We start from the raw sequence: 137345 nt of genomic DNA on the forward strand, positions 1-137345 counted from the left end.
TCAGCCCCCGCCCTGCGACCAAAACTACCCAGATCCTCCTTAAAAATGAAAGGGGCCCCGGCCCATCCGGCTGGGTCTGTGGCTCTGTCTAGCTCTGTCTCAGCAGCACTTCCTGAGTAGCGCGTCACCCAAACCAGCAGCCTCTGCCGCCTGAGCTGATTCTGACAGCACGCACAGGGTGTCGCTCGGCGAGGGCCCGCCGACAGCGGGACCGGGGCCTGCGAAACACCCCGCAGGTTCCCAGGCAGGGCAGGGAACTCCCACAGTGGGTGGAGCAGCTCGTCGGGCTGCTTCGTTGCCAGGTGTTTGGAACATTGGCTGCCCGCAACGTGTAATTATTTCATTCATCCCGGCGGCACCCAGATCAACAGCTGTCCCATCGGCGATGCCAGGACACACCCAGCCGAACACGCCTATCCCTGCACGCCCCCCCCTTGCGCACACCCATGTGCATTCACCCACCGACCCCACATCCATCCACCCAAACGTGCCCTCCACGCATGAACGCGCCATGCACCCACACGAGCATGCCTTCCATGCACCCTGCATGCATTCCCTCCGCATGCACATGCCTGCCTGCCCGCACCCACCTGTCCCTGCGCACAGGTATCCAGCCATCCATGCACAAATACACAGTCATCCACGCCCTCACATTCACCCACACCCCCCTAGCTAGCGATCCCTAACCCCCCCACATGTACACAGGCATCCTAATGTAACCCTGCACCCACCCATGGTCTCCCGTACACACCCATCAATGCACACACACACACATGCATCCGCCTGTGTGCACAAACTTTGTACATCCCCAGCCATACACATATATCTCAAAAAGAAAAGGAGGCCTTGTGGCACCTTAGAGACTAACCAATTTATTTGAGCATGAGCTTTCGTGAGCTACAGCTCACTTCATCGGATGCATGCCGTGGAAATGCATGCATCCGATGAAGTGAGCTGTAGCTCACGAAAGCTCATGCTCAAATAAATTGGTTAGTCTCTAAGGTGCCAAAGTCCTCCTTTTCTTTTTGCGAATACAGACTAACACGGCTGTTACTCTGAAACATATATCTCATCCACTCAGATCCATATCATCTAATCTAATCTATCCTATCGCCCCACCTATGTATCTATCCCCATACACCCCCTCCCCGACCTCTCTCTCTCTCTCTCTCCCCATGCACCCCCTCTATCTACCTATCTATCCCCATGTCACGGAGTGTGGGGGAATCCGGGCCCTGCACCCCTCTTCCTGGGATTCACCATGACTCTCAGCCAGCCAGTAAAGTGGAAGGTTTATTGGACAATAGGAACACAGTCTAAAACAGAGCTTGTCGGTACAACCAGGACCCCTCAGTCAAGTCCTTCTGTGGGGGCAGGGAGCTTAGACCCCAGCCCTTAGGTTCCCTGCGTTCCACCACCCAGCACCAAACTGAAACAAACACCCACCCCCCAGCAGGCTCTCTCCTGCAGCCTTTGTCCAGATTCCCGGGCAGAGGTGTTACCTCCCGCCTCCCCCTCCTGGCTCAGGTTACAGGCTCTCAGGTATCCCATCCCCAATGAAAGTCCCCTGCCACATTTCCAGGTCAACACTCCCCCCTCCCTACTGCGTCACACTCCCATTTATCCAGCATTAGCCGTTTCTGCCACGGCATCACACTGGACGCTTATCCTGAGATGTTTATCCACGGTGATCCTTGCATCTTAAATTCTCAAGGCAGAAGTGGGGTCTAGTGGTTAGAGCCAGTGGCTTGGCTGTCAGGGTGCATCTGGCCCTGTTGTAAGGGATCCAGAGCTGGAGTTTTTAGTTTGGGGTGGAGGGGGAGCATTATGGGAGAATCATGTGAGCTGGATGTTTCTGCTAAAATTACTGTCATTGTTAGGTTTCAGAGTAAACACCCACTGAGGTGAACAACAACCCTTTACACCTCTCTCTGGGCTGTCATCTCAGGCTGTCTGCAGACTTCCGTGTTCAGAAGGTTTTATTCAGAGCCGTAAGGGGAAAGGGGCCCTGACTTTAGCGGGGATCTGGGAGTCTGGACGCCAGGATTCTAGATCTAGCTCTGGGCTGAGCTTGCATTTCACCTCCCTTTATAGGAAGCAGCGAGCGTCTCCAGAGCAGTGAGTGTCTTTGCAGCATTTGTGTTTTGAACAGCACTGGGACGTCGAGTGTCAATGTGCCGTCCCCATCAGCAATCCGGGGCGGGTCCCAGTGAATGGGAGGAAGGCTGTCTGCCCGCCATGCTTACAGGCGGTGGATATGATCGTATCCTCATGAGTTGGTTGGATGCTGGTGAACACAGGGGAACACAGCGCTCTCAAGTGTGGGGCAGGAAATGCTGAATGCGTGTCTCTCCCTTCCCAGAAATCCACGTTCCGGGAAAGCCCCCCTCGGCCCTTTCCCCCATGGGTTTTTTTTGTCAGTTGCACAAGCCCTGGCCGGGGAAAGGTGCAGGCCGTCGTCAGAGTACACCACAGAGAGGTAGGAAGTGCCAGCCTCCTACCTCCGCTGGCTTCCTCTTGACGAGATGACGTTTCAATCAACACAGCAGCTTGCTAAGCGGGCCTGGGTTTTCAGTATTACTCAGCTCCTGTCTAGGCATCGAACGGAAGCAGACGGCTTTTCAAAAGCATCTGGCACCCAGCGGCTCCCTCCCAGAGCAGTGGAGGATCCCCTTCCCCACTGGGAACAATGGTGTTCTCCCCCCATCACCACCTCCCTCTCCCACCTTATGGGAGCTGCTGGGGGCTGAGAACTTTTGCAAATCTGGCGCCTTAGAGCGCCACCTGGTGGCACCTCTCACCCACCCTGGTTCTCATTACGTGCGCTTTGCCGTTCGGGGCATGGTTTGAAGAGCGCTATTGACGGTGGATTTGGGTGGGCTTTGTTAGGGCATTACAATCTCTGATCTCCTGGTATCCGACCCGGCCTGCCTCCTGCCACCCGCCTCTCCGGCTGCCCTCTGGCCCATCTCGGACTCTGATCCTCTGGGCTCCTGACTCTGCCAGGACTCAGGTCCGGCCCTGTGGACGCTGTTAGAGCAGGAGACGCCCAATGGAGCTGCTGCAGCCGTTTGTGTCGCCTGAAAGCGGAGTTCAGTCTTTGAAGCAACGCTGCATTGTTGTTCGTTTTGTGATGCGCGTTCGTCCGGGGGCAGCGGCTGCAAGCCGCGGGCGAGTTTGCTCTCTGCCCTCAGTTCTAACTAGTTCAGTGCTTACAAGTGACACTAAGAAAAGACCCAGAGTCCACGGCACTCACTTCTCTTCCCAGGGGGAGGCCTCAAAATCGGCTCCCGCTTGGCAGAGGGGCGACGATATTAACGCCCGCACCCCGGCTACACTGCACATCTGCTATTGCCAGGGGGAATTACAAGGCCTACAATGGCCAGTGAAGATGCCGCTGGCAGTGAGAAAACGGTGCCAGTTCGCGGCCTGCTAAGCCAAGCCACGACCTCCCCATTCACCAGGCACCAGTGACTGGGAGCCATGAAGATTCGGCCATAAATCCCCAGCAGCTTCACGCTTTGCAGGGGTCTTTCTGTTGCCTGCAGAATCAGAGGCGCTGCCAGGGAAATCACACACAGCACAGCAGGGTCTGGCCACGCTTCATAGCTTGGCATCCCAAGGCGGGGAAAGAGAGAAGGCGTTGGAGCCCAGACAGAAGAAGTGATTTGGGAAGCCTCTGGTTTCGGTGGGGGTGGGGGGCAAACCTCAAAGGGGCCTGGTTCTTAGAATGTTCTGAGCCCCCTCCCTCTGGAAAGCAGGCCCCGTCAGGACATTTCAGTCAGGCCCCCTGGAAACAGAGGGGACCCTCTGTTTGAACAGGAACGGCCCTCCCAACCCAGCCCTTGACATCACAAGCCGCACACATCCCCGGCCTCTGATCTGTTTGCAGCCCTGCTGAATTTGTCCTCCATTTCCCCACGGCGGTTCCCCACTGCCTGACCCGTCTGGGCCAGCGGCTCTCCTGGGTCGGGGGAGAGGGGCGGCGTGTTCACTGGGCAGACACAGCCGCTCCCTTCACGACAGCGCCCATCAGAACAGCAGCTTGACGAGCTGCCGGTGGTGGCGACGGGAGAGTTCTAGGCCTCTAAAGTGGTTCTGGATCCCTGCTCTCATCGCAGGAAGGGCTAGGCGAGCTGCTAATGATGAGATGGATCCAAGGCCGTCCCGGGGGCGCATGGCTGTTTAAAGGGCTGGTCCTGCTCCCCTGGAGTTTTGCCATCGATTTCAGGAGCAGGCTTCGGGAAGGCAAAAGGCTTCGCTCTCCCCAGGCAAACGAGGTTTGTGCATTTCTTCACGGCAGCTCTCATTAGCTGCTGCTGCTGCCAGGGGATCCCCCCACCTCTGCAGGTGATTAAGGGGTCTTCGTGGCGGACAGGAGAGAGGTGATGGATTTGGCCGCAAACCGCATCACCTGGCAGGACAGTTGAGATTACCGCTGCCACAGGACCCTGAGCCGAAGGGCCAGGCCCTGCGCTCACCGGGGCTGCCTGCTTTATTAGGGCGAGGAAAATGCCCCTTCTCCGGAGCAAGGGGTGTATGCGTGTGCCGGAGAGGGGTCCGCATCTCTCAGCACTACCATGGCCTGGCCAGCAGCCTGCCCAGGGAGTTTCCCTGACACCTGCTTGCCCCCTGGAGACTGGGAACGGTTAGGACAGCTGCAGGGCTGGGAGGAAGCCCGGCTTTTCCAGGGCATCTGAGCCTGCTTGCTGCCGAGCCAGCAGCTCTCAATCGCGTGTGTGGCCGGGAGGGATTCCTTTGCCGCCATAAGGGATGGTTTCCATCTAAACTCCACCCGGAGACCTCACTGCCGTCCACCATGGACAGCGACAATGGGGCAGGCCATTAGCCAGGCTGCTTTACCAGTGCGAGCTCGGTGGCTGGCTGCTCCCAGGGGCCAGGGCAGCCCTGAGCACAGCACAGATCACAAGGCAGAAGCTCGACTCATGACCCCCCCACTCTCCCCGTTCCAAGAGCCAACGGAGCCGGACAAATGCACACACGGTGCATTAACCCTGGGGCCCGCGTGGGGGCAAAGGGACAGGGACTAAAAGGGCTCTGCACTTGCCCGAGGTTATTACCTATTGTCACATAACAGGCCCCGTACGCACGCTCCCGAAACAACAATCACTGCAAGAAACTAGCAGCAGGAGCCCCATGTGCGGGCGGGGTGGGGCGGGGTTCCCCACTTGGGACCCTGCAAACAAAAGGCAAGAGGGAGCGGCTCAGCGAGGGAAAGGTTTATTGTCGTGGTGCTGAGTGGAGGGGGGCGGGCTCAGGGGGAGTTGGGGTACGAGGAGGCAAGGTACCGTTTGCCCGCTCCGTACTCCGAGTTGGCCCAGGAGTAGGTCTGAATCTGGGCCGATTTCCCGCCGAGGCTGAGCGTGCACCTGCAAGGAGATGGACGTGAGGCTGCTGGGGGGGCCGTCCAGAGCCACGTCGCCCTCTGAAGCCTCGAGGCCTGAGTGTGCCCCGCAGGGCGATACAAACATGTCCCCACGGGGGGTATTTTTTAGAAGCCTCAGAGGGTTTAAGCCAATCCTGTGTTTTGTTTTCCTGTGGCCGGACATGAGTTTTGAACACTTGGGGTTGGCAATGCTGAGAAGGCTGGAATCCTGATCCCAAGCCCCCAGCTCTAACTACTAGGCCCCACTCCCCTCCCAGAGCTGGGGACAGAACCTAGGAGTCCTGACTCCAGCCCCCGTGCTCTAACCACTTCACCCCACTCCCCTCCCAGAGCCGAGAGAAAACCCAGGAGTCCCGACTGCCAGCTCCCGCTGCTCTAACCACTTCACCCCACTCCCCTCCCAGAGCCAAGAGAAAACCCAGGAGTCCCGACTGCCAGCTCCCGCTGCTCTAACCACTTCACCCCACTCCCCTCCCAGAGCCGAGAGAAAACCCAGGAGTCCCGACTGCCAGCTCCCGCTGCTCTAACCACTTCACCCCACTCCCCTCCCAGAGCCAAGAGAAAACCCAGGAGTCCCGACTGCCAGCTCCCGCTGCTCTAACCACTTCACCCCACTCCCCTCCCAGAGCCAAGAGAAAACCCAGGAGTCCCGACTGCCAGCTCCCGCTGCTCTAAGGATCAGACTGCAATGATCGCCTTTGCCACAAAAGTCTGCGGGGAAGGAGGCATTAGCAGGCTTCTCAAAGGGTTTTACGCACAACAAAGAGTTTCTAACAGTACTTCAATTGCTACCAGAAATGACCTGAAAGTCCATCCGTCGTCCCCCCAACCCCACCCCCACCCCCCCCCGTGCCGGTGGCTCTTCAGGGGCGACACCCCCACTGGGGCCCGGCCTACCTGGCATTGCCTCTGATACTCACAGCTTGTTGGGCCTGGTTTTGTAGCACAGTGTGTACACGGCCAGTTCAAACTCGGGGCTGGAGCCAATGAAGAAGGAGCCGATGCTCTTCAGATAACCCGTCCAGCTGTACTGGAAAGCCATGATGTCAGGGTAGCCGGTCCACTGCAACCAGACAAGGAGACGCAAGAGGTGGGTGCCCCTGGCAGCGGGTGCTCTGGGCTGTCTCCGGTTGGAAACTATCTCAAGAGGGTGCATGGGATAAAGGATGGCACCAGTTCGCTACCCACGAGCCAGCGCCGGGCAGGGAGACGGGCAGCCTGCTCGCCAGCCGACGGCAGGACTGCGATGGCTCAGGACTCCATGGGAGGAGACTTTGTCCTCCCTGTCTGTGCTGGGCTTGCAAAGGGACTCACTGAGCCTCCCACCACTGGGACTGAGACTTGAATCATAGTGATCAATGGCTCCATGTCTAGTTGGCAGCCGGTATCGAGTGGAGTGTCCCAGGGGTCGGTCCTGGGGCCGGTTTTGTTCAATATCTTCATAAATGATCTGGAGGATGGTGTGGATTGCACTCTCAGCAAATTTGCAGATGATACTAAACTGAGAGGAGTGGTAGATACGCTGGAGGGGAGGGATAGGATACAGAAGGACCTAGACAAATTGGAGGATTGGGCCAAAAGAAATCTGATGAGGTTCAATAAGGATAAGTGCAGGGTCCTGCACTTAGGACGGAAGAACCCAATGCACCGCTACAGACTAGGGGCCGAATGGCTAGGCAGCAGTTCTGCGGAAAAGGACCTAGGGGTGACAGTGGACGAGAAGCTGGATATGAGTCAGCAGTGTGCCCTTGTTGCCAAGAAGGCCAATGGCATTTGGGGATGTATAAGTAGGGGCATAGCGAGCAGATCGAGGGACGTGATCGTTCCCCTCTATTCGACATTGGTGAGGCCTCATCTGGAGTACTGTGTCCAGTTTTGGGCCCCACACTTCAAGAAGGATGTGGATAAATTGGAGAGAGTCCAGCGAAGGGCAACAAAAATGATTAGGGGACTGGAACACATGAGTTATGAGGAGAGGCTGAGGGAGCTGGGATTGTTTAGCCTGCAGAAGAGAAGAATGAGGGGGGATTTGATAGCTGCTTTCAACGACCTGAAAGGGGGTTCCAAAGAGGATGGCTCTAGACTGTTCTCAATGGTAGCAGATGACAGAACGAGGAGTAATGGTCTCAAGTTGCAGTGGGGGAGGTTTAGATTGGATATTAGGAAAAACTTTTTCACTAAGAGGGTGGTGAAACACTGGAATGGGTTCCCTAGGGAGGTGGTGGAATCTCCTTCCTTACAAGTTTTTAAGGTCAGGCTTGACAAAGCCCTGGCTGGGACGATTTAACTGGGAATTGGTCCTGCTTCGAGCAGGGGGTTGGACTAGATGACCCTCTGGGGTCCCTTCCAACCCTGATATTCTATGATTCTATGATTCTATGAACCCAGACCCCTCGTGGGGCTTCGAGGCGGCAGGTTGCGTCAGTGAGCAGAAAAGGATCCTTCCTCCGGTCTAGGAGCCATGCTGAGCTGGGCTGGGCTGGGCACCACCTGCCCCTGGATCGGGCGGGTAGGAGCCGCACTGAGCCGGGCTGGAAGCCACCTGCCCCTGGATCGGGCGGGTAGGAGCCGCACTGAGCTGGGCTGGAAGCCACCTGCCCCTGGGTCGGGCGGGTAGGAGCCGCACTGAGCCGGGCTGGAAGCCACCTGCCCCTGGATCGGGCGGGTAGGAGCCGCGCCGAGCCGGGCTGGAAGCCACCTGCCCCTGGATCGGGCGGGTAGGAGCCGCGCCGAGCCGGGCTGGAAGCCACCTGCCCCTGGATCGGGCGGGTAGGAGCCGCGCCGAGCCGGGCTGGAAGCCACCTGCCCCTGGATCGGGCGGGTAGGAGCCGCGCCGAGCCGGGCTGGAAGCCACCTGCCCCTGGATCGGGCGGGTAGGAGCCGCGCCGAGCCGGGCTGGAAGCCACCTGCCCCTGGATCGGGCGGGTAGGAGCCGCGCCGAGCCGGGCTGGAAGCCACCTGCCCCTGGATCGGGCGGGTAGGAGCCGCGCCGAGCCGGGCTGGAAGCCACCTGCCCCTGGATCGGGCGGGTAGGAGCCGCGCCGAGCCGGGCTGGAAGCCACCTGCCCCTGGATCGGGCGGGTAGGAGCCGCACTGAGCTGGGCTGGAAGCCACCTGCCCCTGGATCGGGCGGGTAGGAGCCGCACTGAGCCGGGCTGGAAGCCACCTGCCCCTGGATCGGGCGGGTAGGAGCCGCGCTGAGCCGGGCTGGAAGCCACCTGCCCCTGGATCGGGCGGGTAGGAGCCGCGCCGAGCCGGGCTGGAAGCCACCTGCCCCTGGATCGGGCGGGTAGGAGCCGCACTGAGCCGGGCTGGAAGCCACCTGCCCCTGGATCGGGCGGGTAGGAGCCGCGCTGAGCCGGGCTGGAAGCCACCTGCCCCTGGATCGGGCGGGTAGGAGCCGCACTGAGCCGGGCTGGAAGCCACCTGCCCCTGGATCGGGCGGGTAGGAGCCGCGCTGAGCCGGGCTGGAAGCCACCTGCCCCTGGATCGGGCGGGTAGGAGCCGCACTGAGCCGGGCTGGAAGCCACCTGCCCCTGGGTCGGGCGGGTAGGAGCCGCGGCGAGCTAGGCCCAGTGGACGCCCTCCCCCCAGCACTCACAGGCCCATTGTAGCTGTAGCTCAGGTAATTGATCTCTCCGTTCTTCTCCAGCTCGTAGTAATGGACCCAGTTGTGAAAGCCTGAGATCTTCCCGCTCTTGATTTCCCCTGCAGGCGAGAGGAAGCAGAGCTGGAGTCACGGGCCTGTTTCTGGCTCCTTTCCTGCCACGCCCCGACGTGGCGCCCCCGACAGCTTCCCACAGACCCTGTGCCCTTCCCAGCGGGCCCCTCACTTTCTTCCAGCCGCTCATCACTTGCCCCTGAGTTCCCATCGCCCCCGGGGATTCTGAGCGCACACGGGGATCTGTGAAGTTCTCTGGTACAACTGCCCGACCGCAAGGCGCTTTAGGACAATCATTCGCGGGGCTGTATCTGTCTGTTCAGCAGGGCCCTAGAACGTCGGTCGTCTCGACACCGTGCTAACGTGGGTCGGGGTGAATTAATACCCTGTCGAGTGGCTGAGAATAACTGACTGTCCTGACCTGAGAAATGCTGTTCAAGGTAAAAGCCGGCCTGAAAAGTCCCAGCATTAAATTTGGAGCCATGCAGCTTACGGCCAGGAGGATCCACCAAATCATCCGGAGTGACGTGTGTATTGCAGGCCACCACCACCCCCCCGGTACTCTGTATAAGGGGGTTATCCCCAGGAAATCCCACCCCAGGCTTGGCTACGCCACTTATCAGATTGGCACATCTAGTCTGTTCCATTTCAGTTTCCACGTCTAACTGGCCCCTTGGCAAATTCCCAATGATTGACCCACCCCCACCCTCCCCATTCACAGTTGTGTGATTGACAGAAATTACACCCCTGTGATTGTTCCCGGCAGCCTCTGCCACTGGCCTGGTGGGCAAACTTGGGCAAGTCGCATCCCTGTCCGTGCCTCAGTTTCCCATCTGTAAAAGGGGGCTAATGATACCAGCCTCCTTTGGAAAGCACTTGGAGCTCTATGGATCGAAAGGGCTGTACCCAGAGCTCGGGCTTCTTCTTCATAAACATGTGGCCTGATTTTCACAGAGGCCGTTTCCAGCAGGTCAGCCCCTCTGCAGATGAGGCTGCTGCTTGCTCAGGAACCTGAATATTAGGGGCCAGATTTTAGGCCCCCCCATGTTTGAGGTTTCCGGCATTTGGAGGGGGGTCTCCTCCAGCAGAAGGGGCTCTGCAAACGGGCATGCTGGAGCCTCAGTTGTGTTGTGCCCTCTTCGGGGATCCGCCCCCCACCGCCCCACGAGCAGCGCTGTACCGTGGAAGACGTGTTCGAAGCCAGAGGAGTCCATGGCCGCTCCCTTCGAGCGTGAGTAGAGCCCGAACCACATCTCCTTCAGGTCTGCCTTGAAGTCATTCTCCGACAAATAGATACCTGGCCCGGGGAGACAGCAGGTGTCAGAGCTGGTCTCCAGCAGGGCAATGCAGCTAGCTCCCGGGGACTGAGCTTCCATGGCCCAGCCACGGGAGATCTCAGGTCTGAATCCATCAGCTGGCCAGATTCCACAGCACGCAGCCCAGCGAGGGGCAGCAGGGTGTTTGCATGGCTCTGGCATGGGCTTAACGGGGTCATACGTCACCTGCTCGCTTGTAAGGACGGGTGAGGCCCAAAGATAGCGATCGGATGTTCTCCATCGCCAGCCTCACTATTTAGAACGTCAAACCCTTGTAGCCGGGACAGGGGGCCTTCTCCCTGGACCGAGGCTGCCTCCCCTCCAAGCCCACGCCCACTCCTCTCTGAGTGTGCAAACTGCCCCTCCACGGCACATTTCCCCGTCTCCTTTGTCACTCCCAGCTGGCAAACTCCCGTCGGGCGCAGGTGCAAGCTATTACCTCTGTGTCACGCACGCACCCCGCCGGCAAGCAGCGAGTGTGACGAAGTGGGGGGGTTTCTTGGTTTTCCCTTGGTTTTTCCCATGGGTTGCGTGCAGAGGGGGTGGGACTCAGTTTCCCTGGGCGTTTCTGGTTTAACGAGGCGGTGGGAGAGGGAGGTTGTTGTTACAGAGGACCGGGAACTTGGGGCCCCAGCCAGTGGCCTGGAGAATGGAGACCACAGAGACTGGTGACCTGGTGGCCCAGCTCGGGAGTCACAGCCAGGTCTGGCCAGTGGGAGGACAATGGGCTGCGGAGAGAGGACCCCGGTGACCTGACCAGCCGGTTCCAGCCAGAGGGGGCCAGAGGATGGAAGAGAGGAGAGGAGGCCCAGGAGACCCTGTTTACGACCCTGTTTACCTGGAGAGAAGACAATGGACGGGGGGGAGCTTGGGGCCCGTGATATCAGATGCCCAGCTGGGAAGCAGGGGGGCTCAGGACTGGAGAGAGAGAGCAGGCAGAGCCCACCTGGATGCCGGGGAGACTGGGATGTGCTGTGCGGACGGAGGCCAGGCCTGAGGCCCTGAGAGTTTCCTGTGCTGGGTTCAGACGCTCAGTGACCCCTCCTGTTTTACACTGGCTGAGAATCACTCCAGTCTAGAGATCAGAGGGGCATTATTCCCTCTAGCAGTGGAGGCCCTGGGGGTCCAGAGCAAGGGGACTCCCTGAAGGGGCCCACGGCAGAGACAGGTGTGCTAAGGCTCAGAGAGGTGCGGTTCCAGGAGGCGAAGGGGCTTAACCCCTGAGAGTGAACCCCCGAGAAGGGCTGTCTCACTGAAGGGGGTTCCCCCCAGGGACCGTACGGGGCCAAGAGTGGGCACGTGACAGGGAGTTCCCCGTATGCCTTGGTTTTAACAACAGCCTTATCTTTCGTTGCCTGAATCTTCCCACTCCTGCCTCAGAAGCGAAGCACATGGCACTAGCCCGGCGGGCGCGATATTTGCCTCGCCGGGACGCAATATTTGTGACAACTGTTTGCGGCGAGCAGCTGAGCGGGGAGGGATGACCGGGGTGCTGCGGATGCCGGCTTTCACGGTCTGCTTTTGAGGGCCACGCTTGGTATTTAGCCTGCGAGCAGACGGTGCATTGGGAAATACACCAAGAAACACATGTTCCTTCTCCAACTGATGCGCACTGCAAGCTTCAGAGAGGAGAGCCAGCTGTGGTGAGGACAGGCAGTCCTGGTTGCCGGCGCTGATGGCCAGCAGGTGCCGGGAGCTGCGTTCTGCTTGGGTGAGAGCCGAGCTTGAGGGACAGGTGTCACGGAGTGTGGGGGAGTCCAGGCCCTGCACCCCTCTTCCTGGGATTCACTGAGGCTCTCAGCCAGCCAATAAAACAGAAGGTTTATTGGACAACAGGAACACGGTCCACAACAGAGCTTGTGGGTACACTGAGGACCCCTCAGTCAAGTCCTTCTGGGGGAGCAGGGAGCTTAGACCCCAGCCTTGGGGTTCCCTGCGTTCCTCCACCCAGCCCCAAACTGAAAACTAAACCCCCGAGGGGAGGCAATTCCTTGCTTGGACTCCTGCCGGCGCAGCCAGGGGAAGCCTGTCTCCACGGCACCTGGCAGGGCTACAGGATCCTGCAATGAGCCGAGGCTGGGGATTAGCTATGGTCCCGCCAGCACCTGGCAGCAGACACAACCCATGTCATCACCTAGCTGCACACTGCCACACAGCTGGTACTTTACCTGTAGAAAGAAAGAACTGGTTCAGCTTCTCCATCACCCGAGTCTTGAAGATTTCATCCAGGAAAGCGTCCACCTCCTGTCTCTCGGAGGCGGTCACCACCTCCTCCTTGCCCGTCATGCGTTCGTAGTTATTCAGCAGCGCCAAGAGCCTGGCAAAGGTGGGCTTGGAGAAGAGGGCATCCTCGTCCACGTAGCTGAAGAGCCTGGCAGGAGAGTGGAGAGAGGGGGTTAGGGACGCTGCTCCTAGTCACAGATCCAGCCAGAGAATCGGAGGCAGAGCCGGTGAGCTGATAGCTCTGCCTTAAGTACTTATCTGGGCCCCAACACCAGAGCATCAGAGGGCCTCACAATCTTTAATGCCTTTATCCTCACCGCCCCACTGGGGGGCAGGGAAGTGCTCTTTTCCCCACTGGACACAGGACGATCTGAGGCAGAGAGACTTAGTGACTTGCCCCAGGTCACACCAAGAAGTCTGTGGAGGAGCAAGGGATAGAACCCATGTCTCTGGCTGGTACTCTAACCACTGGACCATCCTTCCTCTCTGACCAGAGACTAACTAGTCCCGCTCGGATCGTTATAAATGGGACCTGCGGAAGGAGGCATCCCTGACAGAGAGCCAGAACGAGGCCTACGTACACTTCCGTCCCCCTTCCTGCACCCCCACACCCTGACCAGATCCATCTGCCGTGTGTGCATGCTACCTCTGTGTCCCTCCACTCTGTCTGCCCTGCGGGAATTTCTACGTGGCTGTGGAAGGTTCTGCCCATGCAAGGATATGGTGTAATCTCAACGCACCCTCCCCCTGATCTGTACATCCCACACAGGTGGGTTTCCCAGCATCTCCTGTCCCCTCCACTCCACTCCCATGCCCTCACTTCTGCTTGGCGTAGTCTTGGCCTGCACTGGTCTGGTCAGAGGAGATCTTGTGCTGCAGGTTGAGGATGATCTCGCTGCTGGTGGCCCTGTTCACGTCGGCAGAGTACAGCGTCTCAGAGATGCTCTTGATCTCACTGTCGGAGACAGAGTAGAATGAGGGGACCTCCCGCTGCTCACCTTCCCCTGGAATGGCAACAAGAGGGACCAGAGTTCACTACGGCCTCGCCTCAGTGGCCAGATACTAGGGTAATGGGCTAGAAACATGGACAAAGAAGCACGTACAGCACTAGTCCCCAACTCCCCTCTTACCCGGCTCAAAGGAGTAGCTGGCTCATTGGAGGCATGATGGCTGGTTTATTCAGTTCATCCAGCTAATGTGCCTATTAGAATAGTCACTAAGCCATCATTGTTGTGGAATAATTACTCCCAAGGAACCCTGTGCAGGCAATATAGCCAAAGGGGAGAATCCAGCTTCCCTCTTCCATGTGCTCCATTCCTAATACAGTACCCAAGTGTCCATACACACCCTCCTCCCTGGGTCTGAGTAGGGCCTACTTCCTCTCACGTGTGGGAGAGAACCCAGCTCCGACCATCTGGAATGAGCTCCATCTACCGTCTGCTTCAGACACTCCGCACCTCGGCTGTTCAGCACAGCCTGGTCTCTACGCCACCCTCTCCCGCTGCAGCTATCCCACGCTACCTGCTGATTCTGTGACGCATTTGCAGGATGAAGCCGCGTTTCCTGAATTTTCCATTCTAGATATGGATGAGGCCCATCCACACAGACCCCCCTTCAAATCACTTTCACCTTTCTGGGGGTCTCTTAAATTTTCCCTCTCTGCTTGACTCCACAGCTGTACAGAACATCCCCAGGACTCCCTCTCTGGAAGGATTGATCGACAGGGGCCTGCTTTACACAGTGGATCGGGAACCAGGACTCCTGGGTCCTTTTTCCCCGCTCCGCCAATGACTCACTAGGAGGCCTCGGACAGGGCATTTTTCTATGTGCCTCAGCTTTGTTCCTCTATCCAATGGTGATGTGGATACTGACCCCAGGCAGACCCTCAGCGACAAGAAGGGGAAATGACACTGTTAATGTAACATAGCTGGGAAGCAGGGGATGTTGCTTCTCTCTCTTTCGCGCCCAACACCATCCTTGGGGTGCGTGCAAGCAGAAGTGGGCCGAAGCAGCTTCCCATCTTGGAGGTAGCTGGCCCTGACTGCCCCATATCACCTGCCCAGTGCACAGCAAGACTCAACGGCCTTGAGAGCGAATCATGCTGGAGCTGAAATCCCATCAGAGGCTTTACAGCCAAGAGCTCTATCCATGGATTTTTAATGAGCCCTAAATGCACGTATCTCTGGGAACACGGGAGAGAATCTGCTCTCGTCTGTAGATATGGCAGCCAAGCCTTCGCCTTTAAAGTTAGAACTACAAATCTGACCTTAATTATTCACAAAGATTCTTGGGATCCTGGCTTTCCTTCTTTGCTGTGCATTTTCTCTACGTGAGTACACGAGGGAAACAGGGAAGTGCTATTTCTGCCTTTGCTGGAAACTGCACGGACAAGTTCTCGGCACAAACAAGCAAGCAGCTAACCACGAAACCAGATGGAAAACAACATGGGTGAAATCCTGGCCCCCTGAAATCAATGGGAAACCTCCTGTCGGCTTCATTGAACTAGGATTTCTGAAGTGCTCGTGCATAGGGGTGGCTACGACTTGATTTCATGTGTTTGATAAAGTGCATGTTACACGGTGGTTATTTGCACAAAGTAACCTGCAGGGGGGAAGAGCAGCTATCGTCGATGGTGAACATACGCCAGGCGAATAACATGTTAAGCAAAGAGTGATTGCAAGATACTCGTGCAGCAAAACAGAAAGCGCTACCAGAATACAGCGTACAGACCTTACTGGAGAAGAGCCCCAAGTGTCAATTTTGCTGCCACGCTTTAGAACTAGACCAGGGGTCGGCAGCCTTTCAGAAGTGGTGGGCCGAGTTTTCATTTATTCACTCTAATTTAAGGTTTCGCGTGCCGGTCATACATTTTAACGTTTCTTAGAAGGTCTCTCTCTATAAGTCTATATTATATAACTAAACTATTGTATGTAAAGTAAACCAGGCTTTTAAAATGTTTAAGAAGCTTGATTTAAAATTAAATTAAAATGCAGATCTTATCAGTTTAGTGCAGTGGTTCTTAACCTGGGGTGTATGCACCCACTGGGGGTGCGAGATGCCCTTTCTGGGGGTGTGAGACGTGCGAGGTTTTTTTAGAAGGTAAATCATCGAAAACACAAATTAAGCACGGGCACATAAGTACAACTTCTTTGCTTCATCAAACCTATGTTTTTATTAACATTATACATTTTTAACGATTACTGTAATATACAAAGTTTTTAAGTTTTTAAGCTAACTGTAGTGTAATTTTTGATAAGGGCTGCAGAGCACTGGGCCCAGGCCAGGAGCAGAGCCCTGGTCTGGCTGCCGGTACCCCAAGCCGGCAGGAGGGCTGAGCGGGGCCAATGGCCGGGACCCCGGCTGGCAAGGGGCCGGCAGCCGGAACCCCAGACCAGCAGCAAGGTGAGCGGGGCTGGCGGCTGGTATTCCAGGCCAGCAGCAAGCTGAGCGGGGCTGATGGCCGGGATTTTGGCTGGCAAGGGGCCAGCGGCCGGAACCCCAAACCGTCAGCGGGCTGAGCAGGGTAGCAGAAAGAACCCCAGACTGGCAGCGGCTCACTCGCTGCCGGTCTGGGGTTCCGCTGGCTCCTGCCAGCCGGGATCCCGGCTGCCGGCCCGGCTCAGCCCACCACGGGTCTGGAGTTCCGTCCGCCAGCTCCTGCCAGCCTGGGTCCCGGCTGCCGGCCCGGCTCAGCCCACCACTGTCTGGAGTTCCGTCCGCTGGCTCCTGCCAGCCGGGGTCCCGGCTGCCGGCTCCGCTCAGCCCACTGCCGGTCTGGAGTTCCATTTACCCAGGTTGGTGGTTTTGCCCAAATTTGTCCCCAATGAAGGCCAACGTCAGCTTTTCACAGAACAGATTTTTGAATATTTTTTTCATAGAGTCATGGATGTTAAGCCCAGAAGGGACCGTGAGGAGCAGTCTGACCTCCTGCGTAACGCAAACCCGGGAATATCACTCAATAAGTCCTGCATCCAGCCCATGTCTTGTGGCTGAGCTAAAAAGCCATCCAATCTTAATTTAAAACTGTCAAGGGATGGAGAAGGCACCACATCCCTTGGTTGGTAAATTGTTCTACAAGGGTAAAATTCACTCCTATGCAAGAGGCCAACATGGGGCCTTCTGCACCACTTAAGAAGTGAAAAGTAAGCAATGCTTAGACTGTCTGTACAGGGCTGAATTTTGCGTTTGCAAAATCAGAGCTTTGGGCATCTGTGTTCACTCAGAAATGGCTCATTTGAACCCATAATTTTTGCCAGGCTCTTGGGCAGGAGAGAAATCTCACCCTGAATTGCCTTTTTGTTATCGTCACATAAATCCAAACGGGATACATTTTAGTTTAAAAAATATTTTAACAATCTGCTCTTACCTGGAAAGGAGAGGTGGGCCCCAGATGTTAAACAGGGCAGGAAGCAGACCAGCGCAAGAATGCCCTTCATCTTGGATGGGCCGCAACCTACCTGACATCGGAGCAGCACTGAGGGTTTATATCAGTTTGCTGTATCGCTTGAGATAACGCTAGAGAAATATTAAACCGCTCTAAGTTTGGAGCTGCAGCTCAAAGCCCAGGGATAATGAACACATGCGAAGTTTGTTGGCAGAACTAGATAAAGTCAGACACAGCTGTTGCACAGCTAGATAAGCCAGGGATAGGTGGGAGCGGGTTGGATAATATGCAAGACCAGAGAATTCAGGTATTGAAAGATAGTCAGGAGTCCAGTGCAGAATTGACACGCTGGTGATCAATATCATTGTGAAATGTGTCAGCACTCTATGAGGAGTCATGGATATTCACTGATATTATGCTTTAAAGTCTGTGACCAAACAAAGGAAGAAACAGGTTTTCTCCCAGACAGAAGGGAAGGCAGCTCTCTACATGGCTCCAGTGTAAATGAAGCGTTATGGAATCAAAACAATGGAAGCCCCATTTACACCCAAATCAGCAGGGGGATGGGCACAATCAGCCAAACCACACACAAGCAGTGACGGGACTCAAACTCGCGACTGCGGGCTCTGAAATCGTTGACCCCCAGCCAGCGTGCTAAAGGAGCAGCTTCCCACGTGGTAACTGGGACGTGCGTTAGGCCTGGTTCTGTTGCCTGGTAGCAAGAGTCAGGCTTCCCCAGAGATCGGCTCACTCAGGCACTCTGATCTCATCAAGGAGCATCCTCATGGTGCTAGATAGGGTAGCTCCTAGGGACTGGAGGCTCCAAGGCTCCCAAATCCAGCTGCTTAGCCAGGGAGGAGGGAGTTTATGCTCAAATAAATTGGTTAGTCTCTAAGGTGCCACAAGTACTCCTTTTCTTTTTGCGAATACAGACTAACACGGCTGTTACTCTGAGACACGTCAAGGCGTCTCAACCGCCCTTGGGTCAGAGAAATTAAAAATATAATCACCTCTCTCCAGGAAAACTGTGAGTTAATTCTTTTTTTGATTCCTCTTCATTTCCCATCTCTGAGCAGATGCACTTATCCTGGATTTTATATTTCTATGTAAATGGCAGCATTATCTCCCAAGTACTAACCTCAAAAGAACAATGGGACCGGTGGGAAACCAGAAGGTCTCCGGGGCATGAGCTTGGGGGAGGGATGCGCTTCCTATGAAATCTACACAGCAGCTAACTACACAGCTTTATTTCCGGGATGGATTGGAGTATCAAATATCTGGGGTCTCAGACACAAGCGGAATATGCTAATGCCATTCTCCTTTAGGATTAGTCTGAAAGCCGTTAATCATCTCCAGTTGGCAGGCAGAGGCTGGATAGATACACTTATTTCACATTTCCAGATGGAAGCGTATTTCGACCCTTAAGCGCGGTTTAGCCAAAACCCATGGAGGCAGAGGAGCCCAGTGGCCGTTCAGATACAGAATGGAGACCCTCCTGGTTTTCACTTTCATTTCCGCGACGTCTGCACGTGTTTTACTGGCAGAGAAACGGACTGTTTGGTCGTCTGAGGTCAAGGATGAAGTTGGAGATTCACTCTCGCTGCTCTGCGGTACTGGCAGATTGTGGGTGAAGGAAGCGTGGCTCGGAGCCCAAATACAGCCAGCCCCGGGACTTCTGTAATGTAGTGCTGAGCACGTTCACCTTTCAAATGGCTGTGCCAGACGTCTCAGCATACCAGGCTCAGTCTCGACCGAGCCTGCCCGTGCTGTGTTCCTGCATTACAGATAGTCAGGTTATCCAATATGTATATTGCAGTGGCTCCCGGAGGCCCCAGTCAGCACGGTCCCTGATCCATCAATATGGCACATTGCAGGCTAGCACTGGTAGCCTCCACACACCCCTCCGCTGCACTAGCGGTAGGGACAGCTGAAATCACTTCCAATTCGGTGTAACTATTTGCTTGTGCCCAGTTGTCAACGTGGCTAAATTTAGATGCAAACGATCTTAACTCCACACAGTGCCTTCACTCCTCTTACGCCCCCTGGAAGCTGGGGTGAGCCCAGTGCACCGCCCCCAAAGGGGTCCTCACAGGGCGGGTCACTCTGGTACGGTGCACCCAGGCAAGCTGTGCCAAGCAGCTGTGGACAAACAGGGGACCAAACTGACATTTTTGATCCTACTCAGGAGAGGAATGGCAGGATCCCCGGATGCAGGAAGGGTGAAGGATGCAGGAAGGGTGATGCTGTGTCATTTAGAAGCCAGGAAAAGAGGAAGTGTGTGGCATTCTTAGAGAGTCATTAATTAATTAATTAATTAATTAATTAAATTGGTTCGTCTCTAAGGTGCCACAAGTACTCCTTTTCTTTTTGCGAATACAGACTAACACGGCTGTTATTCTGAAATCATTCATTAATGTAATCAACCCCGAGGCTATACCGCTCTTCAGACCCCATGCCAGCCTTGAGAGGAACTGTGTGCGTGCAAAGACTGACCCCTCTGCCTTTGGGATAGTCCTCGCTCATTTGAAGACACTTGATTTCCAGTACACCCAACAGACTCCTCGTCTGGATTCAGCAGAGTCCACTCAGCTGGTAAATTACCCTTCTGTCCAACAGGCAGGCCGCAACCGTAATAATTTTATCTTCAAGGGCTTGTTTAATATTTAAGTGACCAAATGCTGCTTATGTTAGATTTTCCCACTGCGGTCTCAGAGGGATTTTGCTGGATGAATGCTCTGAAAAGTAAGGGGTGGGGGGGATAGTAAAGGGAAGTAAATTAGCCCTGGTCTCCCCTTACCTCCCCTTCAGGGCCATAGGCAACGAGTTATATGGGCCCATGGTGCCCGTGCTCCACCAATATGCAGGAATGTGGGCCCGGCTCCCCCAATATTTGGGCTTATATTTTCAGACCTGTCCCGTCCATAGGATGGACTGGGGCAACCCCCCCGAAGCACGGGGCCTGGGTCAGTTGCCCCGGTCCGTCCTATGGACAGGACAGCTCTGCCTGGACCCGTTCTGGGCACCACCAAAGATTACACAAACCTGGTGCCCTTTGTTCAGGGCCCTAGATTGGGCCCAAATCGGACTCTTCCACACCTCCTTTTCCTGCTCCTCCAACTCTTGACTCCATGCTCCCCACCCCCGCACATTACAGGAAATCTTCCTGCCATGAATTGTGGACTAGGTACGACATTCAATCCGGGACCACTTCATAAACGAGGATCCCTAGGGACGCAGGAATAGGGAGACCAGACAGCAAGTGTGAAAAATCGGGACGGGGGTGGGGGGTAATAGGAGCCTAGATAAAAAAAAGACCCCAAAATCGGGACTGTCCCTATCAAATCAGGACATCTGGTCACCCTACACAGGAACAGTTAGAGTTTCTGCACACTGATATTAAGAAACAGGCCATTTGCTTTGGTGATTTCCTTCAGCTTCCAACCCCAAGGGTAACATATGCTGTCTTAACACCATGTCTACTAGCCGTTTGGCACAGGTCTTCCCTGGGTGGAGAGGGAGGGGGCAGGGAACAGTTCCGGTAACCCCCAGCAAGCAGCCAGCCTTAGGATCCAACTGGTCCCGGTTTCCAGAGGACATATGCTCTGTTTCAGTAGGAAGATCCTAGCACTTGGCTCTATGGAACGGAGTTGGTAAGGAGAATTTGCTTGTGCTATGTGCTAGCAAGTCTATACTGGGGACTCCAGTTTAACAGGATTCTGGACTGCCAAGGCCCCGTGATCCATGTGTGATGCAGCAGGGAGTGGGGAGTATGGACCTGGGAATGCTGTAGGGGAGTTTTGCTGGGACTGTCTGCATTGGGGATGGGAGACTTTCCGTGAGGGAAGATACCTGAGCATGTAACATGAGAGCCCAGGAGAGGGGTTGGGGCCAGGTGACACCTTCTGCCCGGGAAACTGGACAAAGGCTGGAGGAGCAACCAGGGGGAGGGAGTGTGAGATGGCCGGAGGGGGTTTCAGTTTGGAGCTGGCTGGGGAAACGGAGGGAGCCCCAGGACTGGGGTCTAAGCTCCCTGCCCCCCGCAGAAGGACTTGACTGAGGGGTCCTGGTTGTACCTACAAGCTCTGTTTGGGACTGTGTTCCTGTCGTCCCATAAACCTTCCATTTTACTGGCTGGCTGAGTCAGGGTGAATGGCAGGAAGTGGGGGTGCAGGCAGGGCCGGCTCCAGGCACCAGCTTTCCAAGCAGGTGCTTGGGGGGGCATTCAGAATGGGGGCGGCACTCCGTGTCCCGTGGTGGCAATTTGGCAGCAGCCCCGCCGCTGTTGCAGCAGCAGTAATTCGGTGGCGACTGCTTGGGGGGGGGCAAAATTGGTAGAGCCGCCCCTGGGTGCAGGGCCCTGACTCCCCCACACTCTGTGACACCATGCACACGGGAAGAGGTCCTCGTCTGTCTGGAGACCTGCCAGTCTCTTGTTCTGGCTAGAAGGCTGGAGCAGGGATTGCAACGGTGCGGGCAGGAGGCTGTTTCATCACTCTTCTGGCTCTTCCATAGATTCATAGATATTAAGGTCAGAAGGGACCATTATGATCATCTAGTCTGACCTCCTGCACAACGCAGGCCACGGAATCTCACCCACCCACTCCTGCGATAAACCTCTCACCTCTGTCTGAGCTATTGAAGTCCTCAAATCGTGGTTTAAAGACTTCAAGGAGCAGAGAATCCTCTAGCAAGTGACCCGTGCCCCATGCTGCAGAGGAAGGCGAAAACCCTCCAGCGCCTCTTCCAATCTGCCCTGGAGGAAAATTCCTTCCAGGAAGGGGTTGGAATCGGGGCGGGGCAGGGGTGGGAGGGGGCAGGGCCAGGGCAGAGGTGGAGCCAGGGTGGACCAGGGGCAGGGTCGAGCACCCACCAGCGCCAGGAGAAGTTGGCGCCTATGAGAATGGCCAGACTGGGTCAGACCAATGGTCCATCTAGTCCAGTATCCTGTCTTCCGACAGTGGCCAGTGCCAGGTGAATGAATTCAGAGTGAATGAACAGAACCCGGCAATTATCAAGTAATCCATCTCCTGTCATCCAGTCCCAGCATCTGGCAGGCAGGGGCTGAGGGACACCCAGAGCATGGGTTTGCATCCTGGACCATCTTGGCTAATCACCACTGATGGACCTGTCCTCAGTGGATCAAACCTTTGCAGAGCAATGTCACTGTTGATTAAACTTTGTTTTCGCGGTAGAATTCAGCCTGGAGAAACCTAATCTTGTAACAAAAACTGGCCACACAGCTCCAAAAAAAAAAAAAAAATAGAAAAAGAAAAAGAAAAGAAAGAAAAGGTTTACCTTTCGTGTTGCCCTAAGAGTGCACTGCACACTTGAGATCGAAATCGTAGATGGGCTACGCAGACAAAACTACACAGGATCGTTTTAGGGGACAAGGCAAAGATGCCACATTTATTATGATAAGAATTTGATCTATAACCACTAGCTAATGCATAATACTTTTACACACACACACACACACACACATCAAATGTTCTGCAGCTGCTAGGCAGTTACCAGTCCTGAATATAGCTTGAGTTTGTGGCTTGGGTTCATAGCTTGTGGCGGCTAACTGACCAGGAAAGCCGGACACAAGGAAGGGCTGGGTCTCTGTTGGGCGTGCACCGATGCCCTTCCACGTTGACAGCAGAATGTTACCCTCCAAAGTCTTCCATCTTTTTTGTAGGCTTTAGTTTGAAACCAGAGTCTATAGGGTTTGCTGTGTCACGCTGCCTCTGGGTCGGGTGTGATTGATCACCTGTCAATTGCAGACATGACTTTCAGCCTGGGGCCTGGCTTTGGTGTTGTACCTTTGTTCTTTTCTTTTTAGGGTGGACTCTTCTTGCTTTGTCAGGGCTGTTGTCTGCATCTTCAGCCTTTGGTGTTTACACTTTATTTCATCTGGATGGGCTGGGGCTGATTCCATCATCGCTACATACCTCATTCACACATCTAAACTACACTAATCAGATTACAGCCGGGTTTTGCAAAATGGAGCGAGCATTTTAAAATGGAGTTTGAGTTACAATATGGACAGGTGTAAGGAATGGCAAACAGTGAGCAGAAGTTACAATGTTGAAACCGTGCAAGTTTCAGTGATTTAAGCAGCAATTGGATTGAAAGTGAAACTCAATTAGCCAGTTATTGGAGTAACCGGTTTTATGAATGAATGTTGTTTCATTCATAAAATTTTGCAGATGAAGTTATATTAATAAAGTGATCAATTAAAAACAATTTCATTGATCAGTTCTACAGTCGCAACTTCTTGTTTGAGACTTTTCCTGTTAAAACACGAGATGAAATATTCAGGAGTTTCTTCAGCCTCTGCTTTTGCACTTGTAACACCGGAAAGGAATGGGCAGCATGCCAAGACTTCTGGAAAGGGAAAGGTTCGTTCATTGCCAAGTGAACAGCAACCGCTTGCCACCTACGGGCAGCACACTGGGGCGGGCAGGCGCCAGGCACAAGGCCAGTTGTAATACTGAGGATGCTCATCACAAACCGGGAGAAGGGAGCAGCGAGGCACAAGGCCCAGAGGGTGGAGTAGCAGGCAGTGTTGGGGGTGGGGTTACAGATCCAATAATGGGGGCATCACTGTGGGAGGGGGGCAGTAAAAAGACCACCCCCATCCCGTTCCATCACGCCTGGGCCCCCAGCCTGCCCTGACGTCTGCTTCCAACGCTCTCCAGTCACCACCGGCCACTGGTCTACATGGACAAGTGCATAGGGCAAAGGGCTGGGGGGGGCACCAGGGCTCAGGGGGCACCAGGGCAGAAGGCCGAGGGGTGATCCAGGGCTCAGGGCAGGGGGGGATCCAGGTCTCAGAGCTGGGGGGGGCACCTGGGCAGAGGGGTTCCAAAGCACAGGGCTGGGGGGCACAGCAGGGCCGAGGGGAGATCCAGGGCACGGCGCCGGGTGGGGCAGCAGGGCAGAGGGCCGGGGAGGCACCAGGGCAGAAGGCCGGGGCGGGATTGAGGGCAGAGGGCCGGAGGGTTCCAAGGCACAGGGCCGAGGGATGCACCAGGGCCGGGGGGGATCGAGGGCAAAGGGCCGGAGGGTTCCAGGGCACAGGGCTGGGAGGGGGCGCAGCAGGGCCGGGGGGGGGCACCAGGACACAGGACCCGGGGGGCGCAGCAGGGCTGGGGGGCACCAGGGCCAGAGGGGATCGAGGGCAAAGGGCCGGAGGGTTCCAGGAAACAGGGTCAGGCGGGCGCAGCAGGGCCGGGGGGCACCAGGGCCAGGGGGGATCGAGGGCAAAGGGCCGGAGGGTTCCAGGGCACAGGACCGGGGGGGGGGGGCGCAGCAGGTCTGGGGGGCACCAGGGTCAGGGGGGATCGAGGGCAAAGGGCCGGAGGGTTCCAGGGCACAGGGCCAGGGGGGTTCAGCACGGCCGGGGGGGGCGCAGCAGGGCCAGGGGGGATCGAGGGCAAAGGGCTGGAGGGTTCCAGGGCACAGGGCCAGGGGGGCGCAGCAGGGCCGGGGGCGCAGCAGGCTGGTGGGGTCACCAGGGCACAGGACCAGGGGGGTGCAGCAGGGCCGGGGGGGGCACCAGGACACAGGACCGGGGGGGGGGGCGTAGCAGGTCTGGGGGGGATCAAGGGCACAGGGCCAGGGAGGGCGCAGCAGGGCTGGGGGAGGGCACCAGGACACAGGGCTGGGGGGGCGCTGCAGGGCCGGGGGGGCAGCAGGGCCGGAGGGTTCCAGGGCACAGGGCCAGGGGGACGCAGCAGGGCCGGGGGCGCAGCAGGCTGGGGGGGCACCAGGGCCAGGGGGGATCGAGGGCAAAGGGCCGGAGGGTTCCAGGGCACAGGGCCAGGGGGGGGCGCAGCAGGTCTGGGGGGCACCAGGGCCAGGGGGGATCGAGGGCACAGGGCCGGAGGGTTCCAGGGCACAGGGCCAGGGGGGGGCGCAGCAGGTCTGGGGGGCAGCAGGGCGCGGGGGGGATCGAGGGCACAGGGCCGGAGGGTTCCAGGGCACAGGGCCAGGGGGGGGCGCAGCAGGTCTGGGGGGCAGCAGGGCGCGGGGGGGATCGAGGGCACAGGGCCGGAAGGTTCCAGGGCACAGGGCCGGGGGGGGGGGGCGCAGCAGGTCTGGGGGGAAGCAGGGCGCGGGGGGGATCGAGGGCACAGGGCCGGAGGGTTCCAGGGCACAGGGCCGGGGGGGGGAGCGCAGCAGGACTGGGGGGCACCAGGATCAGGGGGGATCGAGGGCACAGGGCTGGGGGGGGGCAGCAGGGCGGGGGGGATCAAGGGCACAGGGCTGGGGGGCAGCAGGGCGCGGGGGGGATCGAGGGCACAGGGCCGGAGGGTTCCAGGGCACAGGGCCGGGGGGGGGGCGCAGCAGGACTGGGGGGCACCAGGATCAGGGGGGATCGAGGGCACAGGGCTGGGGGGGGGCAGCAGGGCGGGGGGGGATCAAGGGCACAGGGCTGGGGGGGGCAGCAGGGCGCGGGGGGGATCGAGGGCACAGGGCTGGGGGGGGCAGCAGGGCGCGGGGGGGATCGAGGGCACAGGGCCGGAGGGTTCCAGGGCACAGGGCCGGGGGGGGCGCAGCAGGTCTGGGGGGCAGCAGGGCGCGGGGGGGATCGAGGGCACAGGGCCGGAGGGTTCCAGGGCACAGGGCCGGGGGGGGGGGCGCAGCAGGACTGGGGGGCACCAGGATCAGGGGGGATCGAGGGCACAGGGCTGGGGGGGGGCAGCAGGGCCGGGGGGGTGCAGAAGGGCCAGGGGGGCACCAGGGCACAGCCACAGGGGGGGCACCAGGACATGGCACTGGAGGACTCTACGGCACTGGGGCGGGGAGCCCTAGGCCGGGGGCCCGAAAACACAGGGCCCCCAAGGGGAACCCGGGCACGGCCCCAGCGGAAGGTGTCCCCTCCATCCGGGTCTTTGTCCACCCGTGAGCCACTCTCATCCGGGTATTTGGGGTCGAAGCTAAAGCCCGGCCTGGAACGACTGCGCATGCGCAGCAGCAAACCGCGTTACCCTGCGCAGGCGCTCTGAGCAGGAAACGAGTCTGGCGCGGGAGGTGGGAGTGCTGCGCAGGCGCCGTGTGTGTGAGACCTGTGCTCCAGAAGACCGCACGCGCACCACGCCAGAGTGCTGAGCAGGCGCACAAAAAGGAGGTCCTGCCCAGGCGCAGTGCGTGTGGGCGAGCGCGGCGTACGGACGCGTACTCACGCGCAGGCGCCTCTCAAGGAGGCGGCGGGGGGGGGGGGTACGCGCGCAGGCGCAGTGCGGCGCTGGGCGCTGGGCGCTGGGCTCGGGTTTAAAGGGCCAGGAGCGGCCCGGCCTGCGCTGCCCCCGGCCGGGAAGATGGTGTGTGGCGGCGGCTTCGCCTGCTCCCGCAACGCGCTCTGCGCCCTCAACGTGGTCTATGTGGTGAGCGCGGGCCCGGGGCTCCGGCGGGGCCTCCCTCAGCTCGGGGGGGGGGCGGCCTGGGGGGAGGGGCCCCGCGCGGGGCCTGGGGAGCCGCCGCGCCCCCCCTTTGGCGGGGGAGGGGCCGCCCCCCCCTTTGGCGGGGGAGGGGCCGCCCCCCCCTTTGGCGGGGGAGGGGCCGCCCCCCCCTTTGGCGGGGGAGGGGCCGCCCCCCCCTTTGGCGGGGGAGGGGCCGCCCCCCCCTTTGGCGGGGGGTGCTGCAGGGGTGTTTGGCCTGTCTCTGCCCAGGCTATAAGCTCTCTGGGGCCCATGGAGGCTCTAATGTCTAGGGCAGCTGCCTTGGCATCTTCCCTAGCCCTGGGCTGCATGAGGAGAATTGGGACATGCCCCTCCTCCCAAACCAGCACGGGTTAGTGCCGAAGTCCACATGTCTCTGACCCCACGCAGGCCGGGGCTGGACTTCACTTCATCCCCCGCCTCGGGCCGTAAAAAGACCACCCCCATCCCGCTCCATCACGCCCGGGCCCACAGCCTGCCCCCGACGCCTGCATCCAACGCTCTCCGGTCGCCACCGGCCACTGGTCTACGTGGACAAGTTCGACGGCTGTAACACTGTAGTGTAGCGGCTTCCGCAGCGATGGAAGGGGTTTGGCTGTCGATGTTGTGAATCCACCCCTCAGAGAGATGCTAACGAGGTTGACGGAGGAATTTGTCCATCAACCTAGCCCTTAGAGAGGTGGCTAAAGAATCACACCCCTCACAGATTAATAAGGCCGGGCCCACACTTAAAAAAATTAGATCAATTTAATCACCTACGCCCTGCCTAGTGCATAGAGCTGATTTTCCTTCCTGAACCGGAGTAAGCCCTACGGTATAAGCTCTCTATCCCCTCCAGGGGGGTTAGCAGCTTTAGCTATACTGGAATAGGTCAAGTGACAAAACTTTCTAGTGGCGTACCCAAGTACCTCAAACATCCAAGAAGCAGCCCGTCTGCACTGCTGCCCAAACCAGCCGGGTTCACGAGCGGCCCATGGCTTTTCTATGGAATAAGCCGAAAACAAGGTACCCCACTCTAAAAGCTGCAGTCGTGCAGTCATTTTAGTTTAATGCTTCTAAGTGCCTTTATAATGCCGGCCCGTATGCACCTGGAGGGGCACATCTATATGGAAACGGAGCAGCTGCGGTGCTCTAGCGTTGCCATGTAGATGCTGCCTGTACCCTTGGTCTAGGTCATCAACGTCTCTGAGAGGCGGCAGCTAGGTCAATGGAAGAGTTCGTCCATCGGCCTAGTGCTGTCGACACCGGGGCTTAGGTCGCTATAGCGACACGTCTCGGGGTGTGTGGATTTTTCACACCCCTGGGAGACACAGCTCTACCAAGCCTAGTGTGGACCAGGCGGAAGAATTATTCACTGGTGATTGTATCTGTGAGACAAGGAAGTGAAACGTCAATAGCTCTGTCCTAACATCTTGCTGTAATAGGCATCTTACGCTGATGAGAGCCAGTTTCAGAGCGCTGGCTCGGCGAAGCTTAGTTAGGCGCTTCAGTAATCTGACGTGTTCTGCTAGAGAGTGTTAACATAAATGCCCATTATTTCAGCGCCTATTTAGCAGCATCCTCTTGATTCTCTGGGATACTCTTCTAATCTGGTTAGCCAGAGGTTGCACCCATATAACTGACATGCGTCTTCTAGGGCTGTCAGAGCCTTTTCTTGGAAGTCTTCCATCAGCGGTAGCAGTACGGAGTGCGCTGGCTAAAAGAAACTGGCGTGGTTTAGCAGTGTCTGTCGCATGGATGACATCATGTCGACAGCACGGACTTTCCACCATCATCTGTATTGGGGTAGTGACTGAGAGCCCCTGCCCTGGGCCAGGATCCCAGGGTGCTGGATGCTGGACAGACCAGAAGATCCCACTCTAACTACGGGAGGAGGGTCTCTCAAATCAAGGCTTGGGGGGGCTCCCGGTGAGGCCCCAGAGCCTGGGCAGCTCAGGTCTGGAATAAGCGGATTGGCCCAACGGTTGCTGTGAACTTGGTAACCAAGGGCTGGATCCACTTTGAGATGTTCAGTGTCACAGCGCCAATCACAGGAATAACATGGCAATCCACAAAGCTTGAGTTAGGTGCCTAGGTTCCCTATGTAACGAATGGGGCAAGGGAGGGGAACTGCCTAAACTAGCCAGGAAGGGGTGTAGGTTAAGTCCTGCCTCTCTCTCAGGGACAGGTGCCCAAGTCTGGGCTGTGTAGTAGGAAGAGAGCCTGAGACATAAAGTCTTGTATTAGAGGCCTGGCATGAGGCAGGACCTGCTTATAGGCTCTCTTCCTACTGCAGGGAGGCACCAGTCCCGGCTCGTGATCCCCAGCCAGTGACCCTCTCCTGGAGTTGGACGGCGTAGGCACCTCAACTGTTGGGAGAATGAGTTAAACCCCTGCCTCACGCCACGCAATGGAGTGGTGAGTGGAGATGGTTGTGGCCATTTTAGGACCAGTGGTTAGAGCACTCACCTGGGATGTGGGAGACAGTGCCCCCTTCTGCCTGAGGGGGAGAAGATTTGAACAGGGATGTCCCCCCTCCCGAGTGCTCTGACCACTGAGCTAGGGGGTATTCTGATGTGGGGCTCCCTCAGTCTCTCCTGCTGCTCATCGTGTATAAATATGCAAGGGGTCACTGGGCAAGCAATTCCATAGGCTGGGGAACCTACGGTCCAGTCCCCCTGCTCCAATCCACTTCAGTCGGCAAAGGGAGCCCCACATCAGACTATCCCACCACTCAGTGATTAGTGCTCTCCTGAGAGGAGGGAGACCCATGTTCAAAAGCTTGTCACCTCCTTTGGTAGAGAGAGGAATCGAACTGGGGTCTCCCACATCCCTGGTGAGTGTGCTAACCACTGGGCTAAAAGTGTTGATGTGGTCTATGCTGCTGCTTCCAGCCCGATTTCAAATGGGCCCTTGTCCTGTAGGGAGCCTCTGTACACGATTCCTGGACTGGGCCCTGCAGAGAAGATAGGCAGGCAAATACTGATCTTCTTCCAGCTGATGGATCTTTCTGGGGCTCAGAGGCAGAAACTTAGTCACCTAGGCCATGTCTGCTACAAGGACTTGAGTGCTGAGGGAGTTTAGGTGCCTACAGGGGTAGGTGGCCACCAGGTGTGGCTTTGCAGATTACAGTGGTGCTTAAATCTGGGACATAGTCACCTAAACCCCAGACTTGGGTGTCTTTGTGGACCAGGGCTCAATTATTTTTGCCTTAGGTCCTGTAGAGGTTTTGAGTCTTCAGAAGCTTTTATTGCCCATAATGCCTCACCAGACTGGCTCAGAGCTGGCTTTTTAACAAAATGGCGGCAAGAATACTGACTCTAGTCGTGCTCTAAGCTTTTTTTCTGCCAGTCGCTGGGTTTGCCTGATGCATCAAGGCAGAGAGGCCGCTGTCCTCCCTGAGCAGCATGTAGGAACAGGCAGGGTTGAGCGGAAACGAATGCAGACAGAAAGCGAGAGAACGCGCTGTGAGAAGGGGGTTGGAAAATGGACAAGTAGTGGGAGGGCAGCCATGAATCAAGGTCTGCTAACAGAGATGGTTGGAGCCCTCCTGACGAGTGAGTGATCTAGCATGCAAATCTGTGAGCTGCGGTCTCTGGATCTGCCTGGTTAAACTACACTGGGGCCCCAATTTTCTGGTGCCCTGCAGTCACGTAGTACATGGTGCTACCAGTCTGACCCTGTTGCACTTCACACCAGGGCTGAATGGGTGTAAATGACATGAGATGCTGGGCAATAGAGAATCCGGCCCCAGGTGTCTATGGAAGTAGAAGGCATCTGTGCGACCGTGGCTTGAATGGAAAGCCTGGCCGTGCAGCCAGGCTGGGGTAAGCCTAGTGAAAAGGACAGTTGGTTTAAAGCACTAAACACTAGTGCCTCTTCTACACGGTGAGAGCACTGGGAACTAAGACTGCAGCGGGGCAGGCTGTGAGCGCGGCTCAGTCTTTACATCCCATCCAGTCGAGAAGTGAGAGTCGGAATAGCCCTACCCTACCCCTAGGGCGAGCTGTCGGGTGTCTGCTGGAGCCTGTGCTTCCAAAGCGAACTGCGTAGGAACAGCAAGCTGAAAGGGAGCCATGTGTCAGGGGATGACTGTTGGAATAAGTCCTCGTGTCCCACAATCCTGGCCTGTAGCAGAGCTTGTCTTCAAGCCACTGTTGTGCGCCCACCCACAGACGTGAGAAATTTGTCATGTCCATTAGCTTAGTCTGAATGTAGGTAACAGCAGTAGCTGGTCTGCTCCATGGGCCTGACTGATATAAAATAGACAGGAAGGGAGGTCAGAAACCAAACTGGGCTGAGAAGAGGGCCCAGCCCTTGTCAGATGGGAAATAAGGAGGTGGAATGCTGTAGGGAGAGAGTGAAACACGGCTGGCAGGAAGTGGACTCATCGCTGATGGAAGCTCACTGCAGTCAGTTACAGCAGGGGAAATCTGGCCTAATGTTTCCTTTGTCCCAGGCGACAGCTGTGCGGGATTCCTCCTGCAGAGGAGACCAGCACATCTCTTTTGAGCAGCTGAACGGCAAGCAGATCTGCATGTCGCTGTGCTAAAGGAGTGCAGGAGAGAAATCCCAGTGCTCCTGCATGCCCACTACCCAGCCATCCCTATCCTCAATGGTGCCAGACACTAGCCCAGTTAGAGGGCGTCTCATGCTCTTCTTTGCCAGGTGCCCCCTCACCTGCCCAGTGTGAAGACCTCTTCAGTGAGAGCGAGACTAGGAGCAATGTTCACCTGCAATGTTCTCTTGTTTTCCTGGCAACTCAGTGGTCACCAACTGCATTAGTTTGTGCAGAAATCAGCAGGGTTTCACTGACTTAAAAACCCATCTGGTCTGTGCAAGAGCTGACATTACTGCAGAATCTCTGAAACACAAGACGTTTGGAGTGCAAATGCCACCGTAATTCTGTTCTCTTTGCACCAACTCTCTGGAGGGGTGACTTCAAGCACTGTCACCCTGCCAGGTAGCTGTCCCTAGTGGCTGAGGCTCTCCGTGCTGGGAGAGGAGGTGCAGTAAGCTGCTACAGATCTTAGAGCTGCACGGCGTCCTTCTAAAGTGCTTCACAAACTAGTCACCTAGGAGCAACTAATCACTGAAATGCAGCTTGTGGTTGTTTTTGGGGGTGGGGATCTTAAAAGTGGGCAGTGAACAGACTGCTGGCAAAGAGACTGTTCCATTCAAGGTGATCAGGGAAATCCTAAACTCTAGGGGCTATTGAGCATCTGTAGAGAGTACGTGAGACTTGTCTGAAAGTCCCATGCACAATATCAGAAGATCAGCCAGGCCAGGATTCAAACCTCTAGTTCTAGGCAACCTAATCGTTCACAACCCAGAACACAGAGAAAGTGGGTGAAATCCTGGTTCTGTTTAAGTGAAGGGGGTCTTGCCACCAACTGCACTGGAGCCAGAATATCACCTGGTATTTCTGGTGCTCATCACTGTAATATCTGTGGGTATGTCTGTACTGCAGTAAATCATGGCACAGCTGCAGCTGACTCAGGCTTGCAGGGGCTATAAAGCTGCAGGGTAGATGTTTGGGCTCAGGCTGGAGCCTGGTCGCTGAGACACCATGAGGGGTAATGTGATGGAGGAGAAGTTTCAAGAGAAGCAGCCTGTGTTAATGTCTATATATTTTATTGCTGACCTGGTCATATTAATGTGCACAAGCTAAACAGCTGCTTAGTTAAACAGCATTGCTCTGTCTTGTTGCCATTTGACTGACCTGGAAGGTGCAAATGCACAAAGGTGCCTCTTTAACTGGATTTGGTAAGCCAGCGCGAGCCTCTCTGGAGGTGCTCTTAATTCAGTTCGATTGGCCTATTCTGATGTAGCTCAAGTCAGTAAGGAATCAAACACTGCAAAGCCAACGTAAGCCCTTCAAACTGGGGGTTTTTTTGAGTGTCTGCAGAAGGATTTGCACTAATTTAAGAAACCAATTTAGTTTAAATGGATGCTCATTTGTGTATAAACATGGCCAAAAGATGGCAAGAGCTAGCCAATTCCTCCCCCAGTTGAAACCCATTTTATGAGCTCAAATGGTGAGTGGATCTTTCTGGGACGTATCGGTCTAGGAGATGAAAAAGGGCATTTACCACACTCTTACAGGAAGTCAAAGTAGTCAAGGTTAACTTTAATGTTGTGATAAAAGCATCCATGCTATCTAATGTGGCTTTGGCTCTGAAGTGTGGGGAATAATGAGCCAGTCAGTCACAAGCCAACTGATCAAAAGGTGGCAAGCTCAAAACCAATACACCACACGCATGTAGTTAGACAATGGAAATTGAGGCCACAAATGTAGCAAGTTTCAAAAGGGACTGGATCCTTCTGTGGATAACAAGAATCTCTGGAGTTATAATTAATGCTAACAATTTAGAAGGGATATTAACCCTCATGCTGCAGGCTCTAGTAGAGATCAGAATGAGACCTAGATGGCAGGAAATAGATTATCCCTCATTTACCTATTATGGGTTTCTTGCACTTTCCTCTGAAAGGTGCTGGCTGCTGTCAGACAGGAAACTGGACGGATGGACAGTGAGTCCAATCCAGTCTGGCAGTCGCTAGGCTCCCAAAGTAGAGATCCTAGATTACAGAGGTACAGAAGTGCAATAGGGAGCATGTAAAATGTGCAGAGATGCCCCCACCCCCAAAGATCCAAAACTGGAGCTGGCGTCCATTCTTCCAACATCTGATCTCTTGAAATGGGTGATTAAGAAGCCAACTAATTGCAGGCGTGCGTGGGTGGACTGTGAGCTTGGATCTTCGCATGAAAGGAATGGGGGAGGGCCCGCTAGCTGGGGTGGGGGCGAAGGGCTGGAATAAACAATGGTTAATGGAAGGGAAACCAGCAGGGGTTGGACAAGAAGCTGAAAATAAAAACCAGAAAAGATAGGTTTCAGAGTAACAGCCGTGTTAGTCTGTGTTTGCAAAAAGAAAAGGAGGACTTGTGGCACCTTAGAGACTAACCAGTTTATTTGAGCATAAGCTTTTGTGAGCAACAGCTCACTTCATCAGATGCATACCGTGGAAAATACAGAAGACGTTTTTATACACACAAACCATGAAAAAATGGGTGATTATCACTACAAAAGGTTTTCTCTCCCCCCACCCCACTCTCCTGCTGGTAATAGCTTATGTAAAGTGATCACTCTCCTTACAGTGTGTATGATGATCAAGGTGGGCCATTTCCAGCACAAATCCAGGGTTTAACAAGAACGTCGGGGGGGGGGGGGGAGGAAAAAACAAGGGGAAATAGGTTATCTTGTATAATGACTTAGCCACTCCCAGTCTCTATTCAAGCCTAAGTTAATTGTATCCAATTTGCAAATGAATGCCAATTCAACAGTCTCTCGCTGGAGTCTGGTTTTGAAGTTTTTTTGTTGTAATATCGCAACTTTCATGTCTGTAATCGTGTGACCAGAGAGATTGAAGTGTTCTCCGACTGGTTTATGAATGTTATAATTCGTGACATCTGATTTGTGTCCATTTATTCTTTTATGTAGAGACTGTCCAGTTTGCCCAATCTACATGGCAGAGGGGCATTGCTGGCACATGATGGCATATATCACATTGGTGGATGTGCAGGTGAACGAGCCCCTGATAGTGTGGCTGATGTTATTAGGCCCTGTGATGGTGTCCCCTCAATAGATATGTGGGCACAGTTGGCAACGGGCTTTGTTGCAAGGATAGGTTCCTGGGTTAGTGGTTCTGTTGTGTGGTATGTGGTTGCTGGTGAGTATTCACTTCAGGTTGGGGGCCTGTCTGTAGGCAAAGACTAGCCTATCTCCCAAGATTTGTGAGAGTTTTGGGTCATCCTTCAGGATAGGTTGTAGATCCTTGATAATGTGTTGGAGGGGTTTTAGTTGGGGGCTGAAGGTGATGGCTAGTGGCGTTATTTTCTTTGTTAGGCCTGTCCTGAATAAGTCACAAAACAAGGCCCCAGTCCAGCTGATGCTTAGGCACGCACTTCCCTTTCCCTGCATGAGGGTCCTGTTGCAATCAGCAGGGCTACTCAGGTGAGTAAAGCTAGGCAGCAGGCAAAGTTCACTGTCACTTAAATGCTGGGCTAGAGGTAGGCAAGGTTTAGTGGATAAGTTTTAAGCCCAGACCAGGAAGGGGACAGTACTGTTTACAAAACCAAATAGCAGGTCTCAAAGCGCTCTACAAAGGTACGTATCATTAGCACCATTTTACAGATGGTGAAGCTGAGGCCCAGGGAGGCAGAAGATGTCACTCAGCTGGGAACAGAACCCAGGTCTCTGCAGTCCACTTGCCTGCTCTCCCTCCCAGTAACATGACAAGCCCCCAGCGCTCCCCCTTTGCAGCCTATCTGTTTGTTTAGACTGTCAGTTCTTTGGGGGCTGGGATCTTATCGAAGCCCCTACTGTGCTATGCAGGAGCTGAGAGGTGCCTCTGCCAGGATGCGGAGGTCATTGGAGGGGCGTGGAACTGGTGTGCTGGGTGGCGTGGGGGAAAGGGCCACCCACATCCCAGGCTGACCTTCTCCTCTTGTTTTCCAGCTGGTTGGGTTGCTGCTGATAGGCGTGGCTGCCTGGGGGAAAAGCTTTGGCATTGTCTCCAGCATCCACATCATCGGTGGAGTCATCGCCGTGGGTTTCTTCCTGCTGCTCATTGCCATCGTGGGCCTCATCGGGGCTATCAACCACCACCAAGTCATGCTCTTCTTTGTATCCTTCTGTGCCCGGCCTGGGAGGCTGGGGCCATGCCACGCTCCTCACAACTCTGCCCCGTGACCCTCGTGCCGCTAATAATCTTCTGGTTCTCTGTGGCACAAGAAGCACCGCTGTCTGGAGCGAGAACGTGGCCTTGAGTAACCTCAGGGCCCGGCTACATCTGCTGACGAAACTCCTGTTGTTGCTGTGCAGCTCCATGAGGGGGAACCCTGCTGTTGTCAGGCCCCCTCTGAGCTGGGTTAAGGGTGGTTCAAACTCTCTAGCCAGTCTGGTGGTAGTAATGATTGGGAATCCAGCCCGAGAGGCTGAAATCTAGAAGTTGGGTCCTTAGGACCCTGCTAGATGGTCTCGCTTGCTACAGCGAAGCAGCAGCCTCTGCTGGGAATGCCAGACATTCCCTTCAGGCAGTGGGCCTGGCTTTAGGGTGAGGATCTCTGGCCCCCACTATGCTGCAGCTCAGACTAGCATGATCGCCATGATCTGTTCTGGCTCTGACATCTATGAAGGGGTGGCGTGGCCTTCCTTTGGAATTCCCCTCCGCCCCCAGCTCAGGTCGAGGCACGTGGTACTACATGAATGCTGCGACCGTTCTCTCCAAAGGTGGGGGGAGGTGGCTTGGCGGGAGAAGTAGCTAAGAGCAAGTGGGTGAAACAGGTGGGGGTGTCTGGACTGGACTGGAGGAGGAAGTGAATGTGCCGTGAGAATCTGAACGAGACTGGCTGTGGGTAAACTCGGGCTGGGGCTGTTTGAACTCTCACTAGGTAAAGCACTTGAGTCTGCATGGCAGGGACAGCCCTGCGGACAGCCAAGGGCGGAGCGTCGGCAGAAGGAGTCTCCTTGCTCTCCCACGCGGGGGCGTGGGGCGGCCCGTGGGCACTCACAGAGGGAGCAGCACTGGGGTGTCTGTCTTGCCACGCCCCCTAAGAAAAAGGAGGCTGGCGTCCCAGAGCAAGCCACTCCTCCGATGTGCGTCTCTGCAGGCCGGTCCGCCAGAGCAGATACCCCGTTTGGCCCTGCCAGCTGCTGTGGGCAAAGAGCTTCATGGCGGGAGAAATGGCAGCTGAGAGAGGATCTAATTTGCTGTCCACAGTAGCAGGATTTCCATGGACTTGTTCTAACGTACCAGGGGCTGGGGGAAGGAAAGCCGTGTCTGGTGGACCCTTGGGAGTTACAGTTCTAGCCCCTCTTCCAGATTCTCCTTTTTATCTATAAATAAAACCCATAGCGCATCTCTCTTCTTCCCCGCCCCTCTGGCAGCCAGGCTGACGTTCTGCTCCCCTCACGCGGGGGTGGGGTTTTTCATCTCCATTTGGCTATCATGAGGCTGGCAGATGTAGCTGCTGCACTCTGAATATGCTCTTCCTCGGGGGAGCCTGTCACATCACTGGGGCACTTCAGCAGCGGGTGCTGATTGCTAGGGGCTGCCGCAGGCTCTGCACCAGGCAGGTGCTTGCCAGAAGGGACCTGGGGACCTGTCTTGGCCTGGACTGGGGCAGAACCTGTACCTACCTAGACCAAGGCCAGGCATGGCTGATTGCCACCTATAAATGGGCTGATATTTCAGTGAAGGGGAAGTGATGCGAAGAGGAAACCGCAGTTCCACTTGCAACCTCAACTTTTGAGAAAAGGAGCTAATATTCAGCTGAGCTGGCTGGGGATTGTAGCAGATTTGGAGACCTCAGCAAGGGGGAGGGGACCTCCGCCAGCCTCTGTGAAGGCCAAAATCTTGTTAAACAAGGTGGGGTGGGGAGACAAATGCTCCCTAGGCACCAGAGGGCAAAGGCTAGGTCTCGGTGGGGATCGTTCCAATCTTGGGGTGGGCAATACCCCTGACTTTAGGGGGGCCACAGCAGGAGGAAGGTAGGAAAAGCTGAATTCAGAGGTCATCATTAACTCTCCCCTGGCCAGCAGGGAAAGGCTGAGGCCGCACAGGAGTTCAAGTCCCTTAGGCCAGGTTCTGCACAAGCTGCTCTCGGCCGCAGACCAATGTCGGGTAGGCAGGGGCCTTTCTTTTGGTCCTATTCTTGGTGCAGTTATACTGGTGGAAAAGGGCTTTGCTGGAACAGCTTATTTCCCTTGGCCAACAGGTGTAAGCAGTGGGGCCCCTAGGAGCGTTTGCCAGCATGGCTAGACCGCAAGCCTGGGAAGGGGAGACTAGGCCTTAGGGTGGAAGCCCTGGGGGGCTTTGTCCTGCTTGCACCCTGCCTGGCACAACCAGAGATCAGTCTCATCCTGCAGCTGCCTTGCGGGGAGGGACGGGCAGGTTTCAGCACAGGCCTCGGAGGGCCGACCTGGCCAAACCCAAGTGGCTCAGTGTGGGTCCCCCTGCCATTCACTCCGGTTTGGAGGAGGTGGGGCCCTGAGCTTGGGGTGGGGTGGGGGATCTGGCTGTTGGAGGAGAGGGAAAGAGGAGGGTCTGGGGGGTGGAAAATCTTTCCCTTGCGAGACACACACTTTAATTGGTGGCTCTGCTGGCCCCAGGCCTGGCCCAGGAAAGCAGTGTGAACAAACTGTGCAGCACCAGCAAGCTGAGGCTGCTGGTTTTGTGTCTGTTGCCTTCTCTGACTCAGCTGTATACTGGGCTCTGCATTTACATGTACGTGGGCGGTGGGTGGGGCGAGGCGGTCGCCTGTGGATAATAATCTGTGTTTAAAGGGCCCTAATTAGCCTTTGATGGTCTCCCCTCAGGAAGGGAAGGGTAAGCTGCCAGCTCGGCTGCTCTGGGGGGGCTGGAGGAAGATGGGGCCCTTTTCTCCTCGCAAGGCACCTGCGATGGCGGGGTCCTTGCATGGAAAAAGAGACCTTTGCTCCAGGAACTACCCACCCTGTCCCCTGAACAGGGTGTTAGAGCAGGACCCTGCCACTGGGGACTCCTGGGTTCCACTGCAGCTGTGCCCTGGCCTGGTGTAAGATCAGAGCTAGGTTTTCTGATTACACAAGTCGCTTCACTTTCCTCTGTCTCAGGTTCCCTACCTGAGCTGGCACAGCCCCCCCACCAGGGCTTGTCTGCAGGGGAGACCCGCCCGACAGGCCTGCTCTGGAATAACCCATCCTGTGGATGCAATTCCAGCATAAAAATCTACAGTGGAATAGTATCAAGAGAGGGGCGTTGCTCCAGATTCACCGTACTGCTCGGCAGGCTCCCATGGAGACAAAGCCGAGCGCCGTCTCTTTGTAAAGCTGCAGCCTCCTTTCCCCAGTGTTCCCCTCTGTACATTTAAACAGCCCTAAACTGACCCTCTCACTGTCTAGCTAATCCCCTCCTGCGCCATCCTCCAGTCTGAAGTTCAGACGTTTGCTGTGGGAAGCACCCAGCATGCTTGGGGAGTTGGCAGCATAAGCACCGGTTGCACAGATAGGAGGTGTCCTCTTGGGGGAGCCACACAACTCCCTTGGAAATAACTGGTTTCAGAGTAGCAGCCGTGTTAGTCTGTATTCGCAAAAAAAAAAAGGAGTACTTGTGGCACCTTAGAGACTAACCAATTTATTTGAGCATGAGCTTTCGTGAGCTACAGCTCACTTCATCGGATGCATACCATGGAAACTGCAGCAGACTTTATATACACACAGAGATCATGAAACAATACCTCCTCCCACCCCACTGTCCTGCTGGTAATAGCTTATCTAAAGTGATCATCATGTTGGGCCATTTCCAGCACAAATCCAGGTTTTCTCACCCTCCACCCCCCCACGCACAAACTCACTCTCCTGCTGGTAATAGCCCATCCAAAGTGACAACTCTCTACACAATGTGCATGATAATCAAGGTGGGCCATTTCCTGCACAAATCCAGGTTCTCTCACCCCCTCACCCCCCTCCAAAAAACACACACACAAACTCAGTATCCTGCTGGTAATAGCACTCTCCCTACAATGTGTGTGGTAATCAAGGTGGGCCATGTCCAGCACAAATCCAGGCTTTCTCACACACACCCCTTTCCCGGGGACGGACACACACACACAAACTCACTCTCCTGCTGGCAATAGCTCATCCAAACTGACCACTCTCCAAGTTTAAATCCAAGTTTAACCAGAACGTCTGGGGGAGGGGGTAGGAAAAAGCAAGGGGAAATAGGCTACCTTGCATAATGACTTAGCCACTCCCAGTCTCTATTTAAGCCTAAATTAATAGTATCCAATTTGCAAATGAATTCCAATTCAGCAGTTTCTCGCTGGAGTCTGGATTTGAAGTTTTTTTGTTTTAAGATAGCGACCTTCATGTCTGTGATTGCGTGACCAGAGAGATTGAAGTGTTCTCCGACTGGTTTATGTGTGTCCCCGGGAAAAAAGAGGGGGGGGATGAGAAAGCCTGGATTTGTGCTGGACATGGCCCACCTTGATTACCATGCACATTGTAGGGAGAGTGGTCACTTTGGATGAGCTATTACCAGCAGGAGAGTGAGTTTGTGTGTGTATGGGGGTGGGGGGGGGGTGAGAAAGCCTGGATTTGTGCTGGACATGGCCCACCTTGATTACCATGCACATTGTAGGGAGAGTGGTCACTTTGGATGAGCTATTACCAGCAGGAGAGTGAGTTTGTGTGTGTATGGGGGTGGGGGGGGGTGAGAAAACCTGGATTTGTGCTGGAAATGGCCCACCTTGATTATCATGCACATTGTAGGGAGAGTGGTCACTTTGGATGAGCTGTTACCAGCAGGATAGTGAGTTTGTGTGTGTGTGTTTTTTGGAGGGGGGTGAGGGGGTGAGAGAACCTGGATTTGTGCAGGAAATGGCCCAACTTGATTATCATGCACATTGTAGGGAGATTTCAGAGTAACAGCCGTGTTAGTCTGTATTCGCAAAAAGAAAAGGAGTACTTGTGGCACCTTAGAGACTAACCAATTTATTAGAGCATAAGCTTTCGTGAGCTACAGCTCACTTCTTCAGATGCATATCGTGGAAACTGCAGCAGGCTTTATATATACACAGAGAATATGAAACAATACCTATTCCCACCCCACTGTCCTGCTGGTAATAGCTTATCTAAAGTGATTTCCAGCACAAATCCAGGTTTTCTCACCCTCCACCCCCCCACCCCCCCACCCCCCCCACATTCACAGGAGAGTGAATTTGTGTGGGGGGGTGGAGGGTGAGAAAACCTGGATTTGTGCTGGAAATCACTTTAGATAAGCTATTACCAGCAGGACAGTGGGGTGGGAATAGGTATTGTTTCATATTCTCTGTGTATATATAAAGCCTGCTGCAGTTTCCACGATATGCATCTGAAGAAGTGAGCTGTAGCTCACGAAAGCTTATGCTCTAATAAATTGGTTAGTCTCTAAGGTGCCACAAGTCCTCCTTTTCTTATTGTAGGGAGAGTGGTCACTTTGGATGGGCTATTACCAGCAGGAGAGTGAGTTTGTGGGGGGGTGGAAGGTGAGAAAACCTGGATTTGTGCTGGAAATGGCCCAACTTGATGATCACTTTAGATAAGCTATTACCAGCAGGACAGTGGAGTGGGAGGAGGTATTGTTTCATGATCTCTGTGTGTATATAAAGTCTGCTGCAGTTTCCACGGCATGCATCCGATGAAGTGAGCTGTAGCTCACGAAAGCTCATGCTCAAATAAATTGGTTAGTCTCTAAGGTGCCACAAGTACTCCTTTTCTTTTTGGAAATAACCGTGAGCTATGGCGCTAGAGTGTGGCAGAGGTTTGTTCTTCTGCAGGGGATTTTGCAGCTGGCAAAGGAAGCTGCCCGGGCAGATGCTGTTGCTGTCACTGTCCTGTTCCACCCCGGAGGCTGGGTAAGGGGGCAGGAGCCTGGGAGGAGATGGCAGCGTCTCTCCCCCCCATGTTTCCTTAACACTGACTCTTCCTCAGTACATGGTCATTCTGGGGCTCGTCTTTCTCTTCCAGTTGGGAGTCTCCTGTTCGTGTCTGGCCCTTAACACAAGCAGAGAGGTGAGTCAGCCTCCCTGCCCTACCCTTGGCCACAGCGGCTTCAGCGAGATGCGCTGGAGAGTCCGTACATCCGTCTTCGCAGGGAAACAGGAAGGGGCCCTGGCAGCTGCCCTGTGGCTTCCAACTAGTGGGTTCAAAGGTGATTGGTGACTGGCAGGCTGCAGATTGTCCCAGCTAGTGAGAGTTGAAACCCTCTTCCTACGAAGCTCTGGGCCTGGTAGATGGCTCATCAGCTCATCAGTGCAGTGAGGTGGATCCTCTGCCTGGTTTGGCTAGTTACAGCGCCCAGTTGTCTCCCCTGGAATCAGGGCCTGCAGGCCAGCCAGACCCGCGTGAGATCCCACGCTCTGCCCCGAAGAGCGTAGCCCAAGGGCTTGTCTTTACTGCAGATTTGACCCGGGGGCACCCCTTGGGTTGTATCTCCCGTTGAGCCCCATTTGCACACCCTGACGCAGGGGCGGTGGTGCTTTAACTCGAGTTGGTAGCCTGTCACGGAGAGGTTACAGGTTGCCTAAATATACTGTGTCACCTACTCGCCCCCTAGCTAGCCAATGTGTAGTGCAGACATTGGCTAGTTCTACTGGAGGGCGGATAGTCCTCAACACCTTCCCACAGGGCCGCTCGGGTGGCTGGCAAAGACAGCCATGTTTGCCCACAATTCACTGGAGCGCTTGGCTCAGGCTGTGCCCCCAGCCGTCTTAGTGCCAGGCCCCACCCAGTCTGGACGTACGGAGCAGGCTGGCGGCGGGGCCAAGGAGAACTCGGGTTGACTCGGAAGAGGACAGACCAGAAAAGGGGTGGGGAGAGGAGACTGTGCAAGAGACACACTCTACATGCAGCGAGGATGGGGCTTGTTGGGGGGGCTGGTTTAACTCTGTTCCTCGGGGAATTGCTGGGACTCTTACCCTGGAGCAGAGGTGGGTCAGCGCTGAGTTCTTGGGAACTGCCCACGTTCACTCTGGATTTTAAAACCATCTGACCCTTGTCCCACTCCTCCATTCCTGCCGAGCCGGGTTGATCGTAGTAACATCAGAAGAGCTGCGTCAGCAGCGCTTCACAAAACACCCATTTCACGCTGGCCTTACAGCTTGTTTCCTCTGCAACACGCTACCCCCACCCGCTCTTCCAGAGGGCACCCTCAGCCTCTTGCCACTGTGCCATGGGACACCGGGAGCTGGCATCTCATTATGGAAACAGCCCGAAGCCAGCTGTCAATGCTGGGATGGGGCGGGAGCAGTAAGGGCCTGTTGGATTATTTTAGATGGATTATATACCCTACAGGTGTTACCATAACCCACTCTCTGTCCACCATTAACCAGTGTTAAACAAGGTCCAGGGCTGGCGAGCAGAGACCTCCGCCTGCTTCGTACCATGGCAAAACACCATTAAAAATCTTCTTAACCTTTCATTAAAAATGAGAAGGCAGAACAGCTCCAACCTCTGAACAATAAAGTATTCACTACGGCTCTCCTGCTGGTCCGACCCTTGGTCCCTTTCCCTTTAGCTGGTGAGAGTTTTTAAGAAGGAAAAACCCCTTTAGGTTCCAGGCTCTTAGATCAGTGTGTCTCAACGACCAGTCCAGGGACTGGGGCCAGTCCCTGAGCTCTCCCTGGCAGTTGAGGAAGGCAGCAAGCCAGTTCCCGCTATTAAAAAAGGCGAGGAACACTGTCTAGACGGTATCAACGCTGGTAAGAACTGTCCTGCGGGGAAAAGAGGAGTTAGCTGAGCTGCCTGGAGCTGCTGCAGCTGTTAGAGTCCGAGCCCGTTTCATCCCAGCAGGGATGTGGGATGGAGCTGGTGAAGGCGGCGATGTCCTCTGCATCCCCCAGGCTTGGCTGGGACCTCTCTCGGGATCAGGCTGACGGAGGGCTGAGATCCCAGGAGCTGGTGGGGGTGGCAGCTGTGATGGTGATCCTTGCTGATTTTTCTCCCCAATCTCTTTCTTTATAGCCCCCCCCCCCAAGGGAGCAGTGGGTGGGGCGCAATGGCCTGTCCCCTCCTTGCTTTGTCCATCAATCAGCCCGACTTTCCAACATACTGATTTTTGGTTCCCTGATGTCTGGTTCCAGGCCTGATCGCAACCCAGCCCTCGAGTTAGAGCAATGGGTCTTCTTGGGGGCTGCGGGGGGGCTGGGGGGCTCCTTCCCCCACCTCTGTCTGCCAGGTGGGCCAGCTCCCCTCCTAGGGCTCCCTCTTCTCACGCTTCTCCCCCACTATCCATGTAAAGCTGGTCCCCCCTGCCCCTATCCACCGAAGGAGGGGCAAGGGGGAAAACCTCTGGCTGTGGGGAACAGCGTCCTTTAGTGGCTAGTCAAGTTGCTGCGGTGGGTGCAGCTGTGGCCGCCAGGGCCCTGGCCCAGAGGGTGTTTGCTGGCTGTGCTGTTCGTGGGGTAACCCCAGGGGCTCTGCCCACAGGAGAGTCTCTTCCGCGCTACCTGGGACATGCTGAGCAACAAGACCCGCAACGAGATCGAGGTGAATCTGAACTGCTGCGGGCTGCTAAACAACACCAACGACCCAGTTGCCATCAAGACGTTCCAGATGGACTACAACCACTGCACAGCCGTGAGTCCCAGGGCGGGGCAGCACCTTACCCCAGCGCTTCTGCCTCTGGCCTTTCCCGGCTCTCCCAGGCTGCCGGTTGCTCACCCCCAGGGGAAACCTGCTGGGAGATCTCGGGCCTGGTTCTCAGGGGCGGCTGTTGAGACATTCGGGTTCCAGGGCAGTAACTCTGACTCCTCCCAGCTATACTAAATTCAGGGAGAAGCCCCGGCTGGGCACAAGTCTGTACGGCTGGGGCCGGCGGAGGATCAGGCACGTCTGTCAGGGGAGGGAATCCCATGCACGCCCGGCCCCCTTGTGCCATGCTCTCCTGGCTGGGGTTGTGGTGTGCTAAGGGGGGATGGTTCTGCTCCCCTGTAGCCACGCTGCTCTGACCGCGAGGGGAGCGTCACTGTGGGGCTTTATCATCCTCTCCAGATGTGTAAGGACAATACGACCAAGGGCCACGTGCCCAGCTGTCCCAAGTGCGGGGAGACGATGCTGAAGCATTCGGATGAGGCCCTGAAAATCCTCGGGGGAGTCGGACTCTTCTTCAGCTTCACGGAGGTAAGTCCTCCAGCCGGGGGTGGGGTTGGGGGGGACCCCAGGTAACCTCTCAGCAAAGTGCTTACACAGTGGTCCTTAGCAGCTCCTTGTGACTCAACGGGGGGGGACCAGCACCACCAGTGGGAGTTGCAGCCTGTGACACAGGGAGCCCCCATCGTGCCTAATCCCCCCCCTTCTCTCTCTGTTCTCCTAGATCCTCGGAGTCCTGCTAGCCATGCGCTACAGAAACCAGAAAGACCCCAGAGCAAATCCCAGTGCCTTCTTATAGACCGTCCACCCCCCACCCCTTCCCTTCCCCAGCTGCGAGTACATTAGCCCTGAGAATTCATCTCCCTCCATTGCTTGGAAGGAACACGCCGCCTGCATCTGCCCCCCTGTCCGCACCCGGGCCACTGTTGTGTGACCAAAGCGCTGAGCGGATGAACGCGGCTCCATCCTTGATATGAAGCCTTTGGCAAATGGCTGGTGGGGGTGGCGTTCAGTGCGAGGCCGTTCTCGAGCAGCGAGAGCCCGGGCTCAGCCGTGCCAGAGCCAGCCAGGAGCACTGGGCACAGCTAGAAATGTGAAGCTGCTAACCTGTAGTTAGTACCCTGCTCTGACCAGTCCTCCGGCTATGCCTGGCACGTAGCCAATTGCGGAGAGGCATGTTGCCCTGCTGAGACCGGCCATGCCAGCCTGGCCAGGAGCAAACTCCAGGGCTATATTTACCTGGTGGAAACTAACCTGGCCACAGCTGCGCTGACCCCACGAGGAGAGGGAGGGACTTGCACAGCTTAGAGACCCCGGAGCCAGAGCCAAAAGCCAGGGCCCCGTAATCTCGGAAGTTAGTTACGTTCCTTTAAGGGCTGGGGCAGGGGGCTTTGTCTCGGATTTGTATTAATCCAAAAGGAGAATGTACAGCCTCTCACAGCGCTAAATACCCTGAAGAGGTTCATGTGAAAGGGGGTGCGGGGGGGGGGGGAGGACTCTAACAGGTACCAGGGGGCTGGTGCGTAGCAGGAAATTTTGGCATTTTTATCCTTAGAATAAGCAGAATCTTAAGAGCCAGGGTATAGCCTTTCAGCAGGTGGCACTTGCTCTTGCCCCACCCAAGGGCTTTGCAGGGACATTTCTGAGCCTTGGACCAGCTCCTCAGCCCCCCTGCAAAAGCATCCTCCAAAGCCTCTGACGGCCAGGGCCATCGCACACCCCCTCTCCCCCAGCTGTCCGACCCTAACCTCCCCAGGGGCAGCAGAGACCAGCCACCTTCCCGGAACGGCAAGAGCCTCAGCCAAGCTGGGATCCCACCCTCCTCTGCCACAGTCAGCTGGAGCGTGCTTCTGCGCTGCCATAAAGGGACCGGCCTGCTGCAGAGGGGCCATCCCCCGCCTGGATTCCTTGCCCAAGGTGATCTCTGCAGGGCCGGCGAGGATCCCCCTCTTTGCCAGCCCCCGGTTTTTGCTGCACAACCCCGGTCTTTGGTTTTTGCTGCACCCCCCCACCTGAGATCTTAGCCCAACAGCTAGACACAGCTTGACTGATGCCTTACTTAGAGCTGGGTGCTACACCTCCCCGTAGCAGGTGAGTTTGGCTTGAGAGACTGCCTGGGAGGGCTGGGCTGGTGTGGTCCCACTACACTCCCACATCCACCTGCTGGCTCCAAGGGGCAGCATCTACCCCTCCCTCTGGGTCGGACAGGGGTTGCATGTGCTGTTCAGGGACCTGGACACCTTCACCCCCCAGTTCACACGGAGTAGCTCTCTGGGACAGACCAAGGCCCCTGGCCCCAAAGCCCTGGCACGCTGGGCGAGGCCCTGGCCTCCTCGAGCTGGAAAAGGCGGAACCCAGCTCCCTGGCACGACAGCGTTGGCCCAGCCACTGCTTGGCTGGACTCAGGCTGCCCGTAGTGTGGGGCTGGAGCCTCACCAAAAGCTGCCGGCTGCTCCCACTCCCCTCGCAGGCCGTAGAGGGTCCAGGCAGAGCTGGATAAACCCCCTCAGGAGAAGCACCATCCTGAACCAACACTGGATCATTTTAATTCTTCCTGCCCTGCCTCTGTGAGTCCCCTCACCCTTGTGACTAGTGTGGTTAGAGCCCACAGGGGCTGCATGCTATTTATTTATAAGTCTAGCTGGAAACTCTAGGTATGTTGTAGTAGAAGGTGTTTTCCCACAGTGTGACTGAGCCCTCCCTGCACCAGGCTCGGGGCAAGGAGACTGGGGCCTTCTGCAGAACCAGCAAAAGCACCCGATTCTCCATCCGCGCTTCATTAAAGGGCCGCCTGCCCTTCAGCCTCTGGGCTATGCCCACCGGAGACAGCAGCGGGCAGCAGCAGAATGCTGCTGGCTCCTTTGTCAATTAACCCCTGGAGGGAACTCAATGAGCACACCCACACCTCAGTGTTAAATTAGCCGTTAGCCGGCCCCTGGGCGCAGCCCAACGCAGCAGGGAGACCAGGGCGCTGAAGGAGTCAATTTCCTCTCTGGCACCCGCTTGGATTATTTGCCAGCTGAGCCAGCCTGGAGCTCAAGGCTTCAGCTGATGACAACAGCACGTCCCCCACTCCCTGGGGAAGTCACCAGCCCCCAGTCCCGCATGTCTCCCGCTGTGCGATGCCTGCCCCAGCTGGAATGTAAACAGAGCCACAGGGCAAGGTCCCGCACCCAGGCCCTCGGGGGCACTGGGGACTCCTGTGTGACTCAGCCCCGGGCAGTGGTACTAGAGGTTTCAGTGTTTTAGCTGGGCTCGCTGGTTCGGAGGGTGCTTTCCCAGCAGCGCTCGTGGGTGCAGGTTCCCCTGGAGGTTGGGCAGAACTTGGCTGGGGCGCTAGTGAAGCAGAAGCTGCTCCCAGAGACTTGTGTTTAAACAGAAGGGCAGCAGGACGTCAGCCTCTCCCCCCCGTCTGCTCGGCCGGGGGATCCGTGCTGGACCCGTGTATCAGTGTCCCTCGGAGTGGCTGGAACCGGCACAGCTCCTTCACTGTTGTGTGTATCTTACTTTATCGATCAAATAAACACCTTTCAGTGACCCTCCGGCTCCGCGGTATCACTGGGGGAAGGACATGCCTCCTCCCCCCTTGGAGTAAAGGTGCAGTGCCCCCCCAGAGGCAGCAGTGAGACCTCCAGCTGGCAGAAAGCAGGAACATGAGCATGACCCCTTCCTTTGGGGGGGGGGGGGGGGGGATGCCAGGTGAGATCATGTACACAGCTCTCAGAGTCCTGTCTCTGACCACGGCCACCCCGCTGCAGCCTGGATGGGAGCAGGGGGCATGGTTCTGTCCACTGCTGCAGAGGAAGGGGTGCCCGCTTCCTGGGGTTGACAGCCCACCCCGGATCTCAGACCCAAGGGTGAACAAGCCAATCAAGAGCAATGAGGGGCAATGCCCAGCTGCCTCCACTCCAGTGACCCCTTAACCTTGCTCTGTAACCTGCCACAATCACTGGTCCAGCAGCGAGCAGAGGAAGGGGACCTCTGACCCCCACATGATGAGGGGGTGCGGTCCCAGCTTTTCAGCCGCACCATTCAAACCCAAGACACGTTCAGGCAAGCCAAGGGACAAAGCAGGCTGGGCTGGGGCTGGACACGAGAGCAGCCAGGTGTGTCCGGGCGCTGCCCTCCCAGCCCCCTGCCTTCCCTTTATTGGGCTCTGGCCATTTTTAGAGCCGATAAAAGAAAAAAGTTAAGTGTCCAAGAACAATCATTATAAATATAAACTTGTCGATCCCCTTCCCCCCCGGGATTCCCCAATCCACCCTCAAGGAAGCAACTCCCACATGTGCACCAAGAATCCGGCAGTTTGCCCTGGCCACCGCCTGGTAGTAGAAAAACCGCGCGCAAATATTTCTTGTAAAAAAAAAAAAAAAACAACCCACCTGCCCCGAGCGTGGGGAGCGGGAGGGGTCCGTCACACTGCTCTCAGCCCCTTGCGCGGGGAGGAGGGGGCTGAGACCAGCGGCAGGAGGCTGGAATGTGATAAGGCAGCAACAGTTATCTTGTAAACGGTTACAAAAGGCGACTCAAAAGTGTCCGTGAGAACTCGGGGTGAGGCCCCGCCGGGCCCCTTCTTAACACAAACTGACCTTAACCAGAGCTAGGCCTGCCCAGGACCATGCGCCTGGGGAGGGGGGAGACGCCACCGGAATCCCAGCGTTCCCCAGGGGAAGACGTCTCGCTGCCTGCTCGAGTCCGTCTCCGTGTGCATGCCGGTGGCGGCTCCCCCCCCCGGGGGCGTGGGGCGGGTGCAGAACAGGCGCTCTCCCAAGTCCTCCGTTGGGTCCCCGTGCGGGGACGGGGTGGGGGTGGGGGGTGCTGGGGCGTTACCCCTCCACCAGGCTCTTGTCCTGGAGGTAAAGGTGATGCAGTGCGTTGAAGGCCGAGATCCGCTGGTAGGGGTTAAAGGTCAGCATCTCCTACGGAGGAGAGGAGAAAGGGTTAAATGGGATGGACCCCACCCTACCCCCACAGAGAGGGACTTCGGGTCTGAGGCTCCCCTCCAGTGGATCAGCTGGGGGCCACCTGAGCCAACTGGGTGTTCAAAGAGTAAGGATCAATTAACAGGCCCCTGTGTCCTGTCTCATCTGTCAATACCCCCCTCCCCAACCCGCAGCCCCTTGCTCTCCCAGCCCTGGGCTCCCCACCCTCCAGCTCTGCCGATGCCCCTGGGCATGTCATTGCCAGAGCCCCCTGACCTACCAAGAGAAGCTGCGCCCCCAGCTTCTCCATCTCTGGCACAAACATCTCCACGGGCTGCGGGGAGCGTGCCGTGAAGGCGCAGTGCGGCAGGGCCACGTCTAGGGGCCAGTCGTCCTCTGCCGGGAGCCCGATCATGCTGCGGGGGGAGAGGAGAGAAGAGAACGACTGGGACGGGGCAGCAGGGAGGGGGTGGGACATGGGCACTGCCAGCCCAGAGCAGAGGTCCACACAGCCCACTGTCCCATCCAACCAAGGGCAGGATGAAGGAGGAAGGAGAGAGGAACCCTGCCCGGGATGCGAGGGAACAACCTGCCCTACTAACTCCAGCCAGCGTTTTCCCTCTGCCCTGAGGCTAAAGGACTCTGATCCCTTGTTTAAAAACTAGGTATTTTTCTCTCTCTGGCTCTCTCATTGTCCATGGGGTGGGGTCGGATTCTCTTCTGAAGCCTGCCAAGCTCTCGGCCTCGTGAGCCCTTGTGGCGGTGAGTTCCACAGGCTAAGGCTGCATGGGATTCCAAGGATACCACCTTTCCGTTTCCTTGACAAGCCCTTTGTGAGCCAAGCCCAGGCTCCTGGACCCACTGGTGACTCCCTGTCCCACCTCCTGCCCCCTACACGGCTCCAGCCTCTTCAGACAAGAGCCTATCCCGGCGCAGTTCCGATCTCTGGGGAGGCCAGGGCTGACTGCAGTCTCACCCGCGATTCCCAGCAGGATATCTCCCACCTCCCTCCAGCCTCGTATCTGCAAGGAACAAAGGGGCCTTTTTAACCCCCGCTACGGTAACCCGTGTTCACCTTAAATTAATTAAAAGAATGAAATAATTAGATAATTAATAAATAAATTAATAAGAATTAAATTAATTAAAAGTTCACAGCGGCTGCTCTCTGGGCCAAGGGCCGGCTCTGTTCTGTCTGCGCAGCGCCGTGCACAAAGGGGTCCCGGTCCGTGACGGGCACTCCTAGGCGCTACCGTAATACACCTAGTATCTAACTAACCTGGGTTCCAATCCTGGGCAGACCAGGCAGGGGTAGCTCGAAGCCCCGTCACCTCGTCGAGGCAAACCCGGCCACCAGCACTGCTACCTCCCCCTCGGCCCCAGGGTTGAAATGCACCTTCCCTCCTCTAGCACAGAGCTGCTCGCAGCCCACGGTGCTGGGCCCCGGGCCGCTTGCGCGAGGCAGCTCTCTGGACATTCTGCACCCCATGCGGCAAAAAAAACCCTCGACTAACATATGGCCGGTCGCCTCCTTCCTTGGCCACCCGTGCGGGGAAAGGCTGGACCCAGCTTGATCTTGAGCGCGGCAGGGTGGGTCGCTTACTGAGCGTCCCAGAGAGTTAACAGGACAAAGGAGACAAGCACCCAGCAGCCCCCCACCCCACAAACTCTTGTGTTTATACCTCCAGAAGCAGCTGCCCCGCCCTGTCCCATCAATCAGCAGCTGTCACCCTGGCTCGGCCCTTAGTGCCTCATTCAAGAGCTGCTTGAATGAGTCCCATCCCCCTCCCGAGCTGAGATCCCAGGATGCCCCCCGGCCCCACATCCAGCCCCATCCCGCAAGACACTAGGGAAGCTTCACAACTTACTCAAAAATCTTGCCCAGCTGGTCGGCTTCTGAGTTGCCACAGAAGAGGGGCCTGCAGGGGAGAGAAGGGCTGGCTTCTGAGCTGAGAGTGGGGCGTGCTCCCCGCCATTAGCCCCATCCCCACTCCCTTTGGGGCAGAACCCATATCAGAACCAGAGCCGGGATTCTCCTCCACTGCGGCATGCTCAGCTGCTCCGTCCCCACTCAGAGGTGGCTGCATGTGCACACACTCCCATCCACATCACCCTCCCGCCCCACTTAACAGGCTCAAAGGCCTAAGAGGCTGAACAATAGCGGGGGGACGGGGGGGCTCAGAGGGGCCAATAACAAGGGCAGTAACAGGCCAGGGCCCAACTCCCCCTCCCCAAGCTAGCCATGACCTGCACAGAAGGGGCTGGCTGGGCACCAGGCTCATTCTCACACATCCCCCCACCCCTGGAGAGGCCCAGAGCCGAGCCCACAAGGCCGGGAGGGGAGATCTGGCAGCGAGGGGCCCCTCCCCGTCTATCAGCACAGAGCGGAGCCGATAAGCCAAGCAGGGGGGTAGTTCCTGGCTCAGCCCTAATCAATTGTCTCCCAGCTGCGCTTGCTAAACTACGGCAAGGAGGGGAAGGGGGGAGGCAGAGACCAGCAGGTGGGCTCCCCATCATGATCTGCTGCTAGCTGGAGCCCAGAGCCGACCCAGCCGTGCCCATCATAGTCCCCAGCAGGGCCATGTTACCGCAAGGCAGCGTGACCGACTGGTCGGAGCAAGAGCCTGGGAGTCAGGGTTCCTGGCTCCGTGAGACACTGGGCACGACGCCTTCCACCCAGAAAAGGGACCTGACAAGACCAACCCCCTGGCATCAAGCACTTTGGGGTCCTTAGTTAAGTGGTGCTGGGGAGATGCCACCCTGGGGGGTTGTGGATGGGTGGGGTTCAAAGTTATACATGGACATCCAGCCACGCCCTGACCCGCAACACACCCAGCCATGCCCTGACCCGCCCGTGCCCACGCCACCCATGCCTGCCCTGCGTCTGCAGGCACCCCAGTGCCGGCTCCCCGGCCCTGCTCAGCCCCTGCCCAGCTCCTCCCCACGCACACTCACTTCCGCCGGAACATCTCGGCAAAGATGCAGCCGACGCTCCACATGTCCACGGGGGTGGCGTAGGTCGACTGGAGCAGCACTTCCGGGGCGCGGTACCACAAGGTAACCACCTGCATGGGCACAGTCACGTCAGGAGTGAGGGGGGCGACAAGGGGGGCGACAACCCAAGAGGGGCCCCCACAGGGCAGGGAGGACCCCTGGCTAGGCAGCCCCCAAGGCCACACGTCCTGATGCTTCTCAGACAGACTGTGTTCTCCTCCCCGGTTAGAAGCCTGCTGGGGTTTAGGGCTCCCCTCCCGCAAGCAGCCTACGAGTCCCACATCTCCTGGAGGGTGAGTCTCTCCAGGGCTGGTTGGAAGCTCAGAGCTCCCGGTCCCTGCTAGGCAGGAAATGCCTTTAGGCTGAGTGTCCCCACCCACCGGTCCCAATTCCTGCCTATGGCACAATATTTACCCTACAGATTCCACGCACCCCACTGGCTGGGGGGAAGCATCATGGGGGCTGCCGGAGCCTGCAGCTGCACCTCCTCCCCCCACAGTGCAGGGACCCACCACACTAGAGCTCATCTTCGTGGAGATGTGACGGGGTAACCCCCGACAGCAACAGACCCAGCCTGCCCGGGCGGGGCTGCCCCAGGCCCCGGCTCCAGGCCCCGCGAAGAGCTGGAAGTTAGCAGCTTGGAGAACCCCAAAATCTCTCAGCCCCCTGGCAGGGCAGGGGGCCTCAGAATAGGGCCTGGATCTCCAGCCCCCAGAGAAGGAGGAGCTGCCGAGTCAGACCCCTTTGCTGCTCACACGGCCATGAGCTTCAGCTATATTATTCCCGCCTGTGCTTGGAGGCCCTGGGAGCTCAGACCAATGATGTCTGAGTGCGCCCAGCCCCTGCCAGGTTCCCGGCACACCCCGCTCCCACCAGCATCGGCAGCAGGGGGGCCACTCGGAACAGCGGGGGTTTCCCCAGGGTCCCCTTCGGGACAGCGCCTTGTAGAAGCTGCGTGAAGATCCCACTGATGGGGGTAACCGGAAAGCACGCGTGTCTGGACGGTTCCGAACCCTGGGGAAATCCCCCCTTCAGAGCAGAGAGGGGACCCAGCGGGCTGCTGCCCCATCTGCTCGGAGCACAGACAGCAAGAGCAGGCCCAGGCCGGCCCGGGGAAGGAGCCCGTTGCCCAGGGCAGGATCTCGGGCTCGGGGCCGACCCAGGGGGAAGATGCCTGCAGCAGAGGAGGAGGCTGACTCAGGCTCACACTGCTCCCAGCCCTTAGCCCCACCCACGGCAGCAGGTCAGACACTGACCAATCCCCTCCCCACGGTGGCAGGAGCCCCGGCGCCAAAGGCAGAATATTCCAGGAAGGAGCCGGGCATCTGCATCACAGGCACAAGCGCGGGACTGCAGGGGAGGAGGCCCCTCAGCATTTCAAAGCCAGGCTCCAGGAGCCAAAGGCTGCCCGGCCAACCCCCTCCACATGCACAGGCCTTAGGGCCGGGAGTGCTCACCACAGGGGTCAGGGCCATCTGGCAGCTGTAGATCCGGGCCAGGCCGAAGTCCGCCAGCTTCACTTGCCCACCGCTGGTCACCAGGATGTTCTCCGGCTTCAGGTCACGGTGCACGATGCAATTCGAGTGCAGGAAGTCCAGGCCACTCAGGAACTGGCGCATCAGGTCCTGGCCGAGCAAGGGGAGAGTGCAGGGTCAGATTCCCCGCCTGCCCCAGCAGCGCGTGTGGGGCTGGGCCCAGGGACACAGGACGGGAAGGGCCCTCCTGGAGCATTGAGTCCAGCCCCAGAGCCCGTCTTGTCACCCTATTCGCAGAGCTATCCAGCTCCAGCTCCGGACCAGTTGGATCGTTTGTCCCCTACTGGAGGCTGTTGCAGACCCTGGGCCAACATTGTCTTTTGCCTTCACAAGCTCGTCCCTCCCCTGGGCAGCCCCCGGCTATACTGATGGAGAGCACTCAGATGTGTTTAGGTTGAATGAGCCCAACTCCTGGAGCCTCCTCTGGGCGAGCAGCTCTCCCCTCCCCGATCACCCTCTTAGCCCTTCTTTGCCCCTGTCACGAGGGCAGGGGGTGCCGCAGGGCGGGGGCACCACGAAGGTCCCTACAGCCAAGGGCTCGGTTCCCCATGTACCTTTATCTTCTCCACTGGCAAGCCTGGGGCCGGCGCCTTGTCCAGATACGTCTTCAGGTCCTGATCCACGTGCTCAAACACCAGGGTCACCTTGGTCTCGCGCTCCGTCCGGGTGGTGGCACAGACGTCCATCAACCTGCGGCGGGGCGGAGAAGGGAGCTTGGCGGGGGCTGGGGATCCGAGGGAGGGAGGGAGGGGCCAGGCAGGGATCTGACACATGCTCTGGAAGCGGGGCTCCTGCTCGCAGCTGCAGGAACCCAATGATCCGGCTCGACACAGCGCGAAGGACCAAGGCTGTCTGGGCCCAAAGCGGGACTGATGGGACCCCCCAGGCCCATCTAGAGGGATGGATCACAGCTCTGCCAATGCCCCTCACTCCTGCCCCGCAGCCCCCTGCTATCCCAGCCCTGGGCTCCCCTGCCTCACACACAGCTGTGCCAATGTCCCTCAATCCCAACCTACAGCCCCCTCTCCTGCCCCCCATGCTTTATATCACATGGTAATTTGGGGACAGGCTTCCTGAGCCCCTGTTGTGAGCATGCCCCTGAGCTCACAGTATCAAACCCCTGCCCAATAACAGAGCTGCAGCCAGTACTGGGCTGATTTGATTCCCCAGCTGCAGATCCTGCCGCCAGATAGCCCAGAGCAGGGCTCCAGACTCTTATCTGGCTAACTCAATCAGCGATTCCCGCGGCCCCACGGCTTCAGCACAGGACCCGGAGATCCTTCTCCCACTGCACTGCCCTCTGGCACAGAGAGGCAGGCAAGGGGCTGGGAACTGCCTGGGAAAGGTCTGTGAAGCTGGTAGCAGGGAGGAGACGGGGGAGACCGGGCTGGCTCACGGGCAGACAGAATGGAAACTCCGTGTGCATCCCTCAGGGCCCACGACTCAAAGGGATGGAGCCCAGCAGAACCGGCCCCTGCAAGCCCCTCTGACAGGGGGAGCTGTCACACCGAGGGCAGCAGGGTCCCCATCCCCGGAGATCACTGCGGGGCAGTATGCCTGGGCCAGGCCCTTCGCAGTGGGGTCGGGACGGCTCCATGAGCCCCTCTCACCGTAGGAGGCCGCCAGGGAGCATTCAGACAGCAGCAGGACGGTGCTCAAAAAGCTACAGTCCCTTGAGAGGCAGCTGCCCTCAACCCCCAGCGCACCCCCTGCCTCCAGGCATCCACCCCCCTCCCCAATGCTTTGCCACACGTCCCCCCCAGCCCTGCCCCCGCCCCCTCCCCCCAAGGCCCTGCTACCGAGGCTGGATTTTTAGAAGCTCCCTAAAACGTCTCCATTTACCCCCAAGCGTCTTATACAGCCGGGAGAGGGGCAGGATGGGGACCCCACCACCAGTGACCTCCTTCCCTGGAGCTCTCCCCACCCTCCTGCCTTCACCCCAGGGTTTCTGTAAAGCCAGCAGTGCCCCAGGCTGGCATCGGCAGAACCCCCAGCGGAGCGGAACCGACTGGCAGAGAAAGGCTAAGGCAACGGGCCTCTGAACACCTGGGGGCCAAGGCCGGGCAAGACTCAGAGCAGCTCTCACGCCTCCTCCCCCTGCGCAGACGGGCCCCTCAGCGGGGGGAGGACGGACACCCTCTGCCAGTGGAAACCCGCCCTTTTGCCAGCTGGGCCATCCCACGGCCCAGCTCCAGGCGCTCTCCCTCCCCGCGGCTGGCGTTTCAGGGCTCTCAGGGAGGAGGCAGCTTCCAGACCGCGGCTCAATTCCTAGAACCGGCCGCACATTTCCCAGAGCTGGCAAAACGAGCGCAGAGCGGCCTGGGGCTGCATCCAGCTCCCAGGGATTAGCTCATACAGGAAGAGAGGCCCCAGAGAGCAGGGCAGGGTTCTGTCCCCGGCACGGCCACTCCAACCCCGCGGGCCGGACTGGCCGTGTGTCTCCTACACAGACCCCAGATCGGGGACCCCTTCCCGCTCCTTGCCTCCCACCCACACCCCAAGCCCCCTTTCCCTTTCCACCCACACCCCCAAGTCAAGGGGAGCCCCCACCCCCCTATGGGATACTGATTCCCCTTCTTGCACAGCCCGGGATGTTTATCCCAGGGAGGCGCAGAGGGAAGCACCCCAAAACCAAACTCCCGCCAACGCAAACTAAGCGCCCTCCGGCCCCACGTGACCGGGCACCGTGGGCACTTCCTCCCCGGGGTCTCGGCTTCCTCCCCGGGGTCTCGGCTTCCTCCCAGCCCCGCCCCGTCCGCACAGCTGCCCCCCAGCCCCTCACCGGACGACGTTGGGGTGGTCAAAATGCTCCAAGCGCTTGAGCAACGCCACTTCGCGCACGGTGGAGAGCGGCAGCCCGTTCTCGTTGGTCTGGACGCGCACGTTCTTGAGGGCCACGAACTTGCCGCTCTGCAGGTCCCGGGCCTTGTAGACGGTGCCGTAGGCGCCGACGCCGATCTCCGCCACCGGCTCGTACTGCGCCCGCATCTCCTTCGCCATCCTGGCACCGCGCCGGCTAGGAGGGAAGGGGGCGGCAGGTTAGGCGGCGACTCCGGCAAAGGGGATTACGAACTCTTAGCCACCCCGCCTGCTCCCTCTTGCACGCCACTGCCCAGCCCCCCCAGATTCACCCCATCGCCCACCCCCACCCCGACCCGGATACCCAGCCTGCCGCCCCCAGCTCCATCCCAGGCTCTCGGATACCCCCCCTCTCCTGCCCACGATAAATGCGTCACCTACCACCCCACCCCTGAAACGCACAATATGGGGCTCCCGTAGCAGAGCCGGGGCGACCCCACAATTGCCCAGAGCCCGGGACCCCAGAACGGCTGCCCCACAACCTCAATAACCCCACCACAAAGACACCCCCCCCCGGACACACACTGCAGGTGTCCCACGCCCCCCTAAAACGGCACCAACCCCCCCCTTCGCCCCCCAAACCCACAGCCACCCTACAACCGCAGCGTCCTCGGCCCCAGACCCCTTGGGCAGCAGCACACGAGGCGTGGGGCTCGGCCCCCAGGAGCGACCCTACCAAAACAGACGCCCCACCTGGCCATTTCAGCGCCGAAGCCCTGCTCCGGCCGCGCCGGGCAGAGGGCGGCCCCGGTCCGGTGGCTGGCGAGACTCAGGGCCGAGGGCTCGCCCCACCCCGGCCCCACACCGGCCCCGGCCAGCCCTGCCCCCACCCCGGCCCGCACCATGTGCTGTGGGGGAGGGGACGGAGCCTGGGCTGCCCCGGGAATCCCGATGCGGACCAGCCCCCCCCCGCGGCAGGGGCTAACTGGGGGGGTCAGTGCGGGGGGGGCACAATGCCCAGACCGGGGGGGGGCTGGCGGGGGGTCGGGGGGGGCTGGCGGGCCGCGCGCGGGGCGGGGCTCGGGGGGGAGGCCCGGCCCGGGGGGGGGCGCGGACTCACCCCGAGGTGGCAGCGCAGCGGTCGGGGCCGGGGGCCGCGGGTGTCGGCGGCGGGGCCCGGGCGGGGGCGGGGCCGGAGGACCGGAACCAGCGAGACGGGCCGGCCGGAAGGTCGATGGAGCAGCTCCCCCTCCCCGGACTCCTGGGTTCCCTGGTTCTGGGGAGGCGGGGAGCCCGGACTCCTGGGTTCCTTGAGGGGAGCCCGGACTCCTGGGTTCCCTGGTTCTGGGGAGGCGGGGGAGCCCGGACTCCTGGGTTCCCTGGTTCTGGGGAGGCAGGGGAGCCCGGACTCCTGGGTTCCCTGGTTCTGGGGAGGCGGGGGAGCCCGGACTCCTGGGTTCCCTGGTTCTCGGGAGGCGGGGAGCCCGGACTCCTGGGTTCCTTGGGGGGAGCCCGGACTCCTGGGTTCCCTGGTTCTGGGGAGGCGAGGGAGCCCGGACTCCTGGGTTCCCTGGTTCTCGGGAGGCGGGGGAGCCCGGACTCCTTGGTTCCGTGGGGGGAGCCCGGACTCCTGGGTTCCCTGGTTCTCAGGAGGCGGGGAGCCCGGACTCCTGGGTTCCCTGGTTCTGGGGAGGCGGGGAAGCCCGGACTCCTGGGTTCCCTGGTTCTGGGGAGGCGGGGGAGCCCGGACTCCTGGGTTCCCTGGTTCTGGGGAGGCGGGGGAGCCCGGACTCCTGGGTTCCCTGGTTCTGGGGAGGCGGGGGAGCCCGGACTCCTGGGTTCCCTGGTTCTGGGGAGGCGGGGGAGCCCGGACTCCTGGGTTCCCTGGTTCTGGGGAGGCGGGGGAGCCCGGACTCCTGGGTTCCCTGGATCTCGGGAGGCGGGGGAGCCCGGACTCCTGGGTTCCTTGGGGGGAGCCCGGACTCCTGGGTTCCCTGGTTCTGGGGAGGCGGGGGAGCCCGGACTCCTGGGTTCCCTGGTTCTCGGGAGGCGGGGAGCCCGGACTCCTGGGTTCCTTGGGGGGAGCCCGGACTCCTGGGTTCCCTGGTTCTCGGGAGGCGGGGAGCCCGGACTCCTGGGTTCCTTGGGGGGAGCCCGGACTCCTGGGTTCCCTGAATCTGGGGAGGCGGGGGAGCCCGGACTCCTGGGTTCCCTGGTTCTCGGGAGGCGGGGGAGCCCGGACTCCTTGATTCCGTGGGGGGAGCCCGGACTCCTGGGTTCCCTGGTTCTGGGGAGGCGGGGGAGCCTGGACTCCTAGGTTCCCTGGTTCTTGGGAGGCGGGGAGCCCGGACTCCTGGGTTCCTTGGGGGGAGCCCGGACTCCTTGGTTCCCTGGTTCTTGGGAGGCGGGGGAGCCCGGACTCCTTGGTTCCCTGGTTCTTGGGAGGCGGGGGAGCCCGGACTCCTTGGTTCCCTGGTTCTCGGGAGGCGGGGGAGCCCGGACTCCTTGGTTCCGTGTGGGGAGCCCGGACTCCTGGGTTCCCTGGTTCTGGGGAGGTGGGGGAGCCCGGACTCCTTGGTTCCGTGGGGGGAGCCCGGACTCCTGGGTTCCCTGCTTCTTGGGAGGCGGGGGAGCCCGGACTCCCGGGTTCCGTGGCTCTGGGCAGGTTTCGAGGGTCCCTGTCTCCCAGGAGGGGCGGAGTGGGACGAGGCTGAGCTCCCCTCCCCCTGGCCCAGGCCCGCTCCCTTTCTAGGGCGGGATAACAGCCCTACTACTGCTGCCAGCCCAGGGCCACTGGCCGCCTGCAGTCCCGGACACCTGCCCCTTTTGTGGTGTGAGGGAAACCCTGGCGCACGACTCCCTGGAGTGCGCCAGGCTGCAGCACCTATTCCAGCTCCTCACGAATATTTTGTTAAGATTTTGGTTGCACTTTTCCCCTCACCTCCTTATCTATGCACTCCCTGTCCGTGGCCCTGCTAAGTCAGGGGACCTCCTGGTCAACCTCCTCCTGGCCCTGGCTAAAGTAGCCATCTATAAAACCAGGGTGAGGAGGTTGGCCAGTGGAGTCTCCTGCGACTGTGGGGCCTATTTCTGATCCTCTGTCCGTTCACGCCTCCAGGCAGAGTTCCTGTGGGCGGCGTCCGCTGACTCCCTTGACACCTTTGAGGAGCAGTGGGCGCTGTCCGGGGTCCTCTGCTCAGTGTCCCCGTCGGGTTCCCTTTGTTTGACCCTTTGACCGCACTCCTGTCCCTGTTGTTCATTAGTTGTCCCCCTTAATTACTTGGTTTTCCAGGTCCTGTGGACCTCCCGCCCTTAGCCAGGGAGGGGATCCTTTAGTAGTGGGCGGGCTTTGCCCGGAGCGAGTGAAGGGCCCGCCGCCAAAGACCCGAGTTGACTGAAGGAACCGGTTCTTCAGGTTTTGGTAGCTCATCACTGCCCTCAAGCCCTTTCGCCCCCCCCACCCCTCCTGGGAAGAGCTGAGAAAGAAAAAAAAAAGGAAGGAAATCAGCTGTTGCCACCAGTTAGTTAAACAACCTGTGCACAACCCTCTTAAGACACAAAAATCCAATCCTGTTCTTAAAAAAAGCTAAATTTTATTAATAAAACCCAAGAAAGAAAATACATCTGGGAACTCAGGCTATTGCTAGATTTTAAAAGAGCAACTACAAGGATTAAGCACCCAGAATCGCTTTCTTGAGGTTCGGCTTAAAGGTTACAAGCAAAACAAAAGCACCTGGGGATGGCGCAGAGGAATCCACAAGCCATAAAGAAATAAAAGGGATAAACCTAATTGCTCCTTCCTAGATCTTTCCTGACCTACTGACATAGCTGGGGTTTTACATGAGTAGTTTCTAGGTATGATGCTGAGGATTTTTTCATACCTGGCCCCAAGCTTTTTACAGCACAGCTCTGTCCTGTCCGCCTCTCCCTGGGAGAACAACAGACAGACGAAAGGGGAGTCTTTTCTCAATTTTAAGAAGTTCTAGCCTTCCCATTGGCTCTTTTGGCCAGGTGCCCACTCACTTCCTTTTACCTCTGCCTCGCAGGGGGACTTTTAAACCCTGTGCAGGTACAGGAATTAGAGAACCGCTACCAAGAGGGATTTCATAGCTACTGGGTGTCCATAAAAGGAAGCTCCCCCGCCCTTCATTTATCACAGAGGTGGCTCCCCCCCCCCCCCCCCAGCATCCTAAAGTGCCTAAGCCGGGCTGGTCAGCAGCAGCATCGCCCAGACAATCACATAAAACAAAGGTTTCAGAGTAACAGCCGTGTTAGTCTGTATTCGCAAAAAGAAAAGGAGGACTTGTGGCACCTTAGAGACTAACCAATTTATTAGAGCATGAGCTTTCGTGAGCTACAGCTCACTTCATCGGATGCATACCGTGGAAACTGCAGCAGGCTTTATATACACACAGAGAATATGAACCAATACCTCCTCCCACCCCACTGTCCTGCTGTTAATAGCTTATCTAAAGTGATCATCAGGTGGGCCATTTCCAGCACAAATCCAGGGAGGAGGTATTTTTTCATATTCTCTGTGTATATATAAAGTCTGCTGCAGTTTCCACGGCATGCATCCGATGAAGTGAGCTGTAGCTCACGAAAGCTCATGCTCAAATAAATTGGTTAGTCTCTAAGGTGCCACAAGTCCTCCTTTTCTTTTTGCATAAAACAAAGGCTTCTTACAGCCCAGACCCAGCCAGGAACGAAGGACTCGGCTCAGCCCGTGGCCCTGTGTCATACCGGTGGGGTTTTGCAGTGCACGGGTGATGCTGCCAGGTTGCTCTCCTCTCCCTCTGGTTTCAGCTGCCTCATGCGATTTTGCCATATTGTTGGCAAGATGTGGGGCCCCTCTGGCTGCCAGTCCCAGGGTGTTAACCCCACCCTGCCAGGCTTCCTGCGGGGTGGAGCAAGTGCTGCCATAGCCTTTCTAAGAGTCTAAACTGAGGGAATCTGGGATCCTGGACATTCAACCTCCCATCAGCCAGCTCAGGGGATTGCAGTTTCCAGTGGCGATTGCATCCCCAACCGCCTGCCAACCCCACAGGCAATGCAGCCCCCAGCTAGCAGCCAAACATAGCAGCATCTGCTCATGCAAACTGCAGCCCAGCAAGCCTCCCTCCATCCTTGCCCTGGCACTGCGGTTGGCAATGCTCCATGCCATGCCTGCCCTGGCAATTCTTCAGCCCGGCCTGGAGCAAAGGAGCATGGCAAGGAGGCCGACACAAGGACCACTTGGGGACCTGACTGTAAACGGCCTTTTGGTCGTTAAGCTGTGTGACTAGCTGAAGCCACTTAAATCAGCTCAAGACATCATTGCTCCTTTCATCTGGGAAGCTGCCCGTTGCCATGACTCATGTTGTTATTTAGGGCTGGCCACGCGACTTCGGCTCCAGGGCTGTGGACGAGCCAAAACTAGCATCGGATGTGCCCAGAGAGTCAGCAAAGTGGGGTGGAGGGGAAGATGCCCCCTCATGCGGGATCCAAGCTGGTACCACCTGGTGGCAAAGTGGTGGAGCTCGCTGCAGCGAGCCAGGGCTCTGGGGTGGTTTGAATGGGTGTCTGGCATTTCCTGATAGTAACAAAAGGAAATGGGGAAAGGTCCCCATACATCAGCAGTGCCAGGCAGGGATCTGGTCTCCCCTTGTCTGCCAACCTCCTGGCGCACCCCAAGTACCCTAGGGACTCGGAACCGAAAACTGAGCCTTCGTACATTTCACATGGGGTCTGATTTTAGCAACGGGTTCAAGCGGAGGTAGGGAGTGGCAGCAAAGACAGGGAGGAGATTTCCCAAGGTGTCTCCCAGCTATTTCTCAAGGAATTATTCCAGGCTCTTTGTAACCAAAAAAGGGTGTGGTGGGGTTGGGGTTTGTTTGATTTCCGGTGCATGTGTTCAGAAGAAAGAGGGGTTAATAGTGGGACACCCTAACCAGCACTGGGTGGGGAGGGTCTGGGCTGCCCATCCCTGCCCACAGCCTCTCCTGCTTTTCCAGCATTGGCCTCTCCACAATCAGCTTTGCTGATGCACCTCAAGTCTGATCTTCTGCCCCGGTGATTCCAGGCCTGGGCTCCCTGTGCACCGCTTGGCTAACGCCCCAATATTCGAGGCTCTAACGTGGCTTATAAACCCGCTGCAATCTCTGCTTCTGAGGACGCAGGTCACGGCAGGGAAGGGCTGAAATAGAGACCCAGCGTTATGTGCTGCCCCTCTGGGCCCCAGGTTGAATCGAGTCCTGTTGTTACAAGGAAGGTTCCTGCTCAGAGGAATCCAGTGAGTTCGGGGCTCATTCCTAAGGCTCTGTCTACATTACTGTGTATGCTGCGAAACGTGTGTCGCTCAGGGGGGGTGAACATTCCACCCTCCTGAGCAAGTGACATAAGTCACACCCCACACCGCTCTATGTTGGCGGGAGAGCTTCTAATGCCCTATGGCATTTGGGGGGTTAACCCCCGTGTCCCCTCTGACGAGCGTCGAATGGCTACTGCAGTCTCTGCACTGCCCCATGCTTTGGGATGGGAGTTCCTAGAACCCCCTGCAGGAGGCGCTGGGCTCTTCCTGGTTCTGCATTAGAGGATGAGCTCCAGGCCAGGACCCTAAACCCCAGAGGCCTGTCAGCTCTGCGGGGATGTCACCGACCCTCTAGGCCTTTGCAGCAGAGCAGATTCGGGGAGCTGCATGGGATGCATCTGATTGCGGCCCTCCCTTCCAGCAGAGCCACATCCTTGCTCTTAATCCCCAGTCAAGTGGGATTTCCCCTCCACAACTTCCCTCCCCTGTTCCCCAGTTTGGGGTGCGGGGGGACAGTAGAAGGGGAGGAGATCCAGCTCTGCAAAGCTCAACCCCGAAGTCTCTTGCGTTTCATGGTGTGCTGGGCCCCCCTAGTGGACACCTCGGCCCATCGCAGCTTTCAGACTCCCTGGGGGCAGAAAGGTCCCAGGGATGGGGAGTTGGGTATGGTGGGGGCTTGAGATGGACCCCACTGGCTGGGGTGTGTGGCCTTGGTGCTGTACCTGGCAGCCCAATTAAAAGGTCCGATGCTGGGAGAGGTGAGTGCAAGGGGCAGGCAAGTTGAAAAGCACACGGCTTAAATGTCCCTGCCATCCACCTATGGCTGGGAGCTGGGGCAGGTGTCCACGGCTTCATGCAGCCAGACAGACTGGGATCATGGGTAGCAGGCCAGGCTGCAGATGGCAAAGGGGGGGTGTCAGTGTGGTTTTGGCCTCCATCATTTACTGTTAGCAATGCAACCCCTCTGCAGCGCCTCCTCTCGGCTGCCTGGGAAGATTCAGAGACAGCCCAGTCCTCAACCCCCTGGCCAAGAGAGGGGGATCCAGCCCCAGGCTCTGCTGATGGGTCTGTCGGCTGCTCTGAATGGATTTAGTGCCCAGGCTCGGTGCGGTGCTGGGGTCCGACGCCCACCCAGGGCCTGCGCTGTCCTGGGAGCCAGACAGGATGGTGGGAAATTAAATGAGTCAGAGAAAAAGAAACTGGCTGGCCACATGCAGGAGAGATCACAGGGAGGAGGGAAAGGAAACTGACAACCTCCCACTGCTGCAGTGAGTCAGGGGTTCCTGACCCTTCCTCCGCTCGTCTTCAGCTGAGGGGCTGACGCTCCTGCCCGGCTGCCGTGGAAGTGAAAGCCGCCATGTCGCTGTTTAACCAACGAGAGGCTGATGCAGGGCTCGGGGGGGGGGGGGAAGGGGGGCAGGCAGGGGCCCACCTATCGGCTGCGGGGGGCCGTGCATGCGAAAGGCACGGTGGTACGACAGCACTGTACCAGACAGGCGATGTTCACCCCAAGCCTGTGTAGCACTCAGGAGTCCACTCAGTCCAGCCCAGTGGTTCCCAAACTCTTTGGCCTCAGGACCCATTTTATGACCTGTCACGACCCAGTAAACAGGCTGGCAGTGGAGGCCCTGGGGTGGTTTAGGTTGGACCCTGCCCCCTTGGTTGGCGGGGGTTAAGTCCTGCACGGCACTCAGCCCACAATGGCAGCTTCTGCAGCTTCCATCCTGTGGGGCTGGCTGGGCTTGGCTCTCCCCGCCAGGGGGTGGGGGGATGTTGCAACCTTCGGGGTTGCAGCACGACTCGCTGGAATGTGGCCGGGTGCCCCTGAGGGAACACACCACCTTGCCGGGGACGTGCCGAGCGACAATGTCACGGGAGACGAAGGCGAGCAATGTCCTCAGCTCCTGCGTTTCCTTGCGGGGCCGTGCTCGAAGGGGAGTGTTCCCTTTCCATGACCCCTCTCGCTGGGCTGGCAAGCGGCACGTCACCGAGCCCGTATCTGGCATGCCGCCCGGGGCTTGTACCCGGCGATCCCTCATCCAGCACGGCCGGCTTCCCCAGACACTTTGTGCCGGGGGTCCCCCAGGAGCCATCCTGAGGCAAATTCATCCAGCTGCCTTTTAGCACCTTTGATCTGCCCCGGCCTTCGTGTGGCGTTGACGTTCCAGACGCGGCCGGTGCCCAGAGTCACAGGACGTGAGGGAGAGCAGCCTTGTGGTTAATGCACTCACTGGGGACGCAGAAGCTGGGACTTCACTTCCCAACTGTGCTACAGACCTTGGACAAGTCCCGGGGAGCTAGATCTTCCACGGGGTGGCCCTGCTCCCATTTAGGTGCTTGAATAAATGACCAGATTTGTCAGAAGAGCTCAGCTGGCCTCAATCCTAGGTGCGGAGCCCTGTTCAAAATCCCGCCCACTCTGAGCCTCAGCATCCCCCCCCTGGAGAACAGTCCTGCCTTTCTTCCACCCTTTGCCTTGTCTGGTTAGTTCCTTTGGGGCAGGCCCTGGCTCCCCGTCTGTGGCTGCACTTGGCACAACGGGCGCCCCAGTCTTGGTCGGGGCTGCCACAGAATAATAAGTGGTCACAACTGGAGGGCAAATCCGAATAAGGATGGAAGGTCTAGTGGGTAGAGCAGGGAGCCTGGGGGGAGGAGTCCTGACTTCCAGTCACTTAGGCCCAGATCCTCCAAGGAAATCAATGGAAATTAGGAGCCCAGATCCCATTGGGGGTTCGTAGAGTCCAAGATCACCTAGTCTGACCTCCTGTATAACACAGGCCAGAGAACTTCCTCAAGATAATTCCCAGAGCAGAGCTTTTAGAAACACATCCCATCTTGATTTAAAAATGGCCGCTGATGGAGAATCCACCACGCCCCTTGGGAAAGTGCCAGTGGTCTGGATCCACTGGGTCTGGAGCTTAGTCGCACTGTGCCTTAGTTTCCCCCACTGTAAAATGGGGATAATGCTCCACGAGCTCCCAGGGGTGCTGTGAAGCACTCAGATGCCAGGGTGATGAGGGCCTTATAAGGACACATCTAGACAGGGATCAGGCATGACAGAAGGCAAAATCCACAGCGGAGAATTTCCTCTGCGCCCTCACGGAAGGGTTAATGGCTTGTGGATCGGCTCCTCTCCAGGGAAATGACTTGAACAGCAGCTCTGGCCAAGCGCCTTCCCCATCCATTACCCTGATTGTGTTCTGAGCTCCCGAGATGGCTATCGGGGGCTTGCAGAAATTGAACTGGAACCGTTCTCCTTGAAAGATGAGCAGCCAGGCCTGCTTTCTCCTTCGCCGCGCGCCCCAGCCTTATCGCATGAGCAAAGCACCACGGTTTGCTCCCCTCAGGGACAGGAGCTTTCCAAAGACCCGAGTGGACGGATAGTGGAAAATCCCTTTGGCCCAGGCTGGGATCAATGGGGGGGCAGGCTCTTTCTCTGAGCTGCAGGCCCCACAGCTGTAAAGCCAGGGGTAATCATCCTTCCCGTCTCCCACCATTTGTCTCTTCAGTCTTGGGCAGGGACTGTCTCTCATTCTGTGACTGTGCAACACCTGACACGACAGGGCCCGTAGGCTGCCCGGGAGTCAGCCGCAGAGCTAGGAATCCAACTCAGGTCCCCGGCCAGAGCACAGCCCACTAGGCCATCCTTCCTACCTGCTGCTCCCTTCCCAGAGCCTCTGCCTCCATGTCTGCCCCTTCCTAGCTCCGGGCCTCCCTGGGGACAGGGGACCGTCCTTGCTGCAAAGTGCCCGGCACGTTGCGGGCCCTGCCGCAAACCAGCTCACGAAAGCTCATGCTCAAATAAATTGGTTAGTCTCTAAGGTGCCACCAGTCCTCCTGTTCTTTTTGCGAATACAGACTAACATGGCTGTTACTCTGAAACGAATCAGGAGCGTTCAATGATTAATTACACGCCCAGCTCCAGCTGCAGGGTGTCTCCCACTCCCCCTAGGCTGGGGGGCAGGTGGTCACAGCTGGACCCAATCGAACGAGACGCTCCATCCCAGAAGAGACGAGTGGGGCAGGGGGGAACATGGTGTCCCAAGAGCTAGCTGATAAGGCTGAGGCAACCTGCCACCGCCCTGAGGCCAGCTTTTCAGCACCACGAACAGGGCCCTGGCTGGCTCTAGTGGAGAGAAATAGCTGGAGAGTTCCAGGGCTGCTCTTTGCTTGTTTGCATTCAGAGGTGCGTCCCTCCTGGGGACTCTGCAGAGAGTTGGTTTTACGCTGCCTCCCGATGATTCCTTTCTGGCTCTCCTGTGCCGGAATCGGAGTGGAGGCCGCGTCCTCAGCCGGGGTCCTGCCCAGGGGTGGCGAGTTGTATGGGCCCGTGGTGCCTGGGGTCCAGCAAATTCAGGGCCCGGGGGGCCTGGTTCCACCAATGTTTGGGACTCCAACACTCCCTCCCACACCCCCTTCTGCACCCCAACCCACTGTCCCAGCCCAGAGCCCGCACCCAGCACCCAAACTCCCTCCCAGAACCTGCACCCCAAACCCCCTCCTGCACCTCAACCCCCTGCCCCAGCTCAAAGCCTGCACCCAGCACCCAAACTCCATCCCAAAGCCTTAGGCAGGTGGGGGGGGGCGGGACTTGGACCCCTTCTGGGCAGCACCAAAAATTATACAAACATGCCACCCCTGGTCCCGCCACAGGACAAACATCCACTCCTGTCACGAGTGGGCAGAACTCAGCTGCAGACGGTGCATCCCACGTTGTTCCACGCATGGGGGTGGGGGCTGCAGATGAACATCTAGCAAAACAGCACCTTTATTTGATGATTTACTTGGGGATTGGTCCTGCTTTGAGCAGGGGGTTGGACTAGATGACCTCCTGAGGTCCCTTCCAACCCTGATCTTCTATGATTCTATTCACGATTCATAAACTAGGTGTGTTATGGCAGCGCCTTGGGACCCCAAACGGGGCCCTGCTGTGTCCAGTGCTGTACGGCCGTGTGACCACCGAGACAGACCCTGCCCCCAGAGAGCTCATCAGTCCTTTTCTGGAATGGCTAATTACAAACCAATTGGCTGCTGATTGGCTGGCCTCCTCTGATGTATTATTAAATTAGTGCCAATGATAATTATTATCACAGTTGCACCTCTGACCCTTCTGTGGCCTCTCTGAGCGCACCCCCCACAAACGCCGTCACCTCTCCTGGGGTGAAATTCCTAGAGCGGGCGCTGGACTGGCCCACCCTGTGCATCCACCGTGCTTTTCCCAGCAGGTCCAAGCGGGCTCAGGTCTCGGGGCCCCCTGCAGCGCTCTGTGGCCAGCAAGATCAAAGCATTGCTGAATTCTAACAGTAGGAATGAAGCGTAACGTGAGAGGGGAAAGGATTGGCAAACAGCAAGTATGCAGATCTGCCTTCCCTAAGGTCCTGGGATGATGGGCCAGGAAGGTCTAGCTTCTTCAGCAGGTATTAGCCTGGACAGCCACCCATCAACAACCCCACTGCCATCCTCTGAAAAAGGGAAGGGCGTCACTATTCATCCCGCCGGATGTCCTTTTGCTCTGCTGGTTTCCACCCAAACTCAGTTTTGTAGCTCAGCTGGAGCAAAGAATCATTAAGAAAGGGATAAATAATAAGACAGAAAACATCATATTGCCTCTATATAAATCCGTGGTAACATCCGCATCTTGAATACTGCGTGCAGATATGGTCGCCCCATCTCAAAAAAGATATATTGGAATTGGAAAAGGTTCAGAAAAGGGCAACAAAAATTATTAGGGGTATGGAACGGCTGCCGTATGAGGAGAGATTAATAAGACTGGGGCTTTTCACTTTGGAAAAGAGACGACTAAGGGGGGATATGATAGAGATCTAGAAAATCATGACTGGTGTGGAGAAATAAGGAAGTGTTATTTACTTCTTCTCATAACACAAGAACTGGGGGTCACGCAATGAAATTAATAGGCAGCAGGTTTAAAACGAACAAAAGCAAGTATTTCTTCACACAACGCCCAGTCAACCTGTGGAACTCCTTGCCAGAGGATGTTGTGACAGGCAAGACTATAACAGGGATTGAAAAAGAACTAGACAAGTTCCTGGAAGGTAGGTCCATCAATGGCTATTAGCCAGGATGGGCAGGGATGGTGTCCCTAGCCTCTTTGCCAGAAGCTGGGAATGGTTGATAGGGGATGGATCACTTGATGATTCCCTGTTCTGCTCATTCCCTCTGGGCACCCGGCATTGGCCACTGTCGGAAGACAGGACACTGGGCTAGATGGACCTTTGGTCTGACCCAGTCTGGCCATTCTTACTTAAAGAGATAGAATCCTCCCCGCTAACAGCCTGGACAGCATCTTTTAACAACCCTGAAGCATTTACCCCCCAGTAGCAGGTCGAGCAGTTGTTTCACTTCCTGATGGGATTTTCTTACCACCCCCGACCCCTCTGCCGCCCCATTAAAACTGAACCAACATCTTCATACAGGAAACACCCCAGTGACCTGGTCTCAAACGACGTTCCTACGTTAGTACAGAGCAACCCAAATGATCAAAAGCCCCATGGTATTATTATCACCAGGGGGTCGTGGTGCCAAGATTTCCTTCCCAACTGCCAAAGTTCCCAACTTTCTTTCTGTTTGAGACACGCCCCGATCACAGGCTTTAAGTAAAAACATCCGTGATGGGGTATAGACTCCCCACTCCAATCCTGGCTCTGAGAGGGTTAATGCAGACCTGAGAGGCCAATTAACCAACCTGGCGAGTGGCCAAGGACTAATTAAAGATGAAGCCTGGCTGGGGAAGGAGCTGGGTGGTGACTAAAGGGAGCACAGATGAGAAGGAGAGAACGCTGCAGTCCCTGGCTTGGAGGTAGAGAGCAAAGAACCCAGAGCCAGGGAAGAGGATGCCCAGGGGGAGAGCTGGCCTGGGAGCTCCTCTCCTGAGTGGGGAGGCTAGGAGAGAAACGCAGCTGTCACTGGGGTGGAGTGACCTCCGATGAAAGGGCAGGACCGGCAAAAGGCTGAGGCCTGCTGACAGGCTATGGCAGGAGAGAGTCTGGGGGCAGGTTATGGGTTATAGGATCCCTGGACTGGAGCCCAGTACAGTGAGAGGGCCTGGGTTTCCCTCCAGCCACTGGGGAAGCGGGTGGGAGGCCCCTGGGAAGGGGGAAAGGATTGAGGGACTGGGGGACTGCAGGGCCCCCAGTCAGGGCTGAAGACCTTTTGTAAGGACATTGGACTTTCTGTTACCCCAGAAGGGGTGAGCCCAAGTTGGAAGGTTGAGTCATGAGAAGAGGCAAGACCATCCCAGGGCTGAAGTGGCCGTCTGCCGGAGGAGTTCAGCTCAATGAGGAAAACGCTGCCGTGCCACGCCCAGCCATGAGGGGGCGCTCTGTTGATAAGCCCACAAAAGCATAAGAGCCAGCAAGACTAAACTAGCCGAGTTCATCATTTCCGTAGCTCAATCGACAGAAGGTTTGCCAAACTGGACCCGCCCACTGGCCCATCCAATATGGTATCCTGGCCAATCCCCTGATGGATGCAAACTTTCCAGAATGCTACTGGGCTAGTAATATAGTCCTGGGATGGGGGGCTCCTTCGTGACACCAAAGTGAAGACATGGAAGCTGTGATCCAAGCCCTGGGGTTTAAAGCTCAGAGAGCAAACGGATTCCAATAGGGTTCTTTTTTTTTTTTTTTTTTTGGCAAATTAAGGTCAAAGCCATCAATCGTTTATAGAAAGGAAGGAAATTATTCCAACTACCTTATCAAAATGCAGGGAAACGATATTAGCTGGGCCCATAATGAAGTCATAGCATGTGACCCTTTGGATATTATCCTGAGATAATACTTGGGAATTGAGAAATTAATGACCTGCAAATATAACTGGTTTCACTGGCCACTTTGGGCTAACAATACCTCCACAGAGTCATTTGGCCTGGGGGATGAGTTATCTATGGCTGGGTGTCTGGGGAGGCCTTTTTCTTGGCTGTAACTATAAAATTCCAGACACAAGCCCTAAATTAGTGAAGTGGCTTCCTGTGCAAATCCTGCCCTCTGAGACCTTCCTGCTACAGGACAGAATGTAAATTCCAAGTGTCAAGGGAATCAAAAGAAAAACAACAAGATTTGATAGAGGGACAATTTAGGATTGTGTGAATTCCAAGGTTTGCAGGGGTCCTTAATGCGTGGGGGTCATTACAATGCAACGTGACACTATGCCACTCAATGCAGTGCTAGGCAACACAACACAATACAGTGCAACTCAACACAATGCCATGCAATGCAACACAGCACACTGTGGTGAAACACCATACCGTGCCATGTAACACGACAACGAAACACAACATCAGACAATGCAATGCAACCCAACCACTGTACGGTGTTGGGTTGCATTGCATTGAGTGGCGCTGTTTCATTGCATTGCGTGAAGCACAATATTCTGCCATGTGACATGACACAATGAAACATAACGCCATGCAACGCAACGCAACACAACACACTGCAATTCCACACAGCACAATGCAACACAACACAGCATAATACAACGCCCCAGGTATAACACAGCCTAAAATAAGAAATGGGGGGGGGGGGAAAGACCCACAACTCTAAAAGGGCTTATCAGTTTCACCCCAGATTTTATTTTAAAAACCTTCCTTTATAGTAGTGACTACACATGGGCAAGTTTAGCTTTTGCCAGAGAGAGTGGAAACGAGGATGAAACTGTATTTTAGGCTGGCCTATTTCTTTCATCTTTAACGAAAGTGTCAGTAGGGTGGTTGGCAATTGCTGTGTTTTGATTGCGAGTCTTGCAATATTGGGGATTTTTCTTGAAGTCCCAGCTCCTGGAGCCAGACACTCACACGAGAATCCCAGCTTTCGTATTTGAAAAAGGGCGGCCTGAAAACCTGCCCCGAGTGTGACCCTAAAGGCTCAGAAACCCCGAAGAAAACTAAAAAGAAACCCAAACTGACTAGTTTTTAAAACAATCTCATGATTTCTAAGCCAATCTCACGATTTTGGGGCCTGACCCATGGTGTTTGGAGACGTATGGCTAGCCACGCTGCTCAGCACAAATGTGAATATGAGAACGGCCAGATTGGGTCTGACCCGTGGTCCATCTAGCCCACTATCCTGTCTTCCGACAGTGGCCAGTGCCAGATGCTTCAGCGGGAATGAACAAAACAGGGCAATTATCAAGTAATCCCTCCCCTGTCATCCAGCCCCAGCTTGTGCTCATCAGAGGCTTAGGGACACCAAGAGCGTGAGGTTGCATCCCTGCCCATCTTGGCTAATAGCCATTGAGGGACCTATCCTCCATCCACTTATCTAATTCTTTTTTGAACCCTCTTATACTTTTGGCCTTCACTCAGCATCCTCTGGCAATGAGTTCCACAGGTTGCCTTGCTCACTGGGTTCCTCGACTGCTCACCAGAGCTTCTGAAAGAATGACAGCTCGGCATGCAGCCAGAGGCCACCAAAATTAGGCCCAGTGCCATGTGGGCAGACCTTTGTGCCCTGCCTGGGTGGTCCAGCGCTTAGGGGGCCAGCCAGGGAGCTGGGAGATGCTCCTAGCACAATGGGGTCTCGGTCAATCCTATGACACAGACGGGGGCGGAGGGGGCACAAAGAAATCGATGGGACATTAGTGGATAAGGTGACCTGCTCACAGCCAAGCCACCAAACCCTGATCGAGTCTGGTGTAGGCGCCCTGACTGGGGAGGGATTTGGAGGAGGGTAGCCAGGCTGGGAAATTCACAGCCAAAGTTCCCCTAGTCCAGCCAGGCTGCGGCCAGGGACCTGGATGTGTGTGGGAGAGAGACAAAGACAGAGCCTCACTCACTCACTCTGCGCTCCAGGTTTGGGGAGGGCAGCGGCAGGGCTCCTTCTGGATTGCTGGGGAGGGGAACCGTGGGCTGGCTGGGCTCCCCACACCTGCCTCCTCCTGGCTCCGGTCCCTCCTTCCTGGAGAGGGGGAAAGTGGGACCTTTCCTCACCCCTTCCCCGTCTGGAAGGCTCCCATCTTCCCGGACGGGGGGACCCCCTCTGGTCACTTTCACATTTCCCGGGGACTCCCCCCACGTGCTCCCCACGTTGGAGGGGGGGGGCAAGCAGCGTAGCGCAGCAGCCCTCGCTTCTCCCCCCCCCCCGAAATGTTTTATTTAACACGCTGCTGTACCGGAAGAAGAAGCCATATTTCTCCTCTCCAGCCCCGAGCCACCGCCAGCCCCGGCCATGGCCAGCCCTGCGCCCTAGCCTTCCCGGCGGTGGCTGGAGAGGGGGAGCTTGGCGGGGGGGGCGGCGCTGGCCCCCCGGAAGGAGGGGGAGCGCTCCGGGCGGCCCCGGCGGCTCCTGTTGCGCGCAGAGCCGCGGCTTTGGAGAGACAATACCCGCGGCGCAGGGCGAGCCCCAGCCGGGGCGCGGAGAGGGGGGCGCGGGGCTGGGCGCCCGGGGCTGGGCGCCCGGGCAGGATGCGGCTCCTGCGGGCCCCGCGTGTCGGCGGGTGAGCGCCTGCCGGGAGGAGCGGAGATGCCCGGAGCCCTGCAGACAAAGGAGCCGGCGCCCCGAGGGGAGGAGGCGGAGAGGGGCGCAGGCCCCCGGGTTTAAGACCCTTTGGGCCGCCGCTGGATTTGCCGCTGGGGGATCGGTCCCCGCATTCGCCGCCGGCGGGGGGTCCCGGCCTCCGGCTGCGCCGCTCACCATGACCCGGGGGAGGCAGCTGGACGCGGGCGGCGGAGGGGCCCAGGCACCCACCGAACCGGCCCGGCCTTAGGAAAGCGGCCGGGGGGCCGCCCCCCTTCCCTGCCCCGCCGGGGTCCCCTGTCCCCCTCCATCACCAGTGCGCTCCCCGGTCCCGGCGCCCCCGGAGATGTGTCCCCCAGGCGGTGCGGCCCCCTCTCCCCCTTGTTGCCCCCTCGAGGCCCCCCCACAGGCCCCCTCCTCCTCCCCTTCTCCCGATGCGGCGGGCGCCGCGCAGGGACAGAGCTAAGCGCCCCGGGCGCCCCCTCGCCCCGGGCGCCCCTCGCCCCTGCCCCGGCTCTCCAAGGCGCTGCAGCCGCTGGGCCCGGGGTACATGATGTTCAAGTACCGGATCCGCATGTTCTTCAACGAGCTGAAGCTGCTGGTGCTGATGCGGCGGGGCCGCCCGGAGCCCGAGCCCGGAGCCGGGGGGAGCCGGGCGCTGGGGGGCAGCGGCTGCGGCTGGCCCCCCTTCGCCGACTGCTCGGCCCGGCAGGACGATGAGGCCGAGTACTACGGGGGGGTGGCCGAGCCCCGGCCCCGCAGCCTGGCCTTGGAGGAGAAGGAGCCGCGGCCGCCGCCCCCCGGCCAGCAGCCCGGCCAGCAGCCCGGAGCCGGGGGGGGCCTGGACACCGTGTCTCTCAGCAGCAGCCTGGACAGCGGCATGAGGACCCCGCAGTGCCGGATCTGCTTCCAGGGGCCCGAGCAGGTCAGTCGGCGCCTCGCTGGGGTTACTAGGGCTGAGGGGTGAAGGGGGTTGCCAGGGCTGAGAGGTACTTGGGGTGAGGGGTGTCAGGGAGGTTACTGGGGGTTACTAGGGGTGAGGTGCCAGGGGGTTACTAGGATTACTGGGGTGAGGTGCCGGGGGTTACTAGGGGTTAGGAGTGTCAGGGGGTTACTAGGAGTAAGGGTTGCCAGGGGGGTTGCTGGGGGAAGGGGTGTCGGGGTTACAAGGGTGAGGGGTGTAAAAGGGTTACTAAGGGTGAGAGTTGCTGGGGGTGAGGGGTGTCAGGGGGATTACTGGGGGTTAGTAGTGGTGAGCGTTGCCAGGGGGGTTACCAGGGGTGAGAGTTGCTGGGGGTGAGGGGTGTCAGGGGAGTTACTGGGGGTTACTAGTGGTGAGGGTTGCCGGGGGTTACCAGGATTATTAGGGGTGAGGGGGTCGGGGGTTTACTAGGTTTGAGGGATACCAGGGGATGAGGGTGCCAAGGGATTCTCAGGGGCAGGGCAGGCAGGGTCTGTGCCTCGTGGCAAGGGTGACAGGTTCTGTGTGCCAGGCAATGCCAGGGTCTGTGCCTTGTGGCAAGAGAGCCGGGTTGTTATGGTGAAGATGTCCAGGGAGGGTATTTGAGTTGTCCTCCTGGCTCTCTTAAGAAATGCCAAAGCCCAGATGAAGATGGTCTTAGTGGGCACTGTGTGTCCCTTATTTTGAAGAATGGTTCCTTGCAGGGCCATGTCCCCTCTAGCCCACCCGCTGCTCCCCCCTCAGATCCCGGGACTGGGTCATACCCACCCTTGGGGTGCCACGGATGGACTTAGCGCTGCTTAGGGGGTGGGTTGGCAGGACGGGTCTGGGCATCTGGGGGGATGTGTCCCGATGGGTACAATCAGTGGGATGGAGGAGTATGCAGCTTGCACTGAAATCCTGGGGGGATAAAGGACACTCTGGAGCTTTCAGGGGCTGCACTGGGGTTACAATAATGCCCAGGCATTAGCCATACCTAGCTTGTGGGTGTGTTGTTTGGGGCCGGGGCGGAGAAGCATTGTGTCTCAGCACATGCAGGCCTGGCGTGGAGCACCGTACTGATGGCTCGCCGGCTGCCCTGAGAGCATGCGGTGTCCAGCAGTCCCTCCCCCCCCCCCCCCCCCACAACCAAAATGCAGCCACCTCTGGAGGAGCGCAGCCGCCGCTGAGCAGTGCGTGAGGGTGGATGCGTGAAATGGCCCTGCAGCGGGATGTCTAAGGGATAGGGTAATTCCCTGCGTTGGAAGTGGGGTGCTGGGGATGGCGCTGTGAGTCTTGTGAGAAGAGTTGGAGGCTCTTGAATGGCCAGAGGCAGGTAGTGGTTTCAGAAGTGTCTTGTCCCAATAGCAGAGGGGCCTAGGCAGAGTCCTCTGTGGCAGGGGGCCTCAGGGGAGATCTCCCCATGCTGAATCTCCAGCTGGCCACAGGCACCTGGCAAGTATCCCATGTGAGTAATGTCCGGGCCTAACCCAGCAAGATCTCCTGCGATCCTGGCCAGCGGGTGCTCTGAGACGCTTAAGACCCGGTGTCTGAAACTCCAGAGGGGAAGCGCTGCTTGCCTCGGGGAGCCGGGTGTGACTGCAGACAAGGGAGATGCCCGGCCTGGCGCTGAACTACCTGGGCCAAGCTGATGGGAGTGCCCCTCATCTGGACGGGCAGGGGGAGCCTGGGGGAGGAGGGGAAATGAGAGAAAAGCAGGAGGTTGGAACCATGGGGTAGACGGGAGGCTCCCTCCGTCCCCACCTGTTGGCCCCATTTCTTGGCAGACACAGACCTGCCTGCGCCGGAGGAAGGCGGGATATTTATGCTGGGATTTGGGAACCGTTAATTAATCCTTCCCCTTCGAGACCAGGCGGCCGCAGTACTTACCGCTCCCAACTCCCCTGCATGGAAGCCGCACAGAGCTTGTTCTTCTGGTCCTGGTGCTGCCGGATGCCCCGGGGCAGGGGGACTCCTGGATTTGAACAGGCCTGGGCCACGGAGTCATGGGAGGGAGCAAAGTCTTTCTAGGAACCGCCGAGGCGTGGCTAGAGCGAGGCACGTGGGTCCATGCCCCCCGGCTGGAGCTGGGCAGATTCAAGGAGCAAAGAGGAAAGGAGTGGGGCTGGGGATCTGGGGTGGGCGAACCCCAGTGGGAACCCCCTCCCTCTCCCTGGGGGAGTCCTTGGAGCATTTTAACCCCTGCAACTCCGAAGAGGGAACGAGGCCAGTGGGATTTTTATGGCTTTGAAGATGAGATTTAAGGAGTGATTTAGGGTTTGCACTGGGGCTGGGGGTACCGAGAGAGGGGATATTGACTGGGGTCATTTGGAGCTAATGCACCAGTAACTCCCTCCTGGCCGATCGGCGTAACGGGGGGTGGTAAACGCCACCGGTAAACGTGTGTGTGTGTCAGGGCGGGTTGCATCTCTGCCTTTGCTGGATACACCAGAACGTGCCGGTGGGGACATGGGGGCGCTTTTGCGCACATTCATGCGTGGCCCCCCCTGTGCCTATGCAAACACGTGGGCGTATGCGTGTTGGTGTACGTGTGCGACTGGACACGTGTGCGCCCACACGTCTCGGTGTGGAGGTGCCTACGTGTGACATGGATGTGCATTCACACCCGTGCTTGTGGCTCTTTAGACTCCAGCGGGGGGCTCCCGCCTGGATAGTCCCAGTGCCCCTGCAGCCTGCCAGGGCCGTGCGCCGGGGCGGGGGCATAGAGCACTCACTTACAGAGAGGCAGGGATGCCCGTGCGCCCAGTGGCACAAGGCACTGGAAGTGAGACCGCCGAGCCGGATGTACAGGGCCCTCCAACTTCTGCCCTCCGCCCCCGGCTCTGTCTCCCTAAAGTTCAGCCTGGTGCATAGATCTGGCCTAGAGGGTGATTCAGTGACATGGGACGGGGGTAATTGCGGACACGTCCCACCATGGGGGGCTGGGGACGTGTGGGAGAGACAGGGAGTTCCGTTCCCCCCCACACCCAAGCACCACCAGAGATTGGACCCCGGACAGATCCAGCACGTCTCCATCCCATCTAAAGCCAAAGCAACTCATCAGGGGCTGCCGGGCCTGTTGCATTGGTGCCAGCTCGCCCTGGGCTTGGTGACCGAGACGGCCCAGTCCCCGCCAAGGAGGCTGGGCTTTCTGGCCTCCCGAGGTCCTGGTATCTGAGAGAGGAGCTGTCCGGGCCAGGGCCAAACACATGGGCCAGCTGGTGCGGCAGGAGGGATGGCAGCTTGGCAGGGACGCCCAGAACCCAGCCAGGGAAGCACTGGGCACCGGGCTGCTCTTGGGTAGGGGATTGGGATCGTGGGAAGCCCCTGCAGGCACAGGCAGGCGAGTTATATGGGCCCATGGGCCTGTGCTCCACCAATATTCAGGAACGTGGGCCCTGCTCCCCCAGTGTTTGGGTTTATATTTTCAGAGCCGTCCCGTCCATAGGACGGATCGGGGCAAACGCCCCGGGCCCCACGCTAATGGGGGGCCCCGTGCTTCAGGGGGACGCGGGATCCTTGGCGGCCTGGGGGGTTCTCAGGGGGCCTGGCACCAGCAGCAGCGAGTGACCCGGCCCCAGCCTGCCCTGCTCGCCTCTTCCTGCCCCTGCTCTGCCCCTTCCCCCAAGCCCACGCCTGCTTCTTCCCGCTCCGCCCCACCTCTTCCCACCCCTGCCCTGCCCCCTCCCCACCCCCATTCCTCACCTTCCCCCAAACCCCCACCTGCCTCTTCCTGCCCCAACCTGCCCCATCTCTTCCCACCCCTGCCCTGCCTTCTCCCCACCCCCATTCCACCCCTTCCCCCTAAGCCCCCGCCCGCCTCTTGCCACCCCTGCTTCCCACCAGGCCCCAGGCCCTGCGCTGGCCCCCCAGGCTGCCCTGGAGCCCACATCTCCTGGTAGTGTGGGGCCCCCCAAAGTGTGTTGCCCGGGGCGGTTGCCCCGGTCCGTCCTATGGATGGGACGGCTCTGCTTGGACCCGTTCTGGGCACCACCAAAAATTCTACAAACCTGGCGCCCACAGGTTCCTTCTGGCCCCACCCACCAGGGCCCTGCCCCATCTGGCGTCCCACGGCTCCAGCATGGGAGCTCTCGCCCCAGCCCTTGCGGTGACTCCCCAGGCAGCTCCATCAGTTCGATAAGGTATTTCCTCTCCTCCTGGCCCGGCCCCTTCGCCCCCGCCCCCATTCCCTGCACAGGGCTGACCCCTCTCCATCCACAAGTCGCTACATCTCCAGGGCATCCTGCCCGTGCCATGGGGGCTTCCCCATAAGAGCCAGTTCGCAGTCTTAGGGTTCATCCTCCGACTGTCTCCAAGCCGAGCCAGGTTAATTCCTCCCCAAAACTGTCTTTGTCGCTCATCTCTGGGCTCCATGCTCCATTGGTGGGACCCCCTGCTCTGAGCAGGGAGGCCTACGCCATCCTGGATCACATGGCCCGTCTCTGTGACTCAGTTTACCCCTCGATGAAATGGGGGGATGTGGTGGGAGGCGTGAAACGGGGCGGGGAGGAGGCTGCAGAGATAGAAGCAGACCCAAGCCCCAGAGGGTGGTTCTGGCCAGGGCCCGAAGGGTTGGGGGGAAATCCCAGGGGCCCCCTCCCCAGCTCTCTGTGGTGGATGGAGCCTGGCAGGGAGTGAGTCATCAGCCCAGGGCGGTGCACGTTGAAATGTCACTTTAATTGGAGCCCTGTCGTGGCTCCAGGCGATGGGTGAGACATTCCCCAGCAGCACGTGCCATGCGGGCTCCATCGCCCAAGGACAGGCATCACCACAGGCTATGCCAGGACTCGGGGGTAGGCTGGTTTCCAGGCCCCCTGCTCTAACCCACTAGCCCCCACTCACTGGGAATTGAACCCAGGAGTCCTGGCTCCCAGCCCCCCAGGCTAACCAGCTACCCCCCACTCCCTTCCCAGAGCTGGGGAGAGAACCCAGGAGTCCTGGCTCCCTCTCCTGTGCTTTAGCCACTAAACCCTAATCTCGGGGTCCGTATCCTCCCGTGTGGATCCCCTGTCCTGCTGCGGCCTCTGTCACTCTGTTCTACCCCTTCACCTGCTCTTCTCAAAATGCGAGCCCTGGGGCCCAGGGACTGTCTCTCGCTCTGGGTCTGTGCAGCGCCTGGCACGACAGGGCCCCAAGCCTGGTTGGGGTCGCTGGGGTGCCACCATAATAACAGGAAATTACTCACTGAGCTGTGAGCAATGTGTGTATCCTGGCGGCACCCACCAGGGGCCTGGCGCTGCCCACCTGCTGGGCAAGGGACAGTCCCAGGCTTGGGAGGCGTTCACCTACGCCTTTCCGAGTCCTGAGGAGGGGAAACACTCCGAGAGCATCAGACAGTCCTGGATCCTTCGCTGCCCCATGTCCCACCCTGGTGCCAGTCGCCTTTAGCCACGGTGGCCCAGGGCAGCCTCCCCTGCAAAGGGGACAGCGCGTGGGGGAGGTGTTGGGGTGGGAGCTGGCAGGCAAGGGGGGATGGAGGGAGAGGAGGGTGCTGGTGCCACGTGGTAAGAGCCGAGCGGACTAGCGGGGGAGGGGGCGGGCCGTGGGGTGCTCAGCGGAGGGGTGAGGCAGTGGGGTTTTCAGACATGGCCCAGGACCTCATTGCGCTAGGTGCTGTATGTTATTTATTAGGTTTATTACAGTAGCACCGAGGAACCCCAGTCGAGGGGCAGGACCCCATCGCGCCAGGCTCTGTGTCTTATTTATGCATTAAGGGAGTGGGATTTTCTGTGTGGCCCAGGGGCTGCTCCTGGGGGACCAGGATGGGTCGCTGTCCCAATCCGGCGTCCGGGACTCCTGGAGCTCACAGTCCCACCCGCCTGCCCCGTGCGCCATCTCCAGGCATCACGTACAAGGGGGCCCTGCCCAGCGGCCCTGAGTTAGAGGTGCCTTCACCCCCATCCTGGCTGGGGTTAGGGGGTGGAGGGCACTCAGACACATTCTCAGATGTGTATGTGGGGGGGTCCTCCATTGTTCCCCTGGAGCGGAGAGGGGATGCGCCCCTGTTCTCCGGGGATTCCCCTGCTGTCTGGTTAGCCCTCAGGTGCTGGCCCTGCCGGGGTGGTTCCCTCCGGAGCGCCGAGCCGAGCTGCACGCTAAAACCGTGACTCCGGCCCCGGATCCCCCCGAGCCCAGAGCAAACCTGCAGCGAGTCGGGCGATCATTAAGGAACAGCGCCCATGAGAAACGGAGCAGGGGGCGTGGCGCCATTTTGTTTGTCCCACGTGGCCTTAACAATGGACCGGCGCAGGCTGTCCGAACTCCCCCTGGGGCTAAAGCTCCCAGGGGCGCCGGCTCCACCTGAGGCTCCGTTCTCTGGGGGCTGCTGGTGATTCTTGGCCGTTTGGTTTTTCATTTCTCCTGCAGCAGTGACGGGCGAACGCTATTTCCCTCCGGCGAGCTCCCCCGAGAACTGCGCTCTTGTGAAATGGCTGCTGTCTCCTATTGCTCTGCATGGAGCAGAAGTCGCAGGGGCCCTCGGGGATGCCCGGGCTGTCAAGGGCTGGGAACCAAGGGCAGGGGTGGCCATCTTGAAAGAGGGCAGCGTGCCTGGAATGTTGTGGGCAAAAATAAATGACCATTAGGCCTAAAAAATGCCTTTCAGAAGCTACCTGTGGCACCAGAGCCCTCCCTCTCTCTATCTCCATATTCAGGCCCGGCCCTGCCCTTGCTGCAAGTTAGAGCAGCCTAAAGGCTGCTCTCATTTGTGCTCTGCTTCCCCAGCCCCGTGGAACCAAGAATACCCAGAGTGCAATGCGCTTTGGCCATGGCCCCCAAGCCGCCCCCCTATGCCAGGGGCTGGGGTGCGGTGTGTGTGAGCAGAGCTGTCAGGCCAGCTTGGGCACCAGCCAGGCTGTTGCCACCCTCTTGAAGGCCCTTTGGGCGGCGCCGAGAATCCAACACTTTGCACCCTCCGAAGCAGACATCGGTTTGTGCAGCCATGGGCACCGCTCTCGAGCCTACCCGGCCTTGGTTAACCCCCAGCTGGAGTCTGGGTGGGATCACACAGGTATGGCAGGGGGTGCTCCTTGGATGCCAGGAGTAAATGCCCCGGGCCTGCTGGGGAGAAAGGGCGCGGGAGACTTTTATGCCAGATGGGGCATTTGGGGAGCCAGAGCAGGCCCCGGTGAGCTATACCAGGGATCAGAACCCCCTACCCTGGCTGGGTCCGTCTCTCTGCAGCCAACCAGGGTGGCAGGCGGGACGCACGCACCGGTGTGGGGTCACCCAGCCGTGAAACTGGCAGAGCGTGATCCGCCAGGCGGTAGCCAGTCGAGCTTGGCGTGTGGGCGTCCTCTGCCTCGTGGTACGGGGCCGGCGGGGAGAGGACCTCTGGAGGGCCGGTGATCCCTCTCTAGCTGTTGCAGTGACCGAGGCCCCTCTGGGTCAGCCGCTGTCTGTGGGTCTGTCCCCCACCTCTGCGGCCTGGGCTCTGCCGGGTTCGCACAGCCTGTCCAGAGCCATGCTGAGTGCAGCGCCCCGGGTACCTCAGTTTGGGGGGACTGTCTGGGTCCGGGGGGCTGGAGTCCTGGCTTGGGGTTTCCCATGGGGAGGAGGCTGCATGTCCCTGGATTATCTTCCCCATTGGGGAAGGGGTGTCAGCAGTTGTGCTGCGGGGTCCCGGCTCAGCAGGAGCCTCAAGGCAGCCGAATGCCTCACAACGGGCGCCACCCATTGCCCATCACACCCGTGCCCCCAGTGTGCCCTGGGCTGGGTTCTCTGGTGCACGGGAGGGGGGCCAAAGCCGTGGGTAGAGCGGCTGGGGGAGGGGAGCCTCATGGAGAGCCCCGCACTGTCTGCCGATCTGGCAGAATAGCAAAGACGCTAATTAAGGGAGAGGGAGGGGATGAGATGGGGCTGCCGGTGAGGGGGGGCGCGGGCAGCAGGGATGCCGGGGAAGCTGCAATCGGGGTCTGTCTGTGACCAGCTGCCAAGCGGGAAGCGCGGGAAGGAAAAGCCAAGTGCTGGTCATTACTATGCCAAAGTCGCCCGGCAAAGGGGAGGTGACGGGGTCAGGGCACTGGATCAGCCCTGCCGAGGGGACGGGCCTGCAGAACAGGGCGAGAGGTGGGGCTGGGATACCAGGGGGCTGCGGATCAGGATTGAGGGGCATTGGCAGAGCCGTGGGGGCAGGGCTGAGGGGTAGGGAGGCTGCGTGTAGGGATTGAGGGGCTCCGGCAGAGCTGGGGGGCAGGGCTAGGATGGCAGGGGCTGTGCGTGGGGAGCCCAGCACCCATCACCCAGCTACCCTGAACATTGCCTGCTCTTTTCCGAGACGCTCTGTAACGCTGTTGCATCTCTGAACAGCCGCCCCGGCCTCCCGCTCCCCGACGGGAAGGGATCCCCCCGGCCCAGCACAGAGCATAGCCCAGACTTCCTAGGACAATGACCCCGTCTCTGATGCTGCTGAAGGCAGCTGCCAGCACAGAGCAAAGCCCCCGGGGTTTCCTCGCCTCTCAGCCCCCCTCTCCACTTTGCAGACTGTCATCACTTCTCCTTAGAAGAGGGACTGTCCCCAGCCCCTGGCACAGCCAGCCCAGGCTCCTCTCAGCCCCATGCAGCTGGGGACGGTCCCACCGTCGGACCAGCCTCTGCAGCTCCCGCTGGGGGGAGCAGTCTGCAGTCCCATGCGCGGAGCTGCGGCTGGGGTAGGGTTCCTGGGGGGCACTATCGCGCTGCCGTGCCCCCCACCACATGCCACGGGAGGATCAAGCCAGGATTTTGCACCCAACAGGGATAGTTAGAAAAAAATTAATATTTTCTGCAAAACTTGATGGGACTCAGAGTATCATCGTGGGGGCTTCACCCCTCCCCCTGCTGGGCACCTGCTCAGGGATACACAAAGACGGGGCAACACCATCATCCATCCAGCCCCCTTCTATCTGTCCATCTCTGTACACACCCATCTATCTATCTATCTATCTATCTATCTATCTATCTATCTATCTATCTATCTATCTATCCCCATCCACCCCCTCTATCTATCTATCTATCTATCTATCTATCTATCTATTCCCATCCACCCTATCTATTCCCATCCACCCCATCTATCTATCTATCTATCTATCTATCTATCTATCTATCTATCTATCTATCTATCTATCTATCTATCTATCTATCCCCATCCACCCCCTCTATCTATCTATCTATCTATCTATCTATCTATCTATCTATCTATCTATCTATCTATCTATCCCCATCCACCCCCTCTATCTATCTATCTATCTATCTATCTATCTATCTATCTATCTATCTATCCCCATCCACCCCATCTAACTATCTGTCTAGCTATCCTGCCATCGCCATGGTATCTAAGCACCAATTTCCTGTGGTTGTAAAACTGACCGAGATCGAGATCGCTACGTTTTTTTCTGGGGAGAGGGAGGGAGGCCATGACCCCTGTGACCCCTGCTGAGGGGAATCGCCGGGGCTCTGCTCGCCCAGTGTCTCCATGATGCGTCGTTAGTGCTTCCTGTCAGGAGGCATGAAATATTTATGCTAATTGCTCCCCCCGTCAGCGCATCAAGCAGACGAGGCTAATACGCCGTTGTTTAAACGTTAGCGGCCTAATGGAGCGTGGCTCTTGCCAGGCGCTCGCCGGGGCTGCAGAGCGGGGAGGGTCGGCGTTACCCAGCATCCCCTTGGGGAGCGTTCCCCCCCCCACCGCCCCCACCAGCTCCTAACCCCAGGGCCTGTTTGCTTTGCAGGGGGAGCTGCTGAGCCCATGCCGGTGCGACGGGTCCGTCCGCTGCACGCACCAGCCCTGCCTGATTCGCTGGATCAGCGAGAGGGGCTCCTGGAGCTGCGAGCTCTGCTACTTCAAATACCAGGTGTTAGCCATCAGCACAAAGAACCCCCTGCAGGTGAGCGGGGGGGCGCCCCGGCGGTACGGAGCACGGACACACGCGCCTTCCGGCACGCACTGACGCGGACCCCCAGGCCCGCACTCGTGTGCACACAAGCTAGGCACACGCCCCAACACTGATACAGGGCCGCTGCGCTCCTAGACACGGGAAAGCCCCTCAGAGCCGGAGTTCGGGTGCTGGCCGCCAGGAGCGTGGGGATCGGCAGCCGTGCTGAGCAGAGAGGCGGCTGCTCCTGCCTCCGGGCCCCGTTCGGCGGCCGCCACTTTGAGGCCTCAGGAGAGGAGCATGAGCTGGGGCGGGGCGGGGAAATCCCAGCTGACAACCCCCGGCTATCCCAGCCTTTCCACAGCTCCGTTGATGCTCCTCAACCCCGACCTGCAGCCCCCCCCCCGCCAACCGATGGGCCCCTACAGGCAGCACTCCCTGGCCCCGGAGTGCAAATCGATTGCTCGGCATCCAAATGTTCCTCAGAATCTACTCGGCACTGACTTGACTTTATCCTGGTGCACTGGCAGCAGCTTCCCTTCCCCGGGTCCCCTAGCCCCTGTGATTCCCTCCCCGCAACCCACTGCAGCTCCAGCCCCCTCCCCCCAAAACCAGATCCCTTGGCCTCTATGATTTCCCTGCCGTGCCCAGCCGCTAGGGTCTCCGTCCCCCACAGTCCCCAGCTCCCATTCTTCCCAGCCCCGTGCAGTGCCCAGCCCCCTCTGATCCCACCCCACACCCGATCCAGTAACCCGTCGCGGCGCCTTCTTCCCTTGCAGTGGCAGGCAATTTCCCTGACCGTCATCGAGAAGGTGCAGATCGCGGCCATCATCCTGGGTTCCCTCTTCCTCATCGCCAGCATCTCCTGGCTCATCTGGTCGTCCCTCAGCCCCTCGGCCAAGTGGCAGCGGCAGGACCTGCTCTTCCAGATCTGCTACGGCATGTACGGCTTTATGGACATTGTCTGCATAGGTGAGAGCCCGGCCCGTCAGGTCCCCCCTACCCCGGCCGTGGGCTCCCTGGCTTCCCCCGTGCACCCCCTCTGGCTGGAGCTAGGCAGCTCACCCAGAGCAGAAACTGAAAGGTGAATCCACCTCATCCCCCCACCCTCTGCTACCCAATGGCCTCCCCCTTCGGCTCTGAGGTGGACCACGTTGGGTTCCCGTGGTGATGGGTAGGGCGGGAGCATCGGAATACAGAGCACTAGGAAGCGGGACCTACTGGTGGCGGGGGGGTGTTGGGTGATGAGGGGCAGGGTGATGCCATGGACGGAGCGCTAGCCTGGGACTCAGGAGAACTGGACTCGGTGCCCGGCTCTACCACTGCCTTGCTGGGTGACCTTGGGCAAGTCACTTCCCCGCTCTGTGCCTCGGTTTCCCCACCTCTTCTCTATAAGACTGTAGGCTCCTCAGGGCAGGGACAGGCTCTTCTGTGTACAGCACCTCGCTCAGTGGCGTCTTGGATGGGATCTCTAGGGGCTAGTGCTGTAAACGAACAAGCCAGGCATTCCTCAGTGGCCATAAAGCCCCACCTGATTGTGATGATGCCTGTTAATTAAAAGCGAATAACGCGGACTCAGGACGGGCAGCGTTCAATGATGGACTCTGCAGGCAGCAGAGATGAGACGATTACTGGCTGGGGCTTTGTGGCTGGAATGATGAGCCGCCAGCTGCAAATGAAGGGATGGATTGTAAATTTCCGATTAAGTCAGCGGCTACGTGTGTCCCATTGTACCCACATTAGGAAATGCGAGAGGTCGGACTCGCAGCCAATGGGCAGTATCCTGTGATGGTGAAACAGGAGAAATGCTACTTAGAAATGTTCGCATGTATTTGGTGCCTTCCCCACGTGCGAAAAATTTACAGTAATAGGTCCTGTTACAATTAGGAATAACGATTATCAGATAGAACAATATGGTAGAATAATAATTAAGAGATAATAATAAAACGCAATTATTATAGTTTAATAATACTCTAATAAAATAATAACTAGAATAATTGATAATTATTCTAATAATTGTGACTAATAGTCTAGTATAATAATAGGTCATGATACTTATATTGCAATAACTTAATATTAAAATATTAACATAATAAATTACTAGAATGATAATTAATACACACTAATAACATAATTTTAATAAAATAATACTTATATTTTAATAATATAATAAAACACTTAATAGCTAGAATAATAATTAATAGGTAGAATTAAAAATAAGAATGACTAGTCAGACAGCCCATTCTGAGACGATTATTTATTTATATTACTTTTATGCCTTTGGGCCTCAACTGAGATCAGGGCCCCATTGTGCCAGGCGCTGTACATCTATGTAGCAAGAGAGAGATCTAAAGAACTTACAATCTACATGGACAATGGGTGGCAAGAGAAACTGAGGCAGGGACATGCCCAAGGTCACCCGGACGGGCAGTGGTAGCGTACGAAGGAGGGTCTCAGATTGCTGAGATGGAAAGCCCTTGTTCGCCTTCTGATCTGCGAGGAGGTGACGTGACTAATTAGTAGTAGCCAGGTCTGCTGGCTGAAGGACGTGTGTCCACAGCCTCCCAAGCCCAGGGCCTGTTTCTCCATTGCCCGGGTCCTCGTGTGACACACAAGGGCACAGCCAGTGTCAAATGCTGTTGTGGTGTGGGTGGTGTGAATCGCTGCGCAGCACGCAGGGAAGTGGAGAACCAGCCCCCTTGTGGGCGCTCGCTCCACTTGGGTCATGGAGCACCAGGGAGGGATTCTGGCAGCCAGTCCCGAGGTCTCTGCTCGTTACCGATCCTGCCATCACGAACCGGAAAGCACAGCCCCAGCATTCATGAGCAGCCCTGCAAAACCGAACCAGCATGCGTATGGAGACTCAGCACTTATTAAAAACCCTACAGTAACAGACCAATGGGTGCAGACTCCCGCACTGGAGACCCTGCGATAATAAGCCAGTACACAGAGCCCCAACGCTCCTGGGTAGCCCGACAATAACAAACCAGCCTGCAGTGATAAAAGGCTCAGATCCAGGGCCTCCGTGACTCTCCAAGCCCTCGGCTCCAAAGCCACGGCTTCTCCGTTCCGACCAGGTCCCGGGCTTGGGGGCTCGGTGGAACCACCTTGCCCTGGCTGGCTTGGTGCTCACACTCCTGGCCCTTGGCAGGGGGGAGGTCTCTGCACGGAAACAGGGCAGGGTACCCACACGCCCACCATGCCCAAGGGCCCGTTCAGTCACAGGGACTCCCGTCATGGGAGCAATATGCCCACCCAGGCCAAGCAGGGCTCAAATTGAAGGACCTTGCCCCTTTTCTGAGCCCAGCCACTGGGTCAGGCCTGTGCACATTTAAGCGAGACATGCCATGGCTGTGTCAGCAGTGTGCCCTCGTTGCCAAGAAGGCTAACCGCATATTGGGCTGCATTAGTAGGAGCATTGCCAGCAGATGGAGGCAAGTGATTATTCCCCTCTTTTTATTCGGCACTGGTTGTCACGGAGTGTGGGGGAGTCCAGGCCCTGCACCCCTCTTCCTGGGATCCACTGAGACTCTCAGCCAGCCAGTAAAACAGAAGGTTTATTGGACAACAGGAACAGTCCCAAACAGAGCTTGTGGGTACAACCAGGACCCCTCAATCACGTCCTTCTGGGGGAGCAGGGAGCTTAGACCCCAGCCCTGGGGTTCCCTGTGTTCCTCCACCCAGCCCCAAACTGAAACTAAACCCACCCAGCAGGTTCCCTGCTGCAGCCTCTGTTCACATTCCTGGGCGGAGGTGTCACCTCCCCCTCCCCCTCCTGGCTCAGGTGACAGGCTCTCAGGTCTCCCATCCCCAGGGCACATTCCCAGGTCAACACTCCCCCCTCCCTGCTGAGTCACATCGTCACATCTCTCCCCCCTTCGAGACTGAACTGAGCGGGGTCACGCTGACCAGTGACCTGGGGAAGTTCGGGGCCCCCTCTCCGGGACAGCGCATCCGCTATCAGGTTGGCACTTCCCTTCACGTGGACCACGTCCATGTCGTAATCCTGCAGGAGCAGGCTCCATCTCAGGAGCTTGGCGTTGGCTCCTTTCATCTGGTGCAGCCAGGTCAGGGGAGAGTGGTCGGTGTAGACAGTGAAGTGTCGCCCGAAGAGATAGGGCTCTAGTTTCTTGAGGGCCCACACCATGGCCAGGCACTCCTTCTCGATGGCCGCGTAGTGTTGCTCCCGGGGTAGCAACTTCTTGCTCAGGTACACGATGGGGTGTCTCTCCCCCTTTTCATCCTCCTGCATTAAGACCGCCCCCAGTCCCGTGTCTGAGGCGTCGGTGAACACCACAAAGGGCTTGTCAAAGTCTGGGTTTGCCAGAACTGGGCCACTGACCAGAGCCTCCTTCAGCGCCCGGAAAGCCTCCTGGCACTGCTCGGTCCAGACCACCTTGTCTGGCTTCCCCTTCTTGCATAGCTCCGTGATGGGGGTGGCGATGGCGCTAAAGTGGGGCACAAATCTTCGGTAGTATCCTGCCATCCCAATAAAGGCTTGGACCTGCTTTTTGGTGTGGGGAGCGGGCCAGTCTCTGATCACCTCCACCTTGGCTGGTTCCGGCTTTAGGCGGCCGCTCCCCACCCGATGGCCCAGGTAAGATACTTCCGCCATCCCCACCTTGCACTTCTCCGCTTTTACAGTCAGCCCAGCCCCCTGGAGTCGGTCCAGCACTTGTCTAACCTGGGACACGTGGTCCTCCCAGGTCTGGCTAAAGACACAGATGTCATCAATATACGCCACGGCAAAACTCTCCATCCCCCTCAGGAGCTGGTCCACTAGGCGCTGGAAGGTGGCCGGCGCTCCCTTGAGGCCGAAAGGCAGGGTCAGGAACTCATAGAGCCCCAGAGGGGTGATAAAGGCCGATTTCAGTCGGGCATCTGCATCCAGCGGCACTTGCCAGTAGCCCTTTGTAAGGTCCATGGTGGTGAGGTACCGAGCTCCTCCCAGCTTGTCTAGGAGCTCGTCCGGCCTGGGCATGGGGTAGGCATCAGATACAGTGATGGCATTGAGCTTCCGATAGTCCACACAGAACCGGACCGACCCGTCCTTTTTGGGGACCAGCACCACCGGCGAGGCCCAAGGGCTGGCAGATGGCTGGATCACCCCCAAAGCCAGCATGTCCCGGACCTCTCTTTCCAGGTCCTGAGCAGTTTTCCCTGTGACTCGGAAGGGGGAGCATCTTATCGGCGGGTGTGACCCTGTCTGCACCCGGTGGACAGTCAGATTAGTGCGTCCAGGCTGGTTGGAAAACAGCTGTCGGTACGGATGCAGCACCTCCCTGACCTCAGCTTGCTGGGCAGGGGTTAGCTGATCCGAGAGGGGAATTGTTTCCAGGGGGAAACCAGCTCTGGTCCCAGGGAATAGATCTACTAAAGGGTCATCTCCCTGCTCTTCCCACTGTCCACACACGGCCAACACCACATTCCCCCTGGCATAATATGGCTTCATCATATTCACATGGTACACCCGGCGGTGGTGCGCCCGGTTTGACAGCTCCACCACATAGTTTACCTCATTGAGCTGCTTGACGACCTTGAAAGGGCCCTCCCAGGCGGCCTGTAGTTTGTTCTTTCTCACTGGGATGAGAACCATCACCTGATCCCCGGTGGCGTAGGCACGGGCCCGTGCCGTGCGGTCATACCAGACCTTCTGCTTCCTCTGGGCTCTGGCCAGATTCTCCCTGGCCAGACCCATGAGTTCAGCCAGTCTCTCTCGGAAGATCAGGACATACTCCACCACTGACTCTCCATCGGGAGTGGCCTTCCCCTCCCATTCGTCTCTCATCAGGTCCAGGGGGCCCCTCACCCTCCTGCCATATAACAGTTCGAAAGGCGAAAATCCGGTAGACTCCTGGGGCACCTCCCTGTATGCGAACAGCAGGTGAGGTAAGTACTTGTCCCAGTCCTGCGGGTGCTGGTTCATAAAGGTTTTCAGCATCATCTTTAGCGTCCCGTTAAACCTCTCCACCAGCCCATTGGACTGGGGGTGATACGCTGAGGCCCAGTCGTGCCGGACCCCACATTTCTCCCACAAGCACCGGAGCAGGGCCGACATGAAGTTGGAGCCTTGGTCTGTCAAGACTTCCTTGGGGAACCCCACTCGGCTGAAAATGGTCAGGAGCGCATCGGCCACGGTGTCTGCTTCAATGGAAGCTAAGGGCACTGCCTCGGGGTAGCGGGTGGCAAAATCTACCACCACCAGAATGTATTTCTTCCCCGACCGGGTCGTCTTGCTGAGAGGCCCCACGATGTCCATGGCCACCTTCTGGAAAGGCTCCTCTATGATGGGCAAAGGTCTCAAAGCCGCTTTCCCCTTGTCCCGGGCCTTCCCCACCCTCTGACAGGGGTCACAGGATCGGCAATACTGCCGGACCGTGGTAAAGACCCCGGGCCAGTAAAAGTTCTGTAGCAACCTCTGCCGGGTGCGCCGGATTCCCTGGTGCCCTGCGAGGGGGATGTCATGGGCCAGGTGCAGGAGCCTGCGGCGATACTTCTGGGGGACCACCAGCTGCCTCCTGATCCCACAGGACTCTACTTCCCTTGTGGGAGCCCATTCTCGGTACAGGAACCCCTTCTCCCACAGGAACCTCTCCTGGCAGCCTCTCCTCATGGTCCGTACCACCCTGAGGTCGGCCAGGTCCCTGAGCTTCCGCAAGGAGGGGTCTTTCCTCAACTCGGCCTGGAACTCAGCAGCTGGGGCAGGGACGGGGCCCGGTTCCCTCTCGCTGGCCAGGTCTGAGGCCTCCGCCTCTCTAAGCCGTGCCCCTCGGCCCTCCCTCCCCACCAGGGTAGGGTCCTGCGCCTCCGGTGTGATACCCTCCCCGAGGTCAGGGCGCAGTGCCCCTCGCCGGCTCTGGCTACGCGTCACAACCAGGGCGGCCTGGGGCTTGCTTGGCCAGTCCTCTAGGTCTCCCCCCATCAAAACTTCAGTGGGCAAATGGTGGTGTACCCCCACATCCTTGGGGCCCTCCTTGGCCCCCCATTTCAGGTGTACCCTTGCCACGGGCACCTTAAATGGGGTCCCGCCCACCCCTGTCAGGGTCAGATAGGTGTTGGGCACCACCCGATCTGGGGCCACCACCTCGGGCCGGGCCAGCGTCACCTCCGCGCCCGTATCCCAGTATCCATTGACCTTCCTCCCATCCACCTCCAGGGGAACAAGGCACTCTCTCCGGAGGGACAGCCCCGCGCCCACCCTGTAAACTGAGCACCCTGAGTCCAGAGCCTCCAGCCCTCTGGTGGAGCTGGCCTGGGGTACTCTTCCCTCCGGGGCAGGTGGTAAACTGGTAGGCCCCCTTTCCTGGGTCGTCTGCCCCTCGTCCAGCTGGGTCCCTACCCAGTTAACCCTGGGTAGGTTGGGTCTGCTCAGTCTGTCCCTGAGCCCGGGGCACTGGGACCGTACGTGGCCTCTCTGGCCACAGTGATAGCAGCTCAGGTCACGTTGGTCCCCTCGAGCAGGTCGGAGGGGCCCGACGCCAGGCGTTCCCCTTGGGAGGGGGTTCTCCCTATTTCCCCGCTGGGAGGCCCCCTGGTGACTCTCTCTCTGCATCGGGGGGGGCCTGTTCTTTTGGGGCTCCTCCCGGCTACCCCCTGACCGACTGTTCACAAACTCGTCGGCCAGCTGCCCTGCGTGCTGGGGGTTCTCGAGCTTTTTGTCCACCAACCACAGCCTCAGGTCGGAAGGGCACTGTTCATACAGCTGCTCCAGTACGATTAGGTCCAGCAGGTCCTCTTTAGCTCGGGCCCCAGCTGTCCACTTGCGGGCATACCCCTGCATCCGGTTGGCCAGTTGTAGGTAGGTGACCTCAGGCGTTTTACGCTGACTCCGGAACCTTCTCCGGTACATCTCGGGGGTCAGCCCAAACTCACGGAGCAGGGCCTGCTTGAACAGTTCATAGTCCCCTGCCTCCGGCCCTGTCATTCGGCTGTACACCTCCACGGCTTTGGGGTCCAGTAAGGGGGTGAGAAACTGGAGCCTGTCTGCAGGGTCAACCCTGTGCAGCTCACAGGCATTCTCAAAGGCCGTCAGGAAGCTATCTATGTCCTCCCCCTCCTTCCGCTGGGCCAGGAAGCACTTATCAAAGTTCCTTGCCGTCTTGGGTCCCCCCTCACTCACCGCAGCCGGGGTCCCACTGCTCCTCAGCCTGGCCAGCTCCAGTTCATGCTGTCTTTGTTTCTCCTTCTCCTGACGCTCCCTCTCCTTCTCCTGACGCTCCCTCTCCTTCTCCTCCTGCTCATGTTGACGTTGTTTCTCCTTCTCCTCCTGCTCATGTTGACGTTGTTTCTCCTTCTCCTCCTGCTCATGTTGACGTTGTTTCTCCTCATGTTGACGTTGTTTTTCATGATCCTCCAGCTCCCTCATTTTCATCTCCCTCTCCCATTCCAGCCGCCTCCGCTCCAGGGATGGGGAGCCCCGCTGGGAGGATCCCCTGCTGGGTGCCGGGGTCAGGGTGCCCTCGGTATTCGCTGGGCTTCCCCCAACCCCTCCCCCGGACATAGGTAGGAAGGGTCTCGGGATGTCCTCAGCAGCAGTCTGACCCCTCCCAGCCCGGTCAGGCCCCAGGGCCCACGCTGCGTCCCCCGGGCAGCTTCCCTCAGGGACAGGGATCGGGTCATCCAAGCGATCCCTCTCCTCCAGCTGGGCAATCAGCTGTTCCTTGGTGGACCTCCCGAAGCGCAGCCCCCTCTGCCTGCACAGCTCCACCAGGTCGCTCTTAAGGCGTTTAGCGTACATCTCCCTGCTGGCCACTCGCAGGCCGGGCAGCTTCCCACGGTTTCCAGGAAAAGCCCCTCGTGTGCCCGTCCTTCTTGAGGTCACCGACTCTTTGCCAGGGTCGAGCTGCAGACTCCTCCGCCCCTGGGACCGCTCGCTGCAATCCCCTGGGGGACCCTGTTACTGCAAAAGTCTTTCTCTCTGGTCACACATTCCCAGGGGTTAACCGCCCCCCGAAACCGTCTCTCTCTGAATCTTCAGCACGCCTGGTCCCCGTCAATTCCCCTTCGTTTTACTGCTCCCCAGTCACTTACTGCAGGAAGCGCCGTTCACGGGGTGCAGTACATCCCACCGCTGCCACCAGTTGTCACGGAGTGTGGGGGAGTCCAGGCCCTGCACCCCTCTTCCTGGGATCCACTGAGACTCTCAGCCAGCCAGTAAAACAGAAGGTTTATTGGACAACAGGAACAGTCCCAAACAGAGCTTGTGGGTACAACCAGGACCCCTCAATCACGTCCTTCTGGGGGAGCAGGGAGCTTAGACCCCAGCCCTGGGGTTCCCTGTGTTCCTCTCCCCAGCCCCAAACTGAAACTAAACCCACCCAGCAGGTTCCCTGCTGCAGCCTCTGTTCACATTCCTGGGCGGAGGTGTCACCTCCCCCTCCCCCTCCTGGCTCAGGTGACAGGCTCTCAGGTCTCCCATCCCCAGGGCACATTCCCAGGTCAACACTCCCCCCTCCCTGCTGAGTCACATCGTCACATCGGTGAGGCCCCACCTGGAGTATTGCATCCAGTTTTGGTCCCCCCACTACAGAAGGGATGTTGACAAATTGGAGAGAGCCCAGCGGAGGGCAACGAAAATGATTAGGGGGCTCGGGCACATGGCTTACGAGGAGAGGCTGAGGGAACTGGGGTTATTTAGTCTGCAGAAGAGAAGAGTGAGGGGGGATTTGATAGCTGCTTTCAACTACCTGAAGGGGAGTCCAAAGAGGATGCAGCTCGGCTGTTTTCAGTGGTGGCAGATGACAGAACAAGGAGCAATGGTCTCGAGTTGCAGTGGGGGAGGTCTAGGTTCGATATTAGGAAACACTATTTCACTAGGAGGGCGGTGAAGCACTGGAATGAGTTCCCTAGGGAGGTGGAATCTCCTTCCTTAGAGGTTTTTAAGGCCCGGCTTGACAAAGCCTTGGCTGGGATGATTTAGTTGGAGTTGGTCCTGCTTTGAGCAGGGGGCTGGACTAGATGACTTCCTGAGGTCCCTTCCAACCCTGAGATTCTATGATTCTATGGCGACGGGCCTAACCCCAAAGTAGTGCTGGCCTTCAAGGGGTCACACCTCTCAATCTAGGCCCCATCTGCAACCAGCCCCCCCGCCCAGCCTTCCCCCTCCCAAACACCAGGCCTCCCCATGCCCTCCCCCAGAAGCCTGCAGTTGTCCATGGAACCTGAAGGGAATTAAGGGATCCAAATAGTCGGGCCTGGGCACATTTTCCAGAGCCACATTGGCATGAGTGAGTTCCAAGCCCTGCCCAACCACCATCCCGAGGGACCTGTTTGGCTGCCTGCCCCAGAGGGTCTCACCTCTTCTCTCCCCTCCCCAACTTCTCTCCCTTAGGGCTGATCATTCACGAGGGCTCCTCGGTGTATCGAATATTCAAGCGGTGGCAGGCAGTGAACCAGCAGTGGAAGGTGCTGAACTACGACAAGGCCAAGGACCTGGGGGAGCCCGTTGGCAGCGGGGCGGCCAAGGCCGGGGGCAGGAATTCACGGACGAACCCCTCCTCCGGGAGCGAAAGGAACCCCCGGCGGGGTCAGCGGGTTAGAACGATTTTGAACCGTCACTGTGGCTACACCATCTTGCACATCCTCAGTCACCTGCGGCCGAACGAGCACCGGGTCGGCTCCAGCTCCGGCCGGGAGGTGGTCATGAGAGTGACAACTGTATAACGCCGCGTGGCCGGCGGACGCGGGGGGCTGGCGCGAGGAACGCCCCGGAGAGCCGCTCCTGCGGGAGGGCTGCATCCCAGGGAAGGGCGCATGCCAGCAGTCTCTGCCCCACTGTTTCCACCTCATCTTCCTACTCTGGAGGCTGCCCTCTCCGCGTCTCGGCCCGCACCCGGCTAACCTCCCATCAATGTGAAAATTCCCGCGGGGGAAGGGACCGGGCTGGCCCCTTCCTGCTGGCTTCCCTTGCAACCCTTCCCTGATTTGGGGAATGGGAGAAGATTGTTATCAACCCCCCCCCCCCCAGCGACGACAGATTCAGGGGGCCAAGAAGGAACGTGCTTACCTCATCATCGGTCAAACAAAAATCCAATCAACCCTCCCCAGCCCCAACTCCCCGCCCACCCTGACACAAGTCTCCACCCCGGGGACGTCAGCTGGAAAGGCTCTGAACTCCTCGTCCCCTCAAATAAGGTGCAATAAACACGTTTCTAAAGCAAAATGGGATCCGGCAATAAGATACCTGTACATTTCATCTTTAATTTAATGCATGAGAATCTGTCTCCCCTTTCCCTTCTCTCCTGTCGTGGGAGGATAAAGAATCATTTATATGCAAATGGTCGGCTACAAAGCCATCTCTCTCTCTCTCTCTTTCTTTAAAATCCTTAATCCTGCCAACTGGGAATTCTTGATGGGGGAGAGGGGGGCCGTAAGGGCTCAGCCCCAGGATGTGCAGGGGTGGGGGCATTGCTGTCAAACAGTCCTCAAGAAGTCTGTCTTGTCTCGTCCCTTGCAAGCCCCACCCTGGTTTATGTTCAGCTCGGCTCTGGGAGGAGGGGAAAGGTGGCCTTTGCCTGTCCTGGACTTGACTTTAAGAAGGAATTGGCCAGATCGCTGGGAGGAAGGACGGCCCAGTGGTTACAGCACTGGCTTGGTTCTTGAGGGACCTTTGCCACAGACGATGGGTGACTTCTCAGGGCTGCAGTTTCCCATCTGGACAATGGGGAAAACAGCCTGGCCCTACCTCACAGGGGTGTTGTGAGGATAAACCATGATAGCGTGGGTGGGGTTCAGACACTGGTGGGTACCATGTGAGCCCTGTCGGTTGATAATCTTTGCAATCATTGCTTTCAAAAGCTAACCTCCTCGGGGAGTGTTGCAGGGTGGGATTTGTGGGGGGGGCAGAGGGAGGGGCACTGGTTTGTGCGGGGGGGGGAGATTTCCCCACCCTATAGCTGCTGCCATGGGGTTTGCTTCTGTTCTCTGCAACAGGACTGGGGGGAGGAGGGACTCCACGGGGAGGAATTTGCGGCTCTTCCCCAGCAGCGTCCGCAGGCTCTCTGGACCTGCGGGGGTTAAATGCTTTCTGGGCATGGTCCCAGACAGAGGGGAGCCTGGGCTGCCACCCAGATCTCGCTGCGGGAGCCTCAAAAGGCCTGAAACATAAAACCCCGGTTCAGCAAAGAATTTGGGGCTCTCGTGAACAACACCCCCTGCCACCAACCCCGCTTTCATTTGGGAAATGCCACGTACCGGTTCAAAGGGGATGTTTGGCCCATGCTGCGAAGTGGTGACAGCACCCATGAGGCGGAGGGGTGCACCCTGGATGGGGTTCACTGGCCTGACTGCCTGACTGATGGCCTCTTGCTCAGGCCGGACGAAGAAACCAATCGATGCAGCCCCTTGGGAAGCTCCTGGGAGAAGAGGCTGGAAATGCTAACGCGGCGCTTACTGCCGGGCCTCCTTCCTTCCACACCCGGCTCCGGTTTCACTCCTTTCCCAGCCCGTGCTCCGTTCAGTCAACCGTCGCCACCTTCCACCATGCGGGGGAGGGCTGCAAGCCTTGGCGAGCCCTGGCCGGCGGATCGGCAGCCCAATGAAGCCTTGGAAGGAGACCCAAGGAACCAGGGGCTTTGCTGAACAGATTCAACGGGCGATGCGACTAGGGCGACTGACCTCCGTGCAGGCTCCATGGGGCTCGCCCGTCACACGGGCCAGGCGTTGCTGTCAGCCCCGGGCCCAGCAGGATACGGATCGTGCCTTGTGGATTGTGACCAGCGCAGGGGGTCTCCAGTTCCCTGCCAAAGCAGAAGATCAAGTTCCCTATTGAGCACCGGAAATGCCCAAGGGGTGATTGTATTTTCATGCATTTAACCAGGGAGAAAGGGGTAGAGGTAAAATTCTCTTTGCCTTCTGTAGCCCCAGAGGGACAGGAAAGTGGGGGTGGAGGGGAGGTAGGACCTATTAAGAAAATATCCAGATTGATCTGAGCAGTTGAGGCACCCGGCTCCAAGCCTGAAGGTTGTGGGGTTGAGTCTCTGCCAGGCCACCCCCCAGCTGCCAAACGGGCACCCGCTCCCTCACCTTAGGGCGGTCGGACGTGCTGTTGACCTCATCGCTCCCTTGGCTTTGAAACCAATGGGCCTTAACGGCATTGGCCCCGTTGGCTTGGGGGACCTTCGACTTTCTAAAACAAAAAAACCCTGGAGCCTTTTGAAAGGAACAAGGGGCTCACGACAGAAACTGACAAGGACGAGGGAATAGAGACTGACCGGCAGGGGGAACCTTCCTAACAGCTGCTGGAGGATCTTGCCCCAGGGAAGAAAGGGTGGGAGATCTGTTGCCTGGGACATTTAGGCTTAGATTAGGGGATTTGGATGCCTGGTTCCCAGTCATTTTAAGAGCCTCCCCCAACCCCCATAGGCAGCTTTGAGAAGTCATCAAATGAGTCTGGATGAGATGGGATCTAGGTCAAACTAGATGGTCATAGCGATCACTTTTGGCTTTATAATCTATGCATTTGTGGCCGGGTCCTTCCCTCTCCTCCCTGCGGTCTGTGAGAGGTTCCCTGAGCCCAAAGCTCAGCACAGCTGAATCTCAAAGAAAGTCTGGAGAATTTGATGCACAATGGTAGCCGAGACGAGACAATCGACTCTCATGTCTTGGGGAGCCAGACACCTGCCACGGCATTCCCAGCCCACCCCCATGTTAAGCGTTGCCCTGGGACTGGTGTGTCTCAGCAGGAGTTAATCTCCCTGTAGGTCCTGTCTAGACTAGCACGGTGCCCTCCCAGCTGATGCAGCTCCATCCTAGGTAATGACAATGGGAGCGCTAATGTCCATGCGTCCCTGCTCTGAGATCCCCTGTGCCCTGCCCCAGGACAGCTCTGCCAGGGCCAGCCCCTGGAAATCCGGTCCCAAAAGCATTACCAGAGCTGCCAGGCAGGAGGAAGGTGCCTCGATGGGCTGGGTTGAGCTGGCAAACCCCAAATCCCTGGTTTGATCTTGACCCTAAAGGTCCTTGTGGGGATGTTTGCAGGTCCTGTTGGTTATAATGCTGGAGGGTCTTTTATTTCCCATCCGTATGTCTTTATTCCCAGTCGCCGTGTCATGGAGTCCCCAGGCGATGCTCTGGAACTGCTCCCCATGAAGCCAGTCAGGACTCTGAGGAAGTCTCCTTTCTGTGAGCAGATTGACTGCAGGACACACAGCTCACACAGCTTCCCACCTTCCTGGGTCTGACCTCAGAGCATTCAGCATCCTCTGCCCCTCCGTGCACTTCCCACAGCGAGTCCACTCAGGCAAGGTCCTGGGGAAGCCAGAGGGTCCTGCACCCCAACTCCGCAGTCAGATGTGACTCTCAGCCAGCCAGTAAAACAGAAGGTTTATTAGATGACAGGAACATGGTCTAAAACAGAGCTTGTAGGTACAGAGAACAGGACCCCTCAGCCGGGTCCATTTTGAGGGGCAGTGAGCCAGACAACCACGTCTGCACTTCACTCCTCGTCCCCAGCCAGCCCCAAACTGAAACTCTCCCCAGCACCCCCTCCTCTGGGCTTTGTCCCTTTCCCGGGCCAGGTGGGCACCGGATTCCTTTGTCCTCCAACTCTTTAGCTCTCACCTTGCAGGGGGGAAGGGCCCAGGCCATCAGTTGCCAAGAAACAGGGTGTTGGCCATTCTCTGTGTCCAGACCCCTGCACACACCTGCCCTCTAAGGCTCTGCAATGATCATACACCCTTATCCCACCCTCTAGATACTTAAGAACTGCCTAGGGGAAACTGAGGCACCCCCACAATATTCAGAGGACACATTAAGAACAGGCCCGCTTCGTCACACACCGTTCTGCAGATATCAGGGGCCTTCAGTGGACAGGATCCAAGCTTTCCAACTAGGGTCTTATTCACCCTGGGGCTTAAAGCCCCCACTTTCTCCCCCAGCCTTGTGTCAGTGGGGCGCCGACGATTTGCCAGTGCACTTGGGGACAGGGAAGTGCTGTTCTGAGCTGCGGTTTCCATGGTATAGAAATATGGGAAACGGAGGTCTGCAAGCGAATGGCTAAACAAATGATTGAGACGTTCTTAGAGGGGTAATTCACTGATATAGGGCTGGGGGAGGGACACACGCTGTGGATTCGGGTAACTGGGCTTTTTGGAGAAAGGGAATTCGGATCAAGGGAACTACGCCACAGGTCCCAGGCAAGGCTGGGCTAGCTCTGTCCATGGTGCTGAAGTGCACCCGAGCCCATGGAAGCTGAGAGATGTTCGCTCCAGGACGAGGAAGGTGTGTCTACACGGCAATTGTCTGGCCCATGCCAGCTGACCCGGCTTGGGGCTCAGCCTAAAGGGCCTTCGCCAAGCTCGGGCTCAGCCCAGGGAGGGACTGAGATGGAGGAAGAATGCGCCTCAAGGACGCAGCGGGGGTAGGAATGGCCGTTTCTGCTGGAGCTACGACCCGGAGGACCCCAGCGCTGGAGTCTGCGTGTGCGGCCCAGCTGGAGAGGAGCGGGTGGTCAGCCCATGCAGGGAGCCACGTACGGGCTGCATCTCCATGCCCTTGGCCTGACCTTCGCATCCCAGCCCAGTTGCAGGCATTTGGCGCCACATCGCTCCCAAGAACGGATGTAAGCCAGGAGACCAAGACATAACACGACCCAGTGGTTGGAAGCTGAAGCCAGACTTGTTCAGGCTAGATGATCACATTGGAATCTGTAGATCTATGTAATGCTGGTGGGGCGGGAGGGGTGTAAAGTCACCCACTGGCTGAGCGGTAGCATTTGGCTTATGTGGAAGAGATTAGGGTGCCCAGACAGAGGGAAGGAGGATCCACTCTCCTGTTCCAACAGTGGTCAGCCCCACATGCTGCCAAAGAGCTGAGCCAGCTCCACTCTGGAAGGAGACTGATTCCTGACCCCGGCAGGGGAGCGTCGGTGCACTGAAGCATGAGGATTGGGCGTCCATGTCAGCCAACATCCAACCAGAAACAGGAGGGATGAATGGCTGTGGGGACAGCTCACCATGGGTAGGATGGGCTGGACATGTGACATCTGAAATGCCAGCAAAGGCATCAGAGAAAACTCAAGGAAGCTGGAATTGCAGCACAGATGGGCGATATTTGGGGGAGAGCTGGGAGGTCTTGCAATCTGGGTTGTTCTCCTCCCTCCATGGCCATGACCCAGTCTCTTGCCTTTCTCAAGGAGGAGCCGGGCATTTTGTGAGTGCCCTTGGAAAGCAGAAAGCATATAGGGAGTGGAAGAAGGGAGGGATCAGCAAGGAAAGCTACCTTATTGAGGTCAGAACATGTAGGGATAAAGTGAGACAGGCTAAAAGTCAAGTAGAGTTGGACCTTGCAAAGGGAATTAAAACCAATAGTAAAAGGTTCTATAGTCATATAAATAAGAAGAAAACAAAGAAAGAAGAAGTGGGACCGCTAAACACTGAGGATGGAGTGGAGGTCAAGGATAATCTAGGCATGGCCCAATATCTAAACAAATACTTTGCCTCAGTCTTTAATAAGATTAAAGAGGATCTTAGGGATAATGGTAGCATGACAAATGGGAATGAGGATATGGAGGTAGACATCACTATATTTGAGGTAGAAGCGAAACTCAAACAGCTTAATGGGACTAAATCGGGGGGCCCAGATAATCTTCATCCAAGAATATTAAAGGAATTGGCACAAGAAATTGGAAGCCCATTAGCAAGAATTTTTAATGAATCTGTAAACTCAGGGGTTGTACCGTATGATTGGAGAATTGCTAACGTAGTTCCTATTTTTAAGAAAGGGAAAAAACGTGATCCGGGTAATTATAGGCCTGTTAGTTTGACATCTGTAATATGCAAGGTCTTGGAAAAAATTTTGAAGGAGAAGGTAGTTAAGGACATTGAAGTCAATGGTAAATGGGACAAAATACAACATGGTTTTACAAAAGGTAGATCGTGCCAAACCAACCTGATCTCCTTCTTTGAGAAAGTAACAGATTTTTTAGACAAAGGAAACACAGTGGATCTAATTTACCTAGATTTCAGTAAGGCGTTTGATACCGTGCCACATGGGGAATTATTAGTTAAATTGTATAAGATGGGGATCAATAGGAAAATTGAAAGGTGGATAAGGAATTGGTTAAAGGGGCGACTACAACGGGTCCTCCTGAAAGGTGAACTGTCAGGCTGGAGGGAGGTTACCAGTGGAGTTCCTCAGGGATTGGTTTTGGGACCAATCTTATTTAATCTTTTTATTACTGACCTTGGCACAAAAGGTGGGAGTGTGCTAATAAAGTTTGCGGATGATACAAAGCTGGGAGGTATTGCCAATTTAGAGAAGGACAGGGATACCCTACAGGAGGATCTGGATGACCTTGTAAACTGAAGTAATAGTAATAGGATGACATTTAATAGTGAGAAGTGTAAGGTCATGCATTTAGGGATTAATAACAAGAATTTTAGTTATAAGCTAGGGACGCATCAATTAGAAGTAACGGAGGAGGAAAAGGACCTTGGAGTATTGGTTGATCATAGGATGACTATGAGCCGCCAATGTGATATGGCTGTGAAAAAAGCTAATGCGGTCTTGGGATGTATCAGGAGAGGTGTTTCCAGTAGGGATAAGGAGGTGTTAGTACCATTATACAAGGCACTGGTGAGACCTCACCTGGAATACTGTGTGCAGTTCTGGTCTCCCATGTTTAAGAAGGATGAATTCAAACTGGAACAGGTACAGAGAAGGGCTACTAGGATGATCCGAGGAATGGAAAACTTGTCTTATGAAAGGAGACTCAGGGAGCTTGGCTTGTTTAGCCTAACTAAAAGAAGGTTGAGGGGAGATACGATTGCTCTCTAAAAATATATCAGAGGGATAAATACCAGAGAGGGAGAGGAATTATTTAAGCTCAGTACCAATGTGGACACAAGACCAAATGGATATAAACTGGCCACTAGGAAATTTAGACTAGAAATTAGACGAAGGTTTCTAACCATCAGAGGAGTGAAGTTTTGGAATAGCCTTCCAAGGGAAGCAGTGGGGGCAAAAGATCTATCTGGCTTTAAGATTAAACTCGATAAGTTTATGGAGGAGATGGTATGATGGGATAACATGGTTTTGGTAATTAAATATTCATAAATAGGCCCAATGGCCTGTAATGGGCTATTAGAAGGGGTGGGATCCGAGTTACCCAGGAAAGAATTTTCTGTAGTATCTGGCTGATTAATCTTGCCCATATGCTCAGGGTTTAGCTGATCGCTATATTTGGGGTCAGGAAGGAATTTTCCTCCAGGGCAGATTGGAAGAGGCCCTGGAGGTTTTTCACCTTCCTCTGTAGCATGGGGCACGGGTCACTTGCTGGAGGATTCTCTGCTCCTTGAAGTCTTTAAACTACGATTTGAGGACTTCAATAGCACAGATATAGGTGTGAGGGTTTTTTTGTAGGAGTGGGTGGGTGAAATTCTGTGGCCAGCGTTGTGCAGGAGGTCAGACTAGATGATCATAATGGTCCCTTCTGACCTAAATATCTATGAATCTATGAAAGTTTCACGGCTGGGATGAGTGGCTGGGTGGGGCAGGTGTGCACCAGCTGCTGTTGGCAGCGTGTGGTAGGCACTGTGCCATGTGCAAAGGGGTCCGTGCCAAGTGGCTCGTCACCGGGCAGAGCGCCATCCCCCGGGGAGGCGAGAGCAGCGTAGCATCGGGAGACTAGCTCTTTAAAAGGAACTGGTGATTTGTGGCTGCGGCTGGTGCTGCAGCCAGAGCAGGTGAAGGAGCCCGGGTGGCGAATTCATGCCAGCAAAACCCGCCCGTCCAGGACTCAGTGGCTCTTTGATGGCTGATTGGGGCTCTTGCTCCTTACTCATCACTGCCCGGGGAGTTCAGGCAGGGTGTCCCTCCCTCTCGGTCCAGGGCATGGGCTCTCCCCATCCGAACCCGTCGCTGTCCAGGGGCACTGCCCTGCTGCTCAGCTGGGCACTCCCCGGTGGCAATGTTTTGCCTTGGATCCGCCAGCGCAATGGACTCAAGTGCAAGCCAAGAGCCCTCGGAGAGCGTTGGCCGTTATCATGAATTGGTTCCAGCTCCCCGCTGCTCGGTTTGCAGGTTCCTTCCCCAACCCTGTTCTCACCGCACAGTGCGGGAGACGGGCTCTGACTCACTCCCAGAAGGCAGAGGTTTCATCCAGGCAGCTGAGCATGCCGCGCTGCAAGACGCCTCCGGGGCCCCAGCCTGGCCCGGGGCTCTCAGCTGGGAGTGCTGGGAGCAGAGCTCGTCCAGCAGAAAATTAATGACGCAAACGAAAGGAGCCAGAGCGTGGGCTCCATGGCACGTCCCTGCCCTTTGCGTCTGCTCTTCGCGGCTCTGCGCCTGGCCCCCCTGGGTGCCCAGGGTGCTGAGTGTCCCCCTCTGCCCTGGGCCTGGAACCCCAACCCAGCCTCTGCCTTCCAACCCCACCTACTCTCGGCTCTACGCCCTTTCCCTCCTCCTGCCCTGTACCCAGACCCCCTACCTGCTCGGGGCCCTTTGCCCTGGCCCTCTGTGCCCACCCATCCTGCCAGGTGTCCGCATGCAAGTTATGGGCCTGCTGTGACATCTCCCTGCTCCTACACAGCTACATCTCACACGCACAACTGCACGACGCACTCACAACTACACAACAACGCCTGAAGGGCCTCGGTACACACACAGTTACACAACTGCCCAACACACACACAGCTACAGAGCTACACAACATCCTTCCCAGGGCCTCACCACACACACAGCTACACAACCTCCCAACACACACAGCTACAGAGCTACACAACATCCTTCCCAGGGCCTCACCACACACACAGCTACACAACCTCCCAACACACACAGCTACAGAGCTACACAACATCCTTCCCAGGGCCTCACCACACACACAGCTACACAACCTCCCAACACACACAGCTACAGAGCTACACAACATCCTTCCCAGGGCCTCACCACACACACAGCTACACAACCTCCCAACACACACAGCTACAGAGCTACACAACATCCTTCCCAGGGCCTCACCACACACACAGCTACACAACCTCCCAACACACACAGCTACAGAGCTACACAACATCCTTCCCAGGGCCTCACCACACACACAGCTACACAACCTCCCAACACACACAGCTACAGAGCTACACAACATCCTTCCCAGGGCCTCACCACACACACAGCTACACAACCTCCCAACACACACAGCTACAGAGCTACACAACATCCTTCCCAGGGCCTCACCACACACACAGCTACATAACTGCATAACACACACACAGACACAGAGCTACACAACACCCTTCCACGCGTCTCACCACACACACAGCTACACAACACCCCCGCCACAGGCCTTAATACACACACAGCTACACAACGGCATAACACACAGTTGTGACATACACATGAGTGTGATGCCCTGTCCAGGCTCTAAACACAGCTACCCAACAGCACAACACCCCCACAACTACACAACACCCCCTCAAGGGCCTTAGCACACATCTAGGTCCCTGGACAAGACACCCACACCACCCCAGCTCCCCAAGGTAGGTGACATCCGGCTCCAGCTCTCAGAGCCAGAACCCAGGGCCCAGGCAGCCCCAGTGGCTAACAATCCCACACAGGGAGCTCGGGTTCTCCTGGCTGCTGCTGGGGCCACGGGGCCATGTCTGAGTGGGGCAGTGGGGGCAGCAGGGGGCTTAGGGTGGCATTAAGCAGGCGGCTCCCTGCCTCTTCCCTGCTCCCACCCCGTTACAATCGAGCGTGAAGCAGGAGCCATCCATTGAGCTTGCTCAGATTTCCTGCCCCCAGCCGGTACCTGCGGCAGCTTCGATCCGGGACTGGAGAGTCCCAGGCTCTCCCTGCCTCCTGCAAAGGGGAGCAGAATGCCAGGGAACAATCTCTAACCCAGGCGTGCCCCGCTCAGTCCACCGCAGCTCCAGCTCAGCCAGCCCTCTGCTCTGTGCTGGGTTTGTGGCTTCTCCACCAAGCGCCGGTTAAAGCCCTACCCACGGGCCGTGCTCCCCCACACCGCCCTCGCTCCTGTTCGCCTCGGCGGCCCTTCCCTGTGTCTGGCGCCCTGCTGCAAGGACACACCTCCTGTCCACAGCCTCGGGGGGCACCCAGGCCCCGTCTGCTCCAGCTCGTGGGGTGCAGTGGTGTTTCAGGCTATGAGCGTGAGACAGTGGGGGGGGGTAATACCGTTCACTGAGCCTGCCGGATGTGCTTTCTTGCCCTAGCACTTCCCCCTTTGGCCCTGGCTCAGGGCTGGGGTGATATGTCTCCTGCCCTGGCAGCCTTTCACCTCCAGAGGAATCGTGTCCGATTCCCAGCCGGGCCTGGCTCCAAGTCTGGGTTGCGGGGGGAGGCCCCTGGGTTAGCTGTGAAGTGGGGGGTGGGAGCAGCAGCGAAGGGTTAGCAGCTGCTGGATGAACGCGCCACCCCCCCAGGTCCTAGTCCCAGAATTGTTGCTTCTCGCTAATTCCCAGCTGCCCCACCCCCCCACCTCGCCCTTAGGCCACACCACCCAGCTTGGGAGCTGCAGAGAAACCAGCTGACGCCACTTAATGGAGTCAAAGGAGACTGCCTGGCTCACAGGGGCGGGGAATGGGACACAGAGCCTTTACCCGCTAGGGGGCACTGGCTCTGATCTGGCCCCAGGGCAGGGGACTGGCTGGCTCTGGGGCTCAGGGACTGGGATATGGGGCCTTTACCCGCCAGGGGGCGCTGGCTCTGATCTGGCCCCAGGGCAGGGGACTAGCTGGCTCAGGGGCTTAGGGACTGGGATATGGGGCCTTTACCCGCCAGGGGGCGCCGGCTCTGATCTGTCCCCAGGGTGGGGGGACTGGCTGGCTCAGGGGCTCAGGGACTGGGATATGGGGCCTTTACCCACTAGGAGGCGCCGGCTCTGATCCAGCCCCAGGGTGGGGGAACTGGCTGGCTCTGGGGCTCAGGGACTGGGATATGGGGCCTTTACCCGCTAGGAGGCGCCGGCTCTGATCTGGCCCCAGGGCAGGGGACTGGCTGGCTCAGGGGCTCAGGGACTGGGATATGGGGCCTTTACCCGCTAGGGGGCGCCGGCTCTGATCTGGCCCCAGGGCAGGGGACTGGCTGGCTCAGGGGCTCAGAACTTGGGATATGGGGCCTTTCCCCACTGGGGATGCCAGCTGCGATCAAATGAGAGCAACTGGTTGGCTCTGTGGGGCTTCGGGGTGCCCAGTCCAGTCTGGCCCAGGTTGTGGGGCTGGCGAGCTTGTGGGAAGGGCTTAACGTGACCCATCAGAGCCCTTTAAACCCCCACATGTGTCCCCCCATGCCAGGAGCTGAAGCCACATTGACACCCATTCCCCTGCCATGAGGTTGGTGCTGAAGCCGCAGCACCATCTAGTGGCCGTCAGTGGAACTTTCCCTCCATGCCAAGCAAACTCGTTCTCTTTTCCCCCAACAAATATTTCGGCTAAATCCTGTTGGAAGAGGCAGTCAGGGAGCGCTGCCCAGGCCCCCAGCCAACCTGGGCCCTCTGCCCCCTCGAGGAGGTGCTGGCAGAGGCAAGTTGCATGGGCCAGCAGTGAAAGAGCGCTCCGTTACCCAGAGGCCTTTGCACTGGGGTCTTTATTACCCTGCCCCATAGTGACCCACCGCTGCCACCTGCCAGCCAGTGGCACACTGCTGCCCCACCCCGTGCACCTGCAGGAGCGGGGTAGGAGGGGGCATTAACCCTTTGGGCACAGCCTCGCCGGGCGGGGGGGGGGCGGACCCTGTTGTCCAGCCCCTCCCCAGGTGTGCAATGGGTCGTGCCCCTTAGCCAGCCCTTCCCTGGGACTTTGCTGAGCGTTTGGGGGCTGCCCGGTGCACTCCAAGGAACATGAGCCCCAGGAGATGCTGCGGCAAAGGACACGGTAGTTCAATGACTCCTATACCCCCCATCCCCCGGTGCCTGTTGCTGGCTCACTCTCGGCAGCACATCTGGGGACACCTGGGGGCATGAGAAAGGATCCCCCCCCCCCCGTGTTTGGCTGGGGGCTGCTCCTGACTGGTGCTAGATAACTAATCGCACTGCCACTGGCCTCGCCAAATGCCCAGGGGGTCCGTGGCAGGGGAGGGCTTAATGTGCCCACCTGAGCCCCAGCCCCGCACTGGCGGCTCCGAGCGCCCGGTGCTCAGCCAGCTGCCCTTGTATTTGCACCCCTGGGGAGCAGTCACGTCACATGGCTCCCCCTGCAGGAAACAGCTGGAGGTGCAGCCTCCCCCTGGCCTGGAGTACAGAGGGACTCGATCCCGCCTTCCTCGGGGTACCCGCATCGGGCGGTGGCCACCCCGGGCCCGGCTGATGCCAGCCCATGGAAGGGTCCCCCCCCCCAGGTGACGGGGCTGCCTTTTGCTACCAACAGGGGGGCACAGCGTTTGCCAAGCCCTGGGTGAAAGAGTGGGGCGAGGGCTGCTGCCGAGTAACCCTGGCCCTGCGGGGAGCCAAGTCCACTGGCACCGTCAGCTTCTCCTCGCACGGCTGGGCCAGCGTCACAGGGGCCCGGCTGTGTCACGGGCCCAGCCCACAAGTGTGCCCTGGCTGGTCCAGAGTCCCAGGCCATTGACGTCGGTTGTGTCCCCTGGTGTGGCATTAACAGGGGCCTGGCACGGGATGGGACGGGGGGGGTGGGGACGGGCGCCTAAGAAAGAGCAAGCCAGGGCACGTGAATGTTTTACCAGGAAAAACATCCATGCAGCAATCAGAGGTGATGCAGAGCAATTAAACCCCTAGCTGCCAGAGGGGCAGGGGCACGTGAAACCCCATAGCGGCCTGATCTTCCATGGGACACAGCACCTCAGCCTGGGTTGCATGTAACACTGCCCTGGGGACTTGAACGTGGGCCCTGCTGTGCTAAATGCATCAGCTCCTTGAGTGGCAGCACCAGACTTTAGTAACAGGCTCCTATCCCCAGGGTTCAGGCGTGGCAGGGAGACCTGGCGGGCACGCTGCCCAGTGGGTCAGACAGGGCACTGGACAGCCAAGATCGCCGTGCGTAGTGGTGGTGTGTGCAGCTTAGCTCTCCCGCCCCAGTCGCTGGGGGGAGGGGGTTTTAAACAAGGGCCTCGCTTTCAGAAGCGCTGCTGTGTCTTGTGTTTGTCTTAAAGCCTCGAGCTCCAGGAGTCATGGGAATATGGAAAGGGCTGCGGGGGGGGGGGGAGGGAATCTACTCACCTTGCCAGTGAGCAGTTCCAATGAGTGATCACACATGACGGGGGTTGTGTGGAAAGAGGCCAAGGGTTGATTAGATGCCTGCCGGGCTTCAATCCAACCTCTTGTGCCTGCGGGCTTGGAGCCAGTGGCCCCTGTTTTTGGCTGCAGTCAGGCTGGCTGTGAGTGAGGACACATGAGCCTTGGCTCAGGAGATGTGCTGTTTTTTCGCTTGTGCACCAGGCACCGGGGCAAACGCTCCCGGGGAAACCTCATGTGCCTGTCAACTGGCATGCAAAACTCCAGGATGAAACTGCAGCCAACTCAGCGGGGATTGGGGTGCTGCTTGGGAGCAGCCAGCCATGCCAAAGCCCAGAGGGACTAGCCGGGGGGGCTGCGAGTTGGCATTGAGGGGCATTGGCAGAGCTGGGGGAGCCCAGGGCTGGATCATACATTCGAGGGCTGGGTGGGGGAGCAGCCTTCCAGCAGGTCCCCTGATTTGAGCTAGGTGGGTGTGGAACAGGCACCAAATGCGGATGACGGTTGTAATGAGTGCCTAGATATGGGCTGCCCTGTAAATACGACACAGAGATGGGGCGGGATGGGCAGCGCCAGGCCTGGGAGCATGGCCCAGACCAGCCCTGGCCTTCCTGAGCTGCCCCACGGGAAGCGGAGCCCTGAGGGAAACGTCAAGCAGGTGCCAGCTGGGTCCCAGCTCACTGATCTACTGAGCCAGCCCTTGGCAGCACCTGTGACCCACTGCCCCTCTTCTGGGAAACGGCAGCGGGGCCCTTCCCTTTCCTGCTGTGGGTGGTGCCCAGCTGAGGCTGCAAGTCCCTCTCTGCTGGTGAGCCCTGTGCAATGCGATGGGGGGAGCCGTGGAAATCAAGGGGGTTACACCAGGGGGCAGTCTGATTCTGAGAATTGCTCCTTTCCAGCTGCTCGGGCCCTGAGATGTGGGTGCCCATCACTTCCACCAGGGGCTGAGTGTAACCACTAGCACCCACCCCTGTTCCTAGCGGTGGATTCTCCCCGGTGCTCCAGAGCTGGGATCCCCGTGCCAAGGGCACCCACAGCCCCAGAGACGGGGACCTGCAGCCAAGGGACTGTGGGCATGAAGGCTTGGCCCCGTGTGTTCATAGCTGTGTGTCACAAATGCATGTCCACAAGCGCAGGGATGGCTCCCTGTGCATAGGAAATCGGGCGGGGGTGGGGGGGTTGAGCCCAGCCAGCCAGGTCCGTCCCAGAGCCCCTGCACTTTTGCAGCTGCCCCGTCTGCCAAGCCCCATTGCCTTGGGCACCACTCATGCCCATCCCTCCCTGACACGTGCAGCAGCTGCCCCCTCCCCTGCTGGGGCATCCTCTGGGCTCAGTCATTACGGGCGCGAGAGGGCCCGGCAATCTTCCCCACCAGCCTCCGGGGGCACCCTGCCGCCCCAAGGGCACTGCTCCGCACGGCTGCCCTAGCACAGCTGTGATGCTGCACGGTCCCTGCGCCCCCGGAAGATCCAGAGGGACGAGGAGCCGCTCCCTTGTCCCCTGCAGCAGGTGGGCCCTGGCGAATTGTGGAGACCGACGGGCCCCCTCCAGGCTTCCGACCTGCATGGCGGGGCGAGGGGGGGGTCTCTTTGCTCTCTTGCCCTGCCCGCGGCGGGCACTAGGCCGGATAACGCCTCACGCCTCTGGTGTCACAGCAGCCAGGGCAGAATGAGGAACCTCCAGGGATTTCCTCGTAGGCAGCTGCCAGCCTGCGGGGCTCTCCCAGGAGGTGGGAGTGTTCGGGACATGTCGGGGCGGGGGAAGTCTAGTCATCACCATTGGCGGTGGGGGGCGGTGGTGGTCCCATCATCATAGCACTGCAGGAATGGCTCGGCAATGGAGCAGGGATGCCACTCGGTGCTCGGCCTGGTGGTGCGGCTGCTGGGGCCTCACCCTGCCAGCAGTGTGCCCAGCTGTTTGCACGCCAGCCTCGTGCCTTGGACTTAATGCCCCCTCGGCCCCACCCACCCTGCACAATCCACCACCCTCCCACCAGCTTTCAGACACTGGGAGGAGAGGAGCAAGCAACTGCCCCACAGGGCAAGTTATTCCAGTACTGTCCACTGGGGGGGAAGCTTCATGCCCCTTCCTCTGAGCCAGCCCATCCCCTTGAACTCAATGGGCAGCTGTGGCCTGATGACCTTGATGCTGGTGAAGCTAGACCCGGGGTCTGGCCCACCTACCATTGGTGCAGGGCATCTTTGCCCTCACCCTGCTAGCCATGTCCTCCCTCAGCCTGGCTGACCAGAAGCAGAGGAGAGCTCTCCACACCTGAGCCTTCTTTGCCTGCATGGAGCCACCCGCCCCGGTTTTTGGACCACTGCAATGAGCCCCATACCCCATAGCAAGGGGCCCCTGCTGTGCAAGATGGCACCTTCTTCTGGCACCCTCCAGCTCTCTGATAGAGGTGCCAGAGGGGGTGAGGCCTGGTCAACACTTCTGAAAAGCGGGAGCCATTCAACTGTCCCTCTAATGCGCCCACCTCGGGGGTGGGACGCATCAGCCCTTGAAACAGCCACTCAGCAACCGGTTCCAGCCGCTTGCTTGGGGCTGGGGGAGTTAGGAGGTGGATCCTTAAAACCGAGTTGCCAAGAGAGTTAATTGGAAGAGATTTCCACCCAGGGAGCAAATCGGAGCGCTTAACCACTCAGGAAGTGTATTATGTTACGAGACGCAGCATGGGGCTCAGTTTCCCCTCCCACCTCGTACAAACAGTCCCTGCAGTGCCCGGCCCAAAGGGACCCTGATCCCAGCTGGGAACGCTAAGTGCTACTTTGGAATTGTACAGCGCACGATGAAGGGTTCGGTGCTTTTTGCCTGGATTCCAACCCAACCCCCTTTCCCATCCAGCATCTTCATCCCAAACCCACAAATGCACCAAACGGTGGGGTTTTTTTTTTTTTTTTTTTAAAAAAGTCATATTTATTCTCCAGGGAATAATAAATAACTGTTAAATATCAAAGCACCAGCAACAGCTGCAGGCAAATAGTTCCGCGCCGGCAGGCGAGAGACATTCACGTGGCAGCTGCCCTAAATACAGAGAGCCTCGCGGCTGGCTTGGAAAAAAAAAAACCACACAGCTTCAGACATTGCTGGCTCCCGAGAACCATGAATAAGTTACAGGCAATAAATATAAATAGGGGGCACTGTGCTTCAAAGGGGAGTGTTTAAAGTGATTATTAACGAGAACAAACCTTAGCACATCCCTTTCAACTCTTTGCAGGACCCCAAGAGTTGATCCTCAGCCGGTGTCAATCAGCGAAGCTATGCTGATTTACACCGGTGGAGGAGGCGGACCTGAGTCACTGATCAGCATCAGAACCATTCCTCCAAGGCCAGGTGGGTCCAGATTTGCTCCTTCCCGTTACATGCCCAGACGTACACAGGCCGAGACGGGGTCCTGGGGCTGCCCTGGGGATTCGAACCAGCAGAGGCAGGTTGCTGGGCAGTTTGGCTCAGTGCTCTGCAGGGCTGCTGCCCTGGCTACGGCAGAGCCAGGCGCACACACAAATTGCATTGCAGAATGCTGCCTGGAGGAGGCGCTGGTTCTGGGAATGCCACTCCAGCTCCGCCTTGCTCTGTGTTCAGGGGAACTCCAGGTTCAGGAGGGAGGACAGCCCGGGCGGAGGGTGGGTAGGAAGCCACGCCAGGCCCCCCCGCAGATTTGTTACACAGCTCTTTTTCCACGCCATGGCCGGCCGTGTCACACAGCCCTCCCCATCCCACGGAGCAGGGATGAGTGCATGTGCTTTGAGGCACCAGCCCCTCCTTTCCTTGACTCTGATCTGGGGCCAAACCGCTCGGACGGGGCCCATCACCCCATGGGGGGCCCGGCCACCCCCAGGGCCAGCGGTTCCATCTCCGCCCGCCTTAGCGGCTCACGAACTGCAGGTTGATGTCCTTCTCGGGCACCAGGAGGGTGCGGGTCATGGGCCTGACCGGGCCCCCCTCTGGCTCCGGCTTCACCTCAAAGTGCATCAGAATCTGCCAGGAGAGAGGGGGGCAGATTAGCACCAGTTGTTCCAAGGCTGGCGGGAGGGGAGGGGAGTATGCAGTCGGCCCAGGAGGAGTGCACGGGGGTGGGGGGAGAGGGAGCAATTGGCCTGGTAGGAATACAGTGCGGGGGGGGGGGGGGGCCTATGGGCCTGGTTCCCATGCAGTGGGGGAGGGGGCTATGGGCCTGGTAGGAATGCAGTGTGGGAAGGGCCTATGGGAGTGGTACCAATGCAATGAGGGGGGCTATGGGGCTGGTACTGATGCAGTGAGGGGGACTATGGGGCTGGTACCGATGCAGTGAGGGGGACTATGGGGCTGGTACCGATGCAGTGGGAGAGGGGGGCAATGGGGCTGGTATCGATGCAATGAGGGGGGCTATGGGGCTGGTACTGATTCAGTGGGAGAGGGGGACTATGGGGCTGGCACCAGTGTGGTGGGAGAGGGGGGCTATGGCCTGGTAGGAATGCAGTGGGGGAAGGGCCTACGGGGCTGGTACCAATGCAATGAGGGGGACTATGGGGCTGGTACCGATGCAGTGAGAGAGGGGGGCAATGGGGCTGGTACCGATGCAATGAGGGGGACTATGGGGCTGGTACCGATGCAGTGGGAGAGGGGGGCAATGGGGCTGGTACCGATGCAATGAGGGGGGCTATGGGGCTGGTACCGATGCAGTGGGAGAGGGGGGCTATGGGGCTGGTACCGATGCAATGAGAGAGGGGGGCAATGGGGCTGGTACCGATGCAGTGAGAGAGGGGGGCAATGGGGCTGGTACCGATGCAGTGAGAGAGGGGGGCAATGGGGCTGGTACCGATGCAGTGAGAGAGGGGGGCTATGGGGCTGGTACCGATGCAGTGAGAGAGGGGGCAATGGGGCTGGTACCGATGCAGTGGGAGAGGGGGGCAATGGGGCTGGTACCGATGCAATGAGGGGGGCTATGGGGCTGGTACCGATGCAGTGGGAGAGGGGGGCTATGGGCTGGTACCGATGCAATGAGGGGGGCTATGGGGCTGGTACCGATGCAGTGGGAGAGGGGGGCTATGGGCTGGTACCGATGCAATGAGGGGGACTATGGGGCTGGTACTGATGCAATGAGGGGGGCTATGGGGCTGGTACCGATGCAATGAGGGGGGCTATGGGGCTGGTACCGATGCAGTGGGAGAGGGGGGCTATGGGCTGGTACCGATGCAATGAGGGGGGCTATGGGGCTGGTACCGATGCAATGAGGGGGGCAATGGGGCTGGTACCGATGCAATGAGGGGGACTATGGGGCTGGTACCGATGCAGTGGGAGAGGGGGGCAATGGGGCTGGTACCGATGCAATGAGGGGGGCAATGGGGCTGGTACCGATGCAGTGGGAGAGGGGGGCTATGGGCTGGTACCGATGCAATGAGGGGGGCTATGGGGCTGGTACCGATGCAGTGGGAGAGGGGGGCTATGGGGCTGGTACCGATGCAATGAGGGGGGCTATGGGGCTGGTACCGATGCAATGAGGGGGACTATGGGGCTGGTACCGATGCAGTGGGAGAGGGGGGCAATGGGGCTGGTACCGATGCAATGAGGGGGGCAATGGGGCTGGTACCGATGCAGTGGGAGAGGGGGGCAATGGGGCTGGTACCGATGCAATGAGGGGGGCTATGGGGCTGGTACCGATGCAATGAGGGGGCCTATGGGGCTGGTACCGATGCAGTGGGAGAGGGGGCAATGGGGCTGGTACCGATGCAATGAGGGGGGCTATGGGGCTGGTACCGATGCAATGAGGGGGACTATGGGGCTGGTACCGATGCAGTGGGAGAGGGGGGCTATGGGGCTGGTACCGATGCAATGAGGGGGGCTATGGGGCTGGTACCGATGCAATGAGGGGGGCAATGGGGCTGGTACCGATGCAATGAGGGGGCCTATGGGGCTGGTACCGATGCAGTGGGAGAGGGGGGCTATGGGGCTGGTACCGATGCAATGAGGGGGGCTATGGGGCTGGTACCGATGCAGTGGGAGAGGGGGGCAATGGGGCTGGTACCGATGCAATGAGGGGGGCTATGGGGCTGGTACCGATGCAGTGGGAGAGGGGGGCAATGGGGCTGGTACCGATGCAATGAGGGGGGCTATGGGGCTGGTACCGATGCAATGAGGGGGCCTATGGGGCTGGTACCGATGCAGTGGGAGAGGGGGGCTATGGGGCTGGTACCGATGCAATGAGGGGGGCTATGGGGCTGGTACCGATGCAGTGGGAGAGGGGGGCTATGGGGCTGGTACCGATGCAATGATGGGGGCTATGGGGCTGGTACCGATGCAATGATGGGGGCTATGGGCTGGTACCGATGCAATGAGGGGGGCTATGGGGCTGGTACCGATGCAATGAGGGGGGCTATGGGGCTGGTACCGATGCAGTTTAACAGGAATTAGGAGGCCCCGCCCCGGCCCCAGGAGCCATGTTTTGCCACCGCGACGCTCAGGGACGGCTCGGCCCCGGCACTCACCCGGGCCAGGGCCAGGTACACCTCCAGCTCCGCGATGCGCCTCCCGATGCAGCTGCGCTTGCCGAAGCCGAAGGGGACGGAGGCGAAGGGGTGGTGCGCGGCGTCCTTCTGCAGCCAGCGCTCCGGCTTGAAGCAGTCGGGCTCGGGGAAGAAGCGGGCGTCCCGGGAGGTGGCGTAGTGGCACAGCGTGATCAGGGTCTGCGAGGGGGGAGCAGAGAGGAAGAGGCTGCAGGGTGAGACGTGGGCACTGTGGGCACCATGCCACGTGAGCGACACCCCCACCCCAAGGAGAAATCCCCTCAGCTGCAAACTGCCTCCCGCTAAGGCAGCTCGGGGGTGGCAAGTCACAGCTGGGGAGGAGGAGATGTCCCCGCTTCCAGGTCAGCGCCCCCCACTCCCTCCCCACCCCGTTAGCCAGGCAGTCAGTTCCACTCACCTTCCTGGGGATGAGATATTCTCCCACTTGGATGTCTCGGTCGGAGATGACACGGGCATTGCTGGGGATCACTGGGTACAACCTGCCGGGGGAGAAGGGGACACGGCCGGAGGTGAGTCACAGGAGCCGGGATCCAGCCTCACGCTGCAGCTGACCGGCTGCGGGTTCAAGCCCCGCACCCGGCCTTGGGCTCATTCCCAGCAGGGGAACGGCTGGGCAGCTGCTCTGTCCCTACTCCAGGCACCAGCCTCCCAGCTCTGGGGGCTGAGCTCCAGGAGGGACGGATGGATCCCAGCACCCCAGGCAGCCTGCAAGCTCCCAGCAGATGCACCATGTCCCTCCACAGCCCCTGGGCGAGAAAGCAGAGCCAGCCCTGGTTGACCCGCCTCCTAGCGGCGCTCACCTCAGCGCTTCCTTCACCACCGCCTTCAGCAGGGGCATCTGGGCCACGTCTGCGGCCGACGGGATGGCGCCGCCGTCCATCACCCCGGTGATCTGCTCGTGCAGCGCTGCCTGCACCCGGGGGTGACGGGACAGCTCATACAGGCTCCAGGACAGGGTGCTGGAGATCTGCAGGGGCAGAGGAGCAAGGGAGGGTTAGGAAGAGGCTGGATCCCTGCCATCGGTGCCGGAGGGAAAACAGGGCGTCCCCAGCTGGGATCCATCTATGCTCTGGGCGCCGGAATCACTTCCACGCAGCCGCCATGGCCCCCCAGCCCAGTTCCCCAGGGATTCAATCCCCGAGGATAAGCAGAACTCCTAGCAACAGAGCTGCCTTTGCCTTCCTGCCCTGACTGCCCCGCGCCCTCGAGCCAGACACTCCCGCGGCGCTTACTGTGTCCACCCCGGCCAGCAGCAGCTCGGTCACGTTGCCATAGATGGATTTCATGGAGAGCTTCTCCTGGGCAAGGTAGTAAGTGAGGTATTTGCCTTCCACCGTCTCCCCCCGTGAGACTTTCTCTGCCACCTCGGTCATTCGCTTGTCGATGTGGCCCTTAGCTGGAAGAGAACGGACGCAGGTCAGCCCCACAGCCTGGGCTTGAGAGTTTCTCCCCACTTCCCTGGCTTTCCAACAGAACCAACGCTAGGCCAGGCTTCTTCGGAGAAACTCAAGGGATTCTGGTGCCCAAAGCCCACCAAAATTGAATGGTGGGCCTCTAATTTCCTTTTGAAAGTCCCCAAGTCTTAATTGCCCCCGGTTCAACCGCGGTTTATCGGTGGCGGTGTTAATGCTAAAGCTAATACCCTGAGCAATGATTGATTCGCTCCAGGGCGTGGAATCTCTTTGCAGTTGCCTCCCGATCTTTGCTCCAGATCTACAGCCCGGATTCCTGCCCCAGGGGAAATGAGCCTGAAGTTCGGGCAGGGAGTTGGGCATGGGCACGCACACACCCACCCAAGCAGCCAACCCAGGCTGCCTGGGCCCAGCAGCGCTCACCAAAAGCGAACATGTAGTCCCAAGACTCGCAGAAGATCTTCCAGGGCTTGGGGAAGATGTGGTGGAGGAACTTCGGCATGGCCATGGTGAGCAGGGTCATGACGAACATGCGGTTGATGGAGCGGATGAAGGTCTCGGTCTCCTTGGGCACCTCAGGCTCCAGGCAGCCGATGCGGGATTCGAAGAGCACCGAGGAGATGCCTAAGGAAACGAACCCGGAGAGAGTCAGAGACATGAGGCCCCCGGGTGGGGGGGGGGGCAGAGTTTCTGGGGCTGCGGGTGTGTGTCTCAGGCCGATCCGTCTCCGATCTCTGAGCAGAATGTGCCCCTCCGTTCCCAGGGGCCCCAGCCCCGCCCCACCCTAGGCACTGCCCCAGACATGCACCTTCCAGGCCGAATTTGTAGAACTCGCCCGCCACGTCCTGGACCACGTGATGCCCATGGCGGCTCTGCTGGTGCTGCAGCCGGCGGATGAGGTCACTGACCACGCCGTTCAGGGTCCCCGTGTGCGACTCCACCTCCTTGGGCTTCAGCATGTGTTTGCCAAGGGTGCTGCGGATCTTCTGCCACTCCTCGCCTTCCCTGGTAGGGCCAGAGAGACCCGGTTACCCCCCCAGGAAAGCAGGGTTCAAGGGCCAGCCTGCCCACGCCACCCCTGGGCTAATCTCTGCCGTGGACGGCTAAGGGGAGCCGACATCTCGCCGCCTCTTAGACACAGCGCCCCCCTAAGGCAGGGCTGAGGCGCACTTCCTGGGTCATGGGATGGGGGGAGGGGGTAAGCCGGCTCTGACGTGGTGTACTCGCTAGTCAGTTCCCACGGTGGTCAAGCCAGCAGCAAGCCCACCTGCAGGGGCCCTGCGGTGCTGGGAAAGCGGCTCCCGTGGCTAGCCCACGGGCCTGCACACCCTCTGCCAGTTACTCAGCCCCGCTGATGAGAAACCCGGGAGCCTGAGTCACACCGCTGACTCACGGCCCAACACAATCCTCTCGCCTGACTCACGCCTCTGCAGGGGCTTGTGCAAAGCCTTAGCTCTTGGGAGATGTGCTTCTGGGCCAGGACCTGCCGGGCCCTGCGGAGACAGCATCAGGCCGCAGGGATGGGGGAGCCTGGAGGGAGCCGGATCCCACTTAGCACAGAGCCACCGAGGGAAGAGTCAGCAAGTGCACTGGACGTATCCCCCAGGAGAGGGGGTGACCCCCACAGTCTCCCCATTTGGGGCTCTTTTTTGGCTCCTTTTCCGCCTGGCACCGGTAGGCGAGCGGCAGGCAGAGAGACATCTGAGTTTCTGCTAAGCCCCGCTTCGTTTGGTTCCCGCACCCTCCCTCGCCTCCGCTCTTGTCTGACACCCACAATGGGAGCTCTCTGGTTTGCTTCTTCTCTGTACGGCACCGGGTCCAGGAGTGGGGCTCCTAGGTACTACCCAGAACCCAAATAGTTGAGGGGGGAAATTTTCAGGGAGTCAGGTGACTGTCAATGGGATTTGAGCCCCTAACTCCCTTGGGCAAAATCCAAGCCTTAAATATCAGTGTGTTTTGCAGCGGATCATGGCGTTGCCTGGTGTCTCCAGGACCCGGTGGGTCCTAGGATGTTTCCTGCAGCCCCGCCCCGACCCAGCGTGGCCCCCACACCCACGTCGGAGGGTGGCAGAGTAGCCGACTTACGCAGTGAGCAGCCCGTACGCGTGGCCGCGGCACACCCGGTAGTCCTTCCAGGAGGACAGGTCGGAGCGGATGGGGTGTTTGCCCTCTTGTCTCATCACCTCTTGGATCAGGCTGGGCTCCGCAACGTGGACAGTCAAGATAGGCCCAAAGCTGGCTTTCCACACTGGCCCGTACTTGGCTTTCCCTTCGATCTAGGAGGGAAGAGGAGACAATTCGTCAAGCAAGCCCCGAGCCTTCGCTGGGCTCTTGTCACCAGCTGGGCCAGGCAGAACTGGTTAGAACCAGGCTGTCCTCGCAGGGTGGTTACAGGTCAGCAACGAGAACATGTGGGCGCTTTAAGGGCAGGGTGGACAGAGCCATGAGACAATGGTGCATTATAGGGATCTATTCCCCTGCCATCCGCAGCCTATACACCCAGCTCCATCCTGCACCCCCTCCTGCTATCCTCCGGGATGGATCATTCCCTGGCTGCTGGCCGCAACAAACTGCAACTGACTCCAATGAAACGACTCCAATGAAACCCTTGTGTTTCACCGCAGCTCGACCTGGGGAAGCCGGGCTTCCAGGGATCGGGACCTTACAGGAACGTCTGGGCAGACGTTGTCAGAAATCGAGCTCGGAGAGGGTCAGTGATCTGCCGGCTAGACTCTGCCCTGCAGGAGCCCCCGTTATTCAGAGCTCTCCTTCCCCTCCAGCCTCAGCCACGAGACTCCACTGGGGATTCGTTCCCCTGAGCCCGCAAGGAAGAGAGAGAAAGTCGAGAGGGAAACGATGCCTCATTTGCTTGGAATGCAATCAGGGCTGGATGCAGTCAGCGCATGTAATCGAGGATATTTAATTTCTCCATCCAGGAAGGGAGTTGTGTTACATGGGGTTAAAAACACCAAATCCTAGTTCCCACACAGGCAGGTTTTATTGCTATCTGTCCAACTTCCTCATGCGAAGCCAGTCTCTCCATTCTGACCCTCTGTTTTCCACTCCTTTATTGGAAAATTTAGCTTTCGGGCTGAGGCATACATGGATTTTGCTGCATCTTACTGCACAAAATCCCACTCCCAGCCCCTTTGGGGTTATGAGCTGGGGTGAGGGGAAGACTAAATAGCTTTAGGCTTTAAAAGAAATGGGTTTTGCGCGTGGATAACTCAAAGACCGCAGCTTTCACGTGTACCATTCGGCAGATGGCTCATCCCCAGGGGGGAATATTCATTTAGCTAAGTTTGGAAGTGGTTAAAAAGGAGCCGCAGTGCATGCGGGGAGCCATTTGATTACCAGTACTTTTTAAAACCCGTAGATATCTGCACGCAAGTTTGCAGAGCCACACAAGCAGGAGACGTGCGGTCGCAAAGAGGCGAAAGAATGCAATGATTTGGTTTATTCGTTTAAAAATTATTCCCAAAGTGGGGCGTATTCACAATTTTGGGGAACTTTATGAACGAATCCCAAGAAAGCACTGATTTCTATAGGGAGTTTACTCAGACGGCATGGGACTGAATAGCACAAATTCTCTCCGTGAATAAAGTTTACCCAATGGTATTTCCCCCCATTTTTGTTTTCTTTCCTTTCATATAAAAAAAAGAGTTAAATACAAAACAAAAACAACCTCCTCCAACACCAACAATGTAAAACACACACGGGTCAGAAAATTGATATGACGGATCTCAAGGTTAGCCCTGCTATATTGCACATCCTGTGGGTCTTTTAAAAAAAACAGAAAATAAAGTTTGCATAACTTATGCAGCCGAACTAGCAATATGCGATACAATGCTCCTCTTTATGTATCAAAGCCACTATTAAAGGGTGCCATTAATTTACGCTGCAAATGAAATTCACTGTTTCCGCAGCCCAGTGACTAAGAGTTGTGTGGCCCAGAATCAATGTCAATTTACACAGGGTTAGACTAACGAGTGAATGTGTTGATTACTGGTAAACCTATGTTACGTCAATCGATTTTTGCAAGCCTGTGGGGACACATATGGGGTAAAGCCCGAGTTCATGTACACCTTAATTTGTAAAAAGAAAAGGAGGACTTGTGGCACCTTAGAGACTAACAAATTTATTTGAGCATGAGCTTTCGTGAGCTACAGCCCACTTCATCGGATGCTCAAATAAATTTTAGTCTCTAAGGTGCCACAAGTCCTCCTTTTCTTTTTGCGAATACAGACTAACACGGCTGCTACTCTGAAACCTTAATCTGTGTACACCTCTGTACACCTATTGTTTCCCTCACTGCAAGTCACACATTGAAATGACATAGAGAAGTAACCAAAAATACAACTGTACATATTTATGGGGACTGCCACCTTTGAATGTCCTGACTCTCACGTGTTTAGGCTGGGATTTATAAACAGGGCTTGAATTTCAATGAATTTTGAGCCTCCAACTCCCATTGACTTAGTTGAAAACCCTGGCTAGAACTTTTTTTTATTAAATGTCCAGCAGTTTCTGTTGTGGCAGTGACGGGAAATTCTTCAGTGGAAGCTTTGATCCAGACCCTTTGGGAAACCTGGTCCTAAATCCTATGACGATGTTCACTAAAGACAGGATCTATTTAAAGCTCAGTAATTCCACGCACCCCATACATTGGTAGACCCTTTATAGTACAAGACCAACTAGTCTGATGCAGAAAGTAAGAGGTCGTGTGCCGAGCAGCAAAGTGGGAAAGTAGCCACGGAGGCAAGCTCCTTACCTGTAGCTCATGCAGCCTGGCCAGCCCTCTTTTGCAGAAGAGATCCGTGAAGAAGCCCAGTGCGCTGGGTCCTGGCATGTCCTCCAGGGTCTTGTGGGTCTTGGTCACTCTGGCTGGTGCCTTGAAGCCGAGCTCAGCCCAGATCTCTGGGAAGCCCCTGGAGAGCAGGGAAGCCCTGCTGGCCAGCTTGAGGGTCTGAGGCATCCTGGCTCAGGGCAGCTGGAAAGTGGATGGAGGAAGAAAGCAGAGGAGCAGATGAAGTCCTGGAGCATCTTTCTGGCTTTATTTATAATGGGACACATGGAGCCAGGGAGGCCACGCCCCCTGCATCCTCGTTACCAAACCCCGCCCTCCCTTACCTGCGTCAGCGTTCTCTTCGTTTGCATAGGAGTCCCGGCTGCCCAATCAGAACGCGGGGTGGGCTCGGCTGGGAAAAGGGGGTGCCGGAAGCAAGCCATGTGCTCGCCACGTGGGTTTCCGGCGAAGGGGCAGATGCTTCTGAAGGGGAGGGGGGAAAGATGGGCCCCGGGGTGGTAAGGGAGGGCAGAGAGTGGGTATCTGGGGGTGGGTAACGCAGGAGGGGAGAGATGGGCAGGGGAGTTAGGTACCTGGGGGGCAGAGAGGGGTACCTGGGGTAATAGTTACCTGGGGGGGCAAAGAGGGGTACCTGGGGTAATAGGTACCTGGAGGGCAGAGAGGGGTACCTGGGGTAATAGTTACCTGGGGGGGCAAAGAGGGGTACCTGGGGTAATAGGTACCTGGAGGGCAGAGAGGGGTACCTGGGGTAATAGGTACCTGGGGGGAAGTGGAGGGTACCTGGGTAATAGGTACCTGGAGAGCAGAGAGGGGTACCTGGGGTAATAGCTACATCAAGGAGTGTTATGGGCATCTGGGGGAGAGGGCAAAGATGGGTACATGGGTACATACAGGGGGTGAGAGATGGGCTCCTGGAGAGGAGGGAGATAGGCAGAGATGGGCACCCTGGGTGGGGAGGAGAGATGGGCACGGAGGGAGACGGGGCATATGGTGTGGGGAGGGGGAGATGGGCCATTGGCACCGGGACCGTCCCACTACTAGGGAAGAGTAAATTTTTAACAGTGAGAGAAGGTAATGATTGGAACCATTTACCCAGGGTCGTGGTGGATTCTCCATCACGGACAATTTTTTTCAATCAATACCAGATGTTTTTTCTAAAAGATCCACCCTAGGAATTATTCAGGGGGCAGGTCTCTGGCCCGTCGTATCCAGGGGGTCAGACGAGATGATCGCACCAGGCCTTGGAATTTAGGAATCTATGAATGAAAGCGAACAGGACGCAGGGGCGGGGCAAGCGGGTGACGCGCAAAGCAGCAAGCTCCAGGGCGGCTGCAAGGCTGGGGGTTAAAAGGCAGAGGGAGAGGCCGATTCATTCACTCTGGTTCAGTGACTGGGATGGGGGGGGGGCTGCTTTCATAACAGGGCAGAGGGAAAAGTTCCCCCCGTCCAAGGGCTCAGACCAGTGAACCGAGCACATGAATGAGCTCAAGGCACAAACAGGGGCGGGAGTGTTTTACCTTTGTTACAGATGTGTCGCTCCGCTCCCCAGGCTCCATGGGGAAGGAAGAGAGCAGCAGCTCCTCCAACAAGGAGCTGCACCCCACAAAAAAAGGGTGTACAAAATGGGGGGGGTCTGCCCCAAGGTAGGGGAGTCACTTCTTTCAGAAGCGGGGCTGCTCCGTAGACTGGAAGCTGTCTGGGGTAGAAAGCATCTTTTTTCCCCCTGTGTCTGTTGTACAGCGCCTGACACAACGGGGTCCTGGTCCATGAATGAGGCACCGGGGGTTCAGTCCTACAGAGCTCAGGAACGGTCCCAGCCAGCTGAGGACACCTGCCACTGTGACTTATTCAAAGGCCGAGGGGACGGCCTGTTGGAAAAGGGGGCTTGATCCCTTTCTTGTTCTGTGCCAGCAGCAAATCGAGATTTCCCCATGGCTCCAGCTGCTGTTCCACTGTCGGGAAGTGAGGAGAGTTGGATAAATAAGAACGAGGATGATATGAAAACTCAGGAATGCACACGCCTCCTTTAGATCTCAGGAAACAAGAGAGCAGGATGCCCGGGGCTGGGATGGGTTGTTGCTTGATCCTGGATCGGTGCCCTTCAGCAATAACATGACCATCACAATCAGAGGGGATGAGGCCCATGGTGAGGACTCATCTCACCACATTATTAGAGCCCGGGGGTGGGGGGGCTGAGGTCTGGCGCAGCATCTGCAATGCCAGCATGAGCAAGGCCTGCATGTGAGCGCAGAGAAGCAGGTGTGCCAAGCGTACTTGATGTTGAAAGAGCTAATCCGACAGAGTGAGACCTGGCTGCTGCTTTGATAGCTTCACTTCCAGGGCTTTGCCCTGTTGGGAGCAGTGACTGGCTATGCCAATGTAAAAACCAGCTGTGCCAACCAGCCTGCTACTTAACTCTGTGCCACCCCTTTGCCATCAGGCTCTTCCCTTCACAGCATGACGAGCACCGACGTTGGGCATGACCCGTTGCACAGGGAGCCCAGGGCAGAGATCACACCTAGCCGCTGTGCAAATGAGTTGAAGTAAGAGAGCTCAGCTTGTCTTTATATCCAGTTGCGTTCTGGGCATGTCAGGTAGTGACGACAGCAACGGCTGGCGCATGAATGGCAGAGGAAGCTGGTGTGCGAGAAATTGCTACTTAGGGAAGACATCAGGTCGCAGCTTGTCCGTCTATTGCCCCATCCCCAGCCAGGGCGGGAGCAATGGGCTCGTCTGGGTTTTCTCCTCTCTATGATGGCAGAACCTACAGGCCCCAAAAGAGATCAGGGCCCTGTGGTTCTGGGTGCCGAACAAATGGCTAAAGAGACAGTCCCTGCCCTCTCAGTCGGAATAGGAAAGTCGGGCAAAGGGAAGTAGGCACAGAGAGGAAACGGGGGTCGGTCAAGTGGCAGAGCTGGGAAGACAAACTGCCTCTCTGGCTGCCCACTCTTGTGCCCGCGGCCACTAGACCATATTGCCATTACAGTCCAAGCCCCTCTTCCCCTGGGAGGCCCATACATCAGCTGGTGGGTAGCAGCTGACTCCAAGTTCCGCCCCCTGACTCCAAGTTGCCTGTCCAAAAGCAGGGGTGGCAAGAGCAGCAGTTCTGGGCACCGTGTACCCCATTCCTTTCATGGGGGGGGAAGTGGGAAAACCAGTCTCCTCTCTTACATCACGCCTGAGGAGGAGTCCGCCTGTGCACAGCGGCAGGGGGCCAGATCCAGTCGCACAGGGAACAGATCAACGGGAACTCTGTTGACATCCTCTGGGCTTTGCCCATTTGAGAGCAGAATCCAGCCCCGAACAGGCTGTCAAGGAGACCCGAGGGTATTTGGGCACCCTACGATCCATGCAGCCGTGAGTAACCCAGCGCCGTGAGTAACTGCAGATCATGCAGCGCTAGGAGGTCATGACTTGAGTTTGCCAGCTGTGTTTCTCCAGATGTTCCATTTCCCCCCTCCCCGCCAGAAGCAAAAGGAAAGCTCGAAAACTTGATCCAAGGGCAACTGATGCCTGCCTGAGGGCTTGTCTACACGTGAAAGGTTACAACAGCATAGCTTCAGTGTAGACACTACCTATGCCAACAGAAGGGGTTCTCCCTTTGGCCTAGGTAATCCACCTCCCCGAGAGGTGATAGCTAGGTCACTGGAAGAATTCTTCCATCAACCTAGCGCTGTCTTCACAGGGACTTAGGTCGATTTAACTACACCACTCAGGAGTGTGGATTTTTCACATCTGCGTGATGTGGTAATGCCGAACTAATTTTCTAGTGTAGACCAGGCTCCACAAACCAGCTTGCCTCTTGCTTGCCTGAGTCTGCAGAGAGCCTGAAACAATGGCTCCAGGAAGCGTGAATTGCCTCACTCGTCTTAATGCTGAAACCCACCTCCATGAAGAGGGGTACAGCCACAGCTTGGGGGCAGGGCTGTGAGGGACTCCATGAAGGAGATGGCTAGGGCCCCAGAGTGCCTTAATTTGACCCTGACAGCAGGACCTTGCCCAAGGGCAATTGGGACCAAAGCAACAACTGCAGAAAGACCAATAAAAGTCACTCCTGTTTCTGCTTCTCCGTGGCATGGTGAAAGAGTCAAGAGCTCAGGTTGCTGTTGGACAGCCAGTTCGAGCGGGAAAGCACATTGTCTCGGGGCCGGACTAGTAAGACTTCAGGGCAGCCGGCAGTCTTTCAGCTCTGCAAACAACAAAACCAGCATTGTGGATTTAAACGGAAAAGCATCCACCTGGTGAGGATCCAGTGCTCTGGGCCCCAATTCTCCCCTGGTGGAGTCGTTTCCATCAGTGCAAGGTGGGGGGGGGGACACCATGGCTTGTCCAACGGGAACAGCTATTGTGCTTTACATTCACACCTCCCTTAATCCAAGTCCACTTTCCAGTGCAGACACTGCTAAACCAGAATGAGAAAAACTCACCCCACTTTTGCACGGGTGTAAGAGCTGCCCAAGCTACAGTGGAGAATCTGGCCTTTTGTAACAGGCTGCAGGCTTCGTTACATGGCCAGCGATGTTGGGGGCCCAACTTGACAGCCATTGGCCTGATTTCCCAAAGGGTTAATTCCCCCACTCCAACAACTTGCCCCTTCCCACAGCGCTGACTTAGTGGCCAACCACCCCACCCCACCAAGCCCCCAAACGCCAACAGCGACAACCTGCCAGCGCGCTGGCCACGCTGCGTGGCTCTCCACGTGTATGTCGTCTCCACTCTGAGCCGGGCCCATCTCTCTTCAAGGCTGCAGTCCCCTTCCGCTTCCCCATTCAAAGCCGGGAAAATGCATCTGAAACCATGACCCAGAGCGAGCAGCCCACGGCCACTTGACATGAAGAGGCACGGGGAGCCGTGCTGAGGCCAGGCAGCGAGTCCTTCTCACCGCACCGGCATTCTCCCCAGGCACAACAGAAAGCATTTCTACTTGATGGTCCATTACTGGTGCTCCCAGTCAGAGCCCATTCCGTTCCCCACCTTCCATTAAGGGACATTTCTTAACTTCTACCCTTTCGGGTGCGCTGGGGAGTTTGCAGCTGGCTTGCTGGCAGCACAGCTCCAGAGACCCTTGCTCTGCTCCTTAGCAGTGCAGCCTCTATTGGCAGCCCCCCGGCATCTCTCTGGGGCCGGGACCCCGCAAACCAGGTGCTGGGTTGCTTCTCAGCCAGGCGCCTGATGCAAGGGGCGGTGGCCCAGGGGTGCAGCCCACTGGGACCACATTCGGGAAGCGCCAGGCCAGGCAGAGCCAACCGGGGACACTTCCCTCTCGTGGCTACGCTCCGTGACCTTCCGAGCTGCAATCAGTGACTGCCCCTTTCACTGGGCAGCTGATAATTCCCCCCTGCCCCTTCCAGAGCAAAGGCCCCTCACCCTAGCCCCAGAAGATCTGCATGGGCTTAAGCGCTTCCAGGCCATGGTTTTCCCTGCATGAGGCAACAGCTCGCTCAGTTTCTGTATTTATCAGGCTGATTGTTGGAAGGCTCCTGGCTGGGAAGTTCCAGGCTCCACCCCCGACCCACCCTGCCTGGCCCACCTTCCCGGCCAGATCCTTGGGAATTACCCAACTTGCAACACAGGAAGCTACGCTCATTGCGCAGGCAAAACAATGGAATTCACCCCCTTAGGGACTGCAACCCAGCCCTCCTCCCCCCAAACAGGGTCCTGCAGCCCATGGCTGGAGAGACCAAAGCTGCAGCCATGGCGGGAGTCAGTGCCTAGCAACCAGGACTGGCATGATGCTCCAGGGCAGGCAAAAGGGGAGATGGGATCAGCCAGCAGGGAGGTGAAGCACAGACAGACTGGACAAAGTACTGGTTCTGGGGGGGGGGAAGGAGAAAGAAGTAGCCAGTACCACCCTTCGGGCATGCATGGGGAAGATCCACAATACAAGAGTTGGATTGTTACAAGGTTTAATGGCCCTTTAAAAGCAGGTGAGCTCAGCCCCACCCAGGCTGCGTTATCCCACCCAGGTGATGGACCAGGCCCTGCAGCTGGTCCATCACTCCCTAGTAGTTTGGGGAATGGGACCTCTGACTCCACCAGTGTGGGCAAATGTAGGGGGCGGCTCTCTGGGGAAGACCTCAGGGAAGACCACTTGCTGGACCCTTTGTGGAACTGTGCTGTTTTAAGCCTGTGTGGGTAGGGTGTACATCTGACCTGCACCAGTGAGGGGGACAGTTAGAAAACCCCAGGAGTGTGGAAACTGAGGCCCAGTCACAGGTTCAGCTGGTGGTAATAGCAGGGCCTAGGCTGAGGGCAAGAGGCACCCCTGCTAGGGGCTGTACACACATAACAAAGACAGTCCTCGCCCCAAAGAGCCTCGTCTGAGCAAGAGGAGGCCTAAGTGGGCTTCTCCATCTCCACAGCGGTTGGCTGTGCTAGGATCCCCTGGTGGATTAAGCTCGTGTCCCCACCTCGTTTCTCATAGAAACTGTCCCTCCCACAGCCCCCTGGCAGGGCTCAGGAGACACCCGCATGGCTCCCCACAGTCTCACCTGGCAGGAGACTAAAGGCAGCAAATCACCATTAGCACTCGCCCAGGATGGTTCCCCTCGCCCACTGGCTGGGCTGGAGGGGAGATGCCCAGAGGGAGTCCTGGCTGGGAACAGACAGGGCAGCCGCACCGCATCAGGTGGTTCAAGGAGCAGCCAGGTTGCAGGATGGGAACAGGGTGAGCCCGCAGGGTTGACACCTAGTGCCACTTCCAAGCCCCTCTTTACCGCCAGGGACACCATCCAACCGCCCCACAGCAACCCACAGAGAGTCCGGCCGGGACTGTGAGCTCAAGCTTTATTCAGAAATCGAGTGTGAGTGAAGCTGCAGCCCGCCCCTGACTGGCAGAGTCTCAGAGGTAAAAGCAACGGTGCCAGGAGCTCATGGGCACCAGCAGGCAGAGCCCAAGGGGATGCTTGGGACACTCCTTATGCGTTTCTCGTTAGGAGAGGAGCCAGCTTCTCCGTATTCAAGACATCAAGGGCTCCCGTGAGCTTCATGCTCCAGGCCAAGCAACCAGCCCGTCTGCCCCAACAGCACCAGGGGAGGGGGAAGAGATCTCCCTGGAACGCTGCACAGCACGGTCCATGATGATTTGTCTCTCGGGTCCACAGTCACGTGTCTGGAGCCCCCTGGGACTGCTCTGTGCCTGGAACCCCCTGCAGGGCTTCATCCTCGATGCGCCGGAAGACAGCAGGGAAGGTCTTGCCACTGTTCCGTTGGACCTTCTTTCCCTCCTCAGTGGAGGTGCCCAGACGCCCCACGATGGGATCGCTGTCCTGTTGGAGAAAGGGCCGTTACCGCGTGAGCTGCCAACTGGCCAATGCCTCCCCTTCCCCATCGGCCTGGCTCGTCTCCAGCGTAACAGGCATGCAGACCGGCAGCCCCCTGTCCCTGCAGGGAAATTAGACCCAAGCAGGCATCAAACCATGTGAGCCAACGGCAACCGGCCCTGCTTGGCTCTGTGTTGGGGGCAGCTGGTCCATCCACCAGCCAAGCGGCAACAGGGGAAGCTGGCTGGGTCCTGAAATCCAGCGTCTCCTACTCAAGTCCATCACTGGGGGCTCCCTAGCAACAGGACAGATGCGGGGGGGGTGGCTCCCTAGCAACAGCAAACACCCTCCCCTCAACTCAACCATGCAATAAGCAGCCAGCGTGTGAACGTGAAAAGAGAAGAGGTTTTGGTGTGGGACCAGGTTTCACTTTCCAGCTTCTGTGGGCTTCTTGGAAACCCCAGGACAAGGGAAGAAACTTTTGCAGATTGAGTCAGCCCAGGATGGGTGCAAGGCCCCCGGGTAGTGCAAACATTCCCCTTTCGGGCTCCTTCCCCTCCCAGCACCCGCTACTTTCGCTCTTACCAAGTCCTCCAAGGGCACCTGGACAAAGAGCGGGTGCCCACTGAAGTGCCCGACCATCCACTCGTGCATCTCTTCCACATCACTGATGGTATACACCAGGCCCTGCGCAAGAGGGAGGGAGTAGCCTGAGGATCCACGTAGCTGGGACCAGCCCATCAAAGAGAGGATGTGGAGGGGCCACTGGATACCTATGCAGGGACACCTATGGCCCCATCCCAGCCATGCGGCAGCAAAACCCAAGAACCCAAATGGCTCATGCCATAGAAGAAAACTTTCCGCAACTACCAAAACCTCAGGGCCCTGGATGGGAAGGAGGGTAATCTCTGTACAGAGCAGCTTGTGGTCAAGGGACTTCCTCCCTAACTATTAGAGGTGCCAACTCTAATTAGCCAAGGCAATTATGCTCTCCACCTCTGCTCCCGCCCCCCCCGGTTGCCAATTTTGGTGGGACATATTCCTGGATGTTTCATCATACGACATCATCTTCACTTAAAGATCCATCTCTCATTTCTAGAGACTCCAGGACAATCATCGAGGTTTGGCAACCATAGCCCTGCCCCCGGGATCTGCACCATGGGGAGATGTTAGCGTATTTGCCTGTTACTCACGCAGCCGGGCTGGGTGGGGCCCACGCCTATTCATCGCCCCAGTTTGATCTGCTGGTTACAAACCCACAGTGACGGCACAGGGAGGAGCAGATGGCTTGCCTGAGGCAGCTAAGTCATGAACGGGCAGGTGGGAGCTGCCGAGGGCGGGCAACGGGCTCACTCTGCCAACAGGAAGCCCTCCCAGCACAGCTCTGCAGGAAGCAGGGCAAAGGCCAACCCCTCCGTGCTGGGACCCATGCAGTAAGTGGGGCTTACTCACCATGCCCTTGGGGCACAGCTGGGTTTGACCTACAGACTCTGTTGGTTGAGAGGCTTCCCCTAACCAGAGATCCCACGAAAGCCTCCGCCCGCCCCGGCCAGCGACCGATCCCAACTCACCCCGATGCGCAGGACATAGGCGTATTCGGCCAGCAGCGTAGAGCTGATGATCCGCCACTTGTGCTTAGTCTTCTTGAAGTGCGGGTCCGGGAAGAGGAAGAACATCTTGGCCAGCTGCAAACATAGGGGGCAAGCCCGGGAGGGTGGAGACGGTAAGCCCTACAAGTCTCCGTAGCCAGCAGCACCAACGCCTCCTCACCCCACTGAGATCACCATGGCCATGGATGCATTCTCTGGCTGACCAGCCCCATCCTCCTGGGACCGTTAACCCTACCAGTACTGCAGCTATGAGAGCACCCTCCTCATCCATCCCTCCCCAGGCAGGAGGGGTCTTACTATAGCTATGGGAACAGGCCCCAGCCAGCATCAGTGTCTCCGGGACCAATTTGGGAGAAGGGTTTTTCCCACTGAGTTACAGCTTGTTTAAAGCACATTCAGGGTTGGGGTTTCTTCTTTTCAAGTGGGAAACTAAAAGCCTTTCGTTCAAGAGCGATTTTCCTTCAAATGGGAATAGACGAAGGGGTGCCCAGACACCACGGTGATGGGGCTCTTACTGAAGCTTATAGATCATCTTCTCAGGATTTGAGAGGTGGGGAGTGAGGGCTGCATGCTCCCCAAGGATGGCAAGGATTGAAAGCGGGAGGTTATATGACTGCCTGGGACATCAGTGGCGGAACCCCAAGGCCCCTGGCACCTCACCTGGCCCTTGTGGAAGAAGTTGGGCAGGTGCTTCATGGCATTGCTGCGGACACAGGCGATGTTCTGGTACTGCCCGGGATGGGATGCTCTCAGAGACTGGATCCGGTCGCGGACGTAATCCGAGACCTTCACTCGAATCTCCAGGCCCAGCATTAAGGTGTTGGGGAAGAGGGGAGACAACTCGACTGTAAAAGATAAAAGAGCAACTACCATCTGCTCTCAGAGCCGGAGAATCCCAGACAGAGGCAACCGTTCAGAACAATAAACCCCAGAGCGGCTACCTGCCTCCCAAGACGGGAGCTAGGGTATCAGACAGGTCATTCCCACTTGCCTGGGGAGAGGCAGCGGCAGCAGCCTGGGGCTGAGAGCAACAACTTGCCACCTTTCAGGATTGCAACCCTTGCTCATCACAGCATGTTAAACTTAACCAGAGCAGCACAGTTATGGATACAGCGGCTTCTGCGCCACAGAATCTATAGGGACACCAGGGTGAGACAGCCCATGTCACCAGCTCTCCCTGATCCACACGACCGACAGTGCAACCGGTTTCCGATTTCCCGCATCAAGTCTGGGTTCTGCGCAGAACAAACCAAGGAGCTAGTTCCACTGGCGAGTCAGCGCTAGACCTCAGCTAAGCATGCATAGTTCCATACCATGTACTCTGGGATACGTAGCTGTCAACAGAGAGAGACATACCCAAGATGTGAAGTCAGGCATGGACCTGAATCTGGAGAAGGAAGAGGCTTCATGGAGCAAACCCGCACCCCTCTCAGGACTGTCCCTCCAAGGCAGCCTTGACCACACCTGCCCACCTAGAACCTGCTGTGTCCAGACCGACGGAAAAGCATCCCTGGGAACTTACCCAACAAGCCCCCATAACCGCAGCCAATATCAGCAAATTCAACTTGCGCCGCTGGCTTCACTCTCTCCTCGGAGTCCTTCGGGTCATCGTGACGGTCATCTTTGGTCAACGGGGCGAAGAACTCAGGATAGTGCTCAGCCCAGTTCATTTCCTCAGGTTTTGTGGGGCTAAACGAGAGGAACAGGGACAAAGCTGGATTAAAAGAGAGAATAGGAAAGCAGCTATTTGATTAGTGGGGAGATTTAAGCTGTGCAATAACTTCCCAATGGGCTAAAAATATGTCCTGCTTGGACCATTTCAAGCTGGACAAACACCGAAAGATTTCAGGGACCAATCCTGCCCCTGGGGAATGAATCAGGTGGAGCTAATCTAACTTGGCGTTAAATGGTGTTTCTCCACCCAACTGTCCCAATTCCTCTCTGACTTGTGAGCTCTTTGGGCAGGAACTCTCTCTTCCCCTGCAACCTGACAACACATCAAAGAGGAGCTTCAGGAAGTAACAAATCTACAGTGTTTTCTTAGGTTTCAGAGTAACAGCCGTGTTAGTCTGTATTCGCAAAAAGAAAAGGAGTACTTGTGGCACCTTAGAGACTAACCAATTTATTAGAGCATGAGCTTTCGTGAGCTACAGCTCACTTCATCAGATGCATATCGTGGAAACTGCAGCAGACTTTATATATACACAGAGAATATGAACCAATACCTCCTCCCACCCCACTGTCCTGCTGGTAATAGCTTATCTAAAGTGATCATCAGGTGGGCCTTAAACACTTAAACACTCTGAAAGATGTATGTAAATATACTAACACATGGACATCACCAGCAACCTCTTAGGAGTCCTCCCAAGTAGTCTTTAAATGCATGTTGTTGGAACAAGAGAGTCAATGAAGCCATGTCAAGTCAACACTTGGAAAGCTTTGCCCTAGAAGCAAATATTGCTTTTATGGGCAAAACTGCCCTTTTGCTGATAGAGCTTGTTTCAACCTCCCCGAGCAAGACAAGCCATACCGATAAAAGCAGGATTTTGTCTGTCTAACGACATTCAGGCTTTTACTGGACTGTCGGTCATGAATCACAGCTCCTCACACCCCTTAACAGACACACTGTGCTGGCACAAGCTTGGGTCGGGTAGACCTAGCCTCAGGGTAACCTTTTAAACACATGCTAGCCTAGGTGCAACTTCAGCTCCTCGAGCGAGTACCTGACGGGAACATTCCCTGTCTACGCAGATTTATAAAAAGTCAGCTAACGCATTCTTGCACATCCTAGTCCAGACAAACCCAGCTGGGTTACGCCACTTGCACTCTGGCAAACACTTCATGCCGGCTGGAAGACGCATGGATTTGGAAGGTTTCAGAGTAGCAGCCGTGTTAATCTGTATTCGCAAAAAGAAAAGGAGGACTTGTATCTGATGAGGTGAGCTGTAGCTCACGAAAGCTTATGCTCAAATAAACTGGTTAGTCTCTAAGGTGCCTCAAGTCCTCCTTTTCTTTTTATGGATTTGGAAGCAGCTCATCTCTTCTCTCCCATTTAATATTTATTTTGGTCCCTTTGGGAGCTGGGACAGAAAGATTAGTTCCCCAGGGTTGGGGGGCGCTGCTTGGATACACAAAGGGTTCAAGGTGAGGGGGTTCTCCCCTGGCTCCGGGGATCTCCCATGGGGGTGGGGGGGTGGGAATCACGAGGGCTCCTACAGAGGAAGAGAGTTCAGGACGCCCGCCTCAGGATGAGGAAGGGTAAGATCAGGGGCTTCCCCCAGGGCACAGTGAATACAGGATCAGGGGACCCCAAAATGGGAAGGGGGAGCACGATGAATGGGGCTCCCCAGGGCATATAGGGTTCAATGGGGCAGAAGATCGGGGGGCCCCAGGATGGGGGCGAGGGCTCAACGTATGGGGGTTAAGGGACTTGGGAGGCTCCCCAGGGCATATGGGGCTCAATGGGGCGGGAGGTCAGGGGGCCCCCGGGATGGGGGCGAGGGCTCGATGGATGGGGGTCAGAGGGCTTGGGGGGCTCCCCGGGGCATATGGGGCTCAATGGGGCGGGAGGTCAGGGGGCCCCCGGGATGGAGGCGAGGGCTCGATGGATGGGGGTCAGAGGGCTTGGGGGGCTCCCCGGGGCATATGGGGCTCAATGGGGCGGGAGGTCAGGGGGCCCCCAGGATGGGGGCGAGGGCTCGATGGATGGGGGTCAGGGGGCTTGGGGGGCTCCCCGGGGCATATGGGGCTCAATGGGGCGGGAGGTCAGGGGGCCCCCGGGATGGGGGCGAGGGCTCGATGGATGGGGGTCAGGGGGCTTGGGGGGCTCCCCGGGGCATATGGGGCTCAATGGGGCGGGAGGTCAGGGGGCCCCCGGGATGGGGGCGAGGGCTCGATGGATGGGGGTCAGGGGGCTTGGGGGGCTCCCCGGGGCATATGGGGCTCAATGGGGCGGGAGGTCAGGGGGCCCCCGGGATGGGGGTCAGGGGGCTTGGGGGTCTCAGGACCTCCCCCCCACTCACTAGCGCAGCGTGTGGTCCGCCAGGGGGTTGGAGTGAGCCCGCTGCCGGTAGAAGCGTTTCTGGGGCGGGGCCCCCGCCATGGCGCCGCCGGGACCCCGCGCCGGGCCCGCGACCCACGTGGAGCCGGCGCGGCCACAGCTGGAGTCGCGGGAACCAAACGTCACAGGAAACGCGCCCGCGCCAGCGCCAGCGCCCGCGCGCCTGCTTTAAAGGGCCCGGCCCAGCCTCGCCCCCGCCCAGCCGGGCCTTGGCCACGCGGGCCGGTGTCACCTGACGTCTCCCCCGCCCCGCCCACTGACCCCTCAACCCCGCCCCTCTGAGCCCCAGCTCCACCCACTGACCCCAACCCCCATCCTACTGACCCCAGCCCCACCCCAGCCCCGCCCACTGATCCCCAACCCCGCCCCTCTGAGCCCCAGCTCCACCCACTGACCCCAACCCCCATCCCACTGACCCCCAGCCCCACCCCAGCCCCGCCCACTGACCCCCAACCCCGCCCCTCTGAGCCCCAGCTCCACCCACTGACCCCAACCCCCATCCCACTGACCCCCAGCCCCACCCCAGCCCCGCCCACTGACCCCCCCACTGAGCCCCCCAACCTCCATCCCACTGACCCCCAGCCTCCACCCCAGCCCCGCCCACTGACCCCCCCACTGAGCCCCCCAACCTCCACCCCACTGACCCCCCCACTGAGCCCCCCAACCTCCATCCCACTGACCCCCAGCCCTACCCCACTGACCCCCACACTGAGCCCCCCAACCTCCATCCCACTGACCCCACAGCCCCACCCCAGCCCCACCCACTGACCCCCCAACCCCGCCCCTCTGAGCCCCAGCTCCACCCACTGACCCCAACCCCCATCCCACTGACCCCCAGCCCCACCCCAACCCCGCCCACTGACCCCCCAACCCCGCCCCTCTGAGCCCCAGCTCCACCCACTGATCCCAACCCCCATCCCACTGACCCCCAGCCCCACCCACTGACCCCCCAACCCCGCCCCTCTGAGCCCCAGCTTCACCCACTGATCCCAACCCCCATCCTACTGACCCCAGCCTCCACCCCAGCCCCACCCACTGACCCCAACCCCGATCCTACTGACCCCCAGCCTCCACCCCAGCCCCGCCCACTGACCCCAACCCCCATCCTTCTGACCCCAGCCTCCACCCCAGCCCCGCCCACTGACCCCCAACCTCCATCGCACTGACCCCCAGCCCCACCCCAGCCCCGCCCACTGACCCCAACCCCCATCCTACTGACCCCCAGCCTCCACCCCAGCCCCGCCCACTGACCCCCAACCCCCATCCTACTGACCCCAGCCTCCACCCCAGCCCTGCCCACTGACCCCCAACCCCCGTCCTACTGACCCCCAGCCTCCACCCCAGCCCTGCCCACTGACCCCCCCAATCCCCATCCTACTGACCCCCAGCCTCCACCCCAGCCCCGCCCACTGACCCCCCCACTGAGCCCCCCAACCTCCATCCCACTGACCCCGCAGCCCCACCCCAGCCCCACCCACTGACCCCAACCCCCATCCTACTGACCCCCAGCCCCACCCCACTGAGCCCTCCAACCCCCATCCTACTGACCCCCAGCCCCACCCCACTGAGCCCCCCAACCTCCATCCCACTGACCCTCCAACCTCCATCCTACTGACCTCCAACTGCCAGCCCCACTGACTCCCAGCCCAAATCCATTGATCCACCGACCCTCATCCTACTGACCCCAAACCCAGTGAGCCCCCTGACTCTTGAATCACTTGATGGTGACATGTTCTGTTCATTCCCTCTGGGGCACCTGGCACTGGCTACTGTCAGAAGACAGGATACTGGGTTAGATGGACCTTTGGTCGGACCCAGTATGGCGGTTCTACACTTTAACGTGCCTTGTGTGGTCGCGGCGGGTGTAGCTACACAAGGGGTGCACTGTCTACACTGGCACTTTTTGCTGTGCTCGGGGGGGGGTGTTTTTTCACACCCCTGACCCAGAAAGTTGCCGCGCTGTAACTTGCCGGTGTGGACAAGCCCTTAGCTGCAGCTCCACCGAAGGTAGCGACGGAGGAAGCTGTAGATTCAAGAAGGTACATGTGTTTTTATCACCATGTCATCTGCTCCATCTGGCTACCACTGGCGAAGCTGCACGAGCTGGTGAATCACAGCTACAGAATTTGCTCATGCAGACAACCAGGGCTAGAGCTTAGTTATAGATCAGGTCTGACCATGGGCAGCTTGGATGTGGCCTAGGTCTGGGAACCAGCCCACTGAGGGGTGAGAAACAGAGATATACAATGAGAGTAAAAGAGGAAGAGATGCAATTAAAAGGAACGTCCCCTCCCCACACACACACACACACACAAACACAGACACACACATCTTCCCACTGGTTGACACATGGGATGTGGCCAGGACATTACTGGAAACCAATCCATAGGGGGAATTTTGGGCTTGAAGATAATTATGAGTCATGCCCCTTGGGCTTTTGGCTGTTCACATCTTTTCAAATTAATGAGCAATTAGCAAAATGCCTAAGAATTTGGAGGAAATGGGGGATTTGGGTAGGATTTTGCAAAGGACAAAGGCTGCCGGCTCCTGCCTTGCCTCGTTTTTGATAGCTCTTTGTATGGCCTGGATCCCTTTCCTCACACCTGAAAGCGCTTTACAAACAATTAATGAAGCAAACCTCACAGCTTCCCCTGGCAAAATTGAGGCCCAGAGATGGGAGCTCACACAGTGAGGAAGTGGCAGAGCCAACAATGAACTAGGACAGCGCTGCCGGGGAGAACTGATTGATTTGCGTCCTCACTCTGTCACTCACTGCCCGAGCCCAGATGTGCCATATACCTGGCAGACAATCTCGAAAGCAGCTTTATTTAATTCTTTTTAAATAACCAGGATCTGACAGAGCTCATTTCTGCCCTCTGAGGCTCTGAAAAGCAACCTGCTGAGTGTCTCTTGGTGTGTCAGAGGGACACGAATACACATTGGGGTTGGTGCACACCACTGTACTGGGAATCCAGGCAGGAGGAATTGCGTAGTCTGCATGGTTCTGCGCTGGACGTTTCATCCTGAAATGGCACGTTCCGTACCACCCTGGCTCCAAAGTTAATTAAATGCTGGTTCTATCCAAACAGGGTGCAGGGCTCAAACTGGGTGATTCCCAATTATTTCTCATCAGTCCCAGTACAAATTCATCCATGGTGAAATACTGGTGCACTGGGCACAAAAATGATATCCTGGCTCCTAAAGCAGGAAGTGTTTGAGATGGGGCAACTTTTGCAGTGTTCTCTTGAAATCCACACAGAGGATCTAGGATTCTCATTACTAACAGCGGTGATGTGACAGAATTTTGTGGGCTAAGTCAAAGTTTGCAGTTGTGAGAAGAGTGGAGTAACCAACTCTCATGCTACAGTGGGGCACAGACTGATCACAGCAGGGTCAGGAAGGAATTTTGTACAAATGGCTAGGTGCGTTTTGTATGTGTGTGACACTTTCTCCTGTGGTATCAAGTATTAAGCATGGTTAGAGTCAGGGCACTGAACTAGATGGACCAGTGGGCTGATCCAACGGGGAAATTCAGTGTTCCCATGTCTGTGGGGAAGTCCCAGCTCCGAAGTAGGTAGGCATTTGAGAACAGGTTGAAATTATCTCCCCAGCCATCTTCCCAGCTCTGTCGTCTCCCCTCTCGGGTGTCTCAGGGCCGATACATGGGGCTGCTCCAGCCTGATGGATATGGGAAGAAATAAATTTCTCTTTCTGCTTTCCCAAGGATATATAGGGGCTCCCCATCAATCCCTCTCCTCCCCACATGGCTGTCACCCTGAGCAGCTTTTATGACATTGCAGCAGAAGCAAACAGGTGCACTGTACAGCAGAGAGACTTGTGGCCCAGCCTGGGATGCTCTGAAGACGATCATTTCTGTGTGCGTGTATGACAGGAACATTTAACTGTGGATAAGGGAGTTACCTGGTTGCTATACCAAACTGGTCGTCCTTTTCGGGGTCCTTGCACAAGCCTTCCATTGCCAGGAGAACCACATTGTCATGGGATGGATTTTGCCATAACCCCACATCTTTCTTGTGATCTCTCTGATGGGACCCAGACAGGAAGTTTCTTCCTCTCTCAGAACTTCATCCGAGGCCTTTTGCTGTAGTTTTTGGGGCTTCCTGGAAGAAGAAGGGTAGCCTCAGCATTCGAGGAGTCCTGACATATTGACAGGAACGGGA

General features: G+C 57.8%; 6 protein-coding genes across 10 annotated transcripts; 2 read left to right on the plus strand and 4 right to left on the minus strand.

Annotated features, from left to right (window-relative positions):
• Positions 1–5275: 5275 nt before the first annotated feature.
• On the minus strand, positions 5276–14183 carry LOC140901035 (uridylate-specific endoribonuclease D). The gene is made up of 7 exons (XM_073319202.2): positions 14129–14183; positions 13428–13611; positions 12553–12755; positions 10249–10365; positions 9009–9115; positions 6328–6470; positions 5276–5390 (listed from the first exon to the last, which is right to left on the minus strand). Exons 1-7 carry the CDS (start codon positions 14181–14183, stop codon positions 5276–5278), a joined length of 924 nt encoding a protein of 307 aa, XP_073175303.1.
• Positions 14184–26200: 12017 nt separating this feature from the next.
• TSPAN31 (tetraspanin 31) lies at positions 26201–47104 on the plus strand. Of its 2 annotated transcripts, XM_073319123.2 has the most exons (7): positions 26290–26365; positions 28695–28816; positions 34915–35082; positions 40909–40989; positions 43405–43554; positions 43969–44097; positions 44291–47104. In XM_073319123.2, the coding sequence occupies exons 3-7, from the start codon at positions 35071–35073 to the stop codon at positions 44363–44365; spliced, it is 447 nt and encodes a 148-aa protein (XP_073175224.1). In that variant the 5' UTR covers positions 26290–26365; positions 28695–28816; positions 34915–35070; the 3' UTR covers positions 44366–47104. The 2 variants fall into 2 exon arrangements, with proteins under 2 accessions (XP_073175223.1, XP_073175224.1); XM_073319122.2 differs by lacking the exon at positions 28695–28816 and having other exon boundaries at positions 26201–26365.
• Positions 47105–47618: 514 nt separating this feature from the next.
• CDK4 (cyclin dependent kinase 4) lies at positions 47619–57033 on the minus strand. 3 transcript variants are annotated; one of them, XM_073319119.2, is made up of 8 exons: positions 56934–57033; positions 55797–56030; positions 53569–53704; positions 52937–53104; positions 51441–51550; positions 50354–50404; positions 48769–48904; positions 47619–48485 (listed from the first exon to the last, which is right to left on the minus strand). In XM_073319119.2, exons 2-8 carry the CDS (start codon positions 56012–56014, stop codon positions 48393–48395), a joined length of 912 nt encoding a protein of 303 aa, XP_073175220.1. In that variant the 5' UTR covers positions 56015–56030; positions 56934–57033; the 3' UTR covers positions 47619–48392. The 3 variants fall into 3 exon arrangements, with proteins under 3 accessions (XP_073175220.1, XP_073175219.1, XP_073175221.1); XM_073319118.1 differs by lacking the exon at positions 56934–57033 and adding an exon at positions 56567–56803; XM_073319120.2 differs by lacking the exon at positions 56934–57033 and adding an exon at positions 56550–56631.
• A 15199-nt stretch (positions 57034–72232) lies between these two features.
• Positions 72233–94639, plus strand: MARCHF9 (membrane associated ring-CH-type finger 9). Its single transcript, XM_073319121.2, has 4 exons — positions 72233–73496; positions 83219–83374; positions 84142–84334; positions 93693–94639. The coding sequence occupies exons 1-4, from the start codon at positions 73122–73124 to the stop codon at positions 94022–94024; spliced, it is 1056 nt and encodes a 351-aa protein (XP_073175222.1). The 5' UTR covers positions 72233–73121; the 3' UTR covers positions 94025–94639.
• Positions 94640–110407: 15768 nt separating this feature from the next.
• Positions 110408–120436, minus strand: CYP27B1 (cytochrome P450 family 27 subfamily B member 1). The gene is made up of 9 exons (XM_073318773.2): positions 120197–120436; positions 117511–117701; positions 116234–116430; positions 115849–116049; positions 115246–115409; positions 114814–114980; positions 114411–114492; positions 113975–114172; positions 110408–111488 (listed from the first exon to the last, which is right to left on the minus strand). Exons 1-9 carry the CDS (start codon positions 120398–120400, stop codon positions 111375–111377), a joined length of 1518 nt encoding a protein of 505 aa, XP_073174874.1. The 5' UTR covers positions 120401–120436; the 3' UTR covers positions 110408–111374.
• Positions 120437–126983: 6547 nt separating this feature from the next.
• On the minus strand, positions 126984–133323 carry METTL1 (methyltransferase 1, tRNA methylguanosine). Of its 2 annotated transcripts, none has more exons than XM_073318792.2 (6): positions 133127–133323; positions 130627–130793; positions 129765–129949; positions 129066–129179; positions 128080–128181; positions 126984–127500 (listed from the first exon to the last, which is right to left on the minus strand). In XM_073318792.2, the coding sequence occupies exons 1-6, from the start codon at positions 133204–133206 to the stop codon at positions 127336–127338; spliced, it is 813 nt and encodes a 270-aa protein (XP_073174893.2). In that variant the 5' UTR covers positions 133207–133323; the 3' UTR covers positions 126984–127335. The 2 variants fall into 2 exon arrangements, with proteins under 2 accessions (XP_073174893.2, XP_073174894.2); XM_073318793.2 differs by lacking the exon at positions 133127–133323 and adding an exon at positions 131828–131976.
• Between the last annotated feature and the right edge of the window lie 4022 nt (positions 133324–137345).

This window comes from Lepidochelys kempii, chromosome 20 (genome assembly GCF_965140285.1).
Source record: "Lepidochelys kempii isolate rLepKem1 chromosome 20, rLepKem1.hap1, whole genome shotgun sequence".
NCBI lineage: Eukaryota > Metazoa > Chordata > Testudines > Cheloniidae > Lepidochelys > Lepidochelys kempii.

Bases quoted from the DNA above. Each gene is read 5' to 3' on its own strand.
- LOC140901035 (XM_073319202.2), bottom strand. From the start codon at position 14,183: ATGGAAAATTCAGGAAACGCGGCTTCATCCTGCAAATGCGTCACAGAA. The intron at 12,756-13,427 runs GTGAGGGCATGG...CTCTCCTGCCAG, and splicing joins CAAGACTACGCCAAGCAGAA to GCTCTTCAGCTACGTGGACG. The intron at 6,471-9,008 runs GTGAGTGCTGGG...GTCTGGTTGCAG, and splicing joins GCTACAGCTACAATGGGCCT to TGGACCGGCTACCCTGACAT.
- TSPAN31 (XM_073319122.2), top strand. From the start codon at position 26,300: ATGGTGTGTGGCGGCGGCTTCGCCTGCTCCCGCAACGCGCTCTGCGCC. The intron at 40,990-43,404 runs GTGAGTCAGCCT...CTCTGCCCACAG, and splicing joins CCCTTAACACAAGCAGAGAG to GAGAGTCTCTTCCGCGCTAC. The intron at 43,555-43,968 runs GTGAGTCCCAGG...CATCCTCTCCAG, and splicing joins ACTACAACCACTGCACAGCC to ATGTGTAAGGACAATACGAC.
- CDK4 (XM_073319118.1), bottom strand. From the start codon at position 56,718: ATGGTGCGGGCCGGGGTGGGGGCAGGGCTGGCCGGGGCCGGTGTGGGG. The intron at 48,905-50,353 runs GTAAGTTGTGAA...CTCCCCCCGCAG, and splicing joins CAGCTGGGCAAGATTTTTGA to CATGATCGGGCTCCCGGCAG. The intron at 48,486-48,768 runs GTAGGTCAGGGG...TCTCCTCCGTAG, and splicing joins TGGGGGCGCAGCTTCTCTTG to GAGATGCTGACCTTTAACCC.
- MARCHF9 (XM_073319121.2), top strand. From the start codon at position 73,122: ATGATGTTCAAGTACCGGATCCGCATGTTCTTCAACGAGCTGAAGCTG. The intron at 73,497-83,218 runs GTCAGTCGGCGC...TTTGCTTTGCAG, and splicing joins GCTTCCAGGGGCCCGAGCAG to GGGGAGCTGCTGAGCCCATG. The intron at 83,375-84,141 runs GTGAGCGGGGGG...CTTCCCTTGCAG, and splicing joins GCACAAAGAACCCCCTGCAG to TGGCAGGCAATTTCCCTGAC.
- CYP27B1 (XM_073318773.2), bottom strand. From the start codon at position 120,400: ATGCCTCAGACCCTCAAGCTGGCCAGCAGGGCTTCCCTGCTCTCCAGG. The intron at 116,431-117,510 runs GTAAGTCGGCTA...TGGCCCTACCAG, and splicing joins GCGTACGGGCTGCTCACTGC to GGAAGGCGAGGAGTGGCAGA. The intron at 111,489-113,974 runs GTGAGTGCCGGG...CTCTCCTGGCAG, and splicing joins TGTACCTGGCCCTGGCCCGG to ATTCTGATGCACTTTGAGGT.
- METTL1 (XM_073318792.2), bottom strand. From the start codon at position 133,206: ATGGCGGGGGCCCCGCCCCAGAAACGCTTCTACCGGCAGCGGGCTCAC. The intron at 130,794-133,126 runs GTGAGTGGGGGG...CCTCTCGTTTAG, and splicing joins GCGGACCACACGCTGCGCTA to CCCCACAAAACCTGAGGAAA. The intron at 129,950-130,626 runs GTAAGTTCCCAG...TATCTTTTACAG, and splicing joins CGGTTATGGGGGCTTGTTGG to TCGAGTTGTCTCCCCTCTTC.